General features: G+C 46.7%; 2 protein-coding genes across 9 annotated transcripts; both read right to left on the reverse strand.

Annotated features, from left to right (window-relative positions):
* Positions 1 to 3,588: 3,588 nt before the first annotated feature.
* On the reverse strand, positions 3,589 to 25,901 carry LOC309886017 (myeloperoxidase-like). Of its 2 annotated transcripts, XM_082776529.1 has the most exons (15): positions 25,516 to 25,901; positions 23,661 to 24,046; positions 22,852 to 22,929; positions 21,317 to 21,410; positions 20,175 to 20,350; positions 18,868 to 18,991; positions 17,861 to 17,990; positions 16,519 to 16,725; positions 15,188 to 15,503; positions 12,671 to 12,831; positions 10,629 to 10,875; positions 10,093 to 10,263; positions 7,637 to 7,874; positions 5,722 to 5,945; positions 3,589 to 4,480 (listed from the first exon to the last, which is right to left on the reverse strand). In XM_082776529.1, exons 3-14 carry the CDS (start codon positions 22,925 to 22,927, stop codon positions 5,723 to 5,725), a joined length of 2,163 nt encoding a protein of 720 aa, XP_082632655.1. In that variant the 5' UTR covers positions 22,928 to 22,929; positions 23,661 to 24,046; positions 25,516 to 25,901; the 3' UTR covers positions 3,589 to 4,480; position 5,722. The 2 variants fall into 2 exon arrangements, with proteins under 2 accessions (XP_082632655.1, XP_082632656.1); XM_082776530.1 differs by lacking the exon at positions 23,661 to 24,046.
* Positions 25,902 to 28,472: 2,571 nt separating this feature from the next.
* TSPOAP1 (TSPO associated protein 1) lies at positions 28,473 to 98,130 on the reverse strand. Of its 7 annotated transcripts, XM_082776526.1 has the most exons (32): positions 97,715 to 98,130; positions 86,141 to 86,248; positions 83,753 to 83,881; positions 81,352 to 81,528; positions 77,892 to 78,152; positions 72,670 to 72,777; positions 71,676 to 71,759; positions 70,345 to 70,434; positions 69,602 to 69,724; positions 69,094 to 69,198; positions 68,700 to 68,750; positions 62,715 to 62,898; positions 62,128 to 62,348; positions 59,571 to 59,680; positions 57,927 to 58,036; positions 55,721 to 56,536; positions 55,042 to 55,193; positions 53,652 to 54,242; positions 50,807 to 51,109; positions 50,310 to 50,489; positions 45,784 to 46,911; positions 45,066 to 45,192; positions 44,762 to 44,913; positions 44,410 to 44,578; positions 41,850 to 41,921; positions 41,692 to 41,769; positions 41,442 to 41,477; positions 40,087 to 40,190; positions 38,217 to 38,288; positions 36,861 to 36,989; positions 33,264 to 33,325; positions 30,100 to 30,166 (listed from the first exon to the last, which is right to left on the reverse strand). In XM_082776526.1, exons 1-31 carry the CDS (start codon positions 98,015 to 98,017, stop codon positions 33,299 to 33,301), a joined length of 6,300 nt encoding a protein of 2,099 aa, XP_082632652.1. In that variant the 5' UTR covers positions 98,018 to 98,130; the 3' UTR covers positions 30,100 to 30,166; positions 33,264 to 33,298. The 7 variants fall into 7 exon arrangements, with proteins under 7 accessions (XP_082632648.1, XP_082632653.1, XP_082632654.1 ...); XM_082776522.1 differs by lacking the exon at positions 33,264 to 33,325 and having other exon boundaries at positions 28,473 to 30,166; XM_082776527.1 differs by lacking the exons at positions 33,264 to 33,325; positions 55,721 to 56,536 and having other exon boundaries at positions 28,473 to 30,166.
* Between the last annotated feature and the right edge of the window lie 2,924 nt (positions 98,131 to 101,054).

Here is a 101,054-nt window from a genome sequence, read left to right on the forward strand (position 1 = left end):
CAGTGTTGAAGACAGAGGCAAAGAAGGCATTAAACGCCTCTGCTTTTCCTATGTCATTGTGAGGAGACCTTCCCCAACATGTGGCAGACCTATGTTTTATTTGGTTCTCCTTTTTCTGTTCACCTATCTAAAAAAAACTTTTTTATTGTTGCCCACAGACATGGTCAGCTTCAACTCTAGTTGGGCTTTGGCCACACAAATTTTCTGCCTACAAACACAAACAGCATCCCTGCATTCCTTCCTTGTCACCTGACTCTCCTTCCAGCAGCTGTACACTTTCTTTTTCTGTCTAAGCTCCAGTAGAAGATCCCTGGTCAGCCAGGCCAGCCTTCTGCCCCGCCTGCCTGCCTTCCAATATTTTGGAATTGCCTAATCTTGTGCTTTTAGGAGGCAGTGCTTAAAGACTGACCAGTGCTGATGGATGCCAATGCCATCAAAAGCAGTTTCCCAGGGGACCTTGCTGACTAGTTCCCTGAGCAGCCTGAAGTCTGCTTTCCCCATATCCAGGGCTGAAGTTTTGGTGGTAGTTTTCCTTCTGTCACCATAAATTCTAAACTCAACCACTTCATGGTCACTACGACCGAGACGGCCGCCAATTGCCATGTCTCCCACAAGACCCTCTCTGTTTTCCAGCAACAGATCAAGGAGGGCACCTTTTCTAGGTGGCTCCCTTAGCACCTGCACCAAGAAGCATCTACATGCTTTATGAACCTCTTGGACTTGCTTGTGTCAGCTGTGTGTTGATCCCAGTTGACGTCTGGCAAGTTGAAATCTCCCATAAGGACAAGGCAAGTTGATCTCGAGACATCTCTAAGTTCTGCAAAGAATAATTCATTGGCATTGTTGTCCTGGCCAGGTGGTCTGTAATAGACTCCCACAGCAATATCCCCTTTATTTGTTCATCCCTTAATCCCTACCCAGAGGCTGTCAACTTTGCCATTCCCAACTTGAAGTTCCACACAGTCCAGCCCATGCTTCACATACATCACCACCCCACCCACCCTGCTTGTCCCTCCTGAAGAGCCTGTAACCATCTATTGCAGCACACCAGCCACAGGGCTCATCCCACCAGATTTCGCTTATGCCGATGATGTCATAGCTGTGGGACTGAGCCAAGATTTCTAGCTCATCCATTTTATTCCTCATACTGTGTATGTTTGTGTAGAAGCACTTCAAATGTGCTTCCCTACACACAGCACCTTATGAAGCCGACCGAAGGACCTCACTAGCACACAGTCCCTCTGATTCTAGCACGCCATCCCTTAGCTCATCACCGGCGTGCCTGGTTTTATCCCTTTCCCCCTTCAGCTCTAGTTTAAAGCCCTATCTCCTGAGCAAAACTCCTTATCCCTCTCTGAGAGAGGCGCATCCCATCTGGTGACAGCAGGCCTGGCGTCACGTAGACCTTCCCATGATCAACAAACTCAACGTTCTGCCGGTTGCACTAGTCCCAAAGCCACGTGTTAATGTGACGAGTCTGCTTGTCAGCATTGATCCCCCCTATTGGAAGGACAGAGGAAAACACAACCTGTGCCCCTGATCCTTTAAGTAGTTGCCCCAAAGCCCTAAAGCCCCTCTTGATTGCTCTCGGACTTCTTGTTGCTACGTTGTCATTACCAGCCTGAAAGACCAGTAGCAGATAGCAGTCGGTGGGCCGTACCAGGCGCTTGACTTTCTTAGCAAAGACTCTCACCTGAGCCCCAGGCAGGCAACAGACTTCCTTGTGGGTTGCATCTGGTCGGTATATTGGGCCCTCTGTCCCTTTCAAAAGGGAGTTCCCCATGACAATAACCCTTCTATCTTTCTTGACAGGCGATGTAGCAATGCGGGGGGGGGAGGGGAGGGGGTAGGTTATGTTGCCTTAGGCACCTTCTCCAACTGGGACGGGCTTTTGTCTACTTCATTGTTCTGACTGTTGTGTACTAGAGCCTCATGCCTGTTACATAAGGGTAGATGGGAAAGTGAAGTGGGCAGGGACAGGGCTCACCTACCACCCCGAACAGGAACCTACCTCCGTTCTCCCCCTTGGCCCAGGTCTCCTACTGCCTGGCAGGATGAGGGAACTTTTGTCTTCTGCACAGCAGGAGGCACCTGTGCTGTGGCAGGCTTGTGAGTCTGTCTCAGAGAGGGTAGAGCACATCTCCACCAGTCAATTTCCCTCTCTGACTGCCTGATGCTCCTGAATCTGCTCGCCTCCTCCTGAAACTCCACTACCTGGCTGAGCAGCTCTTCAGCCTGGGCACACCTCCCACAGGCATACCCCTTGCTGCTGCTGGATACAGACAGAAGACCTGGGCACACCCTGCAGCCCAAGACCTGGATGGCGGTGTGTTTCCCCAAGCCCGCTGTCTGAGTAGCCACATCGGTGACTGTGGCTGGAGAGGCCACAAGAGATGGGGAGGCCATGGTTTTCTGCCTGGTTTATACCATGGCCAGGTTCCTCACAAGGGGGTTACATGTACTGAAGGGAGAGACTGCTGAAAGAGAGCGGTGAGGGGCCCTCCCTGCGCGAACTGCCGCGCCCCGCCCTGTTTGCCCGTCCTGGTCGCTCGTGCTCCCAGGGGCTGCCTCGTCAGCCTCCCTCGCGAGGGCTGCTGGATCCTTGCGGCTCCCTTGGCTGCTTTGAGTGGCCTCTATGCCAAAAAAAAAGCCCTGCCTGTCTCGATCCTCTGCTCTGCTGCAGAACGCGTCTGCCCCGGAGCCGATCGCCTCGGCAGGCGTTTAGTGGGTGATACTGATGGTAGGGGGTGGTTGGACCAGATGATCTTGGAGGGCTTTTCCAACCTTAATGATTCTATGATTTTGAGCTAGTCATTTAGACTTGACGATATTTGTAAGTCCCTTCCAACTGAAGTTTTCTATTTTCTCTTCATAAGTTAATTGCTGAAATCAAAAGGTAATGAATGTGCCCTCCTGTGTCATCAAGGGTCTGAGTAAGTGCTGGGGCTGCATGTTAGACAACCAGTACTAAAAAAATAAAGCCAGAGAGACTGACGCACATCCCCGGTGTAGTCAGTGTCTCACACCCATTGAATCTGTTGACTCCCTTGAAACTCTCAGCACCATGAGCTTAACCAAGAAACACTGGGCTTCAACCCACTCCTAGGGGATGTTTGCTTGTAAGAACCCTTCTGTGTTCAAAACATGTCCAGGCTTATGTTTGTCAGCCTACACACCTGGGGCATTTCGTCACCCCAGCATCACCCCAACACCTTGGACAAATGGTGGCAGAAGTCAGTACCTACACCTCTTCTTTTTCTCTGAGGATCTCACAGGAGCTTTTTGCCTTTTGGGAGAGATAAGGAGGAGATTGCTGTCAAGCGTTTGTTAGAGCTAAATCCTGCACTGCCCCTTTTTCTGAGGAATGCTTTTGTAGTGCTACATGACACAGGATAATGACTCAGAGACTACAGCAAGGTATATCTTCCTTCCTTAAAAATATATGGGTTCTTCACTTGAATCTGCTTAATCCATTACCTCCAAATTAAACCTATCACCACCCTCCACCTGGCATTGGTCATTGTACTTTTTACAAAGTGTAAAGAAAGTCTTGGCCTCAGCTCAAAATTGCAATTTATTGATCAACTACAGTAGCACAGCAAATTAGAGAGGAAAGAGAAAGACATTTTGATTCCTTTCGGGAAAAGCTATTGAAGGGAGAAACTAGATTAGGTCTTACTTTCTTGTACTGTCTTTGCTAGGACATATCCCATCACCTCCACAGCCCAGGGGTAAGTCATTCTGGCTCATGCCAGGCTGCAGAACAATTTATCAGTTTTCCATCATGCTGTGTGATGCCTTAGGCATTCTGGATGAGGGGCAGGTACTGATGAGAGAACAGCTTTATTCCAAGTGGACAATTTCTTGGTTCCATATCCAACAAAAGCAGGAACAGAGGGTTTTTAATAAATCTGTTTGGGGTGCATGAAAGCTATTGCTGCTTCACTGAAATTACTAGATTTTCTCTGGAAACCGAAGTATGTACTTCTTAGAAATAAAAATGAAATGGTAATAATAATAATAAAGAGAGTGAAAATATGCAATCTGTTCTGATGCCCCAATGCCTTTCTGTGTAGACTGGAAACTTAATGCTATTTCACACAAAAGGAGTGTACAAAACCTGTCTTTTGACAGTAAAGCTTACTGGGACCCAGTGTATGTGAAATTGCCTGAGCAAGCAGTATGTTTGGGAGTGAGTCTCTTGATAACTCATTTTCTTTTGCGTTGTGATATTGAGTAATTTGCACAGATCTGGAACATCTTTTCATGAAGTTTTTTATCACTGGATTCCATCTCACTTGAAAGGCTTCAAGCAAACTAAATAGAGTGAATGACAGCAATCATGCCCAAACATTTCAGGCAGTAAAGACATAGACACAGGAATAAAATAATAATAATAATAAAAAAATCTCAGCAGCTTCTTCAAATCCAAGCTTCCGGGGAATCCTCAGTGTTCAACATTAAGAATCACGTGGTTCTTCTACAGGAGACAAAAACCAATGCGTTAACAGACCAGAAAAGGAAGCACCATATCTCCCTATTGTCTTGTGTGATTTATTGCATTGGTTAAGCTGGAAAAGTGGGACCAATAACTCTGGTATTAGCTCTGCTCTGAGCAGGAGATTGCTCTAGAGACCTCTGGAGATCCCTGCCTACATATTGCTTTCTGCAGTCCTCCAAACCTTACTTTTCTGGTACCAAGAAAGTGACATTTATGGTTGCACCTTGTCACACTTTCAAGCTGATAATCCCATAGCCCTTCGGAAAATGTAACTAAACAGCCTCAAGGGAATTGGAAGCCGACTGCAGCTGGAGTTCTCTGCGCTCTTAATGATTGCGTCTAGTTGCAGTGATTTGCTCCTTCTCACAGCTATCAGCATGACAGCATGGCAGGGCCTGACTCTTAGAGCAAGGGAAAGATGATGTTTAATAAGGAAAAGGCCCTAATGAACCAGAGCAGCCCACTTTTCCCAGGGGAGAGCTGCTCTTGCCTGCATCCACTTCCTAGAGATTTCAGAGATCATTTTGGAAAAAAAGCATTGAACCTCAAGAACTTTAAAACTTTAAAGCAGTAAACCTCAAGAACTGAAGGCAGATGAAGGAAATACCAGAAATATAGGTAAAATATTTCTTAGCATAAATCAAACTCCACAAACTGGTCCATATATTGGGAATCTCTTTTCAAGTGCAGAGATGGTTTTTGTGTGACCTGGATGTGCTGACAGCATTCTCAGAGATGGGCAGAAGACAGACCTAGACAGGTCCGGACAGAAAGACAAGCTGGATGGAAAAAAAAAAAAAAAAGTGTGTATACCAACAACAGAGCTAAACTGAAAAGATTGAATAAGAAAAATCCCAGAGCTATAAAGCTAGCTTCACCTTGCAATGCTGATGCTGGAAAATCTGTGCTGGAGGAACTACTCCCAGTGGACTTGATGGAATGATATATCTAAACACATGCTAGGCATGTACCTGGCACATATTTTCAGGCCTGTGATAGACAGCTCTGTTTAAGAGCCTGGGTGTCTGGTGCAGTGGTCTTTGGCTGCCCTAATATGTCAACAGCCATTTCATGGTAGTCTCAGGAGTATTTTGGTAAGCAAGTTTTCTGTGTAACGCAGACTGCATTGCTTAGACACTTAAAGTCCTCTAAAGCCTGAGCTTAGCCCAGTTATATCACCTGTTTTCAAGCAGGAACTGACTGCTGTTTCAGGTTTATACCTTACTCTGTACTTTCCTCCATCTTCTTTGACTTCCAAGCTCTGAGGTCCAGCTTTGGGATCTGGTTGCAGCTCACAAAGGAGTGAGGATAGCTGTTGGCCTGGAAGATATTTCTTGACACTTTAGAGATGTGGGTGTTATCACATATTATTCGTGACAAGGAGATTTTAGCCAGTGAACTGCGTTGCTGAGGAGTGAAAACTCCTTTATTCTCCCACCAAAACCTGCAGGAGACAGAAAATGACACTATAGATTTTTCCCTTCTATCTTCTTCTTATTCAAGATTCCTGCAAAATTATTTCCCATTAACACCAATGCTTTTTTTTTTCCTCGCTAAGACCAAATTAAAATTTCTGGTGTTTAAGTTAAATGCTCTGTCTCACCCGCTGAGTAATTTGAATTGCATTTCTGCCATATAAATAAAACAAAGATACAGTTGAATTAAAGCCTAGCCCTGTGTTTCTTCAACTGAGGCACAAACACCCTCTTTCAAATAGAATATTCAGCACAAACTCAACACAGACTGTGATGCCATGGTGGGAACAGCCCTCTAATTACTCTCTTTTAAAAAATTGTTTCTTCTATTCCTGCCTTATGAATAGGATTTCTAAATGTGCAGTAGACTGTCTGCCTTTAAGCTCCCAACTCTGTGTTTTGAGCTTGTAAGTCTCTCTAGGTATGTACTTGGCAGAAAAGTTTCCTAGAAACAGGTATCATGATCCCATTTTCAGACAATATTGCTAAACAATGCAAGAACCCTGCTTCAGAAAGGACTGGCAAATGTACCTTGAAAAGGGTACTAACTCCTCTACCTGATGTCCTTTAGCAACTTCAAGGAGGAGGTGGCAGAGGACCTCAGGTATTTTGAAAGCACAACACTGCTCAAATGATTTTCGTTGCCAAGCTAACACCAGTCCACCCATCTCCTGGTGCAAACTAAGCCTAAATTGCTACATGCCCATGAGAGTACACCTCATAACTGGGGTGGAATGGACAAATAGTGAAAAGTCACCTCTAAGACCTCCAAGAGGTACAGAAGACACTGCATTTGTGCAAGGTCATGTTCTGTAATTACAGGGTCTGTGAAGGTGACAGATGTTTTTAGACTTTTGCAGGGCACAGCCATGAAGAAGCAGCCTATCTGTCCCAGCAGAGAGGGATCAGGGATGCTGACAGTGCCAAGCAAGCAGTGAAGCTTAGCTGGGACTTGGAGAGAACCAAGAGAACAATTAATCTACTTTACTCCCTTCAAAGCCTGACAGTGTTAGTCCCTCAGTAACATCCCTTAGCATGCAGGCAATTTTTCAAAAACTACCCAAAGTGTTATCCACCCCATCAGCAGACACTGAACATCTACAGTTCTGTCAGCGTGAGCTACATAGTCTGACTAAACCTGGAAGCTTGTTTCCAGTTGGTGAAGGCAATGCATCTGGAGCCTGGTTTTCCCATCCTTAAAACTATACTTGTTTTTCTTGTTAAGGTACTTACATGTTTCCCTTTGCTTGAGCAAGTGGGTGTTTGAACACGTAGTAATGTAGGCCTCCTTAAAACAACTTATCTGAATGCAGAAAAATTGCTCAAACATTACCACTGTGTTTGAACCATTGGCATGGAAAAAGTCAATACAATTTGCAAAATTAGTGATAGTGAACAGGCAGAGGGTCAAAACACTTGGCTGGGAAGGGATCTCAGCCTAGAATCTCAACCTAGGGATGATATATCTAGACAGGGAATAAGAACATCACTAGAAAGGGAAAGCAAACAAACAAACAAAAACCAAACACATTTTGAGGAGCAATGAAAAAAAAAAATAACCAAACAACTGGAAGCAGTTTCCAAATCTCCATTAGGAAATCTGCACAAACTCCAGTCTCACTCTGTCCTCTGGGGTTTGTGTACCCATCTCCTCTCTTACCTGTCCCCATCACGTATCTTCCTGAACTGGGTGCCAATTAGACAAGCCATGAGAGGACCAACTCTTCCACCTTTCACAAAGGGCTCTGCAAGCGCCCCAATCCAAATGTCAATATTCTTTGGTGTCCCATACAGCTGCATGAATTTCTTTGCCAGACTGTGATTCTTCAATACTTGAGCAAGTGACTTCAAACCACGAGGTTTTGAGAGCCTACAGAATTGTCTCCAGGAGATGTAACCTGCAAGTAGTCGAGTATCACAGCAAAGAGTGGTCAATAATGTTTTCCCTTTTTGGAAAGATTTTTTCTCTTTCCTGTACCCTGGGCAGAGGTAGGTACCAATTATGTTTAAAACCTTTTTCTAAATTCTTCTATATTTCTATTAATGCTCTTGCCTTTCCATTGCTCGAGGGTCATTTTGTCCTGCCTGGCATTTCCATGCTATTTGTGGATGTCTCTGCAAGTGATCCCTGCCAAGATCCCCATGCAGGCTCCAGAACCACGGTGTATCCTGAACAACCTCATGAAGATGTGACAGAGGAGATATGGGAGACCCATGCCCTGCTGAAGCTGCAGCAGATGGCGAGAGGAGTGACCCCAAAGCATTTCCAATAGCAAAGGAGATATATGTTCAGGCACCTGATCCTGAGTGTGCTATGATTGCTCCTACCCCTCTGCTCTGGACACCCAGATGAAGGGGCTGGGCATGCCAAATTACAGCCTAGGAACATTAAGGTATCTCTGTGAGCAGACAATGTCAGAGATCTTTGGAAAAACAGGAGAGATTTCCTCACAAAACTTATTGATGTTGATTTCTTTGAAAGTGAATCTAGATAATATGTTGATGCTCTGTACAATAGGACAGTGGCCAAGTACTTCCCCACAGGTGGTCTCACGTACATTTATGTCTAGCCACCCTGACAAGCCATTCCACACTGCAAATAGAGCTCATAAGGCAAGCTACTATGGGTGGAAGAGGGACACTGTACATTGCCAGCTGTATTAAATTTTGTTTACAGCAAATAGCTGGAAATTCACTAGACCACAACTGGAAGATAATTTTGCATCTTGTTGATCTGGGCACATAAACAGCAAAAGGCAGTCTCAATTCAATCCTCTCTCTATCTTATCAAATGACTGCTTAAGTAAAAGAAAAGTCTATGGAGAACTAATGCATTCTGCTACCTTCCAGCCCAGTAAACTGCTGGGTACAGAGATGAGAATGATGCTGCAGCATACATTTCAGCTGTAAGCAAGATGTTTAAAAGCTGGTGAGAATTCATAGAAAAAGATACAGCATATAGTACCACTATCAAACAATTCAAGGAAACCACATATTGCTGTATCAGAAAAAGAATCAGGAAGCTTTTTTGATGTTGCTATGTTATCACCACTTTCATAGTTTGTCTAACATCAAGGAGCACAGTAGCACTCAGGGGTAGGCTGAGACCCAAAGACAAGGAGATTAACACAAATAAACACTTTTACAAATACATTTCATTTCCACTGCAGTAGATCAGCAGACAAAACTAGAAATTTGGGATTTGATTTCAGATGAGGTTCTGTGCAGCAGCGTTCCCAGAGACAGAATGGAACATCGAAACCTACTGTTGATAAAAAGGCAGAGCAATCCTGTGACCAGACCATGCATCTGCAGGCATTGCAAAGCCTCTGTCTGGGCTTAAAACATGTGAATCTGGCATTCTTCATCACAGTTTCAAAGTGAGCTGTATTGCAGTTCCCAGGATGTTACTGACACAGCAGCTCCAGGCACTTACGTCAGCCTAAAAACATTGTTAGGCAATGGCACACCCTTGATTCTGTTGTCAAGTCCTATCAACAATCTATTTCTCAAGACTATATTGCGATGTCTTTACACTGGTTTTGCATTTTGCAGCTCCCTGTGAGTTGTTTTGACATGCTTGGTTTTTTTTTGTTTGTTTGTTTGGTTGGTTGTTTTTTTTGTTTGTTTGTTTGTTTTTCTGGGACATTGCCTTTGTAGAGAAAATATGATGAGATTATTTTTTTTTCAGATATATGGTCTTCTGGGGCTGTGCTGGACCTATACAAATGTCTGAAGAGAAGCCATGGGGGCTTCTGGCCCAAACTCTGCTAATGACTCCTGCACACCCTTGGTGAACCACTTTCATAATTTTGGCATTTAAACAACAACATAAATGCATCAGTTACTGAATGCTTGACTCTGTGCAATGCTAAGTGTACTTGTGGTTGTGTGCCTCCATGTGTCTTCTCCAGCTCCAGCCAGGCTCTGACTTCATTGCACAACCTGCAACCTACTTATCAATGGTAGTACAGAAAAGATTAAAAGGTTTGGAAAAGTCCTCTAAGACAAGTTTCAGCCTAGCATGGGCTGGAGATGTTTCTCAATGTTCAATAACAAGATTGCCTGCTTTTCACTTGTTCTCCTTTGGCAGCTCTGCTGCCACAGCCAGCTTACCTGGAAGGCCATGATCTCTGCCACGCTGCATGTTAAGTGCAGCCAAATCAAACCCAATCCTTTCAACCTGCTCAAACATCCGATCCCGGAGTTCATCCACAACCATTTGTTTCTGTGTCATCAGCTTGGCCTTACTGGCCATCAGGTTCCGCAGGAAGGGATCGATACCGCCTGCAACAGTTACACAGCAACTTGTGAGCTTAGGGTGGAAAGTGTGTACGAAAGAGGCTCCAGAGGCTTGTATTTAATTGTAAGTACAGGAGAATCAGTTTTCCTGCACATAAAGCATTAGAAAAAATACTTTGAATGTTCTTAGAAACTACAACAATTAAGCAATCAGACTGCATACATCATAATAAGATGGGTCGCATCTGACTGCAGAGAACAGCTATGTTGGGAAAACTACTCTGGCAGTAAAGATGATTTAATACATTTATTTAATGCAAGCTGCTTTTAAGTTTGACTGATGCAGGAGCTTATCCAGAGAGGGCCAAATGAAGTAATGGTACACCCAAGACATGCAAGAAAGGCTTTACCTTCTTTCACAATCCTCCAGACACCAAAAAAGGTTTTGCTGAGTTGCAGTTTGGGATTTATGGGCTTATAATTTTCGTTTAATCGGCCCACAAATGGGGGAATTGAAGCATGGGCGAAACGGAAAGCCAGAGTGAAGACATTGGATATGCGAGGATCCACAGCCTCGTTGTAGCCTCGGTAGCAAGGAATCCATTTCTGTAAACTTTCTCCCAGCAAAAGAGGCAGGTAGTCCCTGTAGGTTATAATCTAAGGAGAAACAAGGAAAGTGTGAATCATTAATTGCTTAAGCATCAGTTTCCTTGGAAACAAAGTAATGGGAGAGCTGTTGCGTACATCTTAAACAGGAGCTGTCAGACTGGGCTTCTCTGATGCTATTTCTGTAGGAAATTTTGCTAACACAAGATGCAGACCAGACTCCCCAGGGCCAGCTTTCCTTTCACCTCATCAGACCTTGACCCAAGTGCTCTGGCAGTCTGTTGAGGATCCTTTCTGACACTGTTGAGTGACAATTGTATTTCTAAAGCTCTGTAGCCTTGGTTCACAGCAGCTTTTGCACCTGACCATTGCCCAATGCCATTGGCAGTGCAGCTCCAGGCACAGGCACTGCAGGGTGCTGCTCCAGCCATGTGCAGGGATCTCTGCACTCTCTAGCACTGACAAGGGGATGAAAATGCAAAGCTTCATAACAGCTTCAGCAACATCAGGAAGCACAGACACTGCTGATGCCTGACCCATGCTCAACCTTTGTGTGTAATGCACTGGGATTCTCTACATGTTGCTGCTGCTGCTCAGCTGTCCTCAGACATGGTCCTCACCTCTAGCCTTACATCTTGACAGATGAGAGCAGGATGAAAGCTAGCATTGCCTGCCACAACCTCTCAAATATTTCCTCTTGGAACTATAGGTACAGCCCATTTCCAGCAGCCATGTAGAACTGCATGTCGTCCTCCCTCCCATATTACTTGCTTCAGATGAGAGAAAAGATCTATGGTGTTGACACAGATGATATCACCTCCCATGGGCAGCTGTTAGTCCTCTCAGAGCAGAGGTTTCCAGCCCTGGCTTCCTCTCTCTTTGGGTTATTGAGGAAGCTGAAGCATACAACTCGAAAAATCAAATTATTTGTCAGGAAATGTCTTAATTGACTGCAAATTGCAAGAAAATTAAGCCATTGATGTAAACACGATGAAAGAGGCAATGCTTTTACTGCAATTGTTTAAATCTCTCCACATTGGCTTATTCAATATTTGTTTATTCAACACTATCATAATATGCAATTTTGACAGTTTTAAAAACTTAAACCTTCTGATATTACTGAAAGAATTTGCCAAGCCAACTTAGAAAATAGGTTTTCAATTAGATATGACTAAGCACTGCCTTTGGTAACCCTGTGTCTTCTTCTGTCATAGGAGCCAGCCTTTTCTGCCAGCTGTGAAACCTCATCTGTTTTGAAGCTGGTCCTGCTCTGAACTGGAGGCTGGACTAGAGACACTGAGAGATCCCATCCAAGCACAGAAGTATTTCTGTGACCCTACCATCTCAGTCAGGGGAAAATCTGTAGTGTAGCATGGACCCAAGCATCTCTGCTCTAAAACCATAAGGACAACAGAATATCACAGGTGGTTGCACCCACCAGCACATAGGGCTTCTTGAGAGGATCAGACTTATGACCCAGAGGAATTTTAACCCAAATCTTCAATAGCATTATTATCCTGCACAAAACACTGGGAAAACTTTTCCTCTGACTTTTCTGTCCTCATGTTCATCAAACAAAAATATGCAGTTAAAAACACATCAAACAATTCAGAAATGTAACAGTAGAGGAACATAAAAGATTCAGGGAGACCCCCTCTGCACATGTTATTTCAGGTATCTCTGGGTGGTTTTACTTTAGACTAAAGGAGTTAGTGAAAAGCATTTGATTATTTGCACCCCAAAACACTGCACCCTATGGAAACCCCACGCTAGCAATCCCACCATATTAACTCTGCAAGGCTGCAAGACAAGGCAGCAGAGCTGGGGTGTGACATGGTGGCTCTACCTGGATCATGGCACCCACAATCTTCCGTGCCTCCTGGTAGAGCTTCTCTCCATTCCAGTGTGGATTTAATCTCTTCAGTCCTCTAGCCAGGCGGTTGTGCTCCCGCACAAAAAGCGTGTGCATGCACGCCAGCTCCAGCATCTCGTTTGCTCGAGAGTCACCTATGAGTATCACAAGAGTGCTTAATTTTACTGCTAGTGTCCTGCATGTGCCTGGCTGCTTCACACTGGGAGAAAGCAAACATCCTGCTTTGAACCACGCACAGAGAGCTTTTTAGGTGTCTCAATATCTGCATCATGAAGAAGATGGATAAGAACCACACACAAGGAGAAGGAGCAGTCCAGAGGACCAAAGAGCTCTGGTGAAAAGCCATTTCCTGCCAAAGCAGCAATAGCCAAGATGAGCACACTTGTGCCCATTTTTTGGTTAAAAAAAAAAAAAAAGTCTATGAGAGGTAACTTAAGGAGTTAAATACAAGTAGGTCTCCTCTAGGCTCGTATATCAGAGCAACAGTCTCAGAGCTCAAGACAGAAATGAAAATGGGCAGAGGGAAGTCAGGACAGCCAAGGGAGCTTTGTAAGTCAGAAGGCATCCTTTGAACCAGCTGAAACCATGGCCAAAGCAAGAAGACAGTCACAATCAAGCTCTCAGAAAAGTAAAAGTAAAAGCAAAATGAGTCACAACTTGAAGGAATATATTACAAAAGGCATAACAATGAAATATTAAATCCTTCTTCAAATGTCTAGAGCAGGAAACCTGAAAGCAAGCAGGTGATGAGAGTATAAAGAAGCACTCAGAGAAGAGTAAATGCATAGTGTTTAGTCCGCTAGATCCATAGTAAATAGAGGGATTCGCTCATGCACTCAGCACAGAGCCCTTTTCATTAACTATCAAAGACTGTCTGTAAGAGGCTACGGAAGAAGAAACAAAACAAGCACTGTGAGGTTTCCTCCAGCAGACAGCATCCACTCAGGGCTTCCAAAGGAACTCCAATAATGAAATCGCTGAACCCTGTTAGGTAACAGCACATGTACAGCTGCCTCAGTTCTCAGGGACCGGAAAAGTCACAAATAAGACACTGAATTTTCAAAGGAGTTTGTGGGGAGCTGCAAGGAGCCTCTGAGTAAGCCTGAACCCCTTCACTATAATTTTGTTGATGTCCGTGTACCCAGCTATATAACAGAAACTGCTCAGGCAGCCCAGAGTTGCTTGGGATGGGAAGCCCACACCAGGAAGCACCCGATGCACCTGCCTGCTCTGCTCCCCACTGGGCATCTGTCACAGGCCCTGCAGGGCCCTCACTGAGGACCTGCACGAACTGGGGAAGCAGCTGGAGACATGGAGCAATGGATGGGAGAGATAGGCAGGTGTGAGAGGCCAAGGAAAACAGAAAACACCAAGAACTTGAAAAGAGGGACCTGGAGGATGACACCAAGCAGAGCTCTCCTGCTGGTCCTGTCACCTTGGATGTATCACCAAGGTGTACAGGGATGTTGTTCAAAGCAGCCTAGGCCAGATGTACAGGGTGCAAGGGAACAGAAATCAGCTCCACAGCTGATGAGATCTGTCATGCCCTCAGGTGCCATGAACAGCCCAGTGTGGCCAGAGCCATCAAGTATTAGACAGGAGGTCCTGCTGGCCAAAAGGAAGGACCAAGGGGTGAGAAACTTTGCTCTGTGGGTTCTCACACACTTTTTGCAGCACCCAACTCCTCACTAGCAGGAGCCGGGGGAAGAGACCACTGCTTAGGGCATTGGGAAATGAAATATATTGGCCTCTGTGTGCTGGGAACAGGACAAAGCAGCAAGCAACAGCAGATGGAAGGTCCCGGCTCTGCACAGGACAAAAGGATTTAGCTTGAGTTGAAGGAATGGTCAAGAGGATGCCAAAAGGGTGACAAATGGAGCAGGAGATTTTGTTAATGTATAAAGGTCTGCGCTGCCAGCATGTTGCCAGTGCACCCCAGCCTTCTTGGTGGCAGGTCACCTCAGTCTGCAATCAGTCCTGTTCTCAGTCCAGCTGGGATCTGAGCTTCTGTCAGTGCAGCAGCACTAGCAAATATTTCTTGGTAGAGATCCAGCCCAGCACAAACACATCTGTATCTATCCAGATAGTAGAGAGGTAGCTGCCAAGTGACGAGCATGGACAAGCCAATGTATCCCAGCCAGTCTGCTACTGCTGCATTCGCTTGGCTCCATCCAGGAGCTACATGGGGCCCTGGGTGCACCATGGCACCCATGGCAGCACTGTGTCCCTGGCTCTACTCCAGGGCAGGGCTGCTGAGCACAGATGGAGAAACATCACAGCAGTGGTATGGTCACAAGAAAGACTCAGTAAGTGAAGTGCTTTCTCCTACCTGCCTGCCTTAGTCATTCACCATGTTTTGCTATGCTCCCTTTTCTACTTAAATACAAGAAACAAGCAATAAAAGAACTAAACCCGAGCTGGTGGAATTGTTCACTCTAGATCTCAAGACTAGGGAACCTACATGTACAAGGGTTTCAACAGCCAACTTACCTGCAAGAAAGCATGGAATTTTAGCTCCCTTGCTGACCATAAGACAGGGGTTCTTTGACATGTAGTCAAAGGGCATATACGCCATGCCCCTGTCAGTGAAATTCCGATTAACAGCCAGCAAGCCCAGCTGGTTGGTCTGATCCCTCAGCTTGTTGGCCAAAGGCACCTCACTGCCATACACCACACTGCCATCAAGAAAGGAGGTGAGCGCGTTGATCTGTTCTCGAATTGCTTTACCACTGTCACAAGCAGGAGCTGAGCGAATGAATGGGAGGCAATCTCTGGTGTTTTTAACTCGTGGGTCATTAGGTGGGATCTGAAGAAAGATAAGAGAATAATTCATCATCATTTCAGGGGTGCAGAAACTCTGCAATGTGATACTACAATCATAAGAAAAGTCAGGCAGGAGTGATTTCAGAGGCACCTTTCATGGCAGACAGTGTTGAGTCTGGTCCAAATTCCCACCTATGAAGTGTCAGACAGACAGCAGAGATGCTTTTTTTAGGAGTCCCAAATATGTATGAAAGCCTGGAGGTGCCTGAATGTCCAGAAAGAAAGACCAAAGGATACCTAAACTTCTTCCCCTGGGTAAATACGTATCAGATCACATCTTAGAAGCTCGTGTGTTCCTATCTTATATTGCAGTCTAATGTCCATATCTACTCCACTTTGTGGACAATTGCCATCCAGCACTTGTAACACTGGCTGTGTTTTCAAATGCATATGTGGCAAATACTCAGTGATGCCCCAACCCTTCACAGTTTTCCTTGGGAGGAAATATGGGTATGCGAGCGAGCCAGAGCTGCAACACACCCCGAAAATCAGGAGAGTAGTGCTGCAGGGTGGATGTGTGCTTACTGGAGCAGAGACTGCAATGTGGCTGTTGAGTTTCCTAGCTCAAAGCCTTAGCCACTGCTGACAGGTGCTCGCCACTTCCTCATTCCAGACGCTATAGAGCAATTAACCATCAAATAGGCATTTTCCAGGGTACCAATGGGACATTAACACCCACCAAATCCTATCTCTGACACACTTACTATAACCCAGGCACCGTCTGTGTTGTCTTTGCATTATACCTCCGAAATAAATCCATATTCTTGAAGGAGATGGGGTTAAAGGTTGGAAACAAGGGAAAGGCTGTGGATGTGCTTACATCTGGGGACAGCTCCTTGGAGTGAGCACTGCCACCTCAGAAAGAGTGGTCTGTCCCCCTTGGCCTGCTCTGTGGGGCTGTTCCTTGGTGGCCAGGATAGGGAGAGCCACCAGCACCTCCTGGTCAGAGGACCGATACCCTGTCCCCAGCTTCTCTGCAAGAGGCAGGCTAGCTGTACCTTGATGGGAAAGCAGGGGGGCTGCTTGGCACAGCTGGTGTGACAATCCACTTTGCCACTGAAGGTGACTCTGGCTGGGGTTTCAGGACTGAAATCAAGGTCATGATCAATAAACTGACCCCACTGCATGAACATGAGTGATCGCTGCTGGTCCAGCTTGAGCTGCGCAGGGGGGAAACGGACGATCTCATTTGAAACCTTTCGAACCTGCACAGGATGAAGGCAGAATACGTGCATTAGAAAATGGCTATAGGAATGGGTGCATCTGTAGGGTTGTTGACAAAAAATCACAAGGAATGATTCCTCTTATGTCATATTAGAAAAAAAAAAAAAAGCCTCTGACTGGAAGGTATTACAGAGAGACCTCTGCTGAGCATTGTACTCTTGAATCGAGCCAGGTTTCTGAGCTTCTAGGCAAAGAGCATCCCTTAATGGACATATGGAAGTGGCTAAGAAAGAGCCATACTCTGGTTCTTAGACTGGGAAAGGGAGGCAATTTTTTTTCAAATATTGCTTTGAAATAGAAGTGCAAGGGAATAAAAGTATTTAGGAATTTCTGAAGGTTTTGTCAGTAAATTCCCTCTAGTTACTAAAACATGTATAACCCTTCACAGTTCAAATGCTCCTTGGTCAGGTACGCTTCTCGCATAGACAGGATACTCTCCCAAACCCTTTTTCTTTTCTTCTGCTCTGTCCCCTGTCACCGTTTCTCCATCAGCTCTTCCTTCAGTTATTACTGCAGAAAAAGGAGAAACTGGGCAGCCCTGATAATGTGCTTTAGAGCAGAGTTAGGAAGCACAAGGAACTGTGACAATAAGGCACACAACACGGAAAATCTTTGCTCCTCATTACTGCTGGTGGTGCACCAAGCTCAAGTGACCTGAAACCATTTCCCCGCCAGGTGCCACCAGAGCCACACACACATCCCTCACTGATTACTCACCCATGGGTGCATAAACAGAATTTATAGCTCAATGTCTTTTATTCCAGAGATTCTCTTGCTCATTTTATTCTCTGGCATACTGCTTTTCAGGAGACCATTCAAGAGACAAACAATTTCCACAAAACAAATCATAAAAAGCTGAGTCAGACCTTAAAGTAAATTATATTGGCTTAAATGCACTTGAGTTAAAAGAAAGCATCATGCAGGTCTTTCTTTGTTTCTTCTGCAGTAATCAGATTAATTTTCCTTTGCTTTTCATCCAAGCATGGGAGTGAGAAAGCATTTCCATTAGGTCACCATGGAGATTCTCATATAGTCAGATGACACCTGACGTAGGTGAGTTTATCTTCCTGCCTCCTGATAATGATGATGCTAACTAGCAGACTTGTAAGGACTTACTAGTGGAAAGGGGAATCCAAAGAAACGCTTTTTTTCTGTCCACCCATGGGGAATTGACACACCATCTTCATAGTCTGCTGGCAACCATCTGGCCAGGGCTCTGTTTGAAGCTCCTAGTAATGGGTTTTTCCTGCACCAGTGAATGGAAGAACAGCAAAATATTAGTGGAACTAGGTCTGGCTCAGGTCTGATGGACCCATTGTTATCCCAGATACTAGATCTCCCTCCCAAATGAAGCCACCACCTTCTGAAAATGGAAGGGCACAGCTAGCTCTCTCCCTGCTTCTTATACAGACATCTGAAGGCGAAGTCATCCTGTAGGCAGGCAGACCTGTCTGAATTCCTTTCTCCTCCCGAGAAAAGGGAGACACAGCTTTTTATGGCCAAAGCGTTTTATGGCCACAGCTGCCAGGACGTGCTCTGCCTAGTAGGTACTTGGCAACAGGGGAGAGATGTGGAATGTTCCTGCGCTGTTCCTTTGAAAATACTCCACTGTTTGCCATACGAAACACTAGGAAAACTCTGTAAGTACTAAGAAACAGTTTTTACATTCCATGTTACAGTCATGTCCATCCATATACCCATGGGACCTGCACAAGGTGCTCGCACCCAGCCTGTGTGTCCAGATTTCCTCCTGGACACAGACTGGGGCATGGAGATGGCCAGATCATGCCCCAGTTCACATGCAGCCAGGTTGTATACCCAGGTAGGAAGCCAGGAAGCACTATGAAACCCTGCAAGGGGGTAGATCCAGACAAAACCCAGGAGAAAGCAGAGACAGAAGGGTCAGAATTGTTGGCATTTTGGCCAAAGAGCTCATTTATGTATGACACCAAGAACCCTTGAAGCAAGGCTGTAATTAAAATCTTCATACATCTAGGAAACAACTCTGTGGGCTGCAAAACCCTAAATAAGGCATCCTATGTGGATCACCTATAGGTCCATAGGTCTGTTCCTACTGATGGAGGACCCATGCATTCATCTTCCCTTTAACACAGCCTCCTCACCTGTTGTTGCACTTGCCAGTGATCGTTCGGTAGCGGTCAGAAGATTCACAGTTTATTTCCTCATTCTGCTGGTCACATCCGCTTGCCTTGAAAATCATCCCCAGCTGAGCTGGTGTGAGCATGTCTGCAAGGTAACCATAGAGGATAAGCACACAGGAACACACTGGCTCTGTCGAGTTTGTGGTGTCTCCCTGGCTCAGGAAAAAGTTTCCCTTCTCGTACCCTTGACGCCTAAGAAGGGGACCACTTATCACCCTTACCACTGTATCACCCTCTGCTCTGAGCACAAGGGGCTCACCAAAGGTCATCCTGCTCAGACCTGTGCTGAGGATGCTCTTTAGCAGATTGCTTTTTCTGCTTTGGAAAGCATTAAAACCACCAAAGTTGTGATCAAATCTTAGATATTATTAAGCCTGTGCAGAAGAGGCATGAGCTTCTAGCATTAGCAATCCTTTTCCCTTCCTCTCCCCTTCCTTTTTATCTCCACCATAAATTGCTAACAATTACAGTCATCCAAGAAGTTTGTTACAAATCTTTCCCTTATGGGAGGAGTGTGCCTCACCACCACTGAACACACACTCAAAGCTGCTCGGAGAAGGCACCCCCGGGTGGCCGGGCAGCACAAGGGGATGCCATTTGCATTTCCACCGCGAAGCTCTCCTCCTGTATGGGAGGTAAGTGGCTGAGCTCAGCCAGCAAATCCTGCTTGGCCATTGCTGCTAGCACGCTTCCCGAGTCCCTTGGAGGTTTCGTAGCCGCTGCTGCCACCAACAGGATGGGTCACAGAATGGTTTGTCATCATGCTCAGGCAGATGCGGGGTGCCCTGGCAAGGAGAAAGGCTCCTGGCACGGAGAGGCAGGAGCTGAGCACACCCAGCCCTGTCTCCCCACTCCCACTCATGCTGGAGCTATGTTGGAGCACACTGTGACTTGCATCTTGGCCTGCCAGTGCGTCTGCAGCAATCAGATTAATTACGCTTTGCTTTCCCATGAGTTTATCTTTACATCACAAGAGCCCTCCTGTGCCTGCCTCCCTGGGCTGTTTCTCTGTCTGCCCCTAATGTGCCTCCTGCTCTCAGCAAAGTGGTCTTGCCAGGAGGCAAGGACTGCTGCTTCCTGGAGGACGCTGCGCCTCAGCGTGGCACAGGGACAGCTCACTCAGCTTTGGTGGGAGGGATCCAAGACCTGACCCCCATAAATCCCTTCCCCTCCCTCCTCATAAACCCCACAGAGTCCTGTTGACCAAGCCCCCCATCTGTCTGCAATAGCACTGCTCTGCCTTCCTCCCAGCAAAGTGACACCCTGACCTGTGACATTGAAGTCCCCCTTCACGGCCCAGCGTAGCTTCTCCTTGAGAAGGGTCAGGGTGGTTTCCATGTAATCTGCAGCCCGCACAGCAGCCCGAGTCCCTGCCACTGGCTGTTTGAAATATCTCAGAAGTTCTACAGGGGTCAAGACATCATTCTCCAGGTTCTTCTTTATGCTGCAAGGGAGAATAAAATAACTTCTGCAGGACTGAAATGGGCCAAAGCCATGAGTCCTGCAGGTTGCACACGTGAGCCTCAGGCACCCCAGATCTGCCATGTTAAGAGTTGGAATTGCCAACAAAGGCAGAGTCACCTACCACCCTGCACAGCAGCTGGAAGAGAGCAGGCTGCTCCTGCCACCCTCTGCAGAGGAGCAGGGTGGGTGCAGGAAGGCAATCTCTCCAACCTGCCAGAAAACATCAGAGCACTCAGGTCTTTACATCTTTGAGGCAACCAAACCTCACTCAACTGTTCTCCAACTAATAAATGCCTGCAGGTGCCTGTCTCCATCCAGAGGTCCCAAGCGTCTCCATGTCACCCTGTCTTAATGCTGCTGGAGCCCTGAAAGGCTATCAGATGGAGGGTTCCTAAGCCAGTGAGGGGTTTTCAACAGATGGCAATAGAAAGAGGAGGTATATAGGTCAGTCGGAAGCCATATGTTCTCACACCATAGTGGTAGAAGCTGGAGTCATCAGCAAATGCACAGTCTACAGTGGTTTGCGTCCTCCGCAGGGGGTGAAAAACTATGAATAAGCAGGATCCTGTGCTGGCTCCAGCCCTCCTCAGGACCTTCCCAAGGGATGAAACAGAGCCACGCAATACTCAGCAGGGAGGGAGGGCAGGGAGAACACTGTTCCAGCTATGAGCGACACCATGGACTGGAGATATGGTGCAGAATTGGGGGAAGCCAATATGCACAAGGCAGCACTATCAGTTGCAGGATGCAAAGAGCCAGGCCTTCTGCGGAGACACAGTTGAGGATCCAAGGATGAGAGCAGGCAGCAAAGGATGGGTGGGGAAACCACAAGGGTATATGAAGAGGAGACTGGACACCCCCTTGAGGCTGTGACCCTCCAGAATGTGACAGAGACCAGGCCATGGCTCGTGCACATGAGACAGCTGTGCCCAAGCCCAACTCTCACCGGTCACGTGTGTTCTTGTAGGCTGAATCCACGATCTGCTTGGCTTCAAACACACTGCTCAGGAGGGATGCGTCTGATAGCTCCTTGGACAGATCTCATTAGGGGAATGGAAAAAACAGAGGTGAGAACACTGTCCCATGCCTAGTCACATCAGAGCTTCCCTGTGCCACAGTGGGTGTCTCTTTGTGCCACCAGCACCTGGGGATATTTGCACTGCAGTGCTGGAAGCAATTGCTGCTACTCTCTCTGGAGAGGGAGAGAGACATCTGTGCGTGACTACATTCCTCAGACATGGAAAGGGTCTCTCCATTGGTGGAGGCTTCAAATAGCCATGTGAGAGATGTAGGCATGATCCTTCCTGTTGCTTTAGGGGGAAGAAGTTGCTATTTCTATAAAATATTTTGCAATCCCAATTATTGTCATTTATTTTATTGATATGCCTACAGCCATAGTTGCCTTCACAGCTTGCACAGATACCTCTGGCTGCCATGTCAAACAGCTCAGCATTAAAAGCTCTCATTTCCTGTTTTTTCACATCATTGTCTTCATTCCCCAATACTTTTAAAATAGAATGGGTATAGCCACGTTTTCCAACACACCTATGGTGAGTTTGGCTGCTCTCCTGTGGCACCAACTGGCAAAAGGTCCTATATATCCCCACGTCTCAAGGCAGATGGATGCTCATGCCGATTTCCCCACTACTTTCTCCAGTCTCCTGCAACCCCCTGCTCTCTTCCCACTCTCATCACTTCCCCTCATGCTCTGGGGAGCTCCCAGAAATGGACTTGGTCCCCATCATCAGCTGGCTGGGGGTTACAGAGCAAGAGGAAAAGCCCCTGCTATCCCACTTGATCCCTGAGTGGGATCTTTCTCCTACAGCTTCAGAAATCAACACAAATTGCAAAAAAAAAAAAAAAAAAAAAAAAAAAAGTCTCCAGATTCTCCCAAGATTCCTTTAACTGTCTTCCACAACCAACCCAGAGTTCACCTCTTTTTCAATCTTGGAAAGAAAAATTATTGCCTGAACCACCATATGAGATAAATTCAAGGTCTGGCATGTGTTTTCCATAATGATTTAAAATCATGAGTTAACAAGCAGAGGTCTCTACAGGTTTTGGAAGGGTAAATCAGCACTAGAACAGAAATTAGTTCAGTTTTCAGCCTCCCTAAAAAAGACGATGCATGATGGAGCTACTAGCACTGCAGCCCGGCAGAGCCAAACTGCGCTCCCAGGGGACACTTTGCAAAGCGTGTGGGGTGGGAGGACCTCTGTACCATGGGGATGGAGCTGTTCTGAGAGCTGACTTCTCCTATAATGTGATTTTAAGAAATCAGGTAGGAAACTGATAAACACCTGAAGCTGTCAGGATTGCTGGCACAGTAGATACAAACTGGCAATGTTTTATTCTGACCTCTCTTTGGGGCTCAGCTGCTTGAAAGAGAGTAATTCAGATTCTCCTAGACCTGACTTCATTGTTTTTCCTACTCAGAACATACAAGACCCTGATATGCAAAACCCAAGAACAGAACAATACCATAGGAAGAAGATACATGTGCCTGGAACAGGATTAGGACCACCAGCAATCCTGGGAAGAGGATTTCTGCCTTCATCCCTGCAAAAAAAGTGCAAGAAGTGAAGAAAACTGAGAAGCCACGGACCTGATTATGAGTAGCAAGTCCCTAGCAGCTCCCCCATGTCTATACAAAAGCCCAGAAGCAGATGGACAATTATTTCCCCAGCTGTATTTTAAAAACAGACTCAAATCCTTTGGAGTAGCTGGAGAACAGCAAGAGAGCCCAGCAGCTGCCCTGATCATGCAGCGAGTTTGTGCAGGGTTAGGAGAGCTGCCACTGGTTATTCAGCTGGGGTGGGGGTGGAAAAGAGAGATCAATCTGCAAGGTCTTCTGCACGCAGAGATTTGGGATGTTTTGCCCAAAACTGACCCCTCACCTCCCTCCAGCATGGAGCAAGGCCACTCCAAAGCAATTGGTTCTATCAGAAGCAGAGCCCAGAGCTGTAGGTGCTGCCAATGGAGCATCATTAGGCACCCACCATGGAGCAAGGTAGGTACCAAGCAAAGGCAGCATAGCATTCACCTTAAAATTCAGAGTAAAACCCATTCCCCATGGGGGAACTCCCTGCAACAACAGCAGCATGGTCCAGCCCCATCCTTGCTAGCCTCCAGCTGCACTGGGTAGTGGGGCAGAGAGAGGCTCTGGGGTCCCTGGGGAGAGGTGGGGAAGCTCAGACCTCAGCTAGGCACAGCCCTGGCTCCCCATCCGCAGTGTGGAAGTAAGTGGTCTGTGAAAGCAAAAGCAAGCATGCATTGTGCCAGGCTCTCACCTGCTGTCTTCTGCTGTCCTCACCACGGCTCCCCCCACGGACACGCTTTTATCTGTGCCAGGCTGTTATCTGCACCAGGCTGTTATCTACAGCAGGCTGTTATCTGTGCCAGGCTATCTGGGCTGACCCACAGGGCTCAGTGACTCTCCACAGTGCTGCTCCCCACCCCAGCTCCATAGCAGGGGGCTCCTGCGCACGAGGCGAGTAGTTCTGCACACCCAGCTGGACACACAGCCTGTTGCTCTAGCAGCGCTTCTGCATGGCTTTGGTGGGGGAGAGACATAAGGTAGTACTTTGCAGTGGTTCAGGAGTCTTGAATTCCCCCCTGGGGATGTCCTACAGGGACAGGTGTCCTTTCCCCATGGTGTTCTTTATCCTTTGCTGCTCTTAAAGGTTGAAAAAAAAAAGTGTCCTAAGTATCAATGGAGCCACCAGCTGTAAGGAATGTCTGCTTTGCTCATCACTCCCCGTCACACCTCCCTGCCCTGCCTTGTATTCCTGCTGTGGTGTGGAAAGGCCCATGAACATCACTCCTAGAGCCCCACAGGCAGGAACATCAGGAGGGGGCACCTGGCTGATGGGCTGAACATGCAGCAGGAATGCACCAACCTCCAGTATGCACATCTCAAGCTCTGGGTAGCTCACATAGGGGTTTCACCCTTGTCCAAATTGCCATTGTACTCCTGGGAGCTCACCTGGCAAAGCAGCAGCTCTTCCACCGTACAAAGCCCCTCTCTTTGTCTGCGTGCACATCCAGCTGATGGACAAATCCTCACCATCTTACAGCTGTGCTGATGATGCAGGGAAATGGAATACTGCTAGGCAGGCAAACAAGCTGGTGTGTGTAGAAGCAAGGGAGCTGCTCACCAGCACTCATCAGCTCCCCACTAACTGGGAGTTTATTGCAGTTGTACTTCTCCTAACCATAAACTCCCTGGATCAGCAGTTACAGTTTGAGAATAATCAAGTCTCTGCCGGTGTTCACCAGATTAAATGAGCAGTGGTGGTACAGTGCCTCCAGCAGCAGCTCAACACATACTTGGGTCCTCAAAGCTGGACTACACAGGTGGCGCCGTACCCTTAAAGAAAATCTGCAAAGCCAATTGCCAGCCTTGCAATGAGTCACAGGTGAGGCTGCTCTTGGAGCAGTGTCCTGTTCTGCAGTTGCTTGTCTGAGACAGCTTTTGATTAACTGGAGTGAAATCAAAATCTTGTGCACCTAGAGCACAAGACATACAACAAGAGCTGATTTAGCCAGTTTTAGTCAGCTGGGTGGGGAGAAGGCTCAGAAGAACCCCACTGGATTCGGCTGTCTAATAGAAGGATTATAGAGCAGGACTCTTTTCAGAAGTGCACAGAGAAAGGACAGGAGGCAATGGGCATGTTTGCTGCAAAAGAAATTCCTGTTGGACTTAATAAAAACAACTACAAGGGTGATGCAGTGCTGGGACGGGTCTCAGGAAAGTGGTTGGTTCTCCACCCTTGGTTCTCACTTGGAGAAGACCCTGAGCATCCTCCCTGGCCTCAGAGGTAGCCCTGTTGTGGGCAGGGGTTGGACCAGAGCCTCAGGAGGTGCCCCCACACCACGCCACACCTTCCTGTGCACTCAGCTTGTCAGAGACAGAAGCAAAGTACCTCTCCCTGAGCCACCACCATCAGCTGCTTGCACAACGAGAGCAGCACTGCTCTTGTGCAAAGGGGCAGAGCTGGCAGCTTGCTGAAGCCATTATCTCTGTGCTTATTTTGCTGTATCATGTAGCTCACTGGTTAGAAGGGGATAAGGATTTTTCAAAGGCTAGTGAGACAGTTAGTGCACATCTGTGCTGATAATTGCATTTCATAATAAGGAACTTACTTAATTGCTCTTAAAACTGCTTTAGAAATCCTGATAGTGGGAGGTTTTGAGAGAGGCTTTTTCTCTTCAGTGTTCCCTTGCTATGGAGATGTGGACGTGCTGCCAGATGGCCATGTGTGGGACCAGCCATGTATCTGGGCCTCTCTGTACAAGCCTTCTGCCAAGTATCACTGCAAATGCCAAGCCCTTGTGCTCAGCACCTTCACCTGCAAAGGAGACGCTGTGTGCTGCTTCTCTAGAGTAAAAAAATGAACATGTTAGCTCAAGCAATGTCACCTCAGAGCAGAGGTTTACATTCCAGCTGCTTGTTTGCCTGCTTGCCCAGGCAGAGTCCGCAGGAAGCATGGTTCTGTTGACCATGAGGTGGTCAGATCAAAGCACCAGGCATCTCCACATCACTACAGGACTCCAAGTTCTCCTACTGAAAAACACAATGGTGACAATTGTCCTAGGTGGAGGTTTGCACCACTGATGGAGCAAGCTCTGTAGCGCTGAGTTTCTCATGAGGCAAACCCTCCTGGTTGGGCCTGCTTTGGACCACCACAGCTCAATTTTGAACCATGCCAAAGTGACGGTTTTATAGAAAAGTTTCAGTTGGGAGGCTCCTCTAAAGTCTGTGGTTCAATCTCCTTCTGGATTGATCCAGATCAGATCCACATCTGGATCAGGATGCTCTCCCACCAGGTGTAGCTCTAATGAGCAGGGGTGGTCTTCTCCATCTGTGCTTGCAGTCCCAACTGCTGAGTTCCAATGGTGCAGCTCCAGTGAGCAGGAAAGGATTTGACTGCTTTTACAGCAGTTCTGTCAAGTTATGGGCTCCTCAGAACTGCCAGGCAAAGCCCTTCTGACTGCAGATGGCTTTCTGACAAAACAGCACCTTTATATAAAGCCAATTATATCCTCATGAAAGAGCCTGAAAAATATCACCCCTCTTTCCAGTCCTCAGGGAGAAAATCTGTCAGACAAAAGCTGCTTTTCCATCAAGTCATTCAGGCATTTCCTTGGCAGTGCAGCAGGCCCAGCAGCACTGACAAACAGGACTGCTGAGGACTGAGAAAAGCTTCATGCACCTAGTGCATTTCTCTGTTTTTAACCAAATATCTGGACCAAGAGCAGTCAGGAAGCCCACAGTAAGCAAGCTCACATCCTGGCTACAGTAAGTGGATTGTTGGGACAGATGATCCCATTCCCCATGCACCCTCCATCCTACCCAGAGACATACACTGCCTCCCTCACTCTCTGGGACCATGGCAGTGATCCACAAGCCCAGGTCAAGCTCTTACCTGCATACTAGACATCTTCAGGTTTTACAGGTCTTAAGTAAGAGCTGTGCAAGAGTATTCAACTCTTGTGTTGCTTGAAGTCTGTAAAAAGCTGATCCAAGTCTTGTTCTTCTGGAGAAAGTTTTATAAACTCAGAAACTTGTCAGAACTCAGGCACTCCAGTTCATCTTGGGAACTATGGGCAACCACACATTGATATTTTATCTCAATTCTGAGAAGACACTAAGTAAATTTCCTGAAGAAATAACTTTTAAAAATACAGATTCTGTCCACTGGCCTTGCTGCCTTCCTAACTTATTCTCTACTTTAATTTGTTGAGGATGTGTGTCCAGTGCCAGTATTGTCTGCTACCAAATATGCTTGGTGTTGCCAGTGATGATGTGCCTACCAGAAGTGAAGAGCATACTGGAGCTGCCAAGCGAAAGAGAATATGCATGCAGTAAATGGTCACCAAAGGCCCAGGAATGGAAACGTAGACATCCCTGTTAGGCAGCTCTTAATGAATATGCACAAAATCAAAAACAGGAGCAACTCCTTAGTCAGTAGAGGACACCAATCCCCAGGTGACCATTGGCTGCATTTGCATCCAGATCTAGACTGAAGGGAAGTACCTAAGGAAGGGCACAGTTTGGCAGAGGAAGAAACCAGAGCTTTGGATGTCACCAAGAGTGTCATCAACACCTGGGATACAGTGCAGCAATTCAAATCCAAAAGTGCAAAGCAGCATTGTTTTGTTTCTTAAATTTATTTTTTTAACCTACCAAGACCTGAAGGTCTTAAACCTTTCTCAGACTCCTCTCAGCTTTGCTGTAAAGCCTGCCTGGTGTTGGGGGATCCAACTGAATTAGCATGACTCCACTACGCAATGGGAGTCTGTGTATATAACTGTGATTTGGTAGCATGCAGCCCAGCACACGCCTGGTGAGCAGGGAAACAACATTCACCTTGTGAGGTATGAAGGCAGTACCAGAGCAAGTGAGCCATCCTGCAGGCACCAACTCTGGGCAGACACCAAAACGTTACAGCTGCTGTTTATCTAAGGACGTTGTTCTTCCGTTAGTCCCCTGATTAACTGGTAAGTGCAAGAACAGACAGTTTCTTTCAAAAGACCTCAAATGACTTGCTTAGGAAACTCCAGATCGTAAATTCAGTTAGAACAGCAACCAACTTCCTCCAGGCAGGGTAAGTGGAAGGTAAGTTACAGCATGGAGGGTACTTCTGGCAGCACTAGCTACCAAGATTAGAATCACAGAATCATAAATTATCCCAAGTTGGAAGGGACCCACCAGGATCATTGAGTCCAACTCCTAGCTCCACGCAAAACTACATGAAAATTAAACCATATGTCTGAGAGCCTTGTGCAAGCACTTCTGGACCTCCAGCAGCTTTGGTGCCATGACCGCTTCCGTGGGGAGCCTGTTCCAGTGCCTGACAAGTCTCCTGGTGAAGAGCCTTTTCCCGACAGCTCCTGTCTGAGCCTGCCCTGAGGCAGCTTCCTGCTGTTCCCTCAGGTCCTCTCACTGGGCACCAGAGAGAAGAGATCAGTGCCTGCCCCTCTGCTCCCCCTGGTGAGGAAGATGTAGGCCGCCATGTGGTCACCCCTGTGCCTTCTCTTCTTTAAGTTGAACAAACCAAGCCACATTAACTGCTCCTCCTATGCCGTGCCCTTTCACCATCTGTGTTGCCCTCCTCTGTAAACTCTGTAACACAATTATACCCTTTGTAGCCCTATAGGTGGTGTTACAACTGTCAGGGGAGGAAAACTCCAAGGCAGAGGAGACATGGGGTCTGACATGCTTTCAGGACTCAAAAGAGACCCAGCAGGCCTTGATACTAGGTTGCTGAGGACCATCATCACTTATGTCTGCTTCAGATATTCTAAGAAAACCTTGCAAGCATTCATAGCTAAAGCAACTTTATGACTGTGTCCATCAAGTAAGATAGTGGTACACTGTCAAATCAAACATACCACACTCCCACCCCCCAAATAAGCAACAATGAATCTTTTGCTTTTTTAAGGAAAATGTATTTTTGTGAAAATAGACTTTATTATAATAAAATTTGATATTAAATAAAAACATACCTTATCACCAACACTTGTGGACACTGTGCTGGCATAATTCACATACCTCACGTAACTGTCTTTCTCAAAACATGTACCCCATTGAAACATGCAAAGAAAGAAACACTGAAAAGGATAGAAACCATGTCGTACAAAACTCTCCGTGGCTTAGGAAGGGATGTGTCTTAACTGAAGGAACACATCTCATATGAAAATAGCTGCAAACTCTCCATCCCCAGCTCTATGCTCCATCCAAGCTCCAACTGAGGAGCAGCCCACTGAAACAGCCAATTTAAAACTGTGAAAGAGGCGGACAAAATAAATAAATAAATAAATAAATAAATAAATAAATAAATAAGGCGGAGTCCCCAGCCAGTGTGTGGTCAAGGTGAACCAGCCAAGAGCAGCTTACAGCAGCCCACGCTACAAGCTGAAGTATCGACCCCCTTCTGGGTATCGCTCCTTCCTCCACGGGAATCATAGAATCATTAAGGTTGGAAAAGAATCCTCACGCTGAAACATGACTGAGGCAGTGTGGGATGCTCCTAGGCACAGCTGCATATTTACAGTACAAATAACTCACTTTTCAGCCCAGAGACAGCAAAGAGGGTTCACAGCAACAGAAGAGTGCAATTTTTCTTTGCAGGAAGTGAAGGACTTGACACAACCTCCTTTGGACCAGAGAAATACCAAGGGGTGTAGTACAAGGGAGCTCTTCCTAAGGGGCTGGGGCTTTGCTGGGAAAAGCCATTTAGCTAACTTACAGTCAGAATATATTCTTAAAATTAAAATATTTACAGGGAACTGGTGCATTGAGGGCTGCATGGAGCAGGACACACTAATGTGGAGTTAGCTGTATCCTAGAGCTGAGGCCTCACACACCTCAGTGCTGTGACACTGTTCAGAGTCACTGCCAGTGGGCTCTCATCAGAGACCACAGCTCACAGACCCACTGAAGAGTTTTCTCTATTCAATATACACTTTTCCCCTATGAAAATACTCTAATCAGCTTATTGCAGAGGGCTTCTCCTGAATTTTCAGTGCCTGTGTGGACTGCACAGGCAGCCTACACCTAACAGTAAATCCTTTATTAGTTTTTCTTACTGGACCCAAGTTTTTTGAAGAGCTTTTTTCCTTTGAAGAAGAAGCCTCTCTTCTTTTTACTCTGACCAGGTAAATCACTGCATTTGAGAATGGCCAGCGATGCCTGCTCTGGACACTGCTCGCCTGTGGCAAGGCAGGAAGGTGGTTCAGTAGGAGGAGTTGGTGAGAAGTCGCTTTGATCAACAGACCCATCTGGATTTAACTGAGCAGGAAAAGAGAAAGAAAAGAAAAAAAAAGAAAAAGTAGAAGTTAGACTTGAAGAAGGACACGATGCCAACACAAACCTCAGCCAGAGAACCCTGTCTTCTCCCCACCAGTCTGTCCCACAACCTGTAAGGCTCAGCTCCTTTGTGCAGCTGCAGAATCAGTTAGGAAGTTTCCAGTAAAGTGTTTTATACCCCCAACACACTGCCTGACCTCAGACATTCCAAAATACGTTAACTTTGGACTTTAACTTTGGGCAATATCAGAAATGCCTCCACTGAGGACCTCTTGAAAGATGCTGCTTCACAGCTGAAGAAACTATGTTAAGCACCTTCTCAGTGCAAGGATAGAAAGGTAATGATGCATCCCATTATGCCTGCTGGCTGCTTGCGGCCAGGGGAGACTGGTGGGCTCCCGGCACACTCTGGGATAGGCCATTAAGAAAAACACCCCAGTAAGAACAAGGGCTGTGCAAGACCTCAGAAGTTCAAGTAGGCTGGCTAAGCTGGGAGGCTTCTGTAACAGTGACTGTGCTCTGTCAGGGTCAGAAATTTAGACCCTTGCAAGGCTGCTCCGCATCCATCAAATCTAATTACAGGAGGGGCAGAAAGCATGTCTGATTCTCTCCAATGGTTCCAACAATGGAAAAAAAAAACAAGAACGTGGTGATGGAGCAGGACACAGGGAAGTCTTGAATCACGTGGCACAAAGCAATTGATGTGTTCTTAAGCAACCTGAGTATTTCAGAATATTAACTAGGATCTACAGCTCCAAATGATTCACTGTATGCTGCTCCTTTTGGAAATCACAAAGTGCCCTGGTTCTGGGTTCAGCTTTCTCTTCAGAACATGCTGATGTAAGGTCAGTTTCTGGCAGAAGACTTCTGCTTTACACAATCTCCTCTTCCTCGGTGTATGGATTGTGACCACTTCTGCTCTGGCATAGCACACTTTCCCAAGAAGTTGCCAAGTTCACCAGGGAAGTGGTTCTGGGTTGCTGAAGCCTAGGAGAGCCCTTGTCCCACTGCCTTCTCTTCCACACAGCTTTCATGTGCCTGACAGAGAACTAGTTTTCTAGACTCCCTGCTGTATATCCTACCTTGGCAGTCCCCAGAACCCATGACATGTGCTAGAGCTGTGCCAAGGAAGAGCCCCCTTGGCAGGTTGAAACATTGGCTCTGCTTGGGTCCCACTAAGTCGGGGAGAGTTGAGTGCATACTCATTAAGGATCGATCTGTAAGCAGCCACAGCTCCATCAGGGAAACTGAGTTAGTAACAAAGGCAGAAGGATGCCCCACCCAGGGAGGAAGCATTGCTGAAGAGCAAAGATGAGTCCTGCAGATGAAATGTATCAGAACCACAGCAGCAGCTGCTTGTAGCTCACTGGCAGGAGTAGATGTGCTCTGGTCCCATAGTGCTCCTGGTGAACACTGCTGAATGAAGCAGATGCACAGACATACCATCACTGCCATAGCTATAGGACTTTATGTGCTGTCGGTTCGCTTATTTAAAGTTTCCTAAGGTTACAAGCAAATGCAGCCCCACTCTATCACCCCATGGCTGTTTCAGCAGCCCACCAACTCCGTGATGAAGAACATGAAAAGTAGCTGTGATTTCTGCTCCTCCTGTAGAACAATATGCTGCTGTGAAACAACCTTCCATGTGAAGTTCACACCTTGGTCTGTCTGGCTTAGCAGAACCAGAAGATGTGGGAGCAATGTAAAGGTCCCTGCACAGCCAGGGCAGCAAAGGCTTGGAGCCCATGCACTGCTGGATAACATTTTTCAGGCAAAGGTGAAACAGTTTTAGGGCAGATCTGAAGTGGCCCAACAAACCTGATGCACTTTCTCCTGCTGAGCTAGGCATGAAAAACTGCACACAAAATGAGCGGCAGGTATCCAGATCAATTAATGAATGACACAGTTATTTACTGTAATAAGGATAGCACAGTATCAATATAATTATCAAACATCAAACAGTTAAAAGGAAATGACTAGCAGTTTCCAGCCTTTGTGGCTGCAAGTCCTTCTTATTTCCAGCTATGGTACATGATGCCCATGCAGATTTTTATACACAGAGGCACTCACACACAAGTATGTGCAGATATTCTCACAGGTCTTTGTATGGCAGAAAAACAACAGAACCAGTTCACAGATTCATCTGGTCAGAGACAGGTAACACGAAAAACAAGGGATTCTTCTCTAAGAGAAACTTAAAGGAAAAACTGCTCTGGCAAGCTGTGGATGCCCCATCCCTGGAAGTGTTCAAGGCCAGGTTGGATGGGGTTTTAAGCAACCTGATCTAGTGGGAGGTGTGCCTGACCAGAACAGGGGGGTTAGAATTAGATGATCTTTAAAGTCCCTTCCAACCCAAACCATTCTGTGATTCTGTGAAGATCCTGATAAAGCTATTGGGGTTGATAAACAGAAGAGTCACGTTAGTTTTCAGGAGACACTTTTCAATGCTCTCTCTGGTATTATTGATTTGTATAACTTCTGGAAAACAATGTTTGAAAGGAAGAAAAACCACAGATCTCCTCCCACTGCCACCCAAAACCAGGGGTCTCACCCCCCAACCCCAAAATTGTCAGACAGAACAATTATCCAGACTAGGTTGGTTTTAGGGACTAAGTGTTGCTACTTTCTTAAGTTGATGGTGTATGGGGGCATTTCAAGAAATGAAAAAAAAACACAGACTGAACATGGGTGCTCAGCCTGAGCAGGATTTCTGCAACGGCTACATGAGGTTCTTGTTGCTGAGGTGCTTGAACAGTGGTAGAATGGCAAGGCTGAATTTCAAAGCAGGTCTTTTCTAAACCTGAATATCCAGTACTACTACAGTCCCGTCATGGTCCCCAAAACCACCAGATAATTGTTCCAAACTGTACTTCATGTGCAGAACGTGGCTTCTCTTTAATACAGAACTAACTTGGCAGGTAAAGATCTGCCACCAGAGGGTTTGAAGCTGGACTTGATAGCAGAGCCCCAAACCAGCCTGTCAAACTACAAGCAAGAACAGGAGTAAATTGCAAGTGCAGGACCCTTTAACAGGCTAAGCTGGGTGGGAAATTGAAGAGATCTTCTCACACAAACTTACATGGTTGCTCTCTCTCTATGTATCATTCATATCTATCACTGGACTCTTCTCTTCCTCATTCTCTGAAGAAAAGAACCACCATGGCAGAAATAAATACATGAAATCAATTAGAATTGAATACTTTCTGAAGTTGCTTTACAAACGGTCTTTGACAAAAACTGCATATTAGTGAGGCAAAAATATTCATTCAATAGCCGCAGCATTAAGGTAAACTGCTCATAGCTGGTGAACATGAGTGCTTCAGCGCCCTAGCTTGTGATCATAACTTCTTGGACACTCCTCTTTGTACTGCATTTTTTGTTGCTCAGTCTAATACCAAAATGACGTTACTTTGAAAGTCAAACTGCTTTACCTTTTTCAGATGCCAGCATTTTAAGATTTACTCAAAAATAATTCTAATAATTCACCTTCCCCAGTTCAGTTTGGAAAGTTAATTGTCCTTACCCTCAGGCCTTTGGCATAGCATCAAGGAGAAGGGAAATGGGAAGAACACACATAGTGAAAATTTTAAATCCAAGAAGTTACAGGCAATTTTAAAATCATTCGTGGTCATGCTGGAGAAGCTTCTGTTAAAACTGGAACTAGCTTTAATACAATCCAAAGCTCTGATGTTAATACCATGGTGAGTATGCATGCTTGCTGATGTCTCAAGACGAAACTGGCAAATTTGTTGGGAGACTTTTGCTATGTTGTGTCCCAGAACATTCAAACAATACTTCTCTAGAGGCTGCCATGCATCTTCTGTCTTTGGTGATTTTTTGCATAAGCCCTGTCCTCCCACCCCATCTCATCTCAAACAGGAGCAGCTGTATGTGTTCTGCCTACATATACATGCCAAAAACACACTTAACTAGCATGTTCATAAACTCTGCAGAATGAATATGACAGAGTTTGGAAAGCCTCATGCTTGGCTGTATCACTCAGTTTATGACAGCTCGGGGATGGCCCTTAAAATATGTGTTTTCTATAGGAGAACATGTTTCTTCTTGCCTTACCCATCAAGTGTTTTGCTCATAGGTCAGGATGCTGTAATTGATGACACAGCCAAAAACTCAGTGGGTCAGGTCTCTTCTCAGGACTCGCTAAACATAACTAAATGCAGTTATCTAGTACAAGCTTCATTATGAGCAGGATAAATATACTGTTTTACATGGGGGCAAACATTCCCTTCGTATTTGGAAGCTGTTTAGATGGAGCTGGACTGCAAAGCACAAGCAGGACTACACATAATTAAGATTGTTAAGCCAGAATCACCAAGGACAGGTGTGCTGGTGAAGCAGGGAGGCAGCAGGACAGGAAACTATCTGCCACCACATCTATGTTATAACAGACAACAGAAAGTCATGCTTGCATAGTTAATGCAGACTCCCAATGATACAAAATTGGCTTAAGCATCAAGAACTGAATTTTCCAAGTTCCCAGACTTCACAAGGAACAGCGGCTCATGGATTGGCCAAGTGACAAAGCTACCAAATGTATCCTGGCCTAAGGCAACAGCTTCCCGCTCTGCAAACCCCAAGTCTGATCAAATGCAATGAAAAGCTCTGTTGCATCTCTGGCATAGAAACACAAATAAACTGAAGGCCAGGCAAGCCTGAAACAGGTCTATATTAGGAGGGTTTATCATGTTCGAGAGGTATTCCTGTTTAAAAAAGGTGTCATGAATCACAAAAAAAAAATTACAGCTTTGAGCATCCAAGGATATATGGGCCAATCTGCTGTGTCCAGGTGAACAGTCAACTCCTGCTGAACCCAGCCACAATGGAAAGGGGAGAGAGGAGAGGAGCAGCAGCAAACTGTAAAGCATCAAGGAGAAGCAGCTTGTGCTCCCTGCTCAGCAGGGGATCAGATGGATTTATTGTGTATGTCACTCTGTTTATCAGCCTTGTTGGTCTCTCTTACCTCTATTCAATAGAATACCATTTTCAAATGGCAGCTCTCTGAACCCTGAAGGTTCACTGAATTTCCTATTATTTTTTTTTTTTCCCCCACAAATTCTGGGGCCCAGGCTGGGGATGTAATAATGACCCCCCAATACATGAAACAGGCCCTTGCTGATCAATGCCAGAGAGGACGTCAGGTCCACAATAAGCTGTACTATGAATTCAACCTGCTATAATTGTACTGGTCTCCTTTGGCACTTTCTGTTCTCATAGATGGATAATTTTTGAAGAGTCAATTGTTCTGATAGGGGAACTGGAGAATGAAATCCACTCTGAATATTTGTTTCTAACCAGAAAGTTAGATCTGTGTAACCTCATAGCTGCTAAACCCTGGTAGTAACAGCTCATTAATTTCTCTGATTGCTCAGCAAGGACCAGCCTTTGTTGGCTGAGATCAAAGTAACTGAGTATCCAAAACAGGCAAACATAAGGGTCCAAAACCACTTCTGGGTTTAGAAGATGATCCAGCCAACTACCCTCAAATCTTATTTCTGAGGCTGTCCTTCCACTTTCCCTCATAAGACGACATTGAGACTGTGGGACAAACATTACACCAACAAAGCTTCAAATGCCTGGAAGCAAAAGAGGGGGCTGTAGGTAGAGCTTGTGGAAGTCCAGGCAGCATTTGAAAGGTAAGTGGGAAGTGAGTAAAGGCAGAGCAGGGAATGAAAAATAAGACAAATGACACTGCAGAGAGATGGAAAGTGAGGGTGACACCAGTGAAGAGTTTGACAGAGGAGGATTTAGGACCGCATACATCCTTAAGGATTGCCTCAAAGCCAATCTAGGCCTGCTCTTCCACACTTTTAAGGGCCTGTATAATAACCTCTCCGTGAAGAACTGAAGGTTGAGGAATAAGTACATTTGAACTGGGACGAGGCTGTGTCACTCCCTGCCTCCCACTGTCTAGAATGCCACAGCACAGGCAGTGACCAGAGAGGTGTCACACTTTTGGCCTTGCTTTCTGAGGACTGACTGAATCTGGCAGATGACCCCAATGTCCTGCTTAAGCATTTGCTTGAAAAGTATCAGAAACATAATGCAAGGGGGATAGCCCAACCTTTGAACCCCTTGCATCTGTGGGTTGCTCCCATAGCCTTAGCCTGTGGATCCACTCCTCAGATCTGTTTGATCCTTCCCTCTATGTTTTTTTGGTTGTTTGTTTGTTTTGTTTTGTTTTCCTGAATACTCCTTGGACAGATTTAAGATACATCTAACTTGGGATGGGTGGAAAAGCATTGGTGCTTAGGTGTCAATAACTCCAGAACTCCTTGGCATGGATATGAGCAAATATGAGGAATTTCATGTGTCTGGGGATCTGGCTGAACTGCTTTGCTTGCAGCAGGATTTCACCACTGACCTTTGTGTGCATCTGAAGAACCTGCTGGTGGGACCTGTGATGTTCTTTGCTCACATGACAATAACAAGCATGAGGTCCCAGAAAATGTTCTTGCTTTGTGTCTCATTTTGTACTATACTGTCTTTAAGAAGAGCTCCTGGTGCTCCCTTCTAAACTTCTGGGCTCCCATGGGATGAATCAAGCTACATGCAATAATTTAAACCACTCCATCAGATGCTGCATGCTGTGCAACACCCACTCTCCAACCATGTCACAGCTTGGATGTCTGTACTATGCAGAGTCTCACAATCTTACCTGGCTCTCAGAACTCAGTGGGAAAGCATCTTTATCTTTTGAATGAAGTTCCTCAACCATGCCTCCATCTGAAGTTACAGCTTCCAAGAAGTTTGATGGGACAAGCCCTCTCTGTTGGTTCAGCTCTCCCTGAAAGATCAACGTTTAGTTCCCGTATCAGGTTTCCTGGCTGATGGAAAAATAAATAGAGGTGCAGCCCTATTCCAGGAAGGCTATGCTATGGCCTGAGAGAAGCCCAGGAACACATTCATGTTGGAAGCATCCTCAGTAAGTTTCACAACTCACATTCTTGCTTAGTTGTGGAACAATTCAAAATGCAAAAACACATGAGTGTAAAGGAAGAAAAGATGATGGCAAGCTATGACAAATGTATTCCAGCAGCATGGACAGACACCTCTAAGTTGTAGACTATGAAGACTATTTGCACTTTACAAACTCAAAAAAAATCTACTAATAACCTGGAAGAAACTGGAACATGATTGTGCCACGGGATTCCTAAAGGTCTTTCATTTGTTCTGGTATTTAATTTTTTAAAGAATGAAGTACTGCTAGTACAATGCCCTGTAGGCCTTTTCTCTGTGCTCACTGACATCTGGAGCTGCAAACCAAGCTTGGCTGTCTTTCCAAAAATTTGTCTCTATTTCAACAAGAGGTAGCTGGGTGAGACAAAACAACCCCAGCAATGTTGTCTGACCAACACCATGAAGGAAGTCAAACAAAACATTCCTAACAATGCCTCCAGACTTCATCTAGTGGTGCACCTCAACTTTGATGTATGAATGCATGCTGTTTTCTGTGCAGGAAACGAGGGATGATCCAAGGGCTAAGAAACATGTCTAACACACAGCTTGCTGGCAGGCACGGTCCCCAGCTATCCACACTAAATTAAACAGATATCAATGTTTGTTGAAGTTGGTTTGTTGATGTGTTGCAGGATGGGGATCAGCATAGGTTTTGTTCTTATATTTTAGCCTCCTGTTGCAGGATGGGGATCAGCATAGGTTTTGTTCTTATATTTTAGCCTCCTGTCCTGGTTAAGACCATGTGTCAGAGTCCTTGGCAACAAATCAGCTTGTAGCAGATGCTGATGCAACTAATGTATGTGCAGTAAACGCATCTTAGGCTTTGGGAAACCTGCAGTCAATTTAGTCCAAGAAAGAAAATCAGAATCATTTGGAATATTAGGCTTAGAGGAGAACATGGACTGCAAGAAACAATCTGCTTATTCTAAGGAGGCATGTGTTCATGTGTTCCAGCAGCAGAAAATTTTGTCCCCTAATTTTTGCTCTCCTGCCACTAGATTGAATCCAAGGATTTCAGATGTAGCCAAAGGACCCAGCCAACCCCAATACTTACGTAATAGAATCCATCATCATCCATGGACCCAAACACAGTGATAATGTCCCCTGCGCTGAAAGTCAGTTCAGCCTGCAATGAACAAAAGGAAACAATGGTCACAGGAGGAGCACTGCCCGGAATTTCTCAACAAGGTTGCCCTGGGCTGCTTGCACAATCTCACCATGAGTGAGGGAGGCCATTGTGATAAGACTTGCAGGAACAGAATGCAGAACAACCAACCTTGGAAACTGTAGAATTCCTTGTTGAGTAAGCATTTCATGAAGTATGATAAGAGCAAAATTTGTCTCGTAAACCAATTTTAATAGAACTTCAAAATGGTACGTACTACCTGTTATAGAAAGGGGTGCCAAGAACAAACTAAACAAGCACCAGAAATGCCTTTTTTTTTTTTCCTTTTAATATAAACACTAAATCCCCCTTTACCTCGGATGACTGTTCTGTATGCAATGCTCAGGGTACTCCTTGGAGCACAAGACCAAGGCCAAGGATATAGGCATTCTCTTCTAATGGAAGGAATCCCCCCAGTTACAGTGAAACATTTGCTCTAAGATAGGAGAAGTGGAGTCTTTCAACAGGCTGCATAATGGGCAAGACCCACTGAAGACATGTCTTTACATGCAATTCCCAGACCAATGGAAGCATTGGCTCGAAGAGACCTACTTCTGATACATTTACTTTATTTAGTTCCCAGTACTCGATTTCTCTCCTGAGGCTGCAGGTTCCTACTGATGGCAGTGAATGACTTTGTCCTAGCAGAAAGCAACTTCTAGGGAACTTCACTCACAGACACAGAGAACTGCACAGCTGATCCTATTAGGTGTTGCTGCAGGTTCAAAAACACCAAATGCAGCTTTACAGCACATCAAGTGACCAAATTTCCTGTGAGTTAGAATGGGGAACACCTCTAATAATGCAGTGTCAACAGCACCTTGTTGATGAGAGCTCAAAAAAATTCTTCGGTCAGATGTGTGAATACCTACATAGATGCTGGTTGATGCATGTTTTTATTGTATCTCTCCTAAAATAATCCATTAAACCCAAAATACTCTGTCCTCAGAAGCAGGCTCTTTTGTTCATAAAACACACAGATTGGGTGTCAAGCATTACCTGTATTGTGCCACCTCTTGGCCATACATTCTTTTTACTAATCATGGGGTTAGTATTCAGATTCTTTCCATGTATATGTTTGCTCAGAGTAGACTGATGCTGCTACAGAGGAACAGAAACAGAGCATGTTCTAATTCAGAAAGTCTTTTTTGCTGGAAGGATTTTGTTTTACAATCTTTCCATCAGAAACAAATTTATCCACAAAATCACTGTTTGGATTATATGTAGAGACTGCTTGAAAAGCCGAGCGTAGAGGACTGGTCCATTAAATTGGAATTAAGTGTTCTTGCTTGAACAAAGACCTACACAGGTAGCTAACACAAAAGACATGCTCCATAAAGACACGTTCACCATAAGTATCAGAAATCAATTCTGACCCTTAATCGGGTATTTCCATTTACCACAGGATGCCCTGTACAGGTGCTAGCAGCAGGGGCTGTTTAGTCCTGTCTAAACACTTACAGGATGCTACAAGGCCATGAGATGCTCTAATAGCTTCACAGAGACAAATACTGAAAATGATTAGGGGTATGTTGCTTCATACTCTTCACAGAATAATAACTGACCACTGTTATTAGGGAATGCATGAGAGAACTTATTGGCAAACTTTATATTTTATGACTTCAGCCAAACAGTTATAGTCATTATTTTGCCATGCTATAATCATCTTAGTTTTTACCAAAGTCTTAAGTGTCTCAGGACAAAAGAAAAAAAGAGTGGAAAAAGAAAGGTATCAGAGGACTGAGCAGCTGCTGGTTACCTCTGCATCTGCATTTGGAGAGCTCTCCTTAGGATTATAGTCAAAGACAGCCATCATACTTCGAGGAGTAAGTAGTTCAGCTTCAAAGTCCTGATGCTTCTGTCCTGGAGGACAAAAACATAACAAAACATGCTGAGCTGGAAGCCAAAGGACAAAATACCAAGTCACAGCAGCTATTCACTCTTCTTGGGAGTAAACTGAATAAAATGAATACAAGAGGGAAACTGAATGAGCAAGAGATCTTAGAGGACCCCGAGATATCTGATAAAGCAGATTTCTGATCTCCTGCATTAACTCACAGAACCAGTGACATCTCTCACTTGCAGTATCCTGGTATCCTGCCTATATATACAGGAATTTTAATTTATTTATTATTTTTTTTTTAATATACTAACAGACACAAACACACAAGACAGCAGTCTCTTTACAGTGTCTCAAATGGATATTTCTCTTTTCTCCATGTAAAAATTATCCTGAGGAATAAATAAGTGCCAAGGAAACAGCAAGACCCTAAACAACATCAACAGGCAGTCTAGCCACACCAGCACAAAGCTCAGCACAAAGGGAAGGGCACGCAACACCCTGCATTTTTACAACCACCTACCTGCTCAGCCCCATTAAAGACCTGCTCTGACTCTACAAAAGCAAAGCTTGACACTACAGAAAACACAAATTGTCCAGTCCTTCATCTTACAGATCTGATCCATTGTATGGGTCAGCAGGGTGTTTGCAGGCTTGAACTCTCTTGACATCAATAAATCACAGAGCACCTAAGCATAGAGAGAACTCCTTCACGGGACCTTGGATTTTAAGGATTGCAGCATCAGATGAATAAGAGATTACCCTGCCCTTGCAAAGCAAAACCATGTGTGCCCTTCTCCTCCAAACACTCCCTTGTTTAGTCAAAGGCCACTGCAGTCACTAATAAATTAAAGAACTACAACTCTTCTTTTCTGAGAATGACCATTCTCTTACAGTGCTCTGAATGATGACTACAGCTACAGGACAAGAAGCAACGGGCACAAACTGAAATGCAGGAAGTTCTGGCTGAATATGAGGAAACATTTCTTTGCTGTTAGGGTGACAGAGCACTGGAACAGGTTGCCCAGAGAGGTTGTGGAGTCTCCATTTTGGAGATAGTCAAAACCTGCCTGGATGCAACCCTGTGCAACGAGTGCTAGGTGACCCTGCTTGGCAGAGGGGTTGGACTAGGTAGACTCCAGAGGTCCCTTCCAAACTCAACCATTCTGTGATACAGGATGTTGGATTGGCCCATGACCACAAAACTAGTGTCTGTATTATGATCATGCCAATGTAACATTCCCCTTCTTACAGTAAGAAAGAACAATTCTTACCTGTTTGAGACTTGTACTTCTCCTGTTTATCCAGTTCTGCTGGGGGGAAAAAACATCTTATCAATGGATATTCATCTTTCAACAGTGTCCACACCACATAACTGACAAACAACAATCAAAAGAACAAACGCCACAGCAGCAAAAAAACAGAAGCAAACTCTTCATGCAACTCAAAGTCTAAGCCAGTAACCATGACTCAAGGATGTAATAGGACGCAGAGGTCAAGCTCCAAAACTATAAAAGACATTACTGTTGTTAAAAAAACTTAACATCAGCAGGGATGGAATCTCTTTCCACTTCCTAGCAGTCGTACAAACATCTGAGGGTCCTGTAAGCAAGCAGTAAAAATTCAATGCAGTCTGTAATCCTATTGCAAAAAACAAAGAGGAAGCAGTGGGTGACACAGACCTTTCTTGGAGCGTCTGGGTTTTGGAGGAGGGACGGTTTGGCGGCGTGGAGGTGGAGAAAATGTGCCATTTCCTTAATAAAAACCCAAAAAAAAAGCAAATAAATAGACAAGAGAAACAGACAGTGAATGGAAAGTGAAAAGCATCTTGAAGAGTGAACAGGCAACAGAGTGGCATGACATGCTTCCCCTGGGAAGCAGACACTGTGATTTCTGTGCACAAGGCCCCAATCTCTATTTATTGCATGTGGACTCAGACGAGGCATGATCCACATCCTAGATATATACAGAATTCCACATTGTATTTTTGCCCTTAATTGACGCCACAGTACACATCCGACAAACTTTGCCACTTAGCTGCATTTTATCTTTCAGAAGCAGCACCACAAAGATAAAATAAAGCCTTTGTACCATTAATACCTGAAAAATGCCAGGTGAAGTGAATCCCATCAGCTCAAGTGGGAAGGGATCTTGGGATGTCTCTTGTTAAAACTTCTGAACAAAACAGGGTCAATACTGGATTTGGACCAGGCTGCTCAAGGCTTTGCCTCACTGGGTCTTGAAAAACTCTTAGGACAGGGATTCCCCCACCTCTTGAGTCCTGTACCAATGCTTATTTATCCTCATAGTGAGAGATCTGTTTCTTTTATTTGGTCAAAACTCTCAACCAATTATTATTTTCCCTTTTCCTTCAGCCATGCAGTACCATGAACTGCCTGGTTGTGCCTGCTTGCTAACCTCTTTTAAGGTGCTAGAGGGCTGCCAGAAGTCATTCTTCACATACCCCAAGCCTTCTCTTCTCCTAGCTAAACAAGCCACAATTCCTCAGCCTCTCATTGTACACAATGTTCAAACACATCCACTGCCCCTGTATGGCTCTTCAATGCTTGAACATGTCCCTTGAAGTTCCAGAAAAGGGAGGATTTCTATAGAAGCCAGCACATACATCCCTAGAGAAGTCCCCAGCTGAGCCTGCCGGAGTACCCAGACCAATCCCTTAGAGGCATTCCCTCAATTACCAGGCTGTAATACCGGTTTACAGCAGCAGGAAAACTGGGGCACTTACAGCCCAGCTGTGTAAGGGAACAAGGTTTACCATCTCTGCACACACCCCCACATATCTTTTTCACTATCCCCACTGGATACTTTCCAAAGTGGATTTGGAAACTTTCAAATCCACTATGTTTCATGCAGTCTCAGAGCTATTAAGGTTTTTATTCTGAGAGGACGCAACAGGGGAGGGAACAGAGAGCCCTGTACATCCAGATAGGTACAAAGCCCACCACAGGCATCAAATCACCTCTGGGTACCAGGGAATAAATTCAAGAGAAACATTATGAATGTTCCAGGGGTGGAAAAAAGCCTCAGTAAAATCTCTGCTCCCCGTAGACATGAGAGGGGCCAACAGACACAAACCTACCAAAAAGCACACAGCCACAAAGTGAAAGCAACTGCCTCCAAGTCCTGTGCTCCTGAGGACTTACCTTCCAGAGACCCACATTTAGCAGTTGGGCATGGTTAGACCCTTAGTCTCAGGGGCTGGACAATAGGTCTCAATGCAGGGGAACAGAAACAAGTCTGATCGCTTCTTTTTCATTTTTCCTTGACTGCCTGTGAGAACAGCTCAGTCCTTTGCCACCCCAAGCACCCAAAAACCCCATACGTGTGCTGTTTCAGCCTGCTGAACCCGTGAGGAAAAGGTGGCTAGCCAAAACGCAAATTTCCTCTCGTTTTAACAAGTGGAAAAGGTCAAAGAATCGTCACTGGTAGCAGACAGTACAAAAACAAGCACGGAATGAGACGGGGGAATAAAAGCCAGACAGGTGGGACACAATGTTGACAGCAGTCTCAGGGCAGCTCACAGCCCTGCAACTGCAGTCTAACCCAGCCCAAGCAGTAATAGCTGCAAATCCCAGGGAAGATTCCTCTCCTCTCTCTGAACATGAGTGGAAAGAAACAGGAAAGCCTCTGCAGTGCGTAAACCACTGAACCATGTACTTCAGGGAGTGAGAAACAGCCCACGGACCAGGGTCTACCCATTGTACACTCTTGCCTGACTGCCTTGCTGTCTCAAACCCTTCCTACCATTCACTATGAGTCTCTGCCCATCTTCCTCCTTTCCCACATTGAAAATTCTGTCACCTAAGAGCCTACAGGCTCATTTACAAACTCACAAAACAAGGGAGAGCACAAAAGTGAAAACTGTGTTCACAAACTTCAGCTGAACTACAAACTTTTGTTCCTCCTCCTCTACTGCGGATCAGCTTCACCAGCTTCTGTGTGGAGTTCAAAAGCACAACACTTCAAGCACTGGACCAACTCAAGCAGCTGCAAATGCAGCTCTGGGCAGTGGTGTCCCGCTCTAGAATCTGGTATGAACCAAGATCTCAGACATCCCTACTTGCCACTGCTGTAGCCACTAAACAAGCATTCAGATCCTGAGGATGAGCCATTCTGGTGGGCTGCATTGGCCACAAAACTTGACAGCACAACTGAGCTTTCTACAGTTCAGCAAGGACACATGAGGGCAATAGCACAACACACATAAAGGAGATACAGTACCTATGCTCTCCATTGGCGTGTCGGCAGGAAGGAACCCTTGCTTTAGCAGCTGCCTCTTGATTTCATTATTCTCCACCTGGATTTCAGATACCATGTTACATGGAATGTAACCTTCTCTTCCTGCACATTCACCCCTGTAAAAGCCATCAGCATCCTTGTCTCCACACACCTGCAAGGTAAAAGACAGGCCAAGGACTGTTTACACTACAGGGACCAAGACACAAAGACAACAGAGGAAGGGAATCTAAGGAAACTCCCAAGATGAGGAAGCTCCACTTCCCAAAGTTTATGCTGTCCCTGGAACAAGAGTTGGCTCCATATAGAGTAGATGTTCACTAAGATCTGCTCCTACCTTCAGGATCTGCCCCTCCTTAAATGGGAGCTCCTCTTCTGCTGCATCAGGGTTAGGAGACATAGAAACAGGATCATAGTCAAAGAGGGCCACAAATATTCTAATGCCATCATCTTTAACAGCAGTTGCTGATGCAGCACTTCTTGGAGGACCTGGAAGTAGTCAGGTGACACACCAGATATAATGTAAGCACCATTTCCCTGCCATAGACCTGCATGGCTAAAATACTATTAGCCTCCCCCATGCAATTTCCAACAGCCTCCCCCTCTTCTGCTGCATGACTCTCCCCTCCTTCCCCACTCACCTGGACTAGAGAGCAAAGGTTTCTGCATTTGACTTCTTCTTACACTCCTGTTCCCTCTTCTGCTGGGAGCCTGCCAGGCAGCTGAACCAGACAGCTCCTGGCCCCTAGGATCTTTATTACCAGATGCCTGCAACAGGAACCACCAGAGAGTTAGTAGCAGCCTCTGCTTTCCAACTCATGTGAACAGTGCTCAGCCTAAATGCACTCCACAAAGCGCAGTGCATCCAAATGCAACATTCCTCTTCAGGGACACTCTAGAGCTGAAAATACTATGGGAGGTGGAAAAGAGAACTAAATACAGGCAAACACCCAGCCTGACAACGGGGATGCAAGGACGCAGGAAAGGGCATTTCAAATGAAGGCAATGACACTACAGTCATCATCTACACAAAGTTTTCACAAATCAGCTTATTTCACCAGGGATTCTCATTTGAGTCCCACAGCCTCCTGCTATAGGTAGGAAGACCCAGTGCGAAAAGGAATACTGCATCGGTGACACTCAGTCATTTAGCAGGAAAAGCAGAAGCAGCTAATACAAGAAAAGGCACGAAGCAGCACAGAACTACAAAATCTCCCAGATATTCTTCCAGATGGTCCTACAGGGTCCTTTTTCTGGACAACACTGAACAAAGCAAGATACAGGCAGGCCAGGGAAGCAGAAGGGAAGCTAACGCCACTGCAAGCTGCTTCAAAACCAGAATAGGAAAAGTCACCCAACCCTTTTGTGCAAGGAGGTGCTACGTATCCCCTTCCAAGGATGTTCGAGCCTCCTTCTCCAGACAGGTGACTTACAGTCCAGGTCCCAGCCCTGCTCCTCAGAGCTGCTCTCACACCTCAGTGCCTCCTTCTCCTGGCAGAAGAATTGCAGGTGGTGGTTTGGATATCCTGCCCACTCCATGTCCCGCTCTTCCAACATCTCCAGTCTGGTCAGGTCCCTTCTGCCATCCATGTGGACAACCTCAGATTGACTGGAGCAATCACTCCAATCCCCCGCACAGCTCTGGGACCTTTCTGGCCACAGCCTGCTCTCAGGGGGGGATGCACAGGTTGAATCCTGATCGTCTTCAGTGTCGTATTCAACATCTATTTCCAGGCTCCTGGGGCTGGAGCAGAGTGCTGCTGCCAAAGCAGGTTCTCCAAACCCTGAAACCACTGCTTTCTTGTGGTTTCTTCGTGAGGTTCCTTGTCTGGCTCGATTGTACACATCAAACCCCTCCTTACCACCAGCGCTGCTCACAATGTTCAGCTCTTCCCTGAGGCTAGGAGCTCTGTACAATCCACTTCCCATCTGGCTGCAGTTGCCCAGCAGACGACTGCAATGCTCTGAGAGATCATTCTGTCTCTTCCTACCCATCTCAGGCCGACTCCAGATCTTCTCTTGATAGTTGTTTCCCTTCTTCTTGCTCTGAGTGGGGATTGCCCCAGTCCCAGGCTTTGGATCATTCTCCTGGTAGCCCCGGTTCCAGTTTGCCCTTTTCTGACTCCAGCCCAGAGGCTCAAACCCAGGGCTCTCATGGTCAGCATCCCCTCTGCTCTCCTTAACAGTACACTCATCCCATGGGGTCTCAGCGGACAGATCTGGGGAAGAATCACTACCATCTGCCTTTAGAAATGGCTCCTGGATGCTGAGTGGCTTCTCGGTCCTTCCTGCATGGTAGGTAGGCATTTCCAAGGAGTCTTGAACATTTGCCTTTTCCTCCATAACACCCTTCTCATCCTCATCTTCATCCTCATCCTCAGTCACTTCAGGGATGCTAAACAATTTCTTGCTGTGGTTCTTCTGAAGTGGGAGCTCTAGTATCTTCTCCAGAATCTCCTCATCGCTGTCAGTATCACAAAGATCCATCTGTACCCAGCCCCCGAGAAAAGCAACAGCCAGGACAAGCAAAGGAAAAAAAGAGAGGAAATACACATTAAAAAGAGAGACAGGGTTACAGTGGATTCCCTCCCAGCACAGCGGTATGAAGCAGCGACTGTGGTCTGCAGAGAAGCAAGGGTAGGAAGCAAACAATAGCAATGGGTCTTCTGGCAAAGGCAATCAGATGAATTAGCAATGCAGCAGAAAGCAAGAAAGGCATGGATGAGCTCCCTCCCGGGCTCTGCCTCTGCACAGACAACTGTCTGCAACACCCTCCATCCTGCCTGCTGGACTCCCCACAGCTCCAGCATCCCCAGTCTGGGATGACGGGCCAGGAGCAACACAGATCCTCCGTAGTTGCTCACTGCACGTTGGAGCTGGTCTGCTTCCACCCTCCACAGGGACCAGTCTCACAGCCTGTGCCCACACAAGGACCCAGAGTCCTCCCTTATCTCTCTGTCCTCACACTGGAACATAAGGAAGTGACCCTGTATAGCAGGACAACTTGAAGATGTTTCTGCTATAAAGCACCTTCCCCAAGCCTTTCCTCTCATCTGTCAAGGTCCAGCTCTACAGCAGTTTGTCTCTAAATCCAGGTTAATGCAGCATTGCCATGAATATACATGAAAGTCCTTTATGTCAATGGGGTTGTGCATACTTCTATCTCACTTGCAATCTGGGAAAGAGTCTACCAGCTCACACAAAACTTTTGGAAAAACATTGAATTTTAGAACTTGTTTTGGATCAACTGTGTAAGTTATGTTTTGCCTTTTACTACATTTATAGTAAAATAAAAGGGTAGAATCCTGGAAACATAGCATAATTTAACTTAGAAGATATGTCTGGAGGTCTCTGGTCCAACTTCCCTGATAATTTTTACCATGACTTTCTAAAAACATTTATAAGTACTTAACAAAGCATATGCAGATACTGATGTTTCAAGCTACAGCCACAAGCCTGGCCATGCAGAGATAATTAAAAACTGAACCACGACAGGGTGAAAAGGCAGTTGTAAGCTGCCTATTGACCACTTCAACCTCCATAACTTTTTCCAAGCAAAAGCTGGTCTTGAATCATATTTAGAATGGGTTAGAAGGGACCTCCAGAGGTGTCTAGTGCAATCTCCTACCTGCAATCAGGACTGTTACAAAGACTATAGCAGTGTTTTGCTTAGCTGAGGCTGGAAAACAACAAAGAACGGAACTCCTGCACCTCTGACCCATGAGATCCATCCCAGGGCTGCATCACCTTCCTAGGAAGGAAGTCTGTACTTATGTCCAACATGAGCCAAACTGCAGCTCATGGCTGTTGCCTGTTTCTTTATTATTTGCCACCCTTTGACTTTGGCTTTCTCCTCCTTGTAATCATCCTTCAAATGGTTGCAACCAGTTACTAGACCTCCCTTTAGCCTCCTCTTTGCCAGACCAAACAAGCTCAGCTTCCTAGAACTCTGCATACGATGAGCATTCAAGGCCCTACTTTGTTAGCACAAATTAGTAACATGCTAATTTATAAATGCAACCATAAAAAACAGTCTAGTAAGACATTTACAAAACTGGGGCCTTTGCTTTTGAGTTTTAATATAATAAATGGTTTCTAGCAAGTTGAAGCTGCAGCTATGCAAGTGTGAGCTTCCACATCAAGACAAAAGGAATCCAGGGACTCAGAAAACAAAAATATTGAAGAAAAACACTGTTTCGTATTTGAAAGAAGTAGAATAATGAAATTCTGTAACATGAGAAGGGTCTGGGACTTTCTAGTCCATTAATAATAAAGAAGAAAGTTAAACACCATAACCGAGATTACACTTTTAAAATCAGAACCCCTTCATTCTTTTATCCCACAAACCCTGAGTCAGCTGAGGAGACCTGAAACAACCCAGAACATTACTAAATATGCAGAAGCCTAGGAAATAGGCCTGCCGAGGCTTGGCCCAACTTCAGCCATCATCTTCCTCTACATTACAAAACAGTGTAGTGAGCTCTGTGCCCTAGATCTTCCTTCCCCCTGATGCCTCCTACCCATTCAGCATCTTGTCACACTCATGCCATCAACTCTGCATTGCCAGAACAGAAAACAATCACTTTACCAGGTCAAGAAGCACCAGTTTGCTCAACCCCTCGGAGTGTGCATGTTGGTTTTTTTTTTTGGTAGTTCTTTGTCAGGGGAAAACAAACAAACAAACAAATACACTTTCAGGCTAATAAAATGTCCAGGAAAAGGTGACTAGTAATGGTGTTTCTAGCTGTTCTCATTTCCCCTTTTTCTCCTTCCAGGGAAACTGTTTTTATCCCTTTTTTTTTTTTTTCCTAGCACAATCTAGAGCTTCAACACGTTCTTCCCAGGGAGCCCAGGTCTCCAGCCACCAGGTTCCTGACACACTGCCCTGTAGGTCCACCCTCCCCACCAAAGCAGAACCCCCTTCAAAAGGGGAAAAAGCAGCAGATTTACTCCAGATTCATTGCAATTTCTGCTGCTGTCTATTTAATGCTCAGCAGATCCATCCCATCTGTGCTGCAGGCTATGAGCCACACAGTTCAGCATCGGTGAACTACAACTGTTCTTTGATCACATGAAAGAAATAAGGGTGTTTCTTGCAATACAGGAAGATCACATTTCCTGCAAATCTTTCTAATTTCTCAGTTATCCAGCCTTAATACCATCCCTCATGTGCATTCATTTCAACTGTCATAATTTGTATGATTATATATCCCTTCCCAGTCATGCAGTTTTAAGCACATTTCCTGATGCAGATGCATTGTAACACTCCAGCTAGCTTTAACTGTTTGAACTTGTAACATGAATAAATTATTGCTCATAATTTAACTTAAGCAGTATTTTCTCACTTGTAACATCTGAATTGCAAAACCATTGCACTGCTCCTGCATGCAATCCTTCCATTCAGAGAACACCAAGGTTTAAACAAAATCATCTGCACGACATGATTCATGTTCAGGAGTGTGTGCAGGACTAAGGCCAAAATATTACATGACCGTTTTCCCTTTGGAGGGATGGTGGATTGCTACAGAATCTATAGATGGGTGGACTTTACAGACTCCTTCGTGCTCACTGTTTCCATCTACATTAAGAACTTGGTCAATACAATTGATTTTTCACCCTGGGCTCTGAAGTTCACATTACATCGTGTGTTCTTCCAACTACTTAAACCACGGACAAATTTATTACATATAAACACTCTCCCCTCTCATGAAGAACTTGTATTTTAGCAGCTTAAAGACAATGCTGGGAGTAAAAGCAGAGCATGCAGGAACTTAGCCAAGCACTACTGAGAGTGCTGGAACCAGACCAGCACCTTCTCCTGTGAGCTGATGACATGGGATGGCTGCACTGGCACTCCCCACAAGCATCACTCTGCTACAGGTTACCTTTTCTCCATTCTCCCTGTAAAAGGGCTCTCTTGAATCCCATTTCTTCTCTTCCAGAGCTTCTGAGGACAGTTCATCTTCTTCCTCTTCTTCCAAAATATCTGAAAGGTCCGAACTACGGTTGTGCTCAGCAAAAAGGGTAAGCTGTCGTCTTCCTATTTCAGACAGTTTTTCTTCTTGCTGTGGAAAAACAAAACCAATTTCAATCCTCTCAGGCATCCTCTCTATTTCAGCAATAAAGTAGTATTTTACTTTTATTCTCTCATACACATGCAGTTAAAGTGTGTTAAGAAATAAATTGGACAGCACCCAGTGCAGCAATTGGCACGTGCACACACAAACGTGCATGAATACACAAAACTGACAGACACTTTATAACATGCAAAGAATGGTACAGCTTAAGACTGTAAAAGAAAGAAAAAAGAAAAAAAAAAGATATCAAATACAATCTATATCCCCCTCCATAGGCAGAAATTTGACCAAGGTACAAAACAAACCTCTCTTTTCACTCTGGACATTTCTTTCATCACCTCCTTGCCAGGGGACAACCTCAGGAACTCCTGGCAGCTGCTCCCACCTGTGGTTGCATCTCGGGAGGTGCCCTCTGTCCTGTCAGCCTGGCCTGGGGCGGGCACAGGCTCTGGGCTCAAGTGCTTCTCCTTTGTCTCTCTCTCTCTTTCAGTACTGGAACTTTTTAGTGGCTCTTCCACAGAGCATGTACAGCAGGTCTCCATATGTATCTTCAGGCTACTGTTAGATGGGGTCTCTAGCTCAGGTGCTTTGGTTACAGATTGTTCCATCTGGGAAACAAACCAAAAAAAAGGCATCACCAGGATAACAGCATCGTCTGCAGGACCTTCCTGCGCACCCCCCAGTGCATGCTCTATTTCTACTCTTCTGCAAAGGACCCCTCAAGGACAATTTGAGAAGTTCAACCTTGGCCTGCTTGCCAGCAGTTCTGAGGTGAATGACACCAGTCTGCTGCACCCCCCACCCAACCCTTTCTTGGCAGGGAGCAAAAAGAAACCTGGGGGAAATGTCATCCAATACTTGTGAACCAAAAGGGGACCCTTAACCCCACTACTCTGTCTGAAATACCATGTGTTCGGTGTCCTCGGTGCATGAAGATTTTGGCAGTCAATTTTGTATCATAGAAGGCTGGCCTGTACTGGAACAAACTCCTCCTTAGAGTTACCTGAAGGTGGGCCCTTCCACTACAGCACTGTGCTTTGCACCTGTGCAAGTCCAGCCACCTCATATGTCACATACAGGCCACAGAAGCATATCAACAAATAGTTTTAGAGCAGCAAGAACAAGATGAGCCCAACCCATACAACCAGGCCATTTCCCATTCCGCTGTTCCAGAGGAACATCCTGAGCACTAGCTTGCAGGTTAGCTTGAGCTGGAGATGAGGACACTATCCCAGCACTTCCTGGAGCTGGTAAGTGCTGTGAAGAAAATGGGATTCTGTGAAGAATATAGACAGAGAGTACAGCTGCACAAACAGGAACAAGGAGGGTAAATCAGGCAGGCCTTTATCAGCCATCTCCTTTGCTAACTGTTCATCTAAAAAAGGTAGCCTATCTCCACTGCATTTTGCAATGAAGTACAGTTTTGTCCTTATGTACCAGACACACTTAGCAAATATTCACAGGATCAGACTCCAAAGGAGATTTAGACACTGCAGCACCTAGTTTCTAAATGCCCCCTGAGTTTAGGCAAAAGCTAGGCAGGTCTGGATCTCATATTTAATCTGACAGCTAGACTCCTTCTGCCCTGCTTCTTTTTGTTGACAGCTGCATGAAGACAGACAGTTTGTACTGGGCATCCCAGTACCAGAGGGACATAGAACTACCAGAGTGAGTTCAGAGGAGGGCTACAAAGATGATGAGAGGACTGGAGCACCTGTCGCACAAGGACAGGCTGAAAGAGCTGGGTCTGTTAGCCTCTAAAAGAGGAGACTGAGGGGAGACCTCATCAATGTGTATAAATATCTGAGGGGAGGGTGTCAAGAGGATGGAGCCGGTCTCTTTTCAGTTGTGCCCAGTGACAGGATGAGAGGCAACGGGCACAAACTGAAGCACAGGAGCTCTGGCTTCTGAGAGGGTACTTCTTTACTGGAGTGGGGGGAGGGAGGTGACAGAGCGCTGGAACAGATTGCCCAGAGAGGTGGTGGAGTCTCTTTCTCTGGAGATATTCAAAACCCACCTGGATGCCATCTTGTGCAACGTGCTCTAGGTAAACCTGCTTGGGAGAGGGGTTAGACTAGATGATCTTCAGAGGTCCCTTCCAACCCTAGTCATTCTGTGATTCTATGACACAGTGTACTGGTTTCAGTTAGAACAGAATTAATTTTCTTCCTAGTAGCTGGTGGAATGCTGTGTTTTGGCTTAGGATGAGAAGAGTGCTGATAACACCCCGATGTTTTAATTGTTGCAGAGCAGTGCTTATACCAAGCCAAGGACATCTCAGCCTTTCGCTCTGTCCTGCCAACAGGCAGGCTGGGGTTGCAGTAAGAGCTGGGAGGGGACAGACCCAGGACAGGTGACCCAAACTAGCCAAAGGGGTATTCCATAGCATCTGACGTCAGGCTAAACAATACATAGGGGTGGCTAGCTGGGGGGAGGGGGCCGGACTGCTTGGGGTTAGGCTGGGCATCGGTCAGCGGGTGGTGAGCAATTGCATTGTGCACCACTTGTTTGTACATATTTTTATTACTTTCCTATTATCACCATTGTATTATTATTATTATTATTGTTGTTGTTATTATTATTTTTGTTATTATTATTTTCCTGTCTTATTAAACTGTCTTTATCTCAACTCAGGGGCTTCACTTTCCATTTCTCTCCCCTGTCCCAGAGAGGGAGGGGGGAGGGTGAGCGAACGGCTGTGTGGTGTTTAGCTGCCGGCCGGGTTAAACCACAACACACAGCTACATCACTGGGCAGTGCCCCTTCTTGCTACAGGGCTTAGTCTGCCTTGCACAAGTCCACCCAATTGGAGAAGATTCTTGGAAGTCAAAGACAACAGCAATGCCTGACTAACACCGACATGAAAAACAGTAGGAACATCCTTTTCACCATCCAAGCCCAAGGAGTTCTTGCTTTCGTAACTCTACTCATGCTCTGGTTGCACACATGCAATCAAGTAGTGAGGTTCTTCTGCTCTTGCAGGTACACAACAGCAGCCAATGCTGTTTCCTGGTTTGCCAACCACTGGACGATGGCCCAAACAAAACAGTGCATCACAACAGGAGAAAGACAAACAGCAGCACGTCATTCCATTCCCCAAAATGATTCATTCTCCTTCCTAGCACATGAGGCACGAGACATTAAGCTTACCTTCACCTCTGTCCGTTTGTCTGAGCTTTTCAATTCTGCTTCCTTTGAAGAGCCAGGCTCTGTGCCCTCACCAGGGAACACTGTGCTGCCAGCTTGCTGAGGAGGCACAGTCAGACATTTCTTGTCTTGTGCATCGCCTGATCCCTCTGGGAAAGTGTCTATGGTGTGCACCAACGAAGTACTGGGAGAGTAGAGGTGCAGTGGTGAGGAGGCTTTCTCTGGCAGAGATCGTGCTGAGCCATCGTGGCTGGAAGAAAGATCAGTCAATTTGGCATCTGAGATATCAGTGGAAACTTGTTGAAGCAGGAGTGCCACTGTCTGGTGCATGGGTGGGCTGCGTGCAGACAGAGAGCCCCTAGGATCTCTGCAGGGTAGTCTAGAGGTAAAAGTAGTAGAAACAGCAGAATCTGAATTTGAAGAGTGACGAGATGTTCTCAGCAAGACTGAGGAAATCTGGGCTGGAACTGAATCTACTGACTCTCCATACAGAGACATTGTTCTCACAGAAACTTCCCGGCACACCTGGAACATTTGAAGCTGGGACAAGTCCACAAGAATGCTCCCAGCTGTTGGAGAAGTAACTTCTATTGCCTGCAAGCAAAGAACCATGAAGCAGTTATTTATTGTGCCCAGTTCAGCCTTTCTGAGAATGGTAGCTCCTGAACCCAAAGTTAACAAGTGTCCCCTAACAGTAAAGAGAAAGTCACAGCTTTTGGGTATAACATCACTGGCAAAGATGAGTTATTAACTTTCCTGGGGCTTATTGGCAGCACCATGGTGAGGCAGCACCATTATGCCTCTTCCCCACCCATGTTTCAGGTGGGCACACCACAAACATGGTAAAAGGAAGACACCGTAATGCTGGGATAAAAAACATACATGAAAGACAGTCCACAGAAAGGAACTGTTACTATGTTCTGAAGAGACTGGAATCAAAATTAACAAGCTAAGCACCCATATGAGGAATGATGAAACTCCCTACTGATGCCACCACAAAGCAATTTAACCATTCTGCAGTTACTGGGTCTCCACTTGGGATCCCACAAATCTGGATCTGCCCTAAGTTACCAACCTGCAGTAAAGTTAGCCCCTGTGCACTATGCTAATGAAGTATTAATCAGAAAAGTCCCTTCCCAGTAGAAAAAAAAAATCCTCCCTTTTTAGAGCATGATCCTTTTTCTCCACTTCTCATGAATACACAAAGTACCTCTCAGTCCTGCCCAGGTCACAGGAGCACCACAGTGACATTAACACTCATCACATGCCTGACTTGTACAGTCAGTGGCTGCTTTCGATGTCTTGAAGCTCTGAGGTTGCCCCGTTGACCCTGCACCAGACCCCAGCCACCCACCTGCACAAACATCAGCCTTGCACAGTATCAGCTCCATACCTTCTGTCCGTCCGCGTACACAGCGTAACCAGTGACTCGAACTCCGTTGGAAGATCCTTCGGCATCAATAGTGACAGGTAACCAGCTGATAACTAGGATACCTGGTGAGGGACCAGCTTCTACCTGGACATCCAGAGGAGCATCAGGCGTACCTTTGAGAAAACAAACAGACTTTTGTCTTGCTTACCTCACTACAGCATAACACTAAATTAAACCCCTGTTTGTATCAAAAAGAAAACTCTCACACCAGACTCATCACTGCAGAACCCCAAGCCTTGGGAAGCGCAAGACAAAACCAGAGCAAATAAGGTGCTCTTGTTCTGTGAAAACATTAATGCACAGAAAACAAAACTTTGCAAATGTAGCTGAGGCCAAGATGCAGCAACCCTTAGAGCAAGGTAAGTGCAGGTCACAGCAAAACAGATTGTCCATGTCCCAAGAGGCATGCTGCTCAAATCAGCAAAGGGGATGTCTTCTCAGAGCAAATGAAAACAGAAGTAATAAATTCTTAAAATAAGAGAAGAACAAAACATTAAGACAAAACAGTACAGCATCTCACACCTCAGATCCTAATAAACCTTGCTTCCCTTTACTCCAAGGTTTCACAGCAAAGTTCAGACAGAACTCTCTTCCCCAAGCACTTCCTGCACAGTGGCATTGGGCATGACTGCTCTGATACCTGCTAGTGGGGTAGTGAAGTGTATCACAGCTGAGTTCTGCTCCTGCCCCTCTGGGACCTCTTCCCAAGGAGTTTTCAAGGGTCGGGCTTCCAGCTTGGCAACATACTGAGTGCTTGGCTGCAGGTTGCGGAAAGCATACCAGTAGACCCCTGGTTTTGTTATGTCACATTCCTCCCCATTGAGATACACTGCATGGTTATAATTGCTGTTGCAGGGAAGCCATGTGACTTCTGCTGATGTGGCAGTGACGCTTCTGACTTTCAGCATAGTTGGTGCCAAACAAATATCTTGCCCCACAAAGAAAGTGCATCGCAGTTTATCAGAACTGCCTTGCTCTGTCACGCTCTGCACAGACACACGGTAAGCCTTCGTCTTTAAATCCAGCTTTTCAATCACTGTTTTGGTCTGAAAGCCACTCTTCACATTTTGACGTAGCTCTTCATCCACATAGATATTGTAGCTTTGTATGTCTGGGCAGCCAGTCGGCAAAAGTGGTGGTTCCCAGCCTACAACTATGCTTCTGGCAAGCTGCTTGATCAAAGTCAGTTTTCTTGGGTAAGGCACTGCTGTGTGACTAACAGCTTCCTCCTGGTCTCCTTCTGCTCTACTGACCAACGGACTGATGCTACTCTCTTCAATGGAGAAATCACTCTTATCTCCACTGCTGGTGCTTGCACTGACAAAACTTTTCTCTTGGTATGAACTATGGGTGAGATCATTCAGCTCCGAAGGCAGAAACGTCATGAGGTCATCATCTGAAATTCGCTCAACAAAATTGGAGGGGACCAGCCCTCGCCGGCCATCCATCAGCTCCCCTAAACAAAAAACAGGAAACCTGTTACCACTGCACCTACCATTCAACCTTCCAACTCATCTGTGAAGACAATGTGACAATTTCTATGCTAGGTCATAACTGCACTGCAGTCAGGAATGAAAAAAGCTCTGGGATGTTATCCCTGGGCAAGTTTGCTCCATTTCCTACAGCTGCTCTTGTTACATCCCAATGTCCACAGTGAGATAACTCACTGTGAGATAACTACACACTTCAGAGTCAACTAACCACAGAGTGTTTTTTGTAATTAAGGGTTAAGCTTAAGGGTTTTTCCTACTTCATTATTCTCTTGTTCTTCCTCACAGCTTTTTTTTACTAACTTAAATGTCTTTTTCTATTTTTCACAAACTATGCAAGCTATTTTATGTCTTCTCCCGGCCAAACAGTTTTGGTTTTCACAGTACTTCCCCATGGAATTCCATTTATCCAGTTCTGTATTCAGTTCTGGCCTTCTTTTTAGTTCCCTCCTTTGCTATGCTAGCTTTTGTAATAAAGATGTCCCAAAAGGACACATGGGGATGACTGATACCACAGCATCTAAGTGCAAGAACCATCAAATCAGTATTAAATGAACACTGTATAGGGACTGAACCTACTTTCAAATTCTACCTACAGCAAATCAACTGAACGCAGGGAAAGCAAAAAAAAAAAAAAAAAAAAAAGTAAAGAATAATCTTTTTATTCTTTAAACAATAAATAAATAAATACATGAGAAGCTTGGAAATAGAAAGAAAGAAACAGACAGTCAAAGAGTAAGCAGTGCAACATGGCATGCATTTGCCTCAGCTCTTGCAAAGCACCTGAATAAATCAGGTCCCTATATCCCCATAAGTATGTCAACTCGACAAAGAAATTTCACTACAATTTACAGTCCAGAATTCTTTGTTTCAATTCCATCCACCCATTAGTCAACAAGAACCATGGTTTCAAAGGTGCCAAAAGAGAAGCACACTGTATAACACTAAACAGTATAAAGACTGTGGTTTAGACTGCTTAGCTTACACCTTACTATGCCCAAAAGAGCAAGAGGTGATCAAGACTATCAACTGCCTGTGGTCCCTGGCTCAGTAGGCAGACACTGGAAAGAGGATAAGAGACCACCTGCAGAAGGCACCCATAGGTTAAACTTGGTCCTCTCCATGGAAAGTAATGGCAAAACTCTCACTGAATTCACCAGACCAGGATTTCACATTTTAGACGTTAATCATGATGCAAATAAACTCTTTTCCAACAGAACCTGCTCTTCCCACTAGCAAACTGGCTTTGGACAGGAAACATTTATCTTGAGCTTTTAAGATTCACTAATTTATTTTTTTTTATGGGATCAAATCTCCACAGCAGTTCAGTCACATTCCACTGCCACTAGAACACACCTTCAAAGAAGCCATCTTCATCCATGTCTCCATAGATGTAAATATACTCTCCAGCGGTCAGTGGAAGTTCTGCCTCTGGATTTTCATTAGGTCCATCAAATGGATTGTAGCTGAAATAGTCACAAAACAAAACCTTACTTCATACAGCAACTTTCATAGCAACACCTTCAAGCTATGCTGTTAGAACAGCTTACATTTTAGCTGCACCCACCTTTTGTAAGCAGCAAATTCCACAAAGGTCAAGCCTCCAGCTTATGCTTTTCTATATAACCAACATTATATTGCTCCATGTTCAAATAGCAGCTAGGAGTGCTTTGTTGAGTGGCAGAAGAGATGTCTTTTGACTTCTGAAGTAACAGATCAGAGTGACTCAAGAAAGTGTTTTAAAAAGATTTGATTTACCTGAGTGCCTGCTGTTCTCCAGATGATATCAACTGAATAAGTTTTAGGATTCTGCATTTTTGAATTAGACATCCTTAGATTCACCTGCACTCTTAACTCTTATGTACAGTTCTCTACATTTCATGCACATAACTGCTTCGAATCAAAGCTCCTCAAACATGTAAAGCATGCTTTACCAGCCATACAACTGTCGGGGATAAGCACAGCAAAGAATCTCAAAATTCCCATGTTTCAAACCCTAAGAATGAGCTGATTTGTGCAGAATGTTATATATGAATGAAAAAAAGGTTTCTAGCCTTCGTAATTACCCAGTCCTTAGGATCCAAGTTGTCAAGAACCAACTCCCAGTGCTGTAACTCCACATTTTAAATGGCAGTCCAAAAGTACATTAAATTGTTAAATAAATGCATTGGTGATAGTATTTGGGCTCCAGATAGTTCTAAGTTACCTACCCACAAGCCGATCAGAGAGCCTAGTAGAGGAAAAAGCCTCATAAAGAAACTTGTAAGAATCTACTGCCAATTTCTGCTCTTCAGTCATTATAATGGTTTCCAGCATGCTGTAGCAATGCTATCCTTTCTGAGCTGAGCAAGACCTTATGGGCACAGGACTAGGACATGAACACACAGGTCATATTTGATCTACTCCTAACAAGTGTAGAATCATCTCAGTTCTTCTCCTTCCAGTCCACAGTCTAAAAGCTGAATCATATGCCAACATTCTTGGAACTGAAACGAGGGACTTGGCTTTGACCATAGCAACTCAATGGACAGCAAAAATGAACTGGAAAATCTGGTGTTATTCTTTCCTTCTTCAGTATTACATTGTTTTTAGTAACAACCATAAAGATTTCAGCCAAAACTCAATTCAGGAATTCTGTGCTGAAGTTTTCTTAATTGTTGGAATAAGATTTTCTTGGAGAAGGCTACACAATTCTCTAAAAATCAGACCAAGGAATGGGTCAATTCAGAACTCAATTTTCCATCCAAAATCATTTTCAAAAGAAAAATTTCAACCAGTGCTGCTTGCTGAATAGCTAACGAGCTTGCTATATTTTTGTTATGCTGAATGCACAGGCTTTGCATGTGGAAGAAATGCAAGTCACCAAAAAAAAGTCCAACAGATGAGTCAGGTACATGGTTGAACCTGACAGCTATCCTTAACAGTGGTTCATGTCATAGATCAGGGTAAACTAGGCAAGTGTGAGATAACCTGTCTAACCTTAATGAGGTGACACGTTACCTGTATCGAGCCAGGAAGACCTGGAGCTTTGCAGGGCCTTGGCTACCTGTCTCTGGCATTAGAGAGATGCTGTCAACATCCAGTTCTTCCATTTCACTCGCTGTGTCCACCTAAAAAAAAAAACATTAAAGATGAAGGATTAGATATGGTCAAAATCAGAATGAAGGAATACTCAAAAGGTACCAACTGTAGTGAACAAGTCCTCTAAGCAGATGTATGTGGTGAGTTTGGCCAGTTTGGGCTAAGGATTGGTCTAGAAGAATGATTTTTAGGGTGAAAAGGTAGTACTAAGAATGACAGCTCCAAGCTGCAGTTTCAATGGTTGCAAAACATTGCAAAAACTCCTTGCCCAGGCAGGTGATGCAACCTTGGGAGAGGTTTCCACAGAGCTGGTGGATCTCCCATTGCTGAAGCCTCAGCTAGGTAAAGCCATGGCCTCACTGAGCCAGTGTTGGTGGGCAGTCCCACTATGAGTAGGAAATTAGACTTGAAATTCTGGAAGTCCCTTCCACTGTACATATCTCCAATGCAGTAAATTCACTTCCTCCTATCTCTGTGACCCTGTATGAAATACAAATGGTAATGGCATCCAGGTGGGTTTTGAATGTCTCCAGAGAAGGAGACTCCACAGTCTCCCTGGGCAACCTGTCCCAGTGCTCTGTCACCCTCCCAGTAAAGATGTGCCCCCTCATATAGAGCCAGAACCTCCTGTGCTTCAGTTTGTGCCCGTTGCCTCTCGTCCTGTCACTGGGCACAATTGAAAAGAGACCTGCTCCATCCTCTTGACACCCTCCCCTCAGATATTTATACACATTGATGAGGTCTCCCCTCAGTCTCCTCTTCTCCATGCTAAACAGACCCAGTTCTCTCAGCCTGTCCTTGTATGACAGATGCTCCAGTCCTCTAATCACCTTCATAGCCCTCCTCTGAGCTCTGGTACTTCTACGTCCCTCCAGTACTGGGGAGCCCAGAACTGAGCACAACACTCCACGTGTGGCCTCACCAGGGCTGAGCAGAAGGACAGGATCACCTCCCTTGACCTGCTGGCAACACGCTTCTGAATGCAGCCCAGCATCCCCTCAGCCTTCTTGGCCACAAGGGCACATTACTGCCTCCCAGTCAGCCTGCTGTCCACCAGGACTCCCAGGTCCCTCTCTGCAGAGCTGCTCTCCAGCAGGTCAGCCCCCAGCCTGTGCTGGTGCTTGGGGTTATTCCTCCCTAGGTGCAGGGCCCTGCACATGCCCTCATTGAACTTCATGAGGTTCCTCTTGGCCCAGCCCTCCAGCCTGTTGAGGTCCCTCTGAATGGCAGCACAGCCCTCTGGGGTATCAGCCACTCCTCCCAGCTTTGTGTAATCTGCAAACCTGCTGAGGGTGCCCTCCGTTCCTTTATCCAGGACAAAGGAACTTGCTGATGGGCAAGTTGAACAGCACTGGACCCAGTACTGACCCCTGGGGGACACCACTAGCTACAGGTCTCCAACTAGACTGCACCACTGAGTGCAACCCTCTGAGCTCTGCCATCCAGCCAATTGTTAATCCGCTTCACTGTCCACTCATCTAGGCTGCACTTCCTGAACTTGTCTATGAAGATGTTTTGGGAGACATTGAACAGTAATTACACTGAACAATAGTAATTTCTCCCACCACAGAACTGATAGTAGTCAGATATATGTTCCTTTCTAGGTGTGACCATCACTTTATTACTAAAGATGACAACTTCTCAGACCTTACACAGTGGTGGGCACTGCTTGGCACACCAACTTAATGGGCTCTGTAGCTCAAGACTTTAACATCCTCCACATGTATAATGTGGCACTCCATGTAGCCTCCAAAGTTTTAGCCGTTCAGTAAACATCAGTGAACCAAGAGACCAAGAGCTGCCTCCTACACCATCACACCCAGCCCCACTCACAACACTAGCTTACCCTAAATTGTCGTATCAGTGAGTATGAAAGACTGCTTAAATGAACCCTGTAATACTACATAAGAGCTCCTGGGGAAGAGAAGAAACCGCCATCTATGGTATCTTGGTGACACAAATAGGCAAAGCCTATTAACTTCACCCCTTTGCTAGCACAAACTCAGCATCTTGGTGTATTATGTATCATGGTGTATTAGAACAAGTAAAACTAGTACTCCTAAGAGAACAAGCAAAGAAGCTTGAGTCCCTCATTTACAGCTTAGGGACAAAAATAGTTTGGGCATAGTCCCTCAGCATGCTGAAAGTAAGTCTGTAAACTTTATGCTTGCAACCATGGCTGAGGCTTAACCAGAGCTTCCCCACACTTCTTACCATATGACCTCCCCACTTGCCTCCTTCTCCAAGCCCACAGTACTCTGTCTAGTCAGTTGATTCCTTCCTAAACTGCAGTAATATGCACAAATGAGCACTGCAGACATGGGCATCCAAGACCTTCCTACGGGTTTTCTCATTTTGCTACAGTTTTCTTCAGTCAGCCAGAGGGAACAAATGCAACATCAGGAAATACAGGGCTCTCTGCAATGCATTTCTTGGCTTAGAAAGGACAGGTCCGAGAGGGGACTCCCATACTGACCTCTGGAGTTGGGCAGGATTTTGGACTGTTCTGCATGGATTCTGATTTTGAAGAGCTCGACTGAGATTCAACTTTTTTGGCTTGTTTCTGAGAACCAGTAGCAGAAACTGGGGAGCCAACAGCAGCATCAGGAACCCGCTGTGATGACTCCAACTCATCAGTCTCTTCATTGTGAACCTTCTTTGTGCTTTGATGAGTAAGCAATGCAGGACCAGTTGAATCTGCAATAAAATAACCTATCCATTACTTTTAGCCGCAGTCAGAATACAAGATCAAAAGTGAGTATCACAGTGAGCAAACACCCTTTAGAGCAGCTCATGTCTCAGTAAGTGCAATTCATTTAACCGTGCAACAGACTGGGCACCCTGCACTCTATTTGGTCAGAGAAGCACCAAGTTGTCTCCGTGACTACAAAATGAATTTTGGTTATTTACGAGAGAAAGAGAGATACAGACTGAGATCCCAGAAGCTGATACAGACCGAGATCCCCAAAACACATTTGCATTATTTTCTTTACACCTTTCCACTTACACAAATAATGACACATTTATCAAAACAACCACAGGCCAGGCATCTCCAGCAATTACCTTTCTCCCAGTGGAGCTGTGGGCTAGAGCTGCACAGTGCAAGAGGAAGCTCAGAAGTCACCAGTGTAGAGGTGAGAAGGTCAATTTTTCCTGTTTGAAGTCGGAATTGTTTGAGTTCCTGAGACAGGAGGCTGAACTGCTCTGTTTGATTGCGGCACTGGTCTTCTAGATCTTTCACCCGGGCCTGACAGGAGAGACACAAGATGAGGCACAAACCTACATTAAAATCATCACTGAGGCTCCAAATAGCATTTGTCTTTGCTACAACTCTTCAGAAACTGAGTGGGTCTCAGACTGCAAAGACCTAACTGTATGCCCTGCCCAGGAATGGTCAATAGCAATTGGAAGCTCTGCACCTAGAGTGTCTTCGAAAACCTGAGACTCCTTATCTATTAGGAGACTGACTACAAGATCAATTAGGAATTATCCCTGAAATGTTGAGTTTGAACATTAATGTCCTATCCAAGACTTGCACAAGAAAGGATGTGATGAGTCAAAGATAAGTAAGTTTTGGAAAGAAAAAGGCTGAGATAGCTTTGCACGTTTCTTAGGGCATTAATATCATGTCTGCAAAAGGAATTGCTCTCCCAGTGCTCTATTTCCTCCATCACCCCAGAAGCTCCAGGAAGCTCCCACAACCTTACCACGGCCTCCCCACAAGCTGTTCTGGGCATGACTTCCAGACACTAGGAAGGGCACAGAGCACTATCACCGTGGCCCGTGCTGCAGAATGTTGGCGTGATGCCGGCAGCCCACAGGGTTTGCCACCAGGTCCTATAGGGATGACTTGCTCCATGAAAATGCATGCTGAGTACAAGAAAGCTGCATCGCAACGGGATGATATGCAGGGGAACATTGGGGAAATACTGTGCAAAGTATGAGAAATACTCATTCCTTCAGCTTAAGACTACACTGCTAGGTAAGCATTTTTATCTTTTTTATAGTGTTTTCTTTCTACCATCTCTGTATCTTCCCATTCCAAAATATTGCCAAGTCTTGGCTGTCCTTACACATCCCCACACCCTCCCTAGCTGCAGGCATATTCCCAGGAGAGCACAACTGCTCCTTTCTCTCTCCTCTCTCTTGCCACCATGTAGTAGCTTAGTGTGGCTTCCTAGACAGTTTTCCTGTGTAGACCTTGCTCATGCCCTTCAAGTAATAAGAAGACACACAGTATTGGTGCTAGATGCAAATTTCTCATCACAAATTCTTCAACTGAGATCACGCAGAAGATATTTCATTTGGCATCAGTGCATCTGGCTGAGGCACAGGCTCTGTGCGAGGTGACATTTGCTCAATCAATCTCTTCAAAATTTTTCATTCTATGAAACGTTTTTGAAATGTCTTTTTCTCCTTCCAACTCAAAAATTAAATCATGCTTTTGAAATGCTCTAGGAGACAGAAAGTCTGTTTCTAAGAAGCTCTAAAAGTAACAGTTTTGACCTGGATAAATCTTTCTTTCTGGTCTCAGAGTACTGCAAAATCTTTCTGTCCCACTCCTTACCAATTTCCAAGTGTACATTCATTTTTATTTTAGAATAAAACACGTGTTTTAAACTTGTCAGTTTTATAATTTGTTTCCTGTCAAGTAGCTAGGAATTCTCAGTCTTCAAGTGAAGCCTGGTGAAGTCTGAAGTGTGGCAAGGAGTAACTGTCCCTGTAATGAAAGAGATTATTACACGCCACAAGCAACTTTCAGAAGCGTCTGCAATTCTCTGCTTGCTCAGTCAACCCCCTGTCACTGAGGTCATGTTGTACAGGATTCCTCCGCAACACAATACATGTAAATGCCTCTTAGCAGGCTACTCACAGAGGTTCGCATGTAGCTAGGCAAGCAGCATGTTTCCAGGGCAGTGCTAGGAAGCTGCGGGATAAGGAAGAGGAACCCATGGACAAGGTCAAGAGCTGCAGAGAACGAGCAAGAACCAAGCCCCAGACACAGAAGAGACAGAAGTCTTTTGTGTCTATGCATCTATGCTTATCCCAAAAGGGGAAGAAAGATGAGCCACACACCAACCTGAGACTGAATAGTGGGATTACCAGAAAAGGCTGCAAGAGCAGGGAGCAGTGCTTGGAGGGATCACGTTGACCAATTCAGGAACTGACCACCAATTTCAGGAAACAATTTCCCTCACTGAGCTAGACCTAACCACTACCAGCTCAGCCCTGTCCTCTTAGATACTCTCTTTGGCTGCTTTGTTACAATTCTCCTCCTGCAAAGGATGTTCCCCCATCCAGACATCCTTTGCTACCTTTCTCCATATCTTCTGCTACCTGTTTTGGGGATCAGAGAATCATGATTTAGGTGTAAGAGGACTCTGGAGGTTTGCAGTCCAACCTCTTGCTCAAAGCAGGACTAACTCCAAACTTAACATTGGGATTAAAGGAACATCTGTAACTCCACATAGATGTGGGTGCTACTTCTACAGAAAGTGGGCATACCCTGATGTCCTCAGGCTTTCTTCGGAAAAGAAAATAATTCCCTTTCTAAAAGTTCCCAACACTGTATTTGCCTTTAAGACCAGTACTATGAAGAGAGATGACATTTTATTTATAAAAGAGATGCTTCAAAATCTGCCTTTCCTGTCACAACTGGTAACTGAGAGCCCATGCCATTTTTGCCATTTTTGGTAACGGCTGCGTCTCCTCCATGGGCATACCTTTGCCCAATCAGTGCTGTCATTGATCTCCCCACTACCCACGAGACCTTCTCACTGATTTTTGCAGTCAGATTTGAAGGTGACTGCCAAAATCTGTTCTCTGTCAGGTACAAACTCCATCACTTCAGTAGAAACCCTTATTCCAAATCTTTTGTCAATACGCCAACCAGCACAGCTCCCAGACTATAATACTTCACTAATTACTACCTCTTCTGTAAAAATTACTATTCACAATCTCTGCTTCCTGTCTTCCAACCAATTACAAAGCCAGCAGGTATTATTCTTTATGACTCTTTCGCTTGCAATGTTGTTGCCATTGCTTTTGGTTTTGAAGGAAATGCCTTCCTCTTGGACTGCAAGTAGTTGCCCAAAGACCTTGTCTTGTGTTGACATACAAGGTCAAAGACAAGGACCTTGTATGTGATGTATGGAGAAGGTGCACAGTTGGACAAATTTGAAAGATATGGAAAAGTCCAATAAAAGCTCAAAATTCTAATTGGTTGAGAAAGCAAAGCATTTAAACAGAAAAGCAGCTGCTCTATCAAACTCCTAGTGGCAGCTTCTTTAATTATATTTATTTCTTAAAGGTGACACTCTTGCAATCTTTTCCAGAGTATAGTTAAAACAGAAATATCAAGCAACTGTCAAAGCCAGGACAGAGGAGAAGAATGTCCTGCTTGACAGGATTATTGTAGTACCTGCATGCAATCCAAAGTACTCTGGTAGCAAGGAGAAAAGCAAAAAGAGATATAAAACCAAATCAGCAGTTACACTAGCCAAAAATTAACAACCTGCAAAGATAACCCAACCCTCAGTTTGAATGAGATTTGTTTCTCACCAACTTTGTGTCCATCTTGTCCCATACAGAGATCCCCACCTCTATGCAATCGTCTGCTTGCTGAACAAAAGCCAAATCCCCAATACCAATTGCATGAACAAGGTAGCCATGCACATTTTGAGGGCCTCCAAATCACAGTAAGATCTGAACAAATGAGTTTAAGTGCTAAATTTCAAGCTTTCTTTTCCCAGCACATTGCAACCATCCCTACCTACCACACAATGGATTGTTTGTGCACAGACTCCCCAGGTCTGAGACCAAGGAGTGCTGGGAATCAAAGCCCAGTTCAGAATGTGGCTTTGACACAATTTCAAGCAGCAGACAGACCGCTCAGTCATGCACCCTGCTCCTAAGTCAGGGAAAACAAGCCAATTTGAGCCAGGTTTACTGCATTTCCCTACAAATTTCTGCACTGGATACTTGAAAGCAGGCTGTTGCCTTTGGTATCAATGAAGTACAAAAGGCATTTGACACTTTGTCCCATGCACATCAGAAAAACTACTAAATTCCTTCGTCACCGTGACCATACCCCCCAAGGTTTTCTTTCTAAGCAGAGTTGGTCATTCTGTGCATAGCATTTCCTCACACAGAAATGACCCCATACCTCTACTTATCCCCATCACTTCCCTATTACAGAGCTACACAGTAGTTGAAGATGGAAAGCAGCTCTGGAGATCATTTAGTCCAATCCCCTCAGCTCAAAGCAGAGTCAGCTAAAGTAGGCTGCTGACAACCCAGTCTCCTTGGGTTTTGAACATCTCCAAAGAGGAAGACTCCACTTAGGACAACCACCTGACTGAACTCTTCCAAAAGAGGAATGGACCACACCCATTCTCCATTAATATTACATCAAAAAGCAATCCAAACACATCTAAAATGACAATATGAGGTGTTAAGTAATCCCAACCCCATATCTAGCCCCTACACTGATATTCTGGAAGGACTATGATTATAGTTCAGTTGTTTAAACAACTGTTGCTCCACATTAAACTAGCTTTCAATGACAATTTCTCTCTCTTTTTGCCACCTGGTGTCACTGACTTATAAAGTAATTCTGTACCAGAAATATGAAAGCAAGAACTGATGAGGCCCTTGTGGAACAGCATGACCAGCTACTCAAACAGAAAAAAACAACTGCTCCCTTTTTCCCCAACATGGGTAGATGTCTGTCTATTTTAAACCTGAGAAGCTGCTCCAATCCTTCGATGAATTAGTTCAGAAAACATTTGCCAAGTATCAAACCTCCCTTGCTGTAATGGCTGCTAAGAAGTCAGCTAAATACCAACTGATGTAAGAGTAGCATACATACCAACCCTGATCCTGTCTCTGCAGCCTGTCTCTGCAGACGTCCCAGAAAGAACATGGAAATGGGACAACATATAACATCACTTCCCTTCAATATTCACCCATCTTGCAACAATTTCAGTGCCATCTGGTTAGGAGCCCAGCACTCTTAGGATCTCCAGTTCAGATACAGGTCATGCCCACTCAGAGGAGATGCCATTTACAGACATGGAACAATCTTATGGATAAAGAAAACTTACCATCTTGCTCAATTCTTCTGGGCTCCTAACAACCACGGAGATGTTGCACACTGGTCAACATAGGCAATTCAGGCTGCCATCTCCGACTGTACATGTATGTCACCATTATAGACATGGCCACAGCCTCATTAATAAGAGATCTCAATGTCCAGGTGTACAACGAGGCACTCTGCTCAGATATTTTAGTACTCAGAAAGCCTCAGTGGACAGACAGAGCAGAAGCTGCTCCATGTGCCTTCACACCTAGCCCCACTCTCAGGCAGCCACCAAATTACCACATCAGGTTTCAGGGTTTAGTGCTTTGCATTTGCAGTTCCAGGAATCCACAGCCAAGGTTTTCTCCTAAGTCATCTTAACCACTGAGACAGTGCAAATCAAAACCAAAACAGTGTTCATCCCATTTGCCAGCCTGCATCATTAAGCTGTCTGCCACCATGGCAAAGCACATTCTGCGCAGATGTCACAGCACTCACACAACTGGTCTCAGACTAGCAAATGGGACAAGGGCACTGCCTCAAACGTCATCACTCATTATCTTCAGGCAAAGGACACAATTCAACCTATACACACAAAAAAAATATATCAAATAACATGGACACAAGTATTCCTCCTCCCTGCAGATGACCCTGGAAATGGAGCAGGCAGATCTGAGGTTGGTTACTTAATGCATCCCTGAAAGAGTTGCTGGGCACGGTCTGAATGAAATAACCTATTTGAGGACTGAACAAGTTAGGATTTAACCACACAAAACTCTCATCTCAGTGACTACACTCTGCCAGCACAACCAATAATTATACACAGCAGTAACATTTTGTGTCAAGTCAATACTTTATCACATTTTGCTCAAGAACTAATACAATCCAGGGCATCAAAAAAAATGACATTAAGAACAAAAGATACCAACTCTGCAGCCACTAAATCAGCTTGTTTTATTTTGTCTTACCTCTAGAAGCTGTACTGCTCCTTCATGTTCCCTTTTTGCCTCTGCCTGTGCCTAAGAAAAAAGAGACAGAGTAAATAAGAAAGCAGTCTACCTAAACTCACTTCTACTATCATCATCACCCTGACAGACACTATTATAGCTTTAAGACATATTATAGACTGAAGGCATCTTTGGTCTATGGACAAACAGCTGTGGGAGATCATTCATGAGAAAAGCCCCTCAATTTGCTCAGGTACCAGAGTTCACCAAAACACAGAGACTCTTCCCTGGGTTACTTTAGTAGATTCACATATAGCTCCTCCATACATTGCTCCTCCAAGCAACAAGGTGCAGGAGTCCCAGCTCTTCTGGGAATTCATAGAATAAGATGTCTGATCCCTCACACACTGCATACCTGCTGTAACCGTCTGACTTCCTCTTGTTTCTCCTGCAGGACTAGCAGCGCTTCCTTGTGTTCGGCTTCCAGCTGCTGCCTTCGCTCAGCCACATCTCTCATGTGCTGCAGAACAATTCACAGACAGTTTAAGGGCAATGTTACTGAAATAATGTCCTGTGTCCTGCCATGAGCCATGGAGTCAAAACATGGTCTGTATCTCACATCATTAAACAGAGAAGAAAGTAAGAAATTCTTGCCACAAGCCAGAGCAACACAAAGAGAATCCTAAAATCAGTGATGACCACCTTATTTTCCCCTTCCACCCAAATCCCTGCAGCAGCCTTTCCCACGTCCCTCTGCTCCCTTCGGAAGGCCATGTCACAGGATCCTGCATGGCAGAACCCCCAGCAGAAGCACCAAATCTAAAGAACAGACCAAAAAAAAAAAAAAAAAAAAAAGCGAAGAGACAACCTGTGCCATCCAAAAACAGCACTAAGCATCTGGACAGTCCTTCCAGCCTACTGACCTTCAACACCTGCTCTAGATTCTCCAGCTTGGTTTGAAGTCCTTGATTTGTCTGAATTACTGAATCCCGTTCCTTAGTAACCAAAACAACCTGCAACTTCAGGTCAGCATTCTCAGATTCAACCTGAAGAGAAAGGATTGGCAATTAGCACATATAGCCATAGGTATTTGTTATATAAAGAATGGAGGACAATTTATTTCCATAGTACGCTATTTTACAGACCTGCTTCTTACTTGTAACACCAAAATCAACCTCCTCTCCCTCTGTCTTCCATTCAGAACAAATACTGCCGTATTTACACGCACATGCCATTTCTCCTACTAGGTTCTCTTTAGCAGGGGGGAAGGAATTGGGATAAGAAGAGGTTATTTACTGAAGAGATACAAACAAAACACACAAGCTCTGAGAGCTTTTTTTTTTTTTTTTTTTTTTAATTCTATATAGTGGGATTAACCACAGAGAACTGTGCAGAAAGACACAATAACCTGCTGAAACTGCATTTACCTCCTCCACTTACTATAGGAAGTTCCAGTAATGTATTTTGTTTCTGTAGCACACTATGGCTTGATGACCACTTGCAATGCAGATTACCAAGTAAAGAAAAATGCTTCCAATTAGAACAAACAATTGTTAAATATGTTGGAAGACCTATGCACGGTGGCAACATGATGACTCTTAGTTCATCTCAGAAAGTTTTACGGAAGGTAATGCTCCATCTGACAAACAAAAATACTGCTTTTTACCTGTCCTGCCCATCCAGCCTTCTCATTCAGCTGCAAGTTCTCTTCAGCCAGTCGTGCATTTTCACTCTGTATCTCCTGCAGCTGGATCTCCTGTCCAGAAACAGCAGGTGTTACCATTCCAAGGTCCTCAGACTAACTCCCCCACCTTTTTCTGCATGACTCCACTGTTCCTGTTGACTGATGGTTCAGGATGCTGGCAGGATACTGCTTGAGCAGTGGAAGGTAACAGTGTGCAGCACTGCTCAGGCAGATACCAGCCTCATCTCAGATGGTCTCATAAGTTGCTTTTCTCATTTATATAGCCTCAAACCTCAGAATAAGAAAGACATTTCCTTGTCTACTTCTGTCTAGAACTCTATCTCTACCGACAATTCATCAAGTTTCACTGCTGGTTCAAGACTGCAGTCTTCTCTACAAATTTCAGTAGAGGAAGAAGAATTTTATGTCTCTGAGCAGGCAGGAAGCCATGGACACTTACTGAGTTATGCAAGTCTAGTCCACCTACAGCCCTTACAGCATCAGAGGAATTTGAGAGTTTCATAATTACAAGTGACTCCACAGAGACACACACACATACATACATTCCCACACCACACAGTTTTAAAGAAATATTTTCACATTTTCTGGATATTCCGAGAGCTAATACCCTGTAGTGGAGAGTCTCAATCCCAGTCTTTCAAGGTGACTTGGTCCCTTCTTGATCTCAAAAATCTGCTAACAACATATAACAACAATCTTATTCCCTAAACACTCCATACTTACCCAAACAGTGAGCTATGCATCATGGACATGTAGAAATGACATCTGAGCAAGAGGCAAAACAACTATTCAAAGGGTCACCACCCTTTGACGAAACTATACATTGTGGCAGTCATTAATACCACCAGAGCTGCTCAGCAAGGTAGAAACATAAGGGAGAAATCAGGATGCTGTGATATGACCTGCAAAACCTCCATGAAATGGAAAAGAGGCAAGGTTTCATCCAAAAAATAAGAAGCACAAGAAAATTATGTGCAATTACTTTCTCAAGATGCAGAAATTTTTGATGCTTGCCTGGAGTACATGTGAAAATAGAAAGCATCTCCCCAGACTTGCAAAGGCTATGGAGTTTCATCCAGTGATTTACGTAGCTTTATCCAACCCACAACTAGCTGAAAGACTAAATAAAAAATTCCAGCTCCAAGGGCTGAAGCCCAGAATTTGACACTGTTTAAGAAGATGACTGGCAACTCATTACTGCAATAAACAAACAGAACCCAAGACAACCACACAACAACCTAAAATCTTATTCTACCATTAGATTCACAACACTAGGCAATGAGAACACTTACGAGTTCTTTGCATCTTTTATGTTTTTTCCTCACTTCATGCTCAAGGTTTTCACATTTTTTGCGCTTTTTCTTGAGTTCAAATTCCTGTACAAAACAAGAATAAATAGATCACTAAGTCCATGTTCTTACAGTGCAGAAGAAATTCAGGCTCTGCTTCTCAGACCCAATGCTATATTAGCTTTTCCCATTTTCTTAAAAAAAACTCTTTTTTACAAACACAAATAATATATAAACCTAGGGAGATTTTTCAAATAACATTGTAAACCAAAAAACTTTTTAAGTAAAACAGCTACTCCTCTCTTTCTCAACCCTTTCAACTTCTGGAAACAGTGCTCTATTTCCCATCTGCAAAGTTTGTCCCTATTTGTGTAGGATAGGATGAAGGACAAGATGTGAGGAACAAGAATACAAGAGTTGTGCAGAATATGCAGCCTGAAACAACAGCTGTGCTAAACTAGCTCTTTTTCTAATCCAGTTGACATCTAACAAAGAGCAGACATCATCTGGTTATGTACCTTTATCTATAGTTACTTGCAATCACTCTTAGCTCCCCAGATAGAAAAGAATGGCTAAACTTCACTGTGAACTGTCCTAGTTTGCCAGAATAATTCACAAGGGCCATATTCCTCACAACATCTGTCCCAAGTTAGTCACATCTGTTTCCCAGTTCAGATAAGACTAAACTAAACATATCACAGAATCTATTGGCATCGTTTCCTCTCATTTTAGTCTGATACATTCCCCCACCAGCTCACATAAGATGCAGCACAATACCAGGAGATGTCTCCCAGAAGCACTCTCAATGCAGAGATAGCCTTTGCAGGTTGTGCCTACAAAAGACTTCAGTCCCCCAAACCTCTGCCTGGATCCTATGGGTGAAAACCACAAGAAAGCAGTGCACTCCTTCACCTAAAACCAGACTGGTTTTATTCTGGAAGGGAAGTGCCAATACGCACAGACCCCTCTTGCACCCACAGACAGGGCAACAACTCACCAGCTGCTGAATCTGTTGGCTGCTCTCTGGGTCTGTTATTGCATTTCTAGGAGGGAAATTTTCATGTCCTTCAGAGGCAATGCCCAATGGTAGCACACCTGGTTCCACCTGGAAAGCAAGCAAGATATCAGAGAGCTCAGGAGAACAGAGCCCACCTCACAACACATGTGCTAAGGGAGAAGACGCTCTCCTGGCCGTACCACCTAAGACAGAAACATCCCACATGAAAACTTCTGACCTTCTCCAGAATTTATGATTAGAAAGGTTGATGTCACATCAGGGACCAGTCAGCTACCACAGAGAAACGTGTTGGACAGGTTCTGGAGCCCAGTGCCACTCAGACCAGCTTGACTAAACCACCCACCTGCAATGGTGGATTCAAGGAAGTTCTCAGGTTTGAGCTCCCCTTCGTGCCTCATCTGAAGTTTCAATGAGAGGCATCAGCAACACCTTCCATGGCCTTCTCCAAAGCAATAAACACAGCAGGAAGATGGTCAGATGGGAGGACAAAACCCTCATAAACTTGAGAAAGTAGAAATCAGTGAAGATCTCAGAATACAAGAAAATCAGTCAAAAACAACTTCAGAAGAACTACTAATAAACACAGGAAAAAATCTATTATTTATGGCCTAGTGACAAAGTTTCACAAGCGACTTTATTACACACCTCAGGAATTTCTAAGCTGTTTTCTTTTTGTTTGTTTGTTTGTTTTTTACCTGTTTTGTGCACAAGTTTCTAACGGAATACCCTTTAATTTGGGCTACAAACACACCTTTAATCCTCTAAATTTTCACTCTCAACTGATATCTGACCTGGCATTGTCTGGTCAGAGTAATCCCTGACAGGAGGGTAAGGTGTGAGGTACACTGAAGAAAGAGGGCAACATTTAAATATTGAATTTAAAGTTGTTTTTGATAAATGGTTTTAGGGACAGGAGATTGCGATCATCAAATCCAACTTGTACGGTGAAGAAGCAGGAGGACTTTGTGACTCCATCTCAGCCTCTAACCTTCATCTGTCTGCCATCAGAACTGGAATTTCTCATTTCACTTTGAGCATCTACAGTCTGAGGGATCTGTGACAGATCTATGCTATTAAGTCTGAGCTCCCTTTATAGTCAGTTATTAAGAGAATATCCCAGCACTACACCTGCTGTCTCTTATCTATTTCAGACTTGAAACTCTGGTTTTAAATACAACTATATTCGTGGCTCCACTGCCGAAACCCAGGAAACTATGAGACTACAAGCCTGGGCTATCAAAGCTTTCAGATTTTCTGCTACGGAGCTGGTGCTTGAAATAGGAAAAATCCTGAAACCACCATCCCGCAGCAAGGCTCACAGATATTAGCACCCCTGGAACAAGGGTGACATTGGTCTGGCAGATCAAGACCCAACCAGTGGCTGGAAATCCTGAGATCCTCTACCCAGGCCATGGTGCCTTACAAGCCCCAGCACTCAGAAGCCTTCAAATGTTTTGTAAAAACATTATTTTTGCCAGTGGAACCGTCCTTTGGGACTAAGGTAACTAACTAAACCCCTCAGTCTCACTTGGAACTTGAAAGGCTTTCAGCTAATATTTAGCTCTGGGATACCCACATGTTGAGATTTTTATTTTTAAACTATCTGGCACATACTAAGTTTCAAATCTATATTTTCCCCACCCCCACAAAAATTTTGCTTCCTCACAAACTGAAAACATTGCACTTTAGTCAACTTTAATGAAGTGACGTCCCAAGAAACGCTAGTGGATATCACCTAAGGTTTGATACCTACTGTACCAGTAACATGCACTATGCTTAACAAGCCATCCTCTCACAAACAAATATACAAAGCAAATCTGCTTGCTTGTAAACATTTCTCATTAAAATTATAAATAAAATGATGAAATTCCTAATTACAGCCAACCTACAAAATTTAGAAAATTAAATTTGCCTGCTTGGACCTAATTTCCTCCCAAGAACAAAGACAATCCCCCCAGCCACATGCTATTGTGGCTGCTATTATATACTGCTATTTTTCTGCAGAACCCAGACTCATCACCATATCAGACAACTGGTAAATGAGACTGGCACACACCATGAAGAGAGCTGTGATTTCGAGCTGTGCCACCTCATTCACGGCAGAGCCTGGAAGATGCTCAGTGAATTCAGGTGTAAGTATTCTGTTCAGCAAAACAGTTAAAAATAACCAGAGAAAAGCTGCTTTCCACCCTCGAAGCTATCCACAGTGTGCACCTACATTGGCGGAGCCAATTGAGACAGCACGGTGGGGCTGCACAGCTGATGAGACATCCAGGATGTATTGGTTTAAGTCAAGCATACAACAGGCACAGAAGTATCCGTGCTTTGGCAAATGACCAGAATGTTTGAAGCAAGCAATAAGGTAAATTAAAAATGTTGTAGGCTGTCTAGAAAGCTCTGTCCTTGGCATCCAGGAGGCATCACTGCAATCCTGCCCCTAAATCATGTTCCGTGATTTAGCTGTGGTCCCTTCCCTCATCTGTTCCAGGGCAGCTCTGCACAATACCACACAGAGCTGGACCAGAAAACTGATGCAGGTTACAGAAAAAGATGGAAGGAAGGCTGTGTTTGCTAGGCCATTTTTAACTCTGATCTGTTCTCTAGTCCCTAACACTTCACTGCAGCAGTACAACTGAAGGGGTAGTGGGGACATGCAGTGGGGGACAGGAGGCTGTTTAAGCTGGCACTGTCAATGAGAGAAATCCCTCTTAAGTTATGATTGGACTTTACAGAGATAAGCATCACTTCTAAACCCTAAAGAAGTAGAGAAATCAGCAGGAAAACAGAGAAAAGGGATTTTCCAATGACAGTTAGAAACAAAGCTTGTTCTTTACATCCTGAGGAAGTTCTTTAAAAGTCATGGAATACAGCCCTGATGCACTGTGCCAGGGAGAGAGACAGAAGAGTGAAATTATTTATTTTAACTGCAGTAACTGGGATTACTGCCCCAAGGGGTAACTTCACTCTCAATGCTGCACCACTGTGCCCACATGAACACAGCCCACTGAGCCCAGGGTGTTCTGTGCTACAGTTTCAGCTGTGAGACTGGCAATAGTTCCTTACTCCCTGCTAATTACTGCTATCAGACTTAGTCTTCTTGTTATTTTTGAGAGAGAAAATCTTTTGACAATGAGGACAGACTCCCCTGAATCAGAGAAATGAAGAGCAGATGTGAGAAAGGATAAAATGCATGTTCTCTCTCATGAGAAGAATCTGACAGAATCTGGAGGATCAATTTAACGTCAAGGTACAGAACGGCTGTCCAAGGATGATAACAGCAGAGCAGGACCAAAAAAAAAAAAAAGACAGACAAGCCTGTACGTCCATCCCCATCACGGAAGAGTTTAGGCGGTGAGGGCTCACCATGGCAGAAATCTCAAACTGTGAGGAACAGAACTGAGGATCTGTATCAAACTGAACTGTCTGATAGAAGAAATGTGGAGACCAGTAAAGTAAACAGTAACAAATCACCAAGATTAGACAAAATTCAACCAAGAGTGCATAAACTGAATCTCTCATTTCAGTAGTAACTGAGTAAGGACATGTACTGATTCACTTCTCTGACACTGCCTTAATAAAAATTGCTGGTAAAATATCAAGTTTTAAAAGTATTTCAGTGGTGATCTGGGAAAAAAGAGACTAGCACATTTGACATCTGTTCCTGGCAAACCCATAGGAAACAAAGATTAAGCAAGTATTTAAAACAAACAAATCTATACTTAAAAAATAAATAAATAAATAAATAAGAAAACTTCCTCCTACACTCCCAAATCTATAAAATGGGTGAGGATCAGTAGGTACAGTTTGCTTGGGTACTCTGCTACAGTCCTTTTAAAGGTTTCTGCAGACACTAAGCCACCAAAGGATGGGGGAAGGTTTTCTCTCAGGTAAATATTTGGTAAAAATGAGAAGACTAATGGAGAGCCAGCAGGAACTGTGCTGCCCAAGAACTGATGCTGCATTGACACAAACGGTGAAAAGAGTCTCATGACACTGGGAGATTACAGTGTGGCGTTACAGAAATGATGTTTTAATAGAACGCAAAGCTTACACAAAAAGGCAAAGAGATGTATTAGGAAAGGGAGAGAAAACTCTATATGTCACTCTATAAATCAGTGACAGCGTCTGGGATACTGCATGCTGCAGTGCTTCCCCCAGCACAAAAACAGTAGAGAAAATGTACAAAGAAAGGAGACAAAGATGATCAACGCTGAGTAATGAAAGAGGCTAGAACCCACCAGTACAGAAACAAAATAGTGGCTGGAGGAATACAGGAGAAAGGTCACAAGTCACTTGGAAAAGATGAACACTAAATGAATATTCAGTGCATTCAGTACAACCGCGGGGCAATACACGCGAGCAGCTGGCAGTTCAGAGCAGCCGCTCCTCACACAGACTCCGGGCGCGAAATTCCGCCCCAGGACACTACGGGTACTGAAAAATTCAATCAGCAACCGGGTGAAGCCCCAGCAGATAAATCCACCAGGTGGCGGAGGACCCCGCGGTGCCATCCCCGGCTCGGCCCGGCCTCCTCCTGCCGCGGCCCCGGGCACGGGCCCCCCGACGGGCCGAGCCCGTTTGCCGGCCCCGGCCTCGCCCGCGGAGCGTCTCTCTCGCCCCCGCAGCCGCCAGGAAGCGCCGCTGCCCACAGCGGGCCCGCGGGCAGCAGGGCCCCGCCGCGGAGGCCCCAGCAGAGGGGCCGCGCCGGGCCGGGCCGCCCCGGCCCAGCGGCACCGGGCCGCGCCGCGGGGCAGCTGCTGCCCGGCGGAGCCCCGGGCCCGCCCCGGGCCCCGTTCGTCGCTCCCCGGCCCGGCGCGGGTGGCCGCGGAAGGCCCGGCCTTACCTGCCGGCGGCGCGGCGCGGCGGGGATTTAGCGGGCCGTACCACTGCGGCCGCGGGGGGGCGGCCCGGGCCCTGCTCAGCGCGGCCTGGGCGTGAGGCGAAGCCCGGGGGGCAAAGGCCCGGAGCTGAAGGGCGCTCTGCTCCACCGCCACGGAGCCCTGAAGGGGGGGGGGGGGCTGCCGGCAGCGGCCACCGTCCCCTGGCTAGGTGATGCTTGGTGCTTGGGCAGGCCACTCTGAAAACTAGCACAGCCAACGCTGACTGCAGCGCTCATGTGCTCTTTGCAAGCTTCCTGAGAACATTGATTAACTCAGTAACGAAATCACAAGACTTTTAGCTTGCTGACCCACTTGTCTCACCTTCCTGTGTGCTTCCACTCTTAGCACTGGGTCTCCCGAGCGGGCCTCCTTTGGTAGAGGTGAGTCTTTGATGCAGGTATTTAGTGTTGCTCCCAGGCAGGTGGTGGCACTTGGCAAAGAGCTGCCTGAACTGGTTTTAGAGGAACGCAGGCACTCCTTGAAATTCTTCAGAGCAATCTGTCTCTGCAGCCGCAGCACTTCTTTCTGGGACTCCCGCAGCAGCCGATCAAACTCAACAACGTTTAGGCAGCAAGGGTCATCCTGCAGGAAATACAAACCCAGCAGTGTATCACTGCCAAGCTTGGAAAGGTGGAGCAGGTCACGGTGGTGATTTCACACACAAACTGCAAAAGTGTTACCAAACAACTACCAGCAAAAACAGGTAATGCAGCACACAAAGGTTTTAGTTTCCTGCATCTCCAAAGCCTCAAAAACGGTCATTTTGCATCCCTTATTTCAATATGTTATTTCTCCCACAGATGAAAACTAGCCTGTAATGCTTCTACAAGTATCCCAGTGCGAAGCTATACTAAAAAGGGCCTAGCATGTGTTTTCTAAGTGTTTGCCAGCAGAGAGCGTGTCAGGATAATAAAATCTCATTTCCCCGCAAAACAAGAGCCTCGGCTGGTTCCCTTTATTGTGGGTGCTGGCATTCTCTGCAGCCCTATGCATGCACGGTGGTTAGGTTTTTAAATGCTAGGGATAATGAAGAATATCTGAGACTTGTTAAGTCCTAACTCAGGATGTTGTTGTTTATTTTTTTTAAACATTCTTGATTTCTAACCTCATCAGAGAGGGATAGATGAGCTACTATCTTCAGCACAAGTGGTCGCTCTGGACCCAGAGCCAGCAGCTTTTAAAGGAAACCAGTGCAATTTTATTCTCACAAAAAAAAGGTGTGCATATGTCACCAGTTTTGTTAATTCTTCACAGGTTTTTACAGATTTCAGGAAGCTGAAAAAACATGTACCTGCATGTCTGTACATACATACAAAAGCTGGTTATGAAAACCTGTCTTTACAAATACACTGCTGAAGGAGACATTGCTCATTCCCCTGGAAACCTCCTAAGCCAGTGAATTCAATACATAATTGGTATCCAAGACAAATTTAATCTGCTTCCCTGTTCACTTCTTATTTACCCTAAAAATAGTGTGTGCTTCGCAAATGCAATTTTAGTCAAAAAACGTAGTTGCTTTCAAGCTACAAGGGGGAAACTGAGGCACCATTAATGGGAACTGGTTACAGATTTAAGAAGCAAGCAGCTGGGCCCTCCCATGTACACGCTATCAGGGTATAGTTCTTTGAACAAAATTGACTGTGGCTGCATTAAAAAAACTCCCTTCCCCCACCAAAAAAAAAAAAAAAAAAAAAGGCAGCTATTATCAACAGAAAGCCTCCACAGCCTGGGGAACAAGGGAGTAGAAAAAAGCTCAGATTTCCTCTCATATTATGCATGTTCCCTGCAGCTGCCTTGCCATTCCCTGAAATTCCTTGTTTCCAAGAATCTCCACTGCAAGAAATTGAAGTCTGCTAAGAGCTGGTGCTAGGGCTTGGTTGGAAACCCATCACTGGAGAACGATCTCAGGAAATCATTTTATCCTGAGAGCCCTAACTTTGCAAAACAAGGGCAATGCTTTTGCAGTCCGGTGTGCAGGTTGTCTTGCCAGTGGAAAGGAACTGAGCAGATCCATTTCAAAGCTACTGAAGAATTCGTGCGGAATTAAGTATGCTAGATTAAAATTGATTTGGTTACAAACTCTGAGCATGCACATAATATCTCTGCATATAAACCCCTTCACTGGCATAATGCATTTTGCATGCTACAGACAGATTAGGTGAATTTTGAATTTTAACTAGCTGAGAATTAAAATTTAATGAGCAGCTTGCTTGGAAGAGAAATGGGAAAAACAAGATCAGATGGAATGATTTTATCTCCAGCAATTTTTCTCTGCAGATTCCCTGCTCGTCTATTGGTGCCCTCCGTTGCTGGTACCTTGGCAGGTTAAACAGGTGGTTCTATCTTCCCAGCCAGTGTTGTCACCCATGCCCTAGCAAGGCAGAAGCTGAAATCAACCCTGAGGATTACACCAATGTGTATTTCCTTGGCCATTAATGAGTCTTGCTCTCCTGTCTTTGTCACATTCCTCTGTAGTTTGTTACTTTCCTATCCCTGGCAGATTCAGGTTGGTTGCTCAGCATGCTCTGCTGTGAAAATCAGGCAGCTTTGATAGGCTGTTCCTGCTTCTGTGGGGGTTGCAGCAAGCAGTCATGAGGACATGAAGGAAATTTGTTCTCAATGAGACTGTAGGACACATGCAGACCTGGATAACTTTCTCCTGTTTAATTTAATGCCAGAAGGGATCACTGGGGCAGCTCTTTACAAAGAGCAAACACCACCCAATTATTCTTGTCCTGACTAGACCTACATTAGGGAAAGAGGGAGAATCTACCTGCAAACATGCAGTAAAAGCAAACATATGGAGAGCTCAGGGAATGAAATAAAGCTGCTTTCAGCAAGGAAGTATTTGTCACCTCAGTATTACTGTAGGTAGAGTAAGTAGAAATGCAAGTATTCTTTCAGCTCAGCTGGGTGCAAGAACATAGCGCTGCACTTGACCACAACCATATTGGTGAAAAAGAGAGAATGAGAGTTTGTTAACCGACCTACACCAACAGTTTCCAGCTTAGGAACAAAAGACATACCTGATATGCGCAGAACAGGTTGCTCTAGTCATCTTGAGTGAGAACTGTTTTATCTAGCTTCAGATGTCTGCAGAGGCTCCTTTCAGAGCCATTGCAGAGAATAGGTGCTTCGAGGGAATGACACATCCAAGCAGTTTTTAGATACCTCAGGATGAGCTGAATTAACCCTTTTATCTCATCAGTTATTTCAGCAAGTTATGTGCTGGTGCTAAAGGGAACACAGGCAACCAGCCTTGTTGTAGGCATCAGCACTGTAGATGGTTTCATGGACACAAACCCTCATCTTAGGATTTGTATGCACTACTGTGGCTGTAAGCACTCAGAAAGCTGCGGTTGAGGACATGAGATTCAGAGTGGTTATTGGGAATGTGCTCAGCTGGTTTACTTTTTAAAGGAATGTCTTAAAAGGAAGTCCTGCTTCTACATCTCACTTGAAGTTTAGCGCTGTGAAAGGTCATCCTGTATCTGTGGCTTCTTGGGGGCTTTCCAGGGGGAGACTTTTAGGTCACTGCTGAAAATGGCAGCACAGACCCACGAATTCATGAAGTGAGAATTGGAGTATCCCCCAACATACTGTTCTGGAGGGGTCTGGACCCCATCTTGGCCACACACTTACCCAACTTCTCCCATACCAACTCACACATCAAATGCTCTGTTTTCAGTCTGTCCTTCTCACACTGCCGGAGCGTGGTTCCCAGCATTGTTACTGCACTGTTTTTACCCAGCCACTGCATGATGTCCCAGAAGTTTCTCACCTTCCCTGCAATGAGCTTAGCCTGCAGCTCCCGGCACTCCTGCTGCAGAGCTTCAATCTGCTTGTCTTTTGCCAGGAGAGCACTGGCTTGCTCTGTCAGGTCCTTGGCACGCTGGCAGGCAAATGCTTTTTTACACAGCTCCAGGCTGGAACCCTTTAGAGGCACCGGAGCAGTTACCTATACCAGAGAGAGCAGCAAGAGAGAAAGCCACATACATTGGTGTTGATCAACTACCACCCCAACTACCATCAGGCAGCCTAACCCCAACAGGGGAGAACAAGAGGTGTATGGAAAGACAGACGGGAGAACAAGAGGTGTATAGAAAAGCGGGAGGAAAGAGGAAAGGCTTCTTAGAGAATTGGATCAGAGAGGAGGTGGGAGGGAGAAGGTGCTCAGCAGACTGCGCCAACGCATGCATAGTCAGCACAGAGGGCTGCAGGCAGGGCAACAGCAGCTGTGGGGAGGAGAAAGCCAGGATAAAGGCTGAAAGATAAGAGAGGACAGCAGAAAGGAGAGGAGGGTGGCAGGAAAGACGAGCATGGGAGCAAGAGTGAAGGCAGCCAAGACAGCAAGAGAAATGGGGCTTTTATGGAATCCTTGAAAGGCAAGGGGGAAGAGCTTCAGCATGCATGGGTGGAAGATACAGGCAAAGGGGAGTGGCAAGAGAGAGCCCAGTCAGGGCCAGCACAGCTGGGGGAAGATGGGATGTTCAGCTGAAGAAGCAGTTCAGCTTCATGCACTCCCTTGGAAGGGAGGGAAGAGCAAGAGTGGGAAGTTGTGGGGGACTACAAGGGGAGTAAAGGGGATGGGCAGAAGGCTGGGCACAGCCTCTGAGTAGACATCCTGGGCAGGGCATGTTGCTGCCCAGCTGCAGTCTCCCCAGGATGACAGGTCTCAGCACTGCCCCCATCCCTAGCTGGCCCCCATCCCTAGGGCCAGCTCTCCCATGGGGTACCAGCACTGCTGAGTGGGTGGGTAGCTCACACATCCCTGTGCATCCCAGCCCTCTGGGCAGTGAGGCCATGTCTCGTCCCCAGGTTTATCACACCCTGCCTCTCCCCATCCAGCAGTTTTTCTCTGAACAAAACCTGGAAAACTTACAAGGAGGGACTCCCTCCCCTCCCTGACCAGGATCAGGGCATCCTCTGTGCAAACTTCTCCCCAGGTCTTCCTGAGCACCTCGCCCACACACAGAAGCTGCACACTGAGCTGGTTCCCCAGGACCTGTGTACCAGTTATGGAAGCCAACTGCTGCCAGATTAATCCCAGCTCCTCAGGGCACGCAGCTGCCTGGTCCTACCTCCAGCCCACCTCTCTACAAACCTTGGCCACCCAAGTGTTCAGCTGCATGGAGACCTGGGCCAGCCAGTTGGTTCTCCAAGGGCTCACCCAGGTCTCAAACAGCAGCCACCCCAAAGTTTCACTTGGAAAAAAAAATAATGAAATGGTATTTGTGTAGTTGCTGGAGAGTCTGCATAGCTGTTAGATGCATAGCAAATGATTTCTCTTAGCACAGTATTTGCCAAGTCCATCTGGCAGCAACCGTTGCACTGCAAGTACCAAAATCCTGTGGCAGAGGGACAGTGTGGTGCCTGGGGACAGAGAGGGCAGGCAATATCAGGAAAATCCCCTACCTTCTCTTCAGCCAAGCTTTCACTTCTCCTTTCTATCATAAAGGGCTTGAATTCCCCCCACTCCTCCCCACACCACCCCCCCACCACCACCACCCCCAAAAAAAAAGGTTTCATTCAAATGGGAGAAAGATTTTCCCTTACACTGCTACAAGCTACCTTTAGGTAGCTCATACAAATGTTTGTCTGCAAAATCCCACGTCCTTCAGCCATCTCCCACCACTCCTGCACTGTATCAGAAACTATAGGGTTTCTAACAAACTGCTCTTCCGTTTGAGAAAGAAAAAACACACAGCTTGCACAAAAATGCTAGTGAGGTGTGGATGGGGCAGAACATAGTATCTCACCCCTTCCTGTTTTGCCTTACCACACTCCTTTTCTTATTCAAATACTTCCTGTTTCTTTTCGGTGAAGTCAGATGAATTATTTTTATGACTAGCCCAGGGAAAGCTGAGCTAATTACCTAAATTAATACCTTACATTAGGATGGCACATTTACAGCAAGAAACCAATTAGGAGGAAATTGTTCAAAACCAGCTCCCCAAGCATAAGCAGAAGCTGGTGATGGCTGTCCCCTCAGCTCAGTTTTGTGATTCCTGCCCTGTTACAGATGTACAAAGCAAGACTGCCATGTGGCCTTGCCTGCTTTAAGGAAAGGGAAAAGAAGAGGGCCTTCTGTTCCTATAAAAGTAGCAAGCAAGAAGTCCCAGTGGTGAGGTGTTCTCCTAGCCCAGCTTCCCAACTCAGCAATGCAGAGGCTCAACACTCACGACTTTGAGGTTTGCCTCCTGGAGTTTCCGGGCTCTCTCCTCCAGGCGTTTGGCGATCACCGCCAGCTCTGCGTTCTTCCTCTTCAGGTGCTTAACCTTCTCCTCTGTTTCAGGGAAGCAGCTCCTGCGCTGGATAACAGAAGGATTGACCTGAAAACCCTATTCAGTCTCCCCCTGCACCCATGCTTGAAGCTGGCACTGGGGATGTCAGAGGTAGCAGAGGTCCCTTGCCCTGCCTGACCCACTCTGTGTCCACTGGGCTCTCCCCAACCAGGGCTTGGCCGGTTCTTGTACAACTGTCCCAGATGCTTCACTCGTCACTGACCTTCACTCGTCTCCTCTCCAGTCACTGAAACCTCTGCTTTTCCTGATATTTTTGTTAACTTGACCTCTTAAACAAGAAGCCCCTTGCCCCACCCCAGTCCATCCATCTCTGCAGCCTGTCTGTCGCTCTCTCTGCTCTTTGCAGGCTCTGCCTTTGCTGGATGGGACTGAACACATCACCAGAATCAGTCTATCCTGGCTGCTGGCCCTTTGGGCTTTCTCTTCCAAAGCCTGTCCAGTACATTTCCCTGCTGTTACAGTACTCAACACATCACTGTGGATTTGCACTGCATTACACCCCACATTACACCCCAAACTTTGCTTGCTTTTTTCCTTGCTCTCCTGACACTGAGACATAAGCTGAGGGGAATGGAGAGAAAGCAGCCAAGGACTTTATGATGTTTGCAAACCAAATTTCTTTTTCCTTTCTATTGATTCTGTTTGCTCTTAATCCCCTTTTATTTGTTATCTGTCCATTTCGATAAGCTGCTGCTTGCCGATGGCTTGTTCTCTCAAGGTTGTACCCAGATGTGTTGTGCTGTCTTTTCACATCAGCAAAAATGTCAGGTCAGCTGATCCTTTCACTTATTTTCTTCCCTGTGAGATCCCACCACATGCACTTGCTGCTTTCACTGCTTTATTTGCTTTTCTTCATTTGGAAGACCAAGGCTGATTTTTGAGAGTAAGATTTGATGAGAGCTTATATGATAGTGCTTTGCTAAAATCCACATGAATGCTAATGGGTGACCCCCTGAGACTACAGGGCATACTGGATGTATGCTTTTAGTGTAGGAAAATTATCTAAAATATGTTTTGAATTTGGTGATATAAATCTGAAATGTTGAGTGATCAAATTTTCAAGGGCATTTTGAAGAGAAAAAATCAACCTGAACTGTATATTTCTCAGACTCTTTTACACCTTCTTTTCAAACAGCAGTGGTGACGCATGAAATATGAAGCTGCTATGACATTTACATTAGGAAATGGGAAGCACATTTGCCTAGGACGGCATTATGGCCATACACTTCCAAAGGTACATGGACGATGTGCAATGCAAGGTCCTCTCCCTCTGCACATTGTAGTTCAGAGCCAGGGTTGCTGATGAACCCCATTCCCAGCAGGAACAAGGAGGTTGTTCCTGAAGCATATCCTGCTGCCTGTGTCTTGGCAGCAGTACCCATCGCACTGTCTAGCCAAGCCCTGATGCCACACAGGTCCAGGCCGTTGAAGCATGCTGAGCATGCTGAGCAGGTGGCTGGACCACAGCAGTGGAAGGACCTGAACTTTTGGGGGCCTCTATGGTCATGGTCTCAGATCAGGAACGGAAAGTTTATAGGGTTGGACCAATGCAGCCCTGCCAGCATTGTGGGGTACTCAAACCCAGGGTGGCTACATCCCCACGTTGCAGGGCTTTACAGGCAGGGATATGCTCTGGTGAGGGGGGGGAGCATCTCCTCTTCTTATTTCCTGGCTGCCAACCATGGGCTAGGGGAGCCGAGGATGCGGAAGTTGGGCAGAATGGGGCAGCCCACACTGTGGCGTTGGGTGCCAGGGGTGCAGCTGGAGAGCCGGGTGCTGAGCTCCCGCAGGAGCAGGGGGCAGTGCTGCGCTGTCACCAGAGCAGGGTGAAGTGAATCAGTGTTTCTGCTTTTTCCCTTAAAGAGGAAACAAGAGTGACTTCCCCCTCCCTGCTGTCAGCTCATGGCTGTGTTGCTCTCTGCCAGCCCTAGCAGGCAGCTGCGGAAAAGCCTCTTGCGGTTTCCAGCAGGCAAATAACACAGGACAAAGATGGCAGGGAGGGCAGCAGCAGGTCACGAGGAAGGGGTCCTGCTCGAGCCAACAGCAGGTGCAGTGCAAAGGCACTGAGGGCACACAAAGCACCCAGGCCCCCTTTTCTTTCCCCCACACCCTCCCCATCTGATCCCATGTACCAGCATTTCTTGGATCTGGTGGCCAATGGCAGCTCACCCCAAACAGGGCTCCCTCCCCATGGAGAATCCCACACCCCACATTGGTGTGCCTTGAGCCAACCCAGTGCCTGGCCAGGCTACATCCTCCGCTCACCAGCAAGCTGTTTTCCTCCGCGAGACTAGAGTAGCGGTGCTGCAGGTCCTCCAGTGCACTCAGGAGCTTCGTGTTCTGGCTCACAAGGAAGCTGTAGTCAGCCCCGCTCTGCAAAACAGCATGGGAGAGGCAAGGCAGGGCTTCACCTCCCCTGGATGAGGAGGCCATGGCTGCATGCTCTCCCTGGCCCCGCAGCAAGCCCAGCCCAGCTTCACTGGGAGGCCAGCAGGGTCACGGTGCAGGCAGTGAAGCAGCAGGCTGAGACTTGGAGGCTGATTTCAGGAGGAAGAGAGGGGCTGCATGTCCTTTGGGGACAGCAGGAGCAATGGCCATAGCTGGGTACTTGCAGATGCTTTTCCAGGTTCAAGGAGATGTATGCCCTACTAGCAGTGTGGAAAGTCAGGGAGATTGCTATCAAGGGCACACTGAACTCTGGCACCCCTCTACAAATGGTTCCATCACCCAGTGCCTCCCCATGGACCAATGAGACTGGTCACCCTGCAGAGAGTCTTGGGCTGCATCGGGGTCTCAACTTGCATCTGAGGAAAAAGCCCAAACCCTGACATTGTTTCCAGCTGCTTGCGTTTTGACATCATACCACCTAAACCAGCTCAGATAAATGCAAGCAGAGCCAGCAAGACCACATGCCACAACACACCAGACACATGTGCTCCTCCCTACAGCTCAGGGACCAGGTATTGTGTGGTTCTTGGAGGCAAAGAGACCTCCTCACCCCCCTCCCCAAGCCAGCCACATAGATTAGCCCAGGAACCTGCCTGGGAGCCAGGCCCTGGCTCTGCCCTCCCTGTGACAGCCTTGGCTCCGGAAGAAGGCAACATGCCGGATTTCTTTGCAAAATACTACCTTAATTTTGTCACATCAAAAGCAGCAGCAGCTCTGCTGGGAGCTGTATATATAGCTTGTGGTTACTGCTTCCTGCACAGAGCAGCTCGCCGCAGGCTTGCTGCCGAAGCAGGGTCCCAGAAAGTATTTTTATGTGTTAGCAAAGCTCAGAGCCAAGCTATTGCTTCACATCTGCCATATGGCAGCAGCAAGCCATGGACTTCGAGAAGACCTAGACAGATGTTCTCCCAGCAGCCAGACCAGTCTTGCAGGACCCAGGAATTCTTTGCTAGTGCTAATAAACACTTCCCAGGCTTTCCTGGCAGCAAGTCATATAAGCAGCTCACAGCACAAGGATGCTGATAAGCTCTAGGAAGTCTGAGACTGGGTAAAACTCATCACACTTTTGAACAAGACTATTCTTGGCTTCTTGATCACTTCTAGCAGAGAAAAAGCACAGGAGACCAGTGCCACAAAGTCCATTGTGCCAAAACCCCCGGCATAGCCAGGCACAGCAGGCAGCCTCTCCCAACCTTTCACCCCTGTATAGAAATGCATTGGCACATCAGGGAGGAAAAACATGACTGGAAGAGACTGAAAACCAAAAGAAAACCCTTTAAAAATAAATCAGCCCTCTCCTGGCCTCACCCAATGCCCCAGGTGCCACCAGCCCTCTAAGCCCCCAAGAGGGAATATTGGATGCCTCGAGCTCCCAGGCCTTTGGCAGAGCTGTTTGTAGGTGTCCACCCTGAAGAAATCCCTGGGTTCAAGAAAGGTGGAGTGAAATGTCCCATGGGAAGAGATTGCACTGCCTTCCATTTGTGGGAAAGCAAACCTATATTTATTTTCTTCTTTTTTTTTTTCCACCCCTCTCAGCACAAAGGTGCAGTTGCTGCCTCATCCCCAAGGACACTGCGCCATGTGAGCCCCCTGGCATGACAAAGAAGCCCCCAGAGCCAAGTGCCACTCATCCTGCACAGTGCGGTGATCTGGGCCCAGAGACCCAGCACCAAGTCCTGCAGCACCAGTCCCATCCCTGCTGCTTTACAGGGACAGTAATGTGTCCCAGAGAATATTTCCCCCATTGCCAGCTCCAGGAAGAGCAGAGCCCATGCAGAGGATGCTGTGAGTGCTGATGGGGGCACAAAGCAGAATGAGGGCATGGGGTGAATCCTGTCAGCATTTTCCAGGCAAGCACAGTGTTGCTGTGGGACGGTTCACTGCTCCTGTCCCCAGAGCCAGGAAGGCAGCTCCTGGGATGAAGTCAGAATACATTATTTCCATCTCCTTGCCACTGCCAAGAAGAGTAAAGCTTCTTGTCTTTGCTCTCTTCCACGCAGAGAGGCTCAGCCAGTGCCTTCTGTGCCTGGGGCAGGAGCTGGGCAGCCATGAAGGATGCAGGGTGCTGTGGCCTCTCCCCTCTGGCAGCCAGGGCTTCTGGCACATCAGTATTGCAGTTCTGCAGGGGCTGATTGGCCCTTCTAACATGGCAGGGGCTCTGCTGGGGACTGACACCCAGATGGGCCTATTTATGTCTTTGAAGCCTCTTTACTGTAGCTACAAAACAGTGTCTTCACCAGGCCAGGATGCAAAGACTCACAGCTACTCTCCTCCTAGCCTGGACTAGCAGGCTGTCCCCAGTTCAGCTGCGCTTCAGAGCCCACCACACAGCAGAGGCTGAGTCCACGCTGAGCTCCCCAGGTGCTGCTGGCTCTCCTGGGCCTGCTCCAGGCCGGGCCTGGCCCACAGCCAGGCCACCCCCCACCTCCTAGTCCCTGCTGCAGCTGCAGGTCCTCATGGCCTCCTTAGGAGAGGCATGAGGGGCATCCACAGCCATGTGGCATCAGGAGACCCTTGCTGCGGCACCACCAGGGTGGTGGCTCCAAGCTTTGCCAAACCTCACCCTGGCACAGGGCTGGGGCCAGGCTGGCTCCTCACAGATCGCGTGGCCAGCACTGACTGACTGTCTAGACGTCATCCCACACTCATTAAACATTCATTTCCTATAATGAAATAGCTTTTCATTTATTAACCGCTCCGACGTTCCACATTGCATCTGTGCTCTGTGATGCAGCCTCACTGCAGGCATGCTTGCAGCACCCCCACACATTGTGTTTTGAATGGAGCTGAGGAAATCCTTGTGAGAATAGGCCTGGAGGCCCCCCCAAATGGCTCATCTTCATAAGGACACGTAGAAGTGCCTGCAGAAGCCAGGAGACAAAATCCAAAAGCTTCCCGCAGTCAGGAAGGTTTGCAGTGAGCTGGTGGGAGCCAAGGCAGAGCTGAACCACAGAGAAGGCACAGAGAGCCCTCATGTCCCCAGATCAGGAGATTCCTTGGCCACTAACATAATTAATCCCAGGGACAAGTTTTTTGGCCACAGAGGAAACTTTCCAAAGATAGAGCAAAGCAGGGAAATAGCAGCAGGGAGGCAAGCAGGGAAGCAGAGCACAGCTCCCTAGTGCAGCTGACACATGGCTTTGAAGCCTCTTGGTACAGTGGTAACATGATCATCTGTCACCTCTTCTGGCGGGTAGAACCAAAAATACAGTTTCCTCGTGATACATTGAGAATGAGCAAACACAGGCCTCAGCAGGATACCTACAAGAAAAGCTGCTGCTTTTTCACCTGAAAACTTCAAAAAGCCATCAAGAGCTGCAGCAGCTTTTACAGAGCGAGATGCCCAGACAGGCTGCTAACTGGGTCATGCAATCAAAATCCCCGAGGAACATGCAGCATCCAGCACAATCTTTGAAGTTCTGCGGCAAACTTGCAGGAAGCCATTTGGGGGGCAGTAAATCAAACTGCGGCTGGGTTGGCAGCTCAGCTCTGCAGTGCAGCTCGGGTGGCCAAGCTATACTGCTGGTGCCTTGCGGCTCAGCCTGGCACGGACTGGCCCAAGGGCTTCCCCAGTCCCACTGCTGCAACTGAACCAAAGTCAAAATCCAACCCTTCTTGAAAATCTAGCAGAGAAGCAGATGTCAAGGAGGAATTTACCAGGTGGCTCCATGAGCCAGACGTCTCAGGTGGCCTTTGGCATGCTCGTGACTGTTTCTAAAACATATAATTTCAAGATGTCCCCATGATGACTTCCCTGTCTGCAACAGATAGGGCTCCAGTTGCCAGGTTTGCTTCACAACAGTCATCTCTGAAATCTAACCATCCTACTTCAGATACCACCTCTTATGTCAAAAACCACCACTACTTTCCTACTACCTTCTATATTAAACCCACCACCTCTCCCTTGTTTGAAATCATTGTCACTTGTACTGCATTAAATTCCAGGCCTCCATCATGCCAAAGCCCTATAGTTTGCTCCAGCTGACTTTGGTAATTAGTTTCCTTAACTTCTCAGTCCTTGCCATTTGGAAATAAAACCTGTCACTGACGATACGTTTTTTCCTCTTCCATCCAGGTTCAGCGGAATCAGCTTCCTTGTAGAGGGAAGTTATTTTCTGTAGGCTGCTCTTCTGCACTTCCCTCACTGCAAGTCAAAAGCAAGACAAAAATAGCATCACCTCCTGCTCGGTCAGTGAGCAAGAGCAAAACCCATCAGCTGCCACTGCCAGCACAGCGAGGACACCTCGCACTGGAGTGCGCATTATCTGCACGGAGGTAAAAGGGCTATTTTTGTTAAAGGTATGAGAGAAGAAACAGGCCCGGGATGCAGCCGTGGTTACTCTGCCATTCCTTTGATAGGCAGCCTGTTTCCCACAGCTTCCTTCATTTTGCACCAGGTTCCTGGTTTCAGACACAAACATCTATGTTTTTTCTTTGACTTCATGACACTTCCTCACCAGCTCCTCTCCCTGTGCGTTGCCAGCTCCTGTTTCCATGATTCAGCATTTTCTCCTGCTGCCCATCCCTCTTCCAAACACAATCTTATTTATTGTGATTTCCTCATTTATCTGATTTTTATCACCACAAGTAAAGAATTCACAGAAGAAAAAATCCATCCGAGGCTATTAATTTCAAATATACTGTCTCCAGCATGGAGAGTGTTGGAGCCACAGATTGCAAGATATTAAGAGAATGTTCAGGGAACATTCACTTACACCTTTTCCCAAGCATCCTATTCTGCACACCCTCTGATCACTTTCAGCTTTTTTTTCAGCTGTCTTTGACAATCAGACATAAAACAGATCAGTTGGTTGAGAGAGCCAGAGGATTTGGAGTAACCCTCTTCTGTCCCCGCAAGGCCAGCCTGTCCCTGTGTCACAAAGCCCAGCACAGAGATCAGAGCAAGCAGCCCTGTGTGGGATGGACCCAGTGGGGACACCTGAAGTGGAAAGGTCCTCCCAAGGGCACAGGCGCTCATCTAGCTGAATAACTGCTGGTACCATCTGTACTGGAGTTGCTCCTTGTCCTGCCCTCCAGTGTGGTCCAGACACCTTTAACCAACACTTCTTCCAGCTAGGAGTTACCTGCCTTACACAGAGGCATGACAGTGCGGGTGTCCCCATGAAGGATTTCCCAGCTGCAACCCAACCTCTCTCCATGTTAAATGCAAATCTTTTTGCAGATCCAGGATATGCAGCCAGAAAATGCAGCTGGTAATTGCTGGGATATGATCCAACTTGTTTAGCAGATAACCTACAGTGTAGGGTTATACTCAGTATGAAAACAACATGACCTTCCTGCCCTTGGGCCACTCTGGGATCCTTGGGCACCCCTAAGTCCTTTGTAGGGGCCTTTTTCATCTACATATCTTGTGAGAAAGATGCCCGCATTTCACAGGGGAAGAATCATGTATTAAGATTCTTCTGTCAACTGCCCATTTAACACTGATGTACAAGCTTCTCATTTTTCTCTTAGCAGCTTTCAGAAAGATTTTGTCTATCCCCACAGTGGTAAAGCAGGATTGTGCTCCATCCCCACCACGGTAAGGGGAGACTAATAGTCTTTCTGCTTTCATTGCAGAGAAAAACTGAAGAGATTATTTCTCTTCATTGCACAGCTTGAAATATACAAAAGTCAGGGTATATGCTGTAAAACCCATTTTGTTTGTAAAACTCAGGTGACCAACCAAGCCAAGACAGCCAAGCCTTTTTCTTCCATTGCAGATTTTCTAGGTGTTGCTGAGCATGTCATTGAATCTGCAGAGAAGTAGGCACAAGCAATGACATTTACACTAGACAAAAGCAACACATAGAAGTGGGAAGTAAATGGGTTAACATCCTCATTGCAAACACAGAAAGACGGGTGGCTTCACAACCCCTGCTTCTTGCGTACTCGTCTGCATTGCCCATCCTTTGAGCTAAACATGTGGGTATTGGCTTCCTACAGAAATTGTTGGAGATTTTGGGGTTTTAGGTCTGAACAAAGGTCAGCCTGCAGCTCCCAGCACTGCAGGCTCCAGCCCCGGCAGCCCCAAGGTCTTCATGGAGTATCTGGACTCTTTGGATGCCACGTCAGATAATTCTATTTTGTAAGTATGCAAAAAAACTGGGGAAGAGTGATAAAACTTAGCTCTTTCCAGGTTTGGTATTTTGATGGCTGGAGCAGGGACGATTGTTCTCTGATATCTCATCTTTCTTGTAACAGAAACTTTAATCCAAAGAACCACTCCCTGGAAAGGCATGAGACTTGAGAGCCATAAGAAAGGCACGGTACTGACAAATGCATGTGGGATGCTCCTGTCTACAGTGAGCAGCCTGGGGCTGTGCCAGGGCTTCACGCCCGGCAGCCATGGAACTGCAGTTCAGTAAATCCCTACCCCAGGCGGAAGTACCAGTGCCCTCTAACAGGATCACAGCTTGAAAAGTTAATACCCGGTCTCCTTCCTACTTCAGAGCCTCAGCAATGGTATTTGTGGTCTCACGAGTTGTTTTTATTGAGTAGAGAGACTGTATTACCTAATGCATTCAGCTCTGAAGAGATGGATGACCTCTTGAACCTTGGAAGACACATCACAGAACTAGAGTGGCAGATTTTGTATGCAGAGCTCAGTTTTTGCCCAGGCATCTGCCCCATAGTTCTCTACCATGTGAGTCTGTTTCCTGAATTACTTGCAGTTTCCCAGGGGTGAAGAGTACCTTTTCTGCTTGGGTCATATTTGCTTAAAAAATGTTGATTGCCCAGACTCTGGCACATTGGGAACAGCATTTCTTACATATTGCAGTAAGTAAGAATTCACTAGCCAAAATGTGATTTTAAGATTTTGTCCTTTTGACAAGCCCCAAATCTCCAATGTCTTTAACAAGTAGATGAAGGACAAAGAAATAATTTCCTTGCACCGCTCACAAGAGCCAAAGGCACTGTTTGGTGATCAATATGGGAATGTGAATGGCAAGAGCAGTGGAAGACTTACAAACTGATGCCCAAAAGGGTATTTTCCAAGAACTGCTAAACAGATGGCTCAGCTGCAGAAAGCCTGTACTCAAAGCAGGAGGAGGCCAACAAGGCTGCCGGCATTGCATGTGCCATATCTCTTCATGTTGTTCCAGCAGGAAGGAGGACTACAGCCACAGGACACCCAAAAGAAAGAAGCAAAGGCATTGGCAAGTTCCCTTGTGGATAATGTACAGAGGGTGAAATGAAAAAGATGCTGAGACAAAAGATCATGGTGCAGTAGCAGCCAACTTCCCAAACCAGTCCATCATCACCAGTCCAGAGGAGCCAAGGACACAGTGAGGAGGCAATGGGCTGGTGTCTCTCATCCTCCATGTTCTGCACAAGTAACCTTTCCAAGCCATTTGGATATGTCTTTGTACTGACAGTACAGGTGAGTAGAGTCAGCTTTCTCAGAAAGACAAGTAAAATAAAAATTACTTTCCCCTTCCAAATAGTCTTGCTTTGTGCTTTCGTCCATTCCTACAAATAAAATCACTTTGGGTTTTCATGGCAGACAGCTATCTGCAGTTGGCCATACATTCGTAATGCTTGCAGAAAATGGCACTAAGTCATTTGCATGAGGCTGAGTGTTGCCAAGAAAAAATAATTTACTCAGATTTTGAGCTAGATGGAGTATGATCTTTTTCTGATTGTGATTCTCTGAAATGGTGTCCATAACAGTCAGAACTGGCCTCAGTACCCAGGAAGGCCTTCTCACCTCCCTACCATATTTTATTTTGCTGATCTATCCATTTAGTCAGGGGTGCAGCTGTACACATCCTCAGGCATTAAATGAATAGGTTTTCATCTATGGAGTGTTCAAAGCTCTTAAAATACCATGAATTCCTGCAAAAGGAACTGAGCTTGCTGTTAAATGCAGCTTGTCCTGAACACTTGGCATGGAGGATGTTTACCAGCATTTTATAATTCTTACTGTATCTGTGATTTGTGTTAAGTCCCATTGAGAGCAACAGCTTTTTTTCTGTGGATATTTAAATTCCAACTGATTTGGGGGCTCCCTGGATTAAGCATCTTTGTTTGGGTTTTACAGAGTAATTGAACATCCTTAGCTCCCTCTGACCTCAGAGAGAAAGCTGCATGCTTGGCTTTTTAGAAATTCAGATCCAAAGTGGCCTCCTGAGATTGAGAAATAGTCACATTAGCCAACTCTGAGCACCCTAGCCATGCTCCTTGCTTTTGTGGCTCATGAGATGCCAGAACATGGATGGTTAAGCTGCTGAGCTTATCCCATCTGTACATGAAGCTGGATAGGCTGGTGGGGCACTAATCCTGGAAACAGAGGGCACAGAGAATATCCAGAAAGTGAATGACCTTGTTCCTTTCCCCTCTATCAATTTACGGCATCAGGAAAAAGCCTTCAGTTCAGCAACCCACCCTCAAACCATCCCAGATTTCCAGGACCAAAGCAGATCCCAGCAGGGCAGCACCCCACAGCAGATGCCGACAACTGAGCTCTTCTGGGAAATGCTCTAAAACCGTTCTGACAGCATTACGAGAAGTTTCCAGTTTCCAACCAGACTGTACCTGTGACACTTTGACCCCATTCTTCCTACATAGTGTTTTACATAATGTTTTTCTCCTCTGATATTCATCATTCTGATTGGGATCCTAAACCTGCCGTACCTGGAGATTCTCAGCAAGAAAGTCTTTTCTTACCTTCTGTGTCTACACAGAAATTTTGGAAAGCAAGACCAGAGTGATTTCAAAGGCCTTGGAACAAGAATACATTCATGAGATCAAGCCCCCAAATAGCATTAGTCAGTAGTAAGATGGGGGATGCACGTCTCTGCTGTTACTCTGCAGAGGAGCTAGGAAATCCTGCAGTGCATTGCAGGACGCAGAGGAGCACAGCAAATGGCAGGGAAGAAACGGGCACAGGGAAATTCCCACAGGACCTATGCAGAACACTCATATCAAGGAGTCTACTGTAGCTCTGGGACAGGGTTAGAGAGGTGGAAGGGTCCCAATCTTTGGAGATATTCAACACTTGCCTGGACAGGCCCTAAACAACGTTATCCAGCTCTGGAGCAAGCTCTGCTCCAGACAGAGGCTGCATGGGATGCTCCAGGTGTTCTCCTCTGCCCCATCCCACTTCTCTATCTCCGCAGTTCACTTGCCAGCTCCCATATGGGAGAAAGGTGGCAGCTCCCCAACCCCTGCACTCCAGAGGGATCTAAGCAAGAAAGCTGATATTAACTTGACCTACAGAAAGTCTTAACATCTGCCCCTAGACTGGCCCTGAGGAAATGGCACAGCATTAGTGGCCGAGGCTGGTACACACGGCAAGAGCTTCATCATAAAATCAACCTCTTTAATCAACTCTGTCAGTGATGAGCCCTCAAGAGGCTCTTCCCCACACTAGGAGATTACTCCCTGGAGGCTGCTGCCCTGTTTGCATAATGCAGCACTGACATCCCAAGGACAGAAGTCCTGGACTCCTACAGGAATCCCAGCTCTGTCTGCAGGGCACATGGCATTGGTAGCACTTGTCCCAGCCTGGCCAGGAAGAGCCACGCTTTGGAGGGGAGCTCCCTGCTGGGTCTGAAACAGAGATCAGTTGCAAGCCTTTCATATCACTTGACTTTAGGAGGAAGTGCTGTATTTCCTTCCAGGAGATGACAAGTTAACCTTTCTGGGGATCAACAGCAATGTTAAGGATGTAACATTATCATGACTACCACCACAGGATCACCAGTACTACCACAGTAATGTCATGGTACTGCCACAGTCCCACTATGGCACTAACACGACAGTACCACCAGGTGCCACAGTACCATTGCTATCTCAAGTACCATTGTGGTACTGACTCAGTACACTGGTGCTGTGGTGACACTACCATGGTGCTGCCAAGCCCATGAAGAGGGAAGGGAAACAGTCATCTGCCATGTTAGGACCACCCAACATGGAAAGGAAAAACTAGGGAAAAGTCAAAGCTTCCCAAAGACCAAGGGAAACTGGATGGTGAATGCTCAGCAGTCACAGCCATTGAAAGCAAGTGGGGTCATCGCCCTCACCACTTCCACCCACACATGCAGCTGGTGCCTAGGGTACCCACTGCAGGATCGGCCAGAGCTGGGTGCATAGCTCCCACCCACAGGTGGAGAACTGCTGGAGAACCCACAATGACCCCTTTGTGCCATCTCCTGCCCCTTGCTACCCTCCCCGGACAGCATGAGGCAGTCCTGTGGGTCAGAATAAAGCTGAGCACCAGAGCAAGGAACACCAACACCAAGACAGGGTGCTTCCTCCCTCCCTCACCTGCTGGCTCTCCTGAAGCAAGAGGAAACATTACGTTTGGCACAACTGGTTCGAGTCTTGGGATGGACAGCTAAGGGGGATGGGAGCGGAAATGCTTCCTACACTGCTGCCCCAATTTTGTCTGGGGTGTTTCTGGAACAACCAAGAGCTGTGACCAGAGGTGGGCTGAGGACTGTGTGGCTAAATGTGGCATTTCCCTAAGCATCACGATAAACAGCCATTCAAAAAAAAAAAAAAAAAAAAAAAAAAAAAAAAAAACACATAAGAGACTGCTTAAATGAAACAATTTTCTCTCCCAATGGGTTTCCAGCAGTACCCTTGCTCCTGTGAGCTGGTCCAGCCACCCTCCAGCTGTGCTCAGGAACACAGCACTGGCATAGCTCAAAAATCTCCTGCTAAACCCCAACCAGCTCTGCTCACCTCTTCTTCCCCACACTCTAGAAGAACAGGCTGAGAGCTTATTCCTTCCTTATTTTAAACACATCACAGAGTCACCTCAGAGCACTAGGGGATCCCAGGAAGATGAGCGATTTTACCCAAGGAAAGGGAGGGTGAGTTGTCATAAACAGGGCCAGCTAATGAACTTATGTGGCCAGGATTGAGGGGGTGAGGCTCCCAGGAAGCCTCTTCAGCTGTTTTCAGAGAGATGCTGCGAGGGGCAGCGCATTGCGTTGCCTCGAGGTGCCCTGCTTTGTCTGCAGGGACAAGATTCCCGCTGCCCACCAAGCCCACAACCCCTCCGGACTACCCTGCTGGAAGAGGGCGCGCTCTGGAAGCAGGTGGCAGTGAGCTGTGTCCCCTTCACCACCCTCAGCGCCACTGATGCTGCCGGAGCGCGGAGATGCCGCAGGGGTGGGGGAGCCCCGGGCTGACATATCTGTGCCCGGAGCCAGCTCCAGCACCAGCAGGGCAGCGGCAGCTGGAAACCCCTGCGGCTCCTTCCCCCTCACCCGCTGCGTGGCAGCGGCTCCAGCAGCTCCCGGCCCCACGGGGTCGGTGCCGCGGGGCGGCTCAGCCGCGGCCCGGCGCAGCCACGTCCCGAGCCCGGCCGAGGCGACGGCCGTCCGTGGCCACGACGCCTCTCGCCCCGAAACGCGGCTCGCCGGGCAGCCGCCCTACCTGGGCCAGGCCGTCTGTCCGCTCACGTCCGAGCCCGTCCATGGCTTGCCGAGGCCTAACGAGCTCCGGCGCGGGGCGACCCCGCTGCGGGTCCGCCGGGGGGGCGAGGAGGCTGCTGCGGGCTCCCTCCTGGGGCTGGGCTGCTCCGGCCCCCTCCGGGCCCGGGGACGGCGGGCGGCTCGCCCTGCCGGCGGCGCCCCCCGCGCCCTCACGCGTGGCCGGCGCCAGGGACACGTCCGGGCAGGCGGAGGCCGAGGCCGCGGGGACGGCGTCGCCCGTGTGCGGCGGGTCCGGCTCCTCCATGGCTCACGCTGCGGCGCGGGGGGCTGTCCGCGGCTGCGGGGCCCGGCGCGGGCACCCCGAAGGCATCAGAGCGGCGACGGCGGCGGGCGCCCGGGCCGCGCTCCCGCCCGGCGGGGACGGAGGCGGCGGCAGCATCCCCGCGCCCGGGGAGGCTCCGTCCCCGCCTGGATCCGCCGGCTCGGCGGGCGGGCGGCTGCCGGTGCGTGTGCGCGTCCGTGCGCGCGTGTGTCCGCGTGTCTGCGCGTGTGCGCGTGTCCCACCCCGCACGCACACGCGCTCCGCTCCCGCACCCTACAAAGGCCGCCCGCTGCCCCCAGCCCCGCCGACCCCCGCGCCCGCCGAGGCCCGGGCCGGCCGCCGCAGCGCCGAGACGCCGGTGGGGGGCCGCGGGCGCTGCCCGCCCCTGGCCGCGGCCCGGCGGAGCTCCCCACGCGGAGCCCCGCAGGCCCCGGCGGCCGCGCGGCCGAGCCGTGCACGCGGAACCCGGGCCTGGGCACCCCGCCGGGAGGAACGCCGGCCCTGCCGGTTTCCATGGCGATGGTGCGGGAACGGTGCCGGCTGCCCGCCGGTGAGGCTCCGCGCCGGGGGAGCCCCGCCACCATCCCGCTGCCCCCCGCCTCGCCCGGCTCACGGGGTGCTGGCGGCGGGGTCCCGCCGGGCTCTCGCCGCCCCCAGGCGCGGCTCCGGGGTTGGGGGTTCCTCTGTGGGGAGCCCCGCGCGTTTCCCCATCCCCTCTGGCCCGGTGTCCCGCTAGTGCTGCCCTGCAGGGCCAAGCACAGTCACGACCCGCTGCCGAAAACACGAACTTGGGCCCTGCCAGCACACGTAGGGGCTGCGGTGGGTGAGCCACAATGTGGGAAGGGAGGGAGCTGTTGGGGTTGGCGTGGTCCAGATGCACAGACAAGAGATGAGAGTTAGCAGCAGAGCGCTGCATCAAAGCTCACACAGAGCCACAGAGGTGTCTGCTGCCCATCTCGCTCTCCGTGGATGGAAGCCACCCCACACAGTGGGCCACGCAGCACCAGTGACACAGCACCAGTCTCTCGGGGAGAGCCCCCGCCCCGTTCCCCAGGACGCCCACTTGTCCTCGCTCCCCAGCCCAGCTCCAGCCTTGTCCTGCAGCAGGACACGGTTTGGCCATCCCTCCGCTGCTGGGGATGCACCCCGCCTGCTGCATCAGCATGCGTGGCTGCGGGGTAGACAGTGTTTTGTCACACTGTTGCTCCGTTTGTGGCCATGGCTCCAGGTGAGGTACACGCAGGAGCCTCAGGTGGCTGGCATGCACGTTTCAGAGGCTGCTTTATGAGCACTGCCTGTGGGAGCTCACGGGCACACCCGGACGTGCAGGGTGCAGATGTGTCACCTACTGAAACAGATGCCACTGGCTTCGTGTCAGCTCTGCCTGAGCACAGACAGTGCAGACATCACCACCAACAGCAGTTTTCTCACCGCTGACTCTAAAGTCTGCAGATGACCCACTTAGATGCTGTGGGGAGTTAGCACCAGGTCTAACAGTCCCACATCTGGCAGCATCCTCGAAGCCTGCCATCGCACAAATCCAGCATCTCTGAGCTCTTCATTTTAAAGAGTGTTTATTGTGATGATCGCCAAGCTGGCCACAAGCAGTGAACAAAACCAACAGACCAGAGGGAAAATTTCACACAGCAGATCCCACCTACCCACATCTTCTGATACTTGCATATCTCCAATCACTAGCTCAAGTGACGCCCCCCCCCCCTCCATGAGCACTCAGGATGAGTCCCACTGCCTTCCACTGCCAGGAGGAGACCTGGAACCCCCTGGTCCCTGCCCATGACTGTTTTCCTCCCCAGGAGATGCCCCAGGCAGGATCTCCAGATGCTGCACAAGTGCAGAGCAAGGCCCAGGTGCTGCACAACTTGCTGACAAGACAGAACAAGAAGGTTTAATTAGCAGGACGCAAGAGCCAGCAGTGGGAAGGGAAACGTGCTGCTGATAAGATCATGTGGTTGCGAGCAGCGCACGGCACACACTGCTCAAACAGCACAGCCTCCTTGGGAACCCTGCTCCGACATGTCTTATTTTGCACTTCCACTGCCATGTGCTGCTCACCACAGCAGTCTGCTTATCCCACCAGGGAACTGCTGCTATCACCAGACCTACTGTGCAGTTCTAGGCTTCTCCCCCTCACCAGTGCCAGACCCGCGTGGCTCCATGGTGCTCCCAGGACCTGCTGCCCTGGAGTATCAGGGGCCAGGGCCAAGCCAGGCACCCATTTTCTCCTCCCACAGTCCTACAGAAGACCCCAGTCAGGTGAGATGAAGTCAGGTAAGATGGTGGCGCATCAGTGGCATACACACTGAACCCATAGCCATGAGCTGCCCATCCCTGAAGAGACTGGATGCATCCTAGCTTCCTGAGCTTGGCAAGCTGGAGGTGCTCTTACTCCTTGGCCAGCCAGATGGATAAATCAGGGCCATGGACCATCCTTAGGGAGGAAAGAGAAATCCATCTGAGTTATTAAACAAAGGCACGGTGGCTTGGGAGCTCCTTGAGCTGACTGAGTGAAGTCTTCATGACAGCTGTGGGGGAAAATTGCTACAGGCACCTCCAGTTACCCCTTGGTCCCCCAAGTCATGCAAGCACCTTCTGTGGGTCAATGCTCCATGTACATGAGATGGAGCAAAGTGTTTCCTTAGAAAGATACTTGAAGCTCTCCTAAGACAGAGGAAATGACAGGCTTAGGAAAAACAAACAATGGCACTGAGCAATTAATGAAAACCAGGTGACAGTAGGGAGGCCGAGATCAACAATTCAACCCTGGGAAGCTGAAAAAGGACTGCAGCAGAGCCCCCCAGCAGCACCCACTGCTCTCTAAAGGCCTCCAAGGAGCCAAGGTTCAGACACAGAGTGCACAGACCCCAGGGCCTCCTGCCCTCTTCCACTGTGGAGCAGCAAGAGTGGACATGCTCCATGGCAGAGAAGAAATAAGGAGCCAAACGTTGACCCCAGGGCCCTCAAAAACCAGGGAGCCATCCCACAGGTTTTGAGCAGGACA

This window comes from Aythya marila (assembly GCF_965140915.1).
Source record: "Aythya marila genome assembly, chromosome: 20".
Classification (NCBI taxonomy): domain Eukaryota; kingdom Metazoa; phylum Chordata; class Aves; order Anseriformes; family Anatidae; genus Aythya; species Aythya marila.

Excerpts from the sequence above, each read along its gene's own strand:
- LOC309886017 (XM_082776530.1), bottom strand. The coding sequence starts at position 22,927 with ATGAAGGCAGAAATCCTCTTCCCAGGATTGCTGGTGGTCCTAATCCTG. Across the intron at positions 18,992-20,174 it reads GGGGGACTTCAATGTCACAG|ACATGCTCACACCAGCTCAG; the intron begins GTCAGGGTGTCA and ends GTTACCTTGCAG. Across the intron at positions 16,726-17,860 it reads TTGGATTCCCCTTTCCACTA|GTTCGAAAGGTTTCAAATGA; the intron begins GTAAGTCCTTAC and ends CATCCTGTGCAG.
- TSPOAP1 (XM_082776522.1), bottom strand. The coding sequence starts at position 98,017 with ATGGAGGAGCCGGACCCGCCGCACACGGGCGACGCCGTCCCCGCGGCC. Across the intron at positions 50,490-50,806 it reads TGTCCAGAGTGAAAAGAGAG|CAAGAAGAAAAACTGTCTGA; the intron begins GTTTGTTTTGTA and ends GTTTTTCCACAG. Across the intron at positions 45,193-45,783 it reads GCACCTCCTTGCACAAAAGG|GCATCTGGTAATAAAGATCC; the intron begins GTTGGGTGACTT and ends TTCCTGTTGCAG.